This window comes from Chroicocephalus ridibundus, chromosome 4, assembly GCF_963924245.1.
Source record: "Chroicocephalus ridibundus chromosome 4, bChrRid1.1, whole genome shotgun sequence".
NCBI classification, from domain to species: domain Eukaryota; kingdom Metazoa; phylum Chordata; class Aves; order Charadriiformes; family Laridae; genus Chroicocephalus; species Chroicocephalus ridibundus.
In genome coordinates this window covers 89,400,141-89,544,319 of record NC_086287.1, presented here as the reverse complement: position 1 = coordinate 89,544,319, position 144,179 = coordinate 89,400,141, and the positions used below count along the sequence as shown (strand labels likewise).

At 41.8% G+C, this 144,179-nt stretch overlaps 1 long non-coding RNA gene across 1 annotated transcript; it reads left to right on the top strand.

The window, feature by feature from the left end:
* The first annotated feature begins 48,653 nt into the window (after positions 1 to 48,653).
* On the top strand, positions 48,654 to 108,781 carry LOC134515561 (uncharacterized). The gene is made up of 6 exons (XR_010071054.1): positions 48,654 to 48,771; positions 76,004 to 76,156; positions 85,237 to 85,323; positions 86,421 to 86,569; positions 102,900 to 103,009; positions 108,657 to 108,781. It is a non-coding gene; the product is annotated as an uncharacterized LOC134515561 (long non-coding RNA).
* Positions 108,782 to 144,179: the final 35,398 nt, after the last annotated feature.

Genomic DNA, 144,179 nt, shown 5'->3' with positions numbered 1-144,179 from the left:
TTTGGGTAAAATGAATGGAGATACTGACTCTGGTGAAATAATAAGTGCTATCCCTGCTCAGTTTTGTTGATTGCCTCTCATACCTCTTATCTGGGAGGAAAACTCTGCATGGGTTTCTGGTTTTGATTTATTTATTTTTATGAGTTATTAGACTGTGTGGAAGCTTAGTTCTTTTTTTAAACAAACAAACCAGCAAAAAATGTGTCATAATGCAGAAGACTCTCCCCTGAGGATTTTTATATTCTGTATCAGCCAGATACAAACCATTGGCATCAAAAGCAAGAAGCCTTGGAGACAGATAGTGAAGACTTTCTGAAGGAAAAGTGGGAGATTTTGATGAAAGAGGAGGGGATGGCTTTTTGGTTCAGAAAAGCTTTGCAGGGTGTTGGTAGAACATCTCAGACAAGGCAAAGGTGATGTGCACACCACTTCTTGCTGCTGTCTGCGGAGACAACTACTAATCTTGTGGAGGAATTGCCTTGGTTTCAGTATCTCCCAGTGATGAGTCTCCAAAGAAATAGTCTGGGGTTTATGCTGTTGTACTAACAGTTTTTGACTCGCTATATGAAGTCCTTTAAATTATGCATGAGATGTGCATTTTGCCCAGTTTGAACTGTCCACACTAATGGAAGCACTAATGTTAGATGAATGGTATCTTTGAGCTAATGTGATTCTTAACTGGCAAGCAATACGCTGTCAGTGTGAAAATGCAGGAAACCTAAATACATAGCCACGTCATGAAAAAGGGTGGTGGTGTGTACATAGAGGAACTTGTAGTGTGCTGGAAAACAAATAACTACAGGCCACTCTTAGACAAGTAAACAAATAATATGAACAGCCACATCCCAATTTGTTTGATTAATGGATGCATAACTATCAGAGTGTAATGTAGATAGAGGTAAGCTTTGTCTGGCGCAAACTGTGGTACGGTGCCAAGAAATGAAACCTCAGAATCTCCTACCCTGAGATCAAGCAGGAGACAGGGTCTGACCGAGCCCAGGAGACCTCAGTCAGTATTCAAAGATGCTTATTTATATGCCATATGAAATAGGACTTTTTCAGGCTTTGAGGGACTCTGCTGGCTCAGCCCATATGGTGAATGGCAGCCTTTCGTTTATGAACAACCACAACAAAAAAGTATTCCAATGCTCAGAAGCATATTGGGCAGCAAGGCCATAGGAGGAAGCCCAATATGCTGTTAAACAGCTGTCTGGACCCCCGTTTATAAGAGAGTGATGAGATTAAAAGCGGTTTTGCATTTTCCTCTAGATGCCGTTTGGGGGTTTCCACAGGCAGCACAAAATCTGCTGTGTGGTTTGACAGGCTCCCCCGTTTTGCTCTGCGCAGTTGTGGATGTTTTGGGGCTGTGTTTATCTTGGCTTTTTCTCCTTGCGCATGTGACCTGCGAGGTCCCTGCGTGAGACCAGTTGTGTTTCTCGTGCAGGGCCGCTCAGCAAACTGAAAAAGCACATCTGGGAACTCTTAAGACTTGTGCAAGCTTGTGTGCCCTCCTTCCCTTCTGTTACTTCAAGGATTTCATGTGGAGGGAACAGAATCAGAAGAGCAAGTAGTGGCTGAAAGTGCTTTCTGACCTCTCCCTACTGTCTTCTTCAAAGGAGGTCTGGGTGAATAGGACGGGGCAGAGAGAGGGATTGTTATAGGTGTGTCTGCTGTGTCCTGCAGGCTGCTCTCACCTGTAGTTTGGATGAGCTTATGGGTTCAGAAATTGGGGCTTTCCCTCAGTTTTAGGGCTGTTCCTGAAGGCAGGTGTTGCTTCCGCATGAGTCTGAGGACCACAGACATTTGCTCCAGCTGAAGTGATGGGAGTGTTGTGATTTGTACTGATAGACAGGACTGTTGTTCTGGTTACTCCCTGTATGATTATGGGTTGTATAAAATACTACTGCTAATAGTATACAGTAAAAGCTATGGTTTGTATTTATGAGATTTCATCTTGAACCACTCAGGTTAGAAGCATGTTTCACTGGTAAAGTAAAGCTGAAATTCTCAGCTGTAGCAGGACTGCAGAAGCTAAAGCTTTAAGAATCATCCTGGATGGCATAATCCCTGCAACAGGTATGGGAATTGTTGGAAATCTTTCGTATATCTGTTTGCTTCGTTCCGTATCCTTTCCTGCTTTTTAGTAACATCAATATTGACTTCTGTGCTTTGTTGTTAGAAAAGTCCTAATTTGATTGAGTATTTTAATAAGCAGAATCCCTAAAAGTACTGACTTCATGCACAATGAACTGTTCTCAGGTCCTGACATTAAGAGAAGCCTGTACCTATATCAGCCATTGATAAAAGCCCTCTCCTTATGAAGTACTTCCCCAGTTGGACCAGTTTTTCCAAATGGACAAAAGGGCCCTTGCCAGTGAAGACTGAGGCAAAAAAGTCTTTTAGTACTTTAATATTAAATTAAGCTGGCCTTTAGAAATATATAAAGGTATAGGTATCAGCTTTTAGTGTCATTGTGTAGCTAATCAAGACCTCTAAAGACAATTTCTAAAACAACGTTCTCATTTAAAGGTAAAAATGGCAGAGCAAAAATAAATTCGTTTCTATTTTCCAGCTACCTTTGGACTGTAAAAAGCAGGACTCCAAAGGGAGATTGGAAAGGTCATGGAAACAGTTAAACCACAGTTTAAGACAGCGGTTGTGCTCTCCTCATTCTGTTTTTCTAACCTTGTGTTTGCACTTATTTTTTCAGCTGCTTTGTTTTAGAATCCCTGAGATAAATGATGAGAGGTGTAGTAATATCCTTGCTGTTAAAACAGCATCAGGAAATAACCTGTGTGAGCCCAATTCTTTCCTTGTAGAGAATCCCAGGTTCAGAGGACAGCAAGTTTATACAGCTCTGTCACTCATAACAGCAGTTTGTACTTGTATGCACCTAGAAAGATGGAATCCACATCTGAGGGGAGATCCTCTTTGGGCCTGAAAACAAGACATTTTTTCCCCCTCCTTTGGGAATCTCTGCAATTTAAGTGAAGAAAGCAGATGCAAACTGCTTTAAATACAAGGATGCTGTTCTTCTCAGAGCAATGATAGAATTCAGTTCTGGAGGTTGCACTCGTTTTTATAAATATCAGTGGACAGACCTAGATTTAAATAGATTTTTGAACTACTTGGGTTTTTGACAGGCTGCCATAGTGTGAAAGGGGAAAACAGAACCGTTGTCAACAGCAGCAAACCTAAATAAATCGCTGCCATGCTGTGGGCCAATAGTACCTATTTAGTGCTTGCAGTAGACTCTTGCAAAAGTGAAGGGAAATAAAATCCTGTATGATTTGGCTAAACTTTGGGACCAGGCAGATCATGGACTTGTGGAGTTCAGTGTAGCCGTTTATAGGAAATAGATTGTTTTATAGCTCTAGGAGGGTGTAGGGGATGCTTTATCACCACCTGTGAGAACAAGGTCCCTGCTAGAAGGAACTTAAAGCATCATTATGTTTTGGTCAAGAACCATATATGACAAACAGGATGTGCAGATGAAGTTAGCCATATATGAATAGGCAGTTGGGGAGAAAAAGGTGGAAATAATGGATAGGTGGAAGTGGCCAGGAAGGCAGCAACATACTGAATTTCCTGAGCAAAACCATGAAGTGATCATGGAAAAAATAGGTCCTTCTGGTTTGGCTGACTTCCTGCGTGCCTAATAGAATGACTGAGCTTTCGGAAGGAATTTAAGTAAGACTCGGAGAGTCTACAGGCCAGTTCAGGAGTGGCTTTCCGTTCACCTGCTCAGTGTGGGGAATAGGGGAACATAAAGTCGGCATTATTGGGCATATGATATACAGGAGCTATGTGAGAAGTAGGAATCAATGAAGTTTTGCGATGAACAGTTGTGTATCTACTAGCAGCGTTACTAATATGCCTGGAGACATAAAGAACAATTCTGCAGTCAGTGTTCTGTAGCTCTGGTAATCAAGGAATGCCAAACATTAGAAATGAAAAGTCCTATCAGTTCATCTCCCCCAATAAAGGGATGCTTCCTTTATTATGTATGGTAGTAATTAGCTTGCTTGCAAGGGGAGGAAGCATGGAACAGAAGAGATTTAAAATAGTGATGGAGAGCCTGGAGCTGGGAGCATGAGACTGCAACGGAGGATTATCAGGACTGAGAGCAATAGTTTAGTACTTTCCACCTCCAAAACATTGCATAGATATTAACCAATTAATTTGCACAAATGAGCCATGAAAATGATCGGTGGCTTTGTTGAAGTCCAGACACAGTGAAATCACGTTTCAGATTTAGCACTTAATGTTCCCAGTCTTATGGCTTAGACAGGAGAGAGAGAGAAAGAGGATTTGAGCTTTCAAAGAGCTGCTGACTGGAGGTGAGTCCCCAGGACGCCTGTCACGTTGCCCAGGGGTGTGTGGCTGGCAGATCCTGGCAGAGATCCTGTCCCAGGCAAGGGCTGCCTACTCGGACGCATAACGTAAGCTGTGCAGTTTCACTGGTGATTCCTTTTTAAGTTCTGTTACTTGTGGTTAAACTAAAGTACAGCTTTAGGAAAGAAGATTTTGGCTTTAGTATTCCAAAACATAAATAAATTGCCATCTTATTTAAAATTTATTCCAATAGTTGGTTAGCTTTCCTCCACTCCCTCCTTTTAAAGTAAAGAGATAGTAAATGAGTGATCTTTAAAGACTGAAATAATCGTTCCTTTCTATATGGATGTAGAGTTGGGTTTTGTTGCATCTCTGCTGATTGTCTTACAAGGCCAGAAATATAAATATTACATTCTTGAACTTTTTCCAAATCTCTCTTATACAATCCAGAAACATTCTGTGTTCTCTTAGCATTTCTGAAATTATTTTTTGGTTGTTGTGCTATGGCTTATGCAGCAAATAACAGGTGTGTGTATTTTCAATTCTGGGATTTGCTCTTGGAGAAAAATAATTAACACTGGCAGGAGTTTGATTGCATTAATTCACAAAAAGAAACACCCAAACGATAAATCCATAGTGGGAGAACTGCCCATATGTTACAGATTGGCTTAACATGGATGAGGCATTAAATAAACTAAGTCTGAAAAATAAAAACCTTATCAGCTTTATTAGTGTTGAACTCTGTGGCTTCCACTGGGGCTGACACACTTAATTAAAGATGCTCTGGTCTAATTAGGTTGCACATCAAAAATACAAATACAAGTTGGGTTTTTTTAAAGACCTGTCTGAGCTCCAATTCCCAATGTTGTGAATATTTATTTTATTCAGTTAGTCTCCACCTAGACCAAGTGTTGTTAGGTTGGCTAACATAAAAATACAGGGATTGTAGTGTTTAGATTCCTTGCACTGAATGTGGCTGGCTCGGATCCTGGACGTCTATATATGCGAGGAAGACAAGTGTGGGCTAAGGAGAAAGACGACTTTATTTTGAATTTTAAATCATTATCTGATTTTATTTGACTGGCTTAATTCTATTGGTGACTAGCTCATGAAGAAATCCATCGCCTTCATTTGTTTTACTACCTATGGGATTGATTCCCCTGTGGGTCCAGTCCAACCTCTACCGAGGTCAATGAGAAGGCTGCCATCGATTTAACAGAAGATGGTGCAGAATTAATGGGAATGCTGCATGTCAAAATGGAGAGTCTTCCTTCTTTCTACTACCTCCTATGCTTTAAAAACTGGGGGTTTTTTTCTCCTTGTATTAAATAGGACAGATCTATTGTACTCTATGGTGTGTTCCCATAATTTTCACTCTGTGGGCAAGGATGAGCATGGAAGGATTTGATTCAGCCTCTCTAGTTTCTGTATATGGTTCTTTTTTCAGATCAGTATTTTGTCCTAGGTTTTTGAAGTTGTTTTTGTCTTTTTTTTAAATTTGTAATTTTCCTTAATGCAAATTGTGGCTGCTTCTCGCATCGGTGGTTTTGTATGCTCTTATGTTCAGGACAGCAGGTCTGAACTTAACCTCCCACCTACCAGCAAATGACTGGTAAGTCATTCCAAATGACTGTGAACAAAATGCTTCTATTTCTAATGCCTGGGTAACCAGATAATTCTGGCTCAGGCAAACACTTATTGGCTGGGGACACGTATAATATGAGAGCATTTCTAAGCCGTTTCATTAATGAAAAATGCAAGCCCATCCATAGCTTTTTAGAATCCATCATTGATTTCTGGTGCTCTTTTGGTAGCTCTATATCTTAAGTGACACCTAGGCCTCCCTCGGTGGTAGAAGAGGTTGAGATCAGCAGCATGAAACCTGTGGCTCTTGCTGATTTTACTCAGTTTGTGAAACCTGCACACGTGTTGAAAAATGGACACCTAGGAAGAGATGGTTGGCCCCAGTTTTAAGTCTGGCCTCATCTACAACTGTGAACACAGTAATATTTCCCAAATGTTATCCTTGTCACATCCTATTGTGGACTTATTTTGCTTTTCCACATTCAGTGTTTGCTTTAATTTTTCTTAGGGACTAGGAAGCGCAGAGACTGTCTGCCTTGTGCAGTTTGCTGTCGCAGGGTTAGTTACTGGATTGAGATTTTGGAATCATTTAAAACTGTTTCTTGGAGAAAGGAGACAGACAATTCTGATTTATTAAGAGTGACTTAGTGTTAAATGGAGTGCAACTCAAATGGCAGGCTGCCTTGAGCTATTTTGGCTTTGTTTCCTGCTTTGCTCATTGCATGTGTGTATTTGTGTGTGTACGTCCATACAAATCCAAATAGCACCCCAGAGCTGAAGAAAGCAACGCAGTCTCCTTGCTCAACCAGTGATCTACCTAGACATAGCTAAGTACTGTAAATAGATGTGATGTCTCAGTGGTTGAATTACTCTTTTTAATCACTCTGCTGAACAAATTTACAGTAATGATACAAATCCACAAGCCGGCTATATATTCTGTGCCCCATAATGGAGAGCAATTCCAGGATCCACGTTCTCCGTGATCTGCTTGAGCAAGGCCATAAATACAGTTGCAATATGTACTCGGAGGCAGCAGTGAGCAGAGCAGAGACAAGGACCGTTTCCTGTTGAGACGCTGGTTAGCTACGTCCAGGTCTGGCCCAGATACAGCAACCCTGATGAGCAGCAAGGGTTCGTGTGGGTAGGTGGTGGGACCTGCCAACGTGTTTGCCGTTGCTGTTGCTAAGACCCTCTTTCCTTGTAGACCAGGCTATTAACTTTATTTTTCTCACACTGGATAGCACTGAATGTCATGCGTCTGTAATCTGCGGTGTGATTTGCTGCTTTTTCTCACTGCGCTGCTTTCTTCAGGCTCTTGAGGGAGGAAAGGTTTGATGCATAAATTGTGAGCCGTGACAGAAAACGTGGCCTTGTATGTTTTACTATTAGTATCAGCCATCTCGGAATGGAGTGGCAGCTTTATCAGGGAATATCCAGCAATTTTTTTCAGATGAAGTTAGACATTTAGGAATAGATGCACCTCTTTCTACTTTCAGAACATACATTTTGTTATGACACCTTACGGAGCTCATTTTAAACCCTGCTTCAGGGCAAAAATATTTATGGCACACTTTAAATAAAACATATTATGTGTTTTGTACAAACATATGTATCATTGTCCCCCTAGCTGGAGCTGATATAATTTCTGACACCAAGTGCTATGCCTCATGCAAAATTCATGACATGTCATTGCATAAGAATGAATGTGTTCCTTTAAAATACAGGCTTTCCAGCCTGATAACCGCTTAGTTTTCAGTTTCAGGAACCAAAATTCTTCCTCGCTGTGACTGTTTGAGTGAAACACCGTGTCAATGACTGGCAGCCTGATTCTAGGTGGTAGGTTGATCATGGTTTCCTCCCGCAGATGGTCTTTATGTCTAAGTCAATGGTATTTGTGGGTCTGTGTTCAATGTAAATCATCCCTCGGAGTAGCAGCAGGGATGGTCGGTTAGTACTTGATTAAAGCATAACTTTAAAAAGGAAATAATAGTTTAAAATTAAAGATTTGGAAGTCAAGAACAAAAGGGTTTAAAATAAAGGCGGTGGTGTTATATTGTGCTGGGCTCGCTGTGCTGGCCATGGGGTGTGCACGCAACTGCCTGGCAGTTCTTGAAGATTCGTGGCATGCGGCTTCTCCCGTGGCTGGGGTGACGTCTGGCTGGCACCGTAACACGTACGTGATGATTCCTAAGACTGTGTTTTGTAGCGCATCGAAGGCCTGGTACTGTGACAGCTACTGCCCCTTAAAACCATGCTGGAATGTTGATGAAACATGGCAAAGCCCATTGACTCCTATTAGTTACAAAGGTTGGAGAGTGTTGTCTCTTATATTAGCACTAACATCATCTTCTTGTGCAGAAAATCACTACTCTGACACACCTGGCTCCATCTCCCTGCCATTAAACCGATTAATACAACAAATGGTATTTTATAATAAATACATGTCACTTTCATGATTTTAACTGGTCTTTTGATTTGTTTCCTATTTTATGTTGTTTAGACAGACTGATTTAGACAGTTAAAAAACCACTTAAGCATGATATATTGTGGCTGCCTGACAGACAATAACATTGATATATATGACTAGAAGAATCTCTAATTAGATTTTGGCAGCACTGTCACAGTCAGGGAAAGTTACCCCAAGTACTCCATTGAAATGATATTTTATGCAACGTCATGTAACAAAGACCATTTTTAATTAAGCAGATTCCCTCAAAAGGATGTTAAACTTAATGTCCTCTTTTTCAGTGGCCTTTGCCCTTGTAGTATCTGCCATCTTCAATATACTCGTTGGTAACATGACTTAAAGTGTACATTAAAAAAAGGTACATAAAGCACATAAAAATAGGTTAAAAAGTTATAACTGAAGCTTGCCCTGAATGCTATATGTAAAATTAGTTGTAAGCATGGAAGCAGTAGTCATTTGATAAATTATTATTGTTGTTTATATAGTCAAGGAAAAATGTAGCTTAGAACCAGAGAATGATTATGTGATTGCATAATAATATCAATATTCTGTAAGTCTCAGTTTTTATGAACACTTCAAAGTAACTATAGAACAGAAGATACTATTAGGCAAATGGAAAACCTATTTCCAGTAACATCTACCTAAAATACTTCAGGTTAGTTTGAGAGCCGGAGAGGGGCCTCTCAGAGGTCTCTGGATACTAGTGCAATATAAATGTGAAATCCGAAGTAGGTACAGCTGTGCTGTGGTTAATGGAGATGTACATCATCTTACCTTCTCCAAAGCCACGGTAAGCTAGGTGTTACAATCTGCGTCGCTTGGCTTATGCTTGCCATGGGGACTGCACATGAAAGACATAAAAGGGGCAATCAGGTTTCCTCTCCTGGATCTGGACTGCCGTTCAGGTTTCATGGAGACTGCAGAGAGCGGATGGGAGCACAAGGTGGGGAGTGCTAACCTGGGAGTATCTAACCAGTCCACCGGCATGCAAGCTAAATAAAAGCTTTCCCTTTGTGGATGTTTACAACTTAGAGAAAAACAAACTATGAATGTACTATTCCTGTATCCCAGCATTTAATGAGCAAAGATCCATTTATTCCTATGTACTTATTAAGAAATCTGTAACGATACGAGTTGTCGTGTGTGTGGATTGCTAAACATCAAGGAAAAAAAGGGGTCGAGGGAGTGGTACTTTGGGAAGGGCCAGAGTGTCCAGAGTATGTTGAATGTTTTCCAATCCCATCCATTTCAATGGGAGCAGAGCATTTTGTTTTGATCCTATAGCGATGAATCCTCTAATTAACAAAACAAGGGCTGTTGGACAGTCATTGATGTCTGTAACAATTTTGCTATTAATTGCAAGAAGTGCAGAGTTCGACCTAGTCTACTCAGACCGTCTATACATATCACTAAGGAGGTCATTCTGTGGGTTTGCCTGTATGAAGGGGTTAGTGGGGTAATTTCAAGCGTGAAGGCCAAATATATCACACTGATGTCCTCTGTGGACATGTGTGGTGCCCTTTAAAGTAAGAGTTAGGCTACGGCTTATTTTCATATGAAAATAATATACATGAAAATACAAGTGGGAATTTGCTGTTCCCATTCCATCTGTGTTAATTCCAAAAGTGAATGGCAACTGGAACATTTGAGAAGACTTGCTCCTCTCCCATGCCAGGGAGCAATTTTGTACAAAACTATCCTTTGCATATATTTTTGAGGAACCAGAATGTAGTAAACTGAAAAGCATATTAATTTCTTTGCAGAAAGAAGTTCTGTGGACCTTGTAACATAGTGTGATCAACTGAACTCAAATACTAAACATCCCAGAACTACAAGAAAAAGGTGATTACTTCATTTTAGGGTTGGGTTTTTTTGTTTGTTCCCCAACCAGTTTTTCCCAGTCACAAATGTATTTGCAGGGATTATAGTTCATGAATTCTCTTTTTTTCTGAATGCGTTTTTGGCTTTATACTAGTATTGGTGAGACTTTCTCGTCAACTTTGAATGGAGAAGGTAAGTTTACTTGCCGCTGCTCTACCCTGTGATTTGTGAGGAAGACTTGGTTAAGGTCAGCTTATAACACCCAAGCACGCAGAAGCTTTCTGTGCATGATCTTTAAGAGAGTACACTTGGCACCTACTAGCTTAGTGCTGTCACGGTAAGCCTTGTCAGGAAGAAATACAGCCTCCAGTCTAGTTTTGGGTGACCGTTTCTGGGATGTTTAGCTAATGTTCTAGTCACCCCTTTCTGTCTCCTTCTTGAGCTCTAAACTTATTTGCTTAGGCGTTTAAGTCTTGTTTTAGGGCAGGAGCTTATTTTTCCTCAATAACTCCAATTTGCCTTAAACAGCAGATCTGGTATCTTCTCTACTGATGAAAAAGATAGGAGGCTGTTAGCACTGGTACTATTCATATTGTGTTAATGGGTTTTAACCCTCTCACCGAGCAGTGCTGATGGCTTAAAATAATGACTAGGCAATAAATTTTTACCAGGACAGGTGTACAAATAGTACCAAAAAAAGAGCGCAGCTCAGGGTCAGACTATGAAAAGAATGGTGTCCCAGATTATAGTGTTTCATATGCTGGTAAGACCTCACGACACATGGTTTTAGTTTTAGCCACCGAGACTTATTTGCTATCATTAACAAGATCCACATGTATCTGATACTCAGACCTGTCAGAGTCATAGTCATCTCAACTTCTGTTTTCAAAACCATTCATCTGAAGAGAGGAGCGTCCTTATCAACCACTGACTTCAGTGGGAACCAAAGCTGCACCCAGAAAAATCCTGGTCTTGCACTGATTGTTGCAATCCTCTGCCATTCTGAAAACCTCTGTGAGACTCTTGGAATTCCTATCGTGACTGTACCAGATGTGGAAAATGGGAAGACAATTAATTAGTCCTGACTTTAGTATAGGACAGCATAGCTAACTTGTGCCAATTGACCATGGTGTCCTGCTGTTATACTGAGTATTGAGTTATTTGATAGCAATGTTTGTTTCCATCAATGGAGACGTTATTTATAAATATTTTTTTACTTGAAAATTATAAAAAAAACCCAAGTGTTTAATTTTCCATTGTTTCTGTTTTCAGCTCCACACTCTAGTCAGTTTTTATTTTTACCATTTAAAAAATGTCCACACTTAACCAGCTTTGATATTCATGCTGTAGCATCTACATTCCATCACATCACACTAAGATATTTTTCAATAAAACCAATAAAGTGTATAGACTGGAAGGTGGAGAGTGGGTAAGCTTAAAACAAATGTAAAAAATCAGGCTGAAATCGTGATTTAAAGTATGAACAAAAAGGTAGATCGTTTTGACTTAGGTGCTTCATCACCTGTTTAAATCACTAACCAAACTTCAGTAAAATTTCTGTACCTGGAGAATACTGTGCTGGTATTTACCAAGTTCATGCTACACCAATGTGGAAGAATCCAGCAGCATTTATTTGTTCAGCAGATGCACATTTTGAATTCTGTATTCAAACGGGAGCTATTACAACCTTGCTAACCATAGCTTTCAATATGATACAATCAAAACATTGCATGCTTTTGCTGAAGATAGCAGTGTCATTGTAAAGGTTTTATGTTTGAATGGTAATCTTAAATACCTGTATTGCACACACTTCTTCCCCTCAGGACACCAGGCTCGTGAGATAATATATATAGTACTTCAAAATGTAATAAAACACTCATCAACTGTCAAATGTAGGATTCACCCACACCATGTCCTAGAAGCAATTAAAAATTCTCGAGCCTGCAGTCAAATAGCTTTATTCTGCAGTTAGTTATCGTGGTGTCAGAGATAGTCTACCAATGGAAAAGATGTCAGTTTGGCGAAATATGTAGTTTACCTCTTGGAAGCTGTAGTACTTGGATATCCTTCTAGATATCTTTTTTGTTTGCTCTGTTATCGTTGTACAATAGCGAGCACCACGTGACTGGTGTTTGATTTTGTTATAATGTTTTCTTTCTTCTGGTTAAACTGTAGAGGTAAGTGATTGTTCAGTCCAAGGTCTTGGATTTTAAATGAACAGCTAGCTGTTCCTTCATTCATCAAGTTACACCTAAATGACAAACCACGAGCCTGAAAAAGGAAGGTAACACAAGGGTCCCACGGCAAGTAGGGACCTACTTTAAATTGTAGCTTTGCTAAGAGTACTCGGCTGTTACAGAATACCTGCTGCCCAATAATTCAAACCACTTGACAAATACTTCTATTTTAAGATTCTTAGTGTTCTTGTGCACCAAGGAAACGTTACTTTCCCATCTTGCAAATGGGTATATGGAAGAACAGAACGTGGGAATGGCTGAGTAGCTTTAGCACTTCTGGATGGTATCCCTGTAGCAGGCAGCTGGTACGTAGGCCAGGTGCCAGAATGTTTTCATTTCCATCAGAAATGAATGTAAAGACCCTGACTCCTCAGCTTCATTTTGTTGTTTACCTTTAAGCAAGCATGTGACTGACTGGAAGCGTTGGTGATGAGCAGAACAGGTCTGTTCTAAGCAACTTGAGGTGGAAAGACACGGCCAAGAAAATAAGAGATGCTTGAAATGAGCTTACTGCCCTTAATCCTTCTTTCCTGTTACAGACTGATTTATTATTTCTTTTTTTTTAATTTCAGAAGAAAATTATCTTTAAGGGAAATCAGAAGGAAGAGAAAGAACAGGAACAGGGTAAAGCTGTTTTTCTCCGTAGCTAACTGTCTTGGGGTAGGTATAGGGGTGAAAAGAAGGCGGCGGCCTATCCTTATGCTTGGCAAATGTTGCCACTGTGGTGGTCAGTGGATGTTTCTCATGTGTGTACGTGAGGGCAGCAAGGATCCTAGGGCTTGTTTTTCTCCTGTGTGCAGCACGGCACGTTGGCCTAGATTTTATTGCTGTGACCTGAACTCATCTTTGTACCATAGGGGAAATACTTGCAGTGCTTTACAGATCTCAGAGACAGTCTCATTTTCTCAGCACAGAGCTAATATATCAAGCTAATTTACTGCCGTGGTGTGTTGCAAAGCCTATATAATATTGAGTAAACATTGTTGGCTTATACATTAACTGTAACTAAAACCCTGTGCAAACTTTATTCTGGCTTCAGGATTTTCCTTGAAGGACTGACTGAGAAAAGAAGGGTGTAGGGTTTTTTTTTCTTTATTTTTTTCTTTATTTTTTTCTTTTCTGCATTGAGGAAACTTTACTCTTAAACTTGGCTGTTTTGCTAATTCTAGGTCAAGTAGCAGGCATGGTTAGGAGCTTTCTCTGTGGATCACTCAATCGACTCCCTTTCTTTGTCAGGATCCCTTAGCAGTGTTTATTCTGGTTTCTTTTTCCTATTTGGTGTGCAAATATAAATAAATAAAATGAGAATCTAGACGACTGTCTGCTTTGGAAACATGGTAGAACTGCTATGCCTCTGTATGGCTAAGGATTATAATGTTTCGAATAATCTAAAAAAGGAAACCAAATATTTAGTTCTTTGAATTTATGTGGGACTTATCTGAGGAGTGTAATGTGCTTTACCAGCAAGAGTTAATTAGAAGATAAAGGACTCATGTAAGGAATATCCTTTAAAAAGGAGGCAGGATAGCACCAAAATACTTTATTTGGTGAAAAGAAATACGAGGATCTGTCAGTATGTAGGTTAAAACTATTGAAATTTGATTTAAAAAAGAATTGTGATCATTCACGATGGTTATCAGTGACTCTATTGTATAGATGAAGAGACTGAAGTTGTAGATTTTAAGTAATTAGCCCAGGATCTGACAAGAAGGCAAATGAGCAATGGAGGAATTAGTAATCCTGATTTTTCAGAGCCCAAAAACTAGCTGAGAGTGCTTTTGGAATGCAAGCCGTAGAAATGATTCTCTTATCCATTAGGGTAACACTGCACAACTGCCAGTCTCCTCAAGCAGGGGCTGAACTGAAGGGATCCACGGACGGTACGTATTCGATACCATGACAGCCTGACTGTGCTCCGTCCTGCCAGTATCTGAACAAAGCACGTGTTTGGATTCTTGTTTGAGGATTGTTCAGATAGTTTGTGATTACTGAAGCGGTAATGGACTGAAAAGAGGAAACAGCAGTGGAGTGAGCGTGTGGAAGGAGCTCATAAATCCAGTCTATCAGAAGAGGTGGTAGAAACACCATTGCTTTGGAAATCTGAAGACTGGTTGCTCTTCTAGAAGGTGTCCTTGAGAGAACCTGTCCTAGAAAGGTGTGGGCAAAAGCATTTTTCTGGATGCAATTCCTATGAAACTTTTTTTTCCCCCAGTGTGTGCATTTCTATTATTTACAGTAACCATATGTTCTAGTTTTACTAGGACTTTCCCAGTTTCTCATGTGATACTGTCCCTGTCTCCTGGGAGCATGAAATAACATTAATCAAAAAATGTAAGGGCTTTATTTGTATGCAGGGCCTATTGCTCTGCTGAGTAAAATTCATTCTGGCTTAAATGTGAACAAACTTTGCAGTGGATGAGTGTTAATCTTATTGAACAGTGTTAGGAAATGAAACGCAAAACAGCATCGGAGTTGTTGTTTTGCTAAAAGTAAATATTAATGTCACCTATTCTGTGCTTCATGAAAAACTGGGTGCATTACTGGAAAAAATTCTCTCCCATGAGAAAAACCAAATGTCAGTACTAAGATAGAGTCTGACAATAGGGACATCAGTGTTTTATTCTTGAAAAACAATCCCAGGTGTCTTCTGCAGGAGTCTGGCAGCCCCCAAATGAGTCACTAAAAAGCATCCCATTCTGTTTCTAAAGTTGAATCACTTTTAATCACTCTAGATTTCTACTACATGGGGATGAAATTTCGGTGGAAGGGATACTTACAAACTTTTCCTCTCAACTTGCGTTCCTTTATGTCATCTTCATAGGAATTTACTACTGCCGAGGCCTGATTTCGAAGTGTCACACTCTGTACAATATGGGCTGTGATGCTTTTTGACTTTGCTACAGAACGAAAGATCATTTCTCACTGTTTTTCTTGCACTAGTGGGGAGGGAAGGAAGCAGCCTCTGGATTGTTTTCCATTTGTTCTTCAAAAAAAGCCAATTGAATTGTGGTTTTGTTTTAGTTTGTTTGTTTTTTTTATTAAGTATAGTCAAGAGAAGATTCTTTCATGAAGGATGGGTTAACAGATTACATGGAATCCCATTTTTACTTCTTTTTGAGATATGAGTTAGACTTGGATCGGAATTTTGGTATTTTTTTGTTTACTACTTCATTTTCAGATTGAGCCTGGAGGTTAGAATTCTACAGTGGGTTGAAAGTGTCATTTGTTCTTGCCTAAACCAGGGACAAATGGACACTACAGGCCTGATCTAAACCCCGGTGAGGGCAATGGAAAGACTGCCATTGACTTTGGGCTTTGGATCAGGCACCTCTTAGAGATTCTGTTTTCATATATGTAACCAAAATCCTGGAGGAAAAATGTCTGTTAGTTTCAGATTTGATTACAAACTCCAAATTCATACCAATCTTTTTACATCTTGCTTTTGGAAACTCTTATTATAGTGTAAGAAGAGTAGGATAGTGTTTGAATCGTACAGGTACCACTAAAACCAAATACTATACTTACAGCAAGGAAAGGAAGACAAAGGGGCTCGTTACGTGCAGCTGAGTCTGCTTCATTTTCTTCACCTAGACTGCTGAATTTTGAAGATATGCTTCCCCAGTGCTTGGGAATCTAAAATCTCCTGTGATTTTCTAAAACTTTTAGTAAGTTCATGATTGACTCAAATATTAATTATAATTTTCTTGCCGTAGAGGATATTCATGTTTAACAGTTGACCCAAATGTCTCAAAGTCCTTAATGGGTCGAAAAGGGCCTTTGAGAGGAAAAGTCGTGCAGCAATGGAACCGGAGCATAACCTGCATGTTCTTTTTCTCTGTCCATGAGTTCACTCCACCAGCCACCATTCTTCTCATCGTTTTATGATCAGCTAGCAACCTTTTTCAATGCCAATTGGATTTTTCAGATGAAGCCACTAATTTCGATTGTACAATAGAAATCAGCTTTCAATGGTATTTCAATTAACCTTGCTATTAAAGAAATTGCTTTTTGCCAATACTCAATGGTTGGTTGACATTCAGAGAACACATGATTCCTTTAATACAATCTGCATTGAAAGAACAGCCTGCATTTGTTGTCTTTGAACTAGCTCCTTGTAGTTTGGGTAGTTTTCAATACGGCTGACATAAAGCAGACTGAAAACAAATGCACAAAGTATTTTGAATTAAAAGCTTTCAAACATTCGTTGCTATATTCTATTCCATTTGGGCACATATCACGCGTATTGTATGTCCTTCTTTTGTAGATGATGTTAACTTAAACCAATGCTGAAAATAACATGTGTCTAAAGGTGCAGAGAAGCACGCGGTAAAACTTTATTGATGGCTCTAATCCGTTATTGCTGGTGGAGGTCTCAATAGGCAGACTTGGTAAATGTCCTGTTCCAGCATGGAATTCCGGTCTGATGTGCAGTGCCAGGCTGGATGACAGTTTGCGTGTGGCCTGTGCTTTGCACAAGGAGGAAACGAACTCTATGGAATCTTGCCAAAGGTCTTAAAGTTCAGGTGTTGTGGTTCCCAATAACCCCTGGTAAGAACCACCTTGTTAAGATTTGCTGAAATACCAGTGCAGGGAGTCATGAGCCTGTAGTCGTCTGGCAGGAGACAATTCAGAGTCCTGTTTTTTCCTGGGGCGATGGGGATTGACGGTCTTCACCTGGAACCTTGTTCAGGGCTGTCTGAAGGCCAGGTGACTTTACAGCAAGCTGGGGTCACACAGACCTTTGAGGAAGCACTGACTGTCTGAGGCTGGGACATTTGTACAACATGGTTCCTGCTACATTGTGTTGGTTACTGCCAATGCATTTCAGAGCAATGGGGAAAGTTCAAGAAATCCTACATATCCTCCTTGGTATAGATTACAAGTGACCTGTAGGAAGTCAGTGCCAGCAGGGCGAATCCAGGAAAGTGATTATATGGATGAACAGATGAAGAAAACATCTGGGGACGGACCCTGAGATTTTTGGCCCGGCAGGAAAAAGACTTTGAAAGGTCCTGGTGCTGGATGTCCTGCCAGAGATGTTTTTTGTAATCACACTGTAAATTCTAATCATGCCTTACAATGAGAGATACTTGGAACATACTGAATTACGGGGTTGCAGGCTTGAGATGATGTGCCCATGTTTGTATTTAGCATGGCATGAATCAGTGTTGTTTTTTAAGTAGGTGTTTCGTTTAGCGAAATATTGAATAATTAGGGCTAAACTGCCCAACATGCCCATCTTCTGCTGTTTCAGTGGCTTTTCCTATAGTCATTTTAAGTGCCCCTATTTGCTTTTGAACAAAAGTAAGTGCACAGGGTCTGATGTTAGGCATTAACCCATGTGAGCCTGTATGTGTAACCAACTTGCAACAAGGTTCAGTCTGCAGCTGACCCTACAAGGATTGCATAGATGGGAATGGAAAAATGCATATGGAAATCACGCGCATTTTGCCTATGAACTTGCTCATGCAGGAATCTGATAATTGGGCTCTAGACATTGTTCAAGGGATTTCTGGTTGGCATCTGGCTAAGTGGGTTTTATCAGTTGTGTTCAAAGCAGCCCAGTCTGCTTTTAAAATTTAGTTGGTGGTTCTCAGACAGAGAGTCAAACCCTCTGCCTTCAATTTGCTTTTTCATTTCTGAGGACCCCAAATGTTAAAAACATCCCTGTCAGAAAAAGCGGGCTTTTCTCCTTTTTACGTCTTTAATTGAAATCTGAGCCAAACAAACGATCCTGCCAGTGTTTGAGAACTTGAATTAACTGAGAAGTAAAGACCAATCTGAAATTACAGCAGATGATAGAGTAGAGCACTGAATAAGAATATAATAAAATAATAAAAAAAGAGACAGCCAAGTTGTCAGCAGCATAACAGTGTTTTAGATAATCCCCTCTGGGCCATTTTCTTAACAGCAACCAGTTGTGTTTATCCGAAGATTAGTGCAGAGACTTTTGATTTTACAGTGCATGTTCCCCATTTGCTTAAAAAAATATTTATATGCTTTTATATATATCGCTTAGTATTCCATGTGAGGCAAATAATACCACATTGCTTTAGGTTTTATTGGTAATGCATTTAATGTTTGGGATGGGGGCTGTAGTAAAGAGAAAGCAAAATTATTTGGTCCTGTAGGCTGTTTAAATGAGGATTAGAGCCAAATGTTTGGGTCCCAGGAAATTGGCCAAGCCTGGATACTCACAATGTCAACTTGCACGTACAGCACATAGTTTAATATTTTATCATGAGTCTTTTTTTTTTTCTTCAATAAGCTGTTTGCCATTTCAGCTCTGTTCACAAGACAAGAAATCAGCTGAATCAGTTAAAAATAAAAATCTTCCTTTGGCTTAATGTGACAGTAGAGTTTTGCCCAAATAGGAGTACAGTACAGATCTACTGTGCTAGAAAAAGGGAGAAGGGGAACTGTAAGAATATGGCTTTCACAATGCTGCCCGGTCCTGTTCCAAAAAGGAGGAAAGGATTTGCCAGCAATTGCAAACAGAGGCTTGGGTTTCTGCTGGCTTTTAAGAGAATTCTCTCATTTTAATAAATGTTTGAATAAAAATGTTAGAAATAAGCTGTCAAAAAGGATTATTATTTTTTTGCTTGTGACTTAACCTCGTTTAAACAGGAAAGTTGCATTAAAACAGTGGAAATCCTGAAATAAGAGTGGTTTTATCTCAGCTCCTTTACTGGATCAAATCCTTGATCAATTGGAAACAGGTGTAAGTTAAAATGAAGCAGTAGTGTTCACACTGAGATTGGCCCTGGTTTAATTAAATTGATTTTCAGATCAATTTAAATTGAGCTGATGCAATTTGCCCTGTTATTTAAATTAGGCCTGCAGGAGTAGTCTTGGAATGAGGGACCGTATACAATACGAGTAAGAGTATCCGAATCAGGACCATTATTATTATTTACGGGAATCTACTTTTCAATGAATTATTTTTTTCAAATTAGGGGGTAGCAGCCATAATAGGCCACTGGTGTTGGCTCCATTGGTAATTATACCACTTTTCTCCTTTTCATAATTGTCCTGGTATGAACTGTGCTATTTTAGCAGAAAGTGTTAATTATTTTATCAACAATTGGCAGACCCTGCTTCAATTTACTGGTTTCCCTTTAACCAAAACAAAGATTACAGGCCCTATTCCATAGCTCAGCTGCTGCATCTTTACTAAGAAACTTGGGAACCCCTTTCTCATGAAACACTGTGTAAAGCTTTAAGCACCCTTTGAAGCTGAGTTGTATTAAATGATAGACAAAAAAAGCCCTCTGAAGAATTGGTGCTTAATTACAACTTAATTAGCATAATTATGCATGCTAATAGCATCTCAAATGAATAGCAGTTGTCAGGAGGTTGGGACCATCTGTAAGAGTGTCGGATTAATACATCATTTTTTATTTCTAACAACGCTGTAACTCTTTCCCTGAAAGTGATTTTCATTAATCAAGTTCATTTTTATTATATAGAAAATTTGGCATTTTTCATTATGGGCCATTATCCGTTTCCCCATGCAGTCCTAATACAATACTAATGAGACCCCATGTGGCTACTCCACACTGACAATGGTAGTACAGGTGTATTATTATAATTGTTACAAACAGCACATTGTACCTCAGGACTAGTAGAGTTCTAATCTCAAGATATCAGGGTTTCCACTTGGTACCTTCCCTTGGGCCCAGTACAATTTCCAGAGCTTTATGAAAAACATACATGTTTGTGGTTATGAGGAAGCAGATTTAAAGAGATAGAAGCCTGTTTGTTTTAGAGCCGGAAAACTTCAAAGTTCAGTAAGCTGCTTTGGAGATTTTTTTTCTCCTACTAGCTCTACGAAGCTTTGAGCTTAAAAGAAATTGCTTGCTCCAAAGAGCTGCTGAGGGGGACAGGGATGGTGCAGTGGATACTCTAAAAACATTGGTATTTGCTTAAGAATTTTTGTGCGTGATCAAATTCCAGAAGTATTATTCACTAGAAAATTTAGTGAAAAGGGGTAGTGGAAAACTCATGCTGAATACCTGAACATCTGCCGAAGAAACCTATGTAGCCAAGTTCTAGTGGCTAGAACATGTTCTAGTTCATGTACACGCTCACGAAAAGTGGCTTTTGGACGTTTAGAACATCTTTTGCGTTTAATCAGTTGGCCAGGCTCTGCTGTCAGACGTGCTACTGGAAATCCAAAGCACGATGATTTAAGTCTATGGACTTAGTTCAGATTTACAGAGCAGCAGCTTAGTGCATAGCTGACCTTAGCGCTTGTGTTTTAGCTTTAACTAATTGGTTAATGTTTGCTTTGTGGAGTCAAAAAGCTCTGTGTAAGCTCTAAGGATTATTTTTATTTAGTGGCATGTTGGTATATTCATGCCTAATGTTTGTATTTGATTTTTCTTTTTCTGAATGCACTGTGTTTTTGTCAGATGAGATTTTCCCAAGGGATTTTTTTCCTCTTACTTTCCCTAAATAGCCTTCTGAAAACTAAAGGCCTTCCAGTAAATTCTGATTTCCTTTGGTGGCCTGACTATAGAATGAATAGAGCAGTTTTGGAAATGCATTTTTAAGGAGAGGGAGTGAAAGGGAGAGGAGAGTAGGACAATCAACAAAGCTGCTGTGCCTGTATTTATCAGGCTGCCAGTGGGAGCTGCACGGTTCAGACTGAGCTTCTAATCAACCCTAAACAAAAGAACATTGAAAATAGCTCAACTGACACAGTCCTCATCATAACTCAGGACTCAGTGGCAGGCACCAGTAAATCCTGCTCTCTTGTTGTTGTTCGTGAATATATTTGTGCATATAAACCCCTCTTCAGCATCTTCCAGGGTTTGGCATCTCCATGGAACAACCCCATCAACTTTCCCCCCACTGTTCCATCAATCTAGATTGGAGACGAATGCCCTGTGGCTTAGGAACAGGTGGAGGTTGAGAAAATAGGGCCTGGCCAGGATTGAATGAAGATTGCATGTAAATTAGCAGCATTAATATGTAAAACAAAAGCTCAGCAGAGACTATTTGTTCTGGTGTACGGCTACTCAAAGCGTGATATGGACTCCGGGTAAAATATCATCAGCAACCCGGGATTAAACCTCCCTCCCAACGTCTAATGTGCTTCAACGTCATTTTACAGTGAAAATCCAACATAAATGGGCAAGATGGTATTTAAAGAGGAACTGGAAATTGCTAGGACAGTACCACAGTTTGTGTCTCCCACTGGTCTGCTCCGCAATCTCCTCTTCAGAGTCCCGGGCAGGGAAAGTACTCTGTGGTTGAAGCTGTGTGGTATATAGTCCTGTTATTTCTGTGGTACCAGCACAGCCTCTGTCTGTAACTCTCATTATCTGGGGGTCTCTGGTTATTAAGTTAGCCCTGTAACTGCTAATTTATTACTTTAAAAATTGAGAGAGATTAATCCATGCGTGAACACCCAGAAAGACACTGATGGTGTCCACAGTGAGGTCAACTTTAAGTAAGGTAAAATCTGAGTCGGCTCAGAATTGCCCCCCACCGACACGTAGGTAAGTGTGGGCATCTGACAGCTTACTCCATCCTGGGCATGTGCGCTCAGTGCTGGACATCTTTTGTTCAGGGATTTTAGAGTAGGCTTAATTGTATTGCCTTGGATAATGTTTTCTGATGTCATTAAACATCTACTGGAGAACTAAGAATAGAACTTCAAAGTAATGTCACCTGTAACATTTGCATTCAGATTTTCTAAAGAGAAACGCTAACAGTTGCTGCAGCCCTTGGATTCTGTAAGTTACATTTAACTCTAAATTCCCCGAGCAAGGCAAAAGGTGAAGCTTCTTAAAAACCAACCAACCAAACCTCGTCCAAAATATTGAAATGTAAAGAAACTGATAAAAATCAACAAACACATTTCCTTCTTTTGCCTTGTTTTCCTCAGTGTTAGATTTAATCATGGATTTCAGTAGAAGAGGAGGATGCATATTCAATTTTTAAGTATAATCGTTCCATTTTGACTGCTCTGTGCTCAAAGCCTTCAGCTCCAGTTCTGTCCTCTGCAGATTTTAAATACTGTGCATCCCTGGAGCCTTTCGCAGGTCACTATCAGATGGTCAGCACCTGACCATGCAACAGAACCAGAGTTATTGCAACTCAACCCGAAATATTATTTTACCAAGCTAAACAGTGCATCTGTGGCTTTTCAAATGCAGTTTATATGTTGCTACAAAAAAAAAATTGTAATACAGAATATGTGGAAAACACTGTATTATGGGTAATATATCCTACAGAGGACTGCAGCCATGCTGCAGAGGTGGTGAAGCCCCTCTGGGGAGTGAAGTGCACCCTGAGGTGTTCTGGAGCAACTGGCCCAGCATCTATCCTTGATGTGGGATGTCAGATGGAGGTGGCCTCAGAGGAGCTGTGGCACCTTGTGCCATTTGGCTGACAGAAGGGGAGTGTGAGATGTTGCCCGTTCTGACTGGGAGGATCTCAGTGAGAAAATTTTTATTTTTTTTTCCCCTAATGTTTCAGTCCTCTAAAAGATCCTGACCCTCGGCTCTAAAAGATAATCTTGGAACAGTTTGTCTCTCCCCTCTTTCTGCAGTTCCTCCTAACCTTTTGCTCTACTGCAAAATGCAGAGGGATTAATTTTCACTGATAGCACAAAATTTCATGTTGAGGGAAAAGCAAACCAAAGAATGAGAAGCCCGATGCTACTGAAATCTTAGGTGGCAAAAGACCACTCTGCGTAGGCCTGGTGCAAGGGAGCAGCTTGCTCTATTGTCATCTGTTCATTTTGCTTGAATTGGCTTCTATATATGAAATCCAGGGTATGCAATGACTGCAGCAGAGAATGGGTGCAATGATCCAACCGCAATAAAGCACTGGCGCATGGGAGCTGGTTATTAGTTCACAAGAAAAGAATCACAGAGTGGAGGTTATAAGTGGAAGCAAAATATGTGCTGCAGATGGCTCTCTGTTGACATTGCTATGGACAGATTATGCTTTCCAGAGATAAAAGAGTAATCATAAACTGGATGTCCTGCCAGGAAAGTATGTATACTTGAGTAATAGTCTTGGACTATGGGGTTAGTCTCCAAGTTCATATTAAGCATGTATTTTCAAGAAACTTGTGGATTCTCAGATTCAGTATTCAGTTCAACATAAAAAGAGCGCCAGGCCATGAAGCTTGGGCCTGAATCTGAATTTTTGGCAGATTTGGAAACCAGCGTTTCTTTTTCGAGCTGGAGTTGTGTTGATGGTGATGGTTCTTAAATAAAGCCCCAAAGACCCATCTGTTCTGCAGATCCTGAGTTTCTGAGGGCACTCCTGCCCTCTCCTGTGTGTGTGCACCTCGTAGTGAGGTGCTGATACGTACGGTGTGGCTGGGCACCGGGCTGGTAGCGCCAGAGGAGCATATTCATCAGAATGTCTGTAAATGTGCTCTTCTAAGCTGGAAACATAATTTGCTAGTCTTGGGCCCAAGGGGAGAACTTCGCGGGCAAAGGGATCAGTAGCACCCTTTCTCTCTTTCACTACGTTCTGTTTCTGCATCTGTGCTGAGCTTTTCTCATGTTATGGTTTTGACTAGAAGAGTCCCTAAAATGTGGCTTCTGGGCTAAAACCCACTGTATGATGTCCTGCACGACATTTGTCTGGCAATAGTGGTGGGATTTTGCCAGCAGATCCCTACTGTCTCCTTGGAGGTTAGAAACGTGTTGCTGAAGCTGGGGAAAAGCACACTTGTTGGGCTTTAATAAAAGACCTGTTAGTTGTATGGTTAACAGCATTCTTAATGCATAAAACTTCCATTGTTTCTTAATTTACTTGAAAGGGTTGTTTAGACCCTTAATTGCCCTATAACAATATAGTGATAGTAAGTTAGATTTCAATCAACATACTCATGAATTGTCAGTATTTTAGCAATAAATTGCTAGCTAATAAACTTGTAACTTCCTCTGTAAATGCCAGCTAAAGGCCTAAACATTCCTCGCAGAGTTAATTGCACATTTAGTGCTCATGTAATTTTGAATTAATTACATGCCAAATGGATTTATGCTGTATGTACTTAATAAACCTTGGTAAGTGCCCTTTTAACAATCAGTTGGTAGTTAGGATCCTATTTGTGTAAAAAGAATGGCTTATGACACTGGGTCATGATGTTTCCACCACATCCCTGGTGCTGGCTGTAGTGTGCAGCGGTTTGTGTGGGACTCAGGACCAGAAGCTGCAGAATTAAATGAGCGCAGGTGGGAATCCAGTGGAGGTTTGTGAAGATTTGCTGTATCCCAGCTTGATCCCCTAGTTGGGAGACGGAGTCTATATAAGCTTTCGTGATCCGGAGCCCACTAGAGTGAGCAGGATGGTTGGTGCTGGTTTTGTTTTAGGTGTGGGCTGTATTGCAAATGTAGAACAACTCTGGAAGCAATACATAGTACTGCAGCAACAGTAAGAACCAGTGGCAAAAAAGAGCAGCTCCCAACACCCTGCTGAAAGGGAAGAGAAAATCTGTACTAGACTGCTTATTCAACAGCCTTTTGTAAAGTAGTTTTGTCAGCCTCGACTAGTAACCTATAAGGAAATGTACTTTCCTTCCCAGCTAAGTATTGAACATGTGAAATTTTCAAAAGCTTTGAACTGTCAATGCTAGTAGTGCAGACCTACATTATAAATGCAAGAAGCATGGATCTTCAGGTAAATAGACAGGTAAACTAAGTTTCCATGCAAAAATTGCTCCTAGGAGTTGATCCTTTTTAGGTCCTCTTGCTTTTACAACGTTAGGCCTAAAGAAGTTCTCTCAAAACCTTGTGTACGTGTTATCCCTAAGTTCTGGGAGCTTTATTTTGTTTTTGACGTGCCAGGAGCAGCGTGTAATGTGTTTGACCTTGTGGCTTTACACGTATATATGTATTCAGGGTTTTTTATCTCAGTAACAGCAACCCACTCCGGAAAGATTTTGCAACCTTTAACACACACGTGGTGACCTGTAGGCTGCAGGCTTTTAAAAATGTAATTATTGACCTTTATTCGTTTTCTCTCTCCTCTGCAGATAGCACATCATTTAGTACATTTTAATATGTAGTGAGTGCTCAGTAATAATATTTCAGGGAGATATCCTTGTCAGGTTGTAGCGATGTTGGAGCGTTCATGTGACAGGAATTCCCCTTCAGAATAGCGCACCGAATAGCAGGCTTTTGCCCTCTTTACGTAGAGATAAAGGCTGAGCAACTTGGGAATACAGAGGCAGGTCAGGGTGAAGAGAAAAGGGCAACAATAAAATGAAAAAGCAGTTCCTTAGGGCCTGAAGTGGAGTTCTACATAAACCAGAATTGTATAAGTTCTTCCACTGCTGTGAAAATGTCTGATTTCCCTTGTTGTCAAGAGGTCGAGAAGGCAGGTTTACAAGCACCAGATAACTGATGCAGCAGTATTACTAAAGATGTTCCTTTTTTTTTTTTTTGTCCTGGTGAATGCCATTCATATACATTGTTCCACTGGCAGACTTGAGGTATCTAAATAACTAAGGCATCTGGAAAAGTTTCATCCCTCACTTTGCTGGTTACTGGAATAACTTAAGTTTAAAATTACTAATGTTATTCTGGAAAAATAGTTGCTGTGTTTTGAAGGGCATGCACCTTAGACCGTGAGGTATCGGTGACAGTGTGATTAAGCAGCAGCGTACCACCTAGCAGTCATCAGTGTGGGATAATAGACATTGCCACTAGTGAAGTGTCCCGAGTGAAGCAAAGGTAGGAGCAAACTGCTAAAATCAACGTTGATTTGCTAATGCCAGTTGCAGAGCAAAGCAAGGATACCAGGTGTTGAATTTTGAGTTGAAAAGCTCTCTGTTTACATGTGAAACTCCACCAGATATGAGTGGGAGAAGAGACCACATCTTAATGATCTGACTGCATATGTTTCTTATGAAATGGTGAAATTGGGCTTAGACTACTGTCAGATACAGTCTCCGTCATAGCTCCAAGCTCAAACTCACGATGAGGATTGATTTTGCTTGTGCTGTACAACATGGAGAAGCAGATGTATCACACATATTAATGAGCGGTTCTGCCCATCAGGGAAGCAATATTGCCAACCCCAAATGCTCAAAGAACAGACGACTGAATGACAACAGTAATAATAAATGTAGAGAGAGTTCTGTTTCACACTCACATTTCTAAGCACCTTCCTTAATTTTTTTCCCCTCTGAGTCCCTGTACCCAAGTGAGCTAGAAATGAAGATTCTCTGGGCTTGAGCAGTTGTCTTTAATTAAATGCCACCATTGCAGAGATGTGTGACAGAGTTGTAAAACTGATGTGTTATAGCTTTAGTGCTTTTTAGGCATTTTCCTAGAGGCTTGTTGTATATTCCACCAAAGTAAAGTTTATCAGGTAAAAAATACTGTGCGCTAATCTCCAAGACCTTTTTCAGCCTGCTTACCGGGAGGGCAGGAAGACTTATCTGCTTATCTCTGTGAGGTGCCCAGTGGAAGGACACTCATCAGTCTCTCCTTACAGTTGGTATTTTCCTCTGGATGTTGCCTCTTGGAGGTGATCGTTAACCAGAGTGTCTTCCTCATCAGAAACTCTTTTCTTGCTGCAGCTTCCAAAGCGGTAGGATGGTAGTTCCGTAGCTGTGATGTCTGTACACTGTACAACGTGTATTTTAACCCTTGTGTGTAGAGGTGCGTTTCTACAACTCCTATTTGCTGCTCTTGCCAGCCTCAGTCTTAGCTTTATGGTTCACTCTGGTCATATTGGAAGGGTCTTATAATATTTAAGTCATTTAGGTTTGGGACACAGTGAAGTCCTTCCTAAAAAAATTTTTTCACTTTTTTTTCCAAAAATGAATTTTTTTTTCCAAAGAGAAAAAAATATCTCATACTTTCAGATGGGGGGGGGGGAAGTTGAAAAACTCTGCCTATAGATTTTTTTTTTTTTTTAAATTAAATGGTACTTGTATAAATGCTCAAATTTTTGTTTGACATTTTCAAAGTAAAACTGACTTCCTGGGGTGGCTTTGGTTAGTATAAAAACGAAACTGAAGGAAAAACTCACCCCAAAACCCCTATAGTAGAAGAGAAAGTTACATAAAAGGGCCAAATATTTTCTCTTGTCCCCAAGTAAATTATTTTCTCTTTGTTTGTTTCATTCTGAAAAGTGAATCTCCCCAGAACTAATGCAGTGACAGAGGTTAAAGAATAAACTAGATCAGAGGGAAATTTAGGGAGAGAATAAAAAACGTGGGACGGTCAGTGAGATGAGGAGATAAACAAAACTGTTCCCTGGGTGGCAAAGGTTTCACAAAGGGCCTCGCATTAGTTGTGCTGGGGTTATGCATAGAGATTTAAAGAAAACCCTGCCAAATAAAGAAGAACGTGCAAGAGTATGGACACCGGAGGAAGTTGCAAGTTGTAGTAATTATGCTTACTGACGTGAAGATGAGAAAATCCAGGCTAGCTCTTAAATTGTGGAAATTTTTGGTTGAACTTGCAAGTACTTAATTACATTGTCACCTAGAAGAAAATGTAAGTACTCACCTCCTCACGGAACTGAAGGTTTTGAACAGCACTAAACTCATGAAGCACTGGCTTAATGCCCTCCTTTACTTAAACCCCAAAGAAGACACAAATAGAAGTTTCAAAATCTCCAGTTTAACTTGATTATTGCTCTTTTCTTCAGTGGTTCTCTTTGTAACTAAGCTCCACGTTTTTGTTTTGTTACCTGGTCAGTGTCTAAAGGACTTGCTCTTTGGCTGGGCACATCTGTCACAAGTATTTTCTTTTCAGAAAGTCAAATTCTGCAGCCTGTGGAGGGGGCCTTCGCTTCGGTGGTGCTGTGCGTGCTGTCTTCTTGGTAATTAATATAGATGAATTTGCTTTAAGAAGAGGAAGGTGACAAATCCCTTTCCAGCAGCACTTCTTTGGGCAGGGTCTTGTGTTACAGCATCATATGTGTGACCATGCAATGTCCTGTCCCGGGCTGTCTCTCACCTTCCCTATCAGGCCAGAAGCAGTTGGGGGAATGTAGGTCTCTGACCCACAGAAGCAACTTCAGGTGCTGCCCTGGAATTCAGGGACCTTGGATATTTTTGCCATTTCAAGGCTTAATCACTGCACCTCACGTATCAGGTAAGTATCTGTTCTGTCCTTGAAATCCATGAGAAACCTGTCAGAGCAACAGTCCCAAAGAGCTTGGATTTACCATGTAATTTTCTTTTGCTAAATGGCCTAGAACAGCAACGGATATCACTTCACAAAAGTATAGTTAAAATTAACAATGCAACATGCTGCCCAGGAATTGCAAATGCTAGACAGGGACCCAGCTGCAACTTCTTATGCTACTCAAAGGATTTCTGTGTGTAAGTTAGGTTACTCACATCATTAAGCATTTGCAGGAACATTCTCCGTACTTATACATCATCAGCCTTTATAATCTTGTTAGCTCTGACCCCTGGTGCTCTGCTTTGTGTTCAGGTGGCAGGCTCCGTAATTTATCCGATGCAGGCACTTCATGACCCAGTTGTGTGATGTTCCAACTTTCCTATGCTTAGTGCAAGCGGTTGCGTGCAGCAAAATGGCCAAAAGGTAAAAACAAATCAACTCGTACGTTGGGCGCTTTCTGCGTTTTGCAGCCAGAGCCAGTCTGAGAGGAGCCGAGGACTCCGGTGGGCAGGCTCCAGGTGACCGGACATCTCCAGGTGGTCTTAAAGTCAGGCTTTTCATGCTGAGGTGAAAGCTCACTGGTAGGTCTGAGAGGACTAGTGTATTCTTTTCTATATTGTTTTGGAGGATTCTAGAAAAGTTGTTCCCTTTACTATTTCAAACCCACTGCATGTCTGTACTTCTTTTGAGTGTATTTCAGGCCAAACAGAATTGCTATGTATCTTAATTAGAGGATGGAAATAACCAGCAGCTCCATCTTCTGTGGAAATTTCTCATGCAGAACAAAGGCAGATTATAACCTCATGTACTTATTTTCTTGTCATTGCAAACTGCACAGCATTTTTGACTCAAAAATCACTATTTGGGGAAGCTAGGGCTTCAGTTCATTTCCCTTTCTTCATACTTATAAAGTTTAGCGCTATAAAATAAGGCTGGAAATTTTCAGGCAAATAATTATAACCACTGGCATGGAACTTTGAATTTTCAGAATTTAGAGTTTTTCTTTTATTCATTTTATCACCTATACGCTTTTATCATTTTTCTGTTTTTCTTTTTATCAAGGTTTCCTAAAGGCTTGTTCGTCGGTCTTTTTAGTGTGCATGTGTCTGTTGCATCCCTTCCCAGCGCCTTCTATTTTGGGGCCTATTTCGCAAGACTTGACAGATGACATGGGATGTCAAGGTTAAGTGCCTTCAAGTTTTGTGGAAACAGACGTGTGGGTGCACTCAGCTCTCACTAGATGCAGGAGAATCCATTCAGGAGCTCGCATTGGAGACCCAGGGGAGGGTAGAAGGCAACTGCTTTAAGTTCCGGTGCTCACAGGACGACTTGACTAAAAATGTTCCTTTTCATCCTGTAATTTTCCAAAGTTTATTTTGTGAGAAAGTTATGTGTGGCCTAAGAAAGAAATCAAATAGAAAAATAAATCCCAAACCTTTTGAAGCTATCGTTTAGATTTGCACAAAGATGGGGAAAAGCAAGAATAAAAAGAACAAAGAAGGAAACTATATTTTTGGTAAATCGAAAGTTAAAAATATTGGGGAAAAAAATATTTGTAGAAAAGTTTGGAAAGGTGAAAATTAGATCTAGCTATGGCAGGTAGAAAGCACTCCAAAACATTTGGTAACATGTGGTATTACTTTTTTTGTTTGGGTTTTTTTAAAATTTTTATCTGTCTATTGCTTAGCTGCATCTCTTGGCTGTACAGCGTGCAGCCCGTGTCATTGTACGTGCTCTCTACAGTTCCAACTTTTCTAGAGCAAAGCATGTGCACAGACATGCGAGTATTCTTGATTCTCCAAGCCACAGCTGGACAAACCCACAAAAACTTACCACGCAGGTAAATTTTGAATCTTCCCCCCTGCCCCCCCCCCCCCCCAATACCGTTCCTCCCTTTATCATCAGCCAAAGCACAGTTTGATCTTGTAGTTGTGGGTCTTCCTGGGCGTCCCGTTTTCCTCTTTAAAAACAGAAGACGAGGGTGAGCCATGGAATCAAGCCTGAACTCCATCTTCAACATCTGGAAGAATTCAGCAGCAGATACTGTCATGGGGCCTGCTCCACCGCCCACAGAAAGGCAACGTTTCCCCTGTGGTCCTGTCCCTTCATAACTGACATCTGTGCTGCGGGTCTGACAAAACTCCCAGAGACAAACACCCTCGCTCTTGGGTCCAGAAAGTCAGGGTAAATAAACTTGGTGTTTTGAGTTCTTGTCTCAAGGAGTTGTTAACAACGCCCACTTCTTCTTGAGCCTGTCAGATGCACTGAAAATTAGGGTGAAGACATCTCCCCTTCTTTTTTTAAAAGCTGGCAAACTCCCCTTATTTACTGTTCTCTCAGCTCCATCGTCATCATACGTAACGCAGCCTTGTTGGAGTCAAGCCTGGTGAGGGTATGTTTGCTTTTAGAAAAAGCTTTTGAGATGTAGGAATCTCTCCTATTGCTAGAACAGAAAGATTTGGTTTTATTCCCAGCTCGGCATGTTCCTGTCAGGTAACTTCTCGTGCCTCAGTTTCCCACCATAAACAGTGCAGGTCATAACGTCTCCCCATCTCAGCAGTCCGACTGGGCCCAGTGTAACACACCAGCAGAGGTACCTTCCTCCTGCTCTAACATCGTGCTTCCCTCTCTGGGGGCTCCGCTGCCAGCAGGAGCTTGAGCGCAGTGGATAAAGATGCTCCCTTTGTAAGGAGGGGGAAGTATCATTATTGACTAATATTGTTATTGGCTCTAAACTAGCTAGCTTCACTTGCTAGCATATGTTCATAATTATGCAAGATTCCACTCTAATGAATGGGATTAATTATAAGAACAGGATACACCATAATTGATTAATATAATTAATAGTGGTTTATTTATGTCGTGTGTGGCAAGGCCAGAATGGGAGGGGGGGATAAACGATGGACTCTTTGAAAGGCAAGATGAGATTTAAAGCGAATACCTTGAAATAAAGACAGTCCCCATGGTACTGCTGGATGTCATTCATAGGTGGTACCGCAGGCATAGCGGTGCTGGCTGCCCACTCTGATGTCTTGAAGCAGACATGAGGTATTACAATACGGTGCTCAGAAGTTTCTCCTTTTTTTTCTGGTGGCAAATGGTTTTTCTGGTTTGCTGAGAAGGGGAAACTTAATTCATATTCACTGCAGACAGCGTCTTCCTCTGCTTTTGACATTTAACCCTATGCTAAGGGGCCCAGAGCCTGCTAAATCTACAGCCTCCACTGTTAGCACTAACGTATCGTATCAAAATTCTTGACTTCTAGCAACCAGGGATTAAACTGAAACAAAAGTTGGAGAGAATGAGTTTCTCACCATCTCTCCCCTTCCATTATATTCAAGCCACACTTCCTGCATCCGCTATAAATATTTAAAGCAACAGTAGCCAACGTTTAAAGATTGGGACGGAAGCAGAAATCTAACCGTGTCTGCGTCTTCCTTTGCAGCACGCGGCAGCCCCGTGCAGCACACTCAGCCAGAGGTCGTTTGCATTCTTAATGAGGTCGTCTACCCTCCGCTTGCATGGGAAGCAATATGAAACTTCAGTGAGAGTTTTAATTGCTAACTGTGGTTTATAGCCTTGGATGAGTTGGGAGAAAGCTTTATAATAACGTACGTCCAGGCTTACCGGGCAATCGCGGTTATAGAAGAGGTTGTAATTAGTAAAAAGGCTGGAAGACGCGTCTCCATTTCTACAGCTTCCATACAGTAAATCCCAGTGCAGTTTCTCAATTTGAAATTTACTTCAATCTCTGTTTTGAGTGCCTGTTACTTCTGGAGTGACGCTCTAAGAAAAATAAAAAATAAAAGAGAGAAAATACTGGGAAGGCAAGGAATTAAAGTCTAAGGGTAAATTCATAACAAATCCTAGTGTTTAAAAACATGGGAGTTCCCAACTAATGTTCCCAAACTGATTTACTTTACCCCCATTTTGGAATCAAATGCCCCTCTTCCTTCTTCTATATCACATTAGCTATTTTCTGAGAAGTTATTTTGGGCACAAGGATTTTGATGAGGAATTTAAGAAGTCCGTGACCTCTCCTTTTATTTCTCAACAGCCACTTTAGAGGCAACAGAACTTTTAATTACGTGTACATCACGGCACTGGTTTAGAATAATCTAATAACCTGTCTTCCACATATACTGAAGTACTCCCACAGACAAACATGACAGCCCTGTTAAAGTGTTCCCTATTTTTGTCTTGATGTTTTGGGATTCATTCATATGAACAACTTCTGCTGAAAAGTGGAAATCCTGCTGTGCTGCTTTTTTTTCTCATTACTCTGTCAATGGTTGGGCAGGGAAGAGTAGAGCGTACAGCGGAGAGGAACACGTGTATTGGAAAAGAATTGTTCTCGTGCATGCAAGAGGTAGTAGAGAGAAAACCATTGTTTTTGCCCCCTGTTTATTACTCCACCTCGAATTGAAGGCATTTTGTTTGAGTTCTGGCTCCGTGGTGCGTGAGGCATGAAATGGGACTGGTCGTGCCAAGAGAATGGTAACATCCTGGACTAGCTTTCAGGTCTGTGGATTCACAGTCCAGATCCTTGTACGAAAGACAGTTGGTATCGCACTTTTCATCCACAGCACATACTTAATGGGTGGTTTATTACTACCTGCGAGTGGGTCTAAGGTTTCCCTTGGGCCTTGGAAGGGCTCACATTTGGACAGTGTACAGTGTCAAGGTCTTAAAGACTGGTCAACGTGAAGTCTTGCTCTTGGAAGACTGTATTGACTTGTATGGCGAACAAGCTTGTCGCTCTGATTTTATTCTGGATAAAGAGGCATCTGTAGTAACTCAATGCAGCCTGAGAGAGGCTCCTTAGGACTTTTGAAGATGACATTTGATTTGCAGCCAGAATAACAGAGTTCCACCTAGACAATGCACAAGCTTTTTTTGCTAAAGCTCTCTTTGGGAAAAGATCGTATCATAAATGATTTGAAGCATTTCCTGGGGCATTTAGTAACATTTTTAAGAACCTGATTTAACCCCCTGAGAGGTCAATGGGAAATTTTCCTCTGACTTCAGGGTGCTTAAACAAGGCATTTATTTTCTGTTCTTTAAAAACAAAATCTTCCTGACTATGATTTGTATTATTCTTCCTTCTTTTGTTTCTACCACTGAACTCCTCTCTGGTATTAAGTCTTTTAATCTCCATGGTAAAAAAGAAAAGAAAAAAAAATTTGCTGATAAGTGGAGACTGGACAGCGGATACATCAGCTCCGTGATTACCCTACTATATTTGGACATCGAAACTGAGAAGTTGCTGCCAATTGCAGCCAGTCCATGGGGACCGGTGAATTCTGTCAATGAATGTTGTTCGATTCCTTTTTTTTTTTTTTTTTTTTTTTTTTTTTTTTAACCAGCAGCTGTCGCTATCTTTTTGGACCTACGAACACCCAGGTCGATAACTGAAAGGATACAGAGATTTCCTCTGCTTCCCAAGTTGGTAGTAGAAGTTATATCTTATAAATCATACGCCATTATGTGATGAATCTGGATCACAATCTAAAGGAGATGTACAGCTGGCGTACTTTTCTCAGCTGCCCTACCTGGATTAATTATAGTGTATTTCTAATCGATGCTCTTCAGAAAGAAAAGCTGTGAAATAATTTCTCTTAGAAGAATGTTTGACCCTTAGCCCTCAGTTGTCTTTTTGCAGGGGAACGTAAATCAGGTGGCGTAGCTGGTCTGCAGAGAAACCCTCAGGTCAGCCAAAGCTGCGGAATCTGTCTCTGGTTTTGGAGAATCTGTCTCTGAAGTGTTTCACGCCGTCCAGATCTGAGGGTTTGGTTAGGCCACCTATAAAGCCAGGTACATTTAATTCAGGTCAAGATTGGGACCTTGCTTAAAGTTCAGGAATATTTCTACTCTCGTACACACACCGACCCCCCGAACAAGCTGCTTGTGTAGTTCTGTGACAAGCTGGTTATATTAAACCCGAGTCCTTTCATACTGTCTGATACCAGGAGTTAATGAACCGTTGCCTGCAATGTTTAGCGCGGTGTGTAATCAGTCACAAATTAGTAGAAACAACTGATTTCAAGGAGTTTATGGCAATTATGAAGTGCTTGTAATGGCAGGAGTGTACTAAAGGAAAATAAAAAAGGCATGTTTTTTTTCTTGAGCAAAACCCAGCAACACAGCAGTGAGGTGGCTGGGGTTTCAGGGAGAGAATGATAGCCTCTTCTCTGACACTCAGCAGAATCAGAAAGTATTAAATACCTGTCTCAAAAGAAATCAGTAGTTGTTTCTTTATCTAAAAAGTTTGGAGGCAATATTGCATATTTTCAGTTTCGAAGGAAATTATGCTTTCAGCTCACCTGATGGCATGTCCCCGTATTAGCCTGGCACGGGGCGTAGGTGTGGGGGGAAGCGATGTGTTAATTTCCGTTCCTTTATGAATCAATCGATAAACAAACTGTAATGTCACTATAAATCTTAGAAAAATTGCCTGCTAAGAAAATGTGAACGTTTTTATGCAGTTCCTGCTTTCAGAAGCTTGAGTAAAGGATAGCCCTGAGATATGCTAAGTCTGAATGCTAAGGTTAAATCAGCAGCGTAATCAGTCAGGCTGGCTTCGCCTTCAACGTGCAAAATTAATATCACCGTAGGATCTCTCCGTCTTAGCCCCGTTGCACACTGACAGCGCCTCAGAAGAGGTGGTGAGGCAGCACACGGTACCTGCGCTCTGCTGCTGCCCTCTCTGCTTCTGTTTGATGCAGATTTATCACGCTAACAGGCTAAATCTTACTAAGCTGCAGAGAGCTTTTAAGACAATTATACTGCAGTGTCCCCTTTCTGCAAGAGTCACAGTCGTAATCTCACTAAGCAGCAGTGGAAGAGCAAGTTGGGTAATTAATCTGCAGGCTTTGCCTTTCATTCATAATGACTTACTCGTTTAAGAAAATGTAATGCATCTCCTAGGCGGCTTGCCTTCTTGATATAAATCCTTGATATGTATATTTTTGATCTGTATATTTTTTCTTATGATTACAGATAACTACACCTGTGCTCACAGGCCTGGGGGAAGTTGAATGCATGATAGTGTGTAGTCAGTATTTCCAGACCTGGGATCATAACTGATTTATGCAATCACGGGCGAGGTGCTCAGCAGCCTCCCGATGTGCTGAAGTTTGCAGAGCCCGGAGAGAAGGGACATACGGGAACTTGTAGCTCAATGGGAAAAGCTTGGGCAAAATGCTTCTCTGTTTCCCTACTCCTCACCAACTCAAGCAAATTAGTGTGTGTTCAACCCCGGCCTGGAGGAGATGTTGTCATCTGCAGTTTTAAACATAGTTTTCTGTCAGCGGAGATGTGGGGAAAAGATATATTATGGTGTTAGATTATCACGGTTAACCCAGTCCTGCTTCTTCGCGGTTGGTTGACACGTTGCGAAGCTTCTCTCTTCCTGACTACCTGGGCTGTAAAACTGTCTGCAGCATCCTGCCCGTTAACAGCGCTTTGTTTTCTCTTGCCAAGAGAGGAAAAATTCTCTGAAATAAAAAGGTATGGAGATCCCCACGGAAGACAACACGCTTTTGTTTCAGTCAGCTATATCAGAAGAATTAATTTGTGTATTAATTCATACTGGGTTAACAGGAGATAAGCTAAAACCACTTATCTGTTGGTGGATCTCTGTCAACCTGCGGATTCGGGGACCTGTATCCTCTCTCTTGTTACAAAAATCAGTAAGAAAAAGGAAAGAGCTCATAGGAACTGAGACGTACTGTCTCTCTGTTATTTGTGTAGGCAAGTTCTCCACGTGACTACTGACCTTCTGTTGGCAGGTCTGGTTTTGTTCTGGCTTTCAGAGGTTTTAGGGAAGAGGTCAGCTGCACTTAGTGCTAGTGGAACTCTGGCGGTTTCTAGTAGCTGACGGGTCTGGTGCTCCCAGATCTTAAAGTGGACTGTTTTGTATTAATTTTAACAATAAGCTGTATTGAACGGCTTTTCTGCTGGTAGCACTTACAGAAAGGAAGAGAGAAAAAGGAGAAATGTATTTATATCCTTCAATTAAGTTTATTTGGCATCCTTACAGACAGGATCAGGAGATGAAACTGGTGCAAGAAATACATCAGGTATATTCTAATTTAATTTTTAAAAGAAAAAAAGAAAACGTATTGAAATTCCCCATTTTACTCCTTTTTTTTCTTGAAATTGCAGCAGGTCCTGATCATTTACAATGTTGGCAGCTCCAAGCATCAGTTAATGTTTTCAAGGCTGCATTTATCCAAACCGCTAATAATTTTTCGTAGACTTCCTGTGAAAATGTAACCACTAAAGAAATGCAAAAAAAATCATGTCGTCTTGGATCTATACCATATAAAACCGTGTTTTTAACACACTGAAAGTGTCAGATTAGCTTACGGCTGCTGAACCCCTGGCCAGCCCGGGTACGGGCTGCAGAGCTGTGAGATGTTAGCTGGGGGGACTGTGTGCCTGCGCCGGGGTGTGGAGGCTACGCAGGCTTGTAGGGTAGACAGTGGGTGTGGAGACACACTTGAAAGCTGTTTTTGTCCCTTTCTGGGGACTCGCTCATGCCTGACTCGCGCTGTGGAGCGGGGCGTGCAGGGGTGAAGGGACTGGAGCCGTGCCTTTGACGTGTGGGTGCACTTGCAGCTCGGCTGAGGTCAGAGCAGAAGAATGCTGCTGTAATTATGGCTGCAGGCAAGGGCTGAGCATAATGGGAATCAGGGTCTGGCTCAGCCAAAGATTTCCTGTATGATCCTGGTCAAGTCACTTAATTACTTTTGCCTCATTTCTCAGTTGTACAGTGTATATCCTAAGGCTTCAGTTACCTGCCTTGTCTATTTAAATCAAACTCCCTTTGAAGCCAGGACTGCACAATGAGACTATGCTGTTAATTGGAGTCTCTGGGTGATAGTGTAATTGTGTGTAGTGTAATAACAACATTTCCCTGCAATTTGCATCAGCTTTGCCACTGCATCAGGCCTCTGCAACGCTCACGGTTTCATACTGTTGAATATCAGTGCACAAACTTAATGCTGGCCCATTAAAGGTAGGCTAATCTCACTCAAGAGACTTATCACTGAGTTCACTGAAGTCAAAGGCAGACCTGTTATTATTTTCTGGGGTTGGGATTTCCCCCTCAATCCCTTCTTGCGCTGGAGGAATGGAGGGGGAGGCCTGCTCCCGTGTCCGCATGCCGTGTCCCTGCATCCCGGGCTGCAGATGCTGTGCCTGGTCCAACGTGAGAACTAGTTGTCCCACTCGGTTCCATGCAGTTCTTTAGGTTTAGGGTCAGTGGACCAGTTCTGCTATGTAAAGCTTTGAGGTAAGAAGTTTAGAAAAAGTTAAACGAACCCTTGCTTTTTCCCCTTAAGAGTTAGTGATGCTTTCAAAGCCTTCTTGCAAAATAAATAAATAAATAAACAAGTCAAGTTTCATTTGATTGTAAAAGAAACAAGCAGAACACAGAATTAGCAAACTAACCTTTGCCATACAATTTCAGTGACATTTTGAACGGCATTTCATGATTCGGGATGAACTGTCCTGACAGAAATTGCTATTTTGTAACACTAAATACTGCTGAAATCCAAGCTTATGTAAATATTTTTAAATGGGAGGAACATAGACAACGTGTAATGCTGAGTTTAGGCTGATTCTGATGGAGATTGGATCTGCCAGTGTAACTCATCCGGCTGGGATGGGGGCTATGGTAATTGGGACTGAAGTGAATGGTTAAGAACGGATTGTTTTCATAATTTTGTGTGGTAGTGTACGGTAAGGGAGAAATCCAACCCTGTGTAAAGGGCTTGCACGAATGCCACGAATCTCATATATCCCAATTAAACCCCTCAGAATGGGGCTTAAATGGGAAATTAATCAAAGAAATCAATACAAGGTCAAATGGTGTTTGTTTACCCCCAGAGTAGGCAGGAGTGAAAAATTCCTTTGCAGTGTAAGTCTAAGAAGTTAAGGGGGTTTTGCTGACTTCAGGATGAATTTGTTTGGGAACCGAAGTGAATAATTAGTAGACACAGATTAAGAAAGCTTACGATTTTTTATGGTTTTTGAGCAAAAGCCTTCATTTTTTCCAACATTAGAAATGTGTAGAAGGAGTATTCAGATTCAAAATTTCATTTTTATTTTTCAAAATGAGAATATTTAATCCATCAGAGGAGCCACGGAATTCCTCATATTTAAATATATTTAAAGCGTATATTTAAAGCGTATTTTTTTCCTCACCTCAAAAGTAAGAGGTGGAGCATTTTATTATGGAAGAGGACCTGGAGAATGAGACAAGTTTTTATCTGTTGTGAAATGCCCCGTCTCAGTCTGGATACACCAGGTAGATTCTTAGCTGTCACCTAACATCTTGTTTCTGCACCTATTTAAATCAGCAGAGAAAACTCTTACGATCTTTGATGGTGGGTGAGCAGTTTGACTCTGAAAATAGTATACTGCAGTTTAATATGGAAAAGGTGGGATCTAAAGCTGCAGGTAATCTGCAGTTGCCGTTAATCTGTGAATTAGTCTACATACATCCTTGGCACCTCACCAGAACATTTATCGTAAAGGTTCTTCCATCTCTGTGTGTGTGCATATGTGTGTGCATGCATAAAATACACGTGTAGAAGCAGTTAAGAATTTGCCGAGTGCACCTTCTGTTAATAGCAGGAGAGACTACACTGCTCCGGCACAGCCTCCGCTCGCCTTAGATAAAGGAGCTGGGAGATACTCCCTATATAATGGGCTAAGTCATACCAAGGGTATTCATCAGTAAAAGTGAAATTTTAAGTGAATATGAACTTAAGTGACTGCATGATTTGGTAAAAGAGCTGTGCAGTTCTCTGTCTTACAAGTTTATATGTGCATATACATAGACATGTATCTAGGCAGCGTCATGGATTTAATTGCAGTGGTGACTTCCGAAGACGAAGCCATGTGCGGAGGGAAAGGAGTGGGTGTTTGTTGCTGACTCTGAACTTTGGTTTATGAGGATCCTGTTACAGTCTATGGGAGGAGGTCAGTGCCACCGGAGGATAAACCAAAGTGCTTGAACGAGTTATGCTGTTAACTTTTTTCCTAGCAGCTATATTAGGTGGTGAAAATATTCTCTGAATTTCGGACATGCTAACATTGGTCCTATTTATATCTGCATCATCTGGAAAGGTAGGGTCTGTCTGCTGTAGGATGAGACAGACACATGGTAATACTTTGATCTGCTAAGTTCCCTAAAACCCTGACTTGACTGAACAAAGTGCTTTAATAAGTGTGATGGGTTTTGGATTCTGTAGCTTGGAATTATTCCTTCCCTTCTTTTCAGTTATGCTAATGTGTCTAATAAATTAACAAGTTTAAGGATACCTTCATGCCAAACAAGGAGCCACTGCTTCACGCAGTCCATTGACTTCTGTAGGTGCTTTTGATGTTGTTGGGAGATTAGCTCTTGAACAGGGCCAGGATTTCTCCTGAGGAGAATGTTCCCACAAAGACAACTTGCATGAGTAAGAGCATCTGAACTGATTTGTGTGTGTCTTCAGGTTTCCTCTCAGCACTATTTGAATGTCCCAAGAAGTAAAAGAAATGCCACTGATGCAATGTCCTTTTCAATTTGTGTAACACAAAACAATAGTTTCCACTTCCATTGTGTGATTTATGTTTCCATAATGCACAACTGGTGCTTTGACATGCTGCAGAAGAGAATTTGTTGGACACGGTAATACTGATAGAAAAATGTTCTCTCTATTTGGATGTCATGACTATTTTCTTTTTCAAGTGAAAATTCTAGTGTCACATACAAATGTTACCTTTTCCCCTGATTATCTTGTACAAAGCTAATAGTTTTGGAATAGATACAGATTTTTAATGCAATGCTATGGTTCTGGTTTATAGAAAAATGGATCAATTACCAAGGCAGGCTTCAAAGAGGGAGACTGCCCTAAGTTATAAATGGCTCAGTCCCTTAATTCTGTCATAATCCTATTTGATATATAGTTCTCAGTGCTGCTGAATCCTTTTAGGGCTCTTTGATCAAGTGAGTACTTTCAAATGTGATGCCTCCTGTCATCTAACCCCCTAAAAATAACACAACTTGCCATTTAATTTCTGGAAACATTCGTTTTCCCTGCTTTTTTTTTTTTTTTTAAGTAGAGAAAACAAAAAACTTGAGTTTCATATTAGCTAATTTAAGGAGAGAAAGAAGGACTACCAGAAACAAGACTTTTTTTTTTTTAATTTTTTTTTTTTTTAATCAAAGGCCCACTCCAATATTCCTGCTTAGGCTGGTGGCCGGAGCTGTAGCAGAGACAGGACCAAACCACTGATATTTATGCATCAGCCATTAGATGCTGATCTTCTAGGCTTCACTGAGGAATTAATTAATTGAGAATATCAGATATATGAGAGAAGCCATAATAACACAGAAAGCTTCTGTTTTCAGAAGTAACCAATGATTTGGTATTTATCTGGGGACACCTTACTGGATGCCTTGAAATTCAACTTTAAGGAGCAAATCTCTGTGCAGTGCCTCAGGTCTGGCTTTTTTCAGCATCCTGATGGGTCTTCTCCAGATCAGGTCATGGGGCTCATTAGATGTGCATGTTTGACATAGATCCTTTTCTACCTCCCCATTTTTAAAAGAACACCAGGAAATTGTACAGTTACTAAGCCTGAGTTAATATTTTTTACGTTATGGTGATGTGATGCCAGAACTCCTGCTTTTCTGTTGGGCACTATAACTGCTGTAACCGCTAGTCAAAATCCAGCTCCGTAAGGAGGAAAAGTATTCATGCAAACGGAAGGTTTAATATTTGGCATATGAGAAGGTCTTTGTTTTCCTTTTCCTTTGCAACCTCTGCCACTAAGTTACATTCAGCATTGGTATTCTTTCTTCCTGTAGCCAATATGCACCCAGGTAAGCAGATCCATCGACTTAACAAAGACAGCTTGGGAGAGTGAGGGATTGTAGGATCAAATTGTCCAGCTCTGTGCAAGGTTTTCAGCTCTTCTAGTTGGAAATTGGCAGCTCCTGGTGCTACAATTGGCAGTTTCCTGCAGGAGAGGCTTGGTCTGGGGCACCAGCATCCCAGGAGGAAAATGTAGCTCACGTGCACACAGGAATGGCCAGCTTAGCACCTCCTTTTTTGCCCAGCCAGTCATGTTTTCCAAGAGATCCTTTATACCCTGGAAAGGGAACACCCTGGAAGAGTGTGCTTGATGTGAGTCTTGCAGATCTCTCACCAAAGACAAACGCATTTGAACGATGGAGCTGTAGTCTCCGTGGGGAGCCATGGCTCACACCATGCACACCCAGCAATGGCAGCCGGCAGAATTTGGCTTCTTTTCTATCTTTGCACCTCAGCTCAAAAGCCAATCTACTCTTGGCTTTGTTACACATAGCTGTGACCTGTCTTCCCGCAGATGTCTCCCTTTGAAAGGTAAAGAGGATAGGTTAAAGCTTCAGTTTCAATGTAAATACTCTTAAAAGGTAGATTAAATGTCCATATCTGTCCCTTGGAGCAATTAAATTCGCATACAGCCTTCCAAATGAAGTGATGGTGGCACAACAGCCAACTGCTGTCGTGATGGAACTAGGCTGGCTTGTAAAAAGGGCTACGCAATGGTGCAGCTGCCTGCAACTGTAGAGGATTGGATCCTTTCTCCCATAGAAATAGATTATCCCAACCAATCCTATGTTCCTGTTTCAGACCAGCTCTGCCTCAGCATTTAACAAGTAGAACAGACCATCTCAGACATAGTTCCAACCTGTTCAGATGTTATTCTCCTTCTGCCTACAGGTTATTGTATATTCAGCTGGAAACTTGAGCATTTTGAACTCCTGAACGACCATCTGCTCAATCTATACAGTCTGTTTATCAAAGGGTTTAAGTGCATTGTAAGGTCCAAACCCTTTTATGGAGCCCTGCCAGCTGAAATGAAATATTAGTTGCTGTATATTTTGAAAAACTGTCACTTTGTAGGCCAAAAGACCTTGGAGATCCCAGCCAGTAATCAAAGAGCAGTGTCACATTTTTCATGGTTAGGGGCTCCATTGGTCTCCAGATTCTTTAGGAACCTAACTGATAAATTAGCCAATCAAATTTAGATCTGAATTAAATCCAAAACTCCATCACTGAAGGCCTGTATCACCAACAATAACAACCACTGCGAAAACTCAAGCCTCATGAAAATAAACACACAAAGCATCTATGCAGGATGTTTAGCTTCATGTTCAATCAATCGCCCCTTAGAAAACAAAGGCTAAGTGCGAGTGTGATCCTGCAAGTGCTTCTTCCTAGGCAGAGATGTCCTAATCTGTCACCATCAAGATTGGAAGGGGTTTGCTATTGATTTCTATGGGTTAAATGCTAGGGCTCCTCTCATTCCCCCCGGTGCGCAGGGCAGATCGCTGTGGATAAGAGAGAAAGCAGGCTTTAGGAGGCTTCAGTCTTTGGCCCTGTAAATGCAATTAGTGACAATTAAGTCTGTTCTGCACCTTACTCAGCGCTCTGGCTAATCCTGTTAAGGCTACGCTCTGAGATGTTGTGTACTACTGGAATGGATTGCTGAGACTTAAACCTGACCTAGCATCAAGTGAGGAACTTACTCTTCTAGACCTTTTGTTGCTCCATATCTTGTGCTGGCAGCGTGGTGGCTTTTGCCATCTCTGGACTCAAGAGAGCTATGTGCAGCTGGCTGAGGATGGGTCAGGTTATGTAGGATTTGAGAGCAAGAACAAAGCAGAAGCGAACACAGTGTAGCTGAGGAGAGCACCTTTGGAAGGTGCTTTATCTAACGTCATCCTAGTTTGAGAGGCCACTTGTCCTCAAGTAGGCATCTCATGGTGGTTCTTGGGAGGTGAGGATTGGAGCGAACAAGGGAAATCATAGCTCTGTCACTTTTTCCCATACGCTGCTTCTGGTGGTGAACTTCTGAGCTGGCCGGAGCTGTGCTGCCTGCTGCTGTGCTTAGCCCCGCTGACCCCAGTGTAACTCCTGGCACTTGGCAGGACCCTCGGCGAGATCAGGCCCTGGGGTTCGGAAAGAGGGGGAAGGGAAGGCAGGATTACTCCTGAGACGAGCTCTAAGCACGCAGCTGTCCTAGCTGAGACACTTGCCAGCCTTCTAAAATAAACCCACTCAAGCCACTCTTTTCTGATCAAAGAATGAAGTGGCTTAAGCTGGATAAAGCCTGTGTTGGTGACAGACTTCACTGCTAGGGCCAGCTTGTGCATTTCCTTCATTTAGCAATGGCTTTTAAGGATTTTGATTTAATTCTTTGGATCTTAAACATAAGCAGAAAATTCTTACACTTAATCGTACGTTTTCCTTTTAATTATGGAGTTTGGCAGCTTTAAAATAGAATGCCATCTCTGCAGTGTTTCCTGTAAAATGTTCTATTAAAATGTATTGTTCTATCTTGCATTCCCTTTTTCCTGCAGCTGAGTTTAACACAGGGTAGCTAAAGAGACCACAACAGAGAGCAGTTTGCTCGTTACTTTTCAAGGAGAAATTGCTTCGAGTGAATGTATAACCTCCAGAGCCCCAGAACACATCTGATTTCCCCTCACCTCTGCTGTGACTTGTCCCATGACATGAGACTATCGATAATATATGTATCTTCTTACTGTACTGCTCAGTACATTCTCCGTAGGTAGATCTGGTTAGAAAGCACTTGAAGTTTCCTTACACATCTCCACTTCCCCAAGGGATCAATGTCTTGATGGATCACATTCAAACACATTCAACATCTCACGGAGGGTGTGTGAAAGGACAACAGAATCACTTTCACTCTATCCATATCCATTTCCTCCTGCACTCCCTGTTTTACAACTATTGGCATGCCCGGAGGGAACAGCGCTTCTCAAGGTCACAGGAGGTGGAAAATAGTCGCTCTCAAGGTACAGGAACTTTTGAATTGGGATAGCAAAGGCATGACCTTTTTCTAACTCCAAGGAGAAGTTAGCGGGATTTGGTGGTGGTGGCAGCGTGTCTGTGTGTACAGCAGGGCTGTGGTGGGCTGGGGATTTTTTAGCCTTGGCAAATAAGGTTAAGTGCTTATTTTTAAGAAGGTGATAGTAATCTTTGCATTCTCAGGCTACAAATAATTTTCTAAGTTTCCTGACTTTGCATTCCGGGAGTTGAAGGAGAATAAGATTCCAGCATTATTGCATTTCACTCCCACTTTCCAATGGGATCTCTACGTGTGCCTTATAGAAGTGTGATGCAGTTTTATGCACTGTACGCTTGCTGTTTCAACTAAGTAGAGTGTTAAAAAGGAGATTCTGACAGATCGTAGCCCGGGAGTGTCCAGCAGTTAACAGTCACTTGTAAGATGAGTTTTTACTGTGACTCTTGCGAGGGTGGGAATTAAACCTGAGTCTTCCATGGCTGAGATGAAAGCCCTCGCTGCTTGGTTTTGGAGAAAGAAAGGAAGAAGCTCATCACTTCCTTGCAGCCTGGAGATGGAAAGTCAAGTCCCCATGAAGAAGAATCTTTGCAGAATCTCTCCCAAGTCAAAATGGTGTATTTTGGATCTGGCAAAAGGAACGTCTGTCGGCGTTAATGCAATTCACTTCAGTTATGTGCGTTTAAGTGTGAATACAGACTAGGCAAGTGCGTGCAGCATCCCACGAGGCATCCAATTACGGCTGAAACTTTCTACCACAGACTTTTCTGAATATTTTTTTTTTGGTAGAAAAACATGATTTATGGCATTTTCTGAGAGGAAATTTCATTATTGTATGAAAAAATATTCATCCTCCATTGGGGAAAGCAAGTGAAGTATTTTGTTTCCACTTGGACTTCTTGAGTTTGTGGTTTTTAGAACCAGATTATGTTTTGGGTCCCGGTGACATGTAATCTCTTTCTAGCCTGACTGCCAGGGTGTCTTATGGGAGTTGTAGTTTTCTAGTGCTGCGTTGCCCTGAGCGCCAAACTTCATCATCATTAAGCCAACCTTAATCTACCAGAATCTTTAGCTGAACTAGTGCTTGTATCCCAGGAACGCCCTGTCAGCTGAGTAAGGGGGATCTCTAACTCCAATCTAGGGTCCATATGCCAGAAAGGCCGTATTAAACAGGGAACAGCTGATTTTTGCTCTGCAAAGAGACCCGTGGATTTCATAGCCTTGTAAAAGCAGGAACCAGATGTATATTTTAATGAAATTTAATGAAGTCAGTATTGGGCTGCCAGCAAGGGAGGGAAGTGGAGATGATAGGAACTGAAGTGAGGTATTTATTCATTTCTTTGCAGAATTTATTGGGTCAAAACCAAGAAATATTGATGCTGAGGTTTTCAAAGGGATGTAGGTTCCCAGCTCCCATTGGCAGTCAGGACCTGCGGGGCATACTTCCTCTTGGTTTGTCTGGAAAATCTAAGTGGCCTCAATGGAGGTTTTTTCCCTACTCTTTTTTGTCCTTTGAAGTGCTGTGAATGTATAGCATCGTGCATAACACTCTTAAAGTGCCAATCCTAGAGCATCTCAGGTGATTCCTTAACTTTAGAAACTTACCTGATAGGGATGTTTATTTTCCTCATTTTACCGATTGGAAAATTTATACCGATTACCGTCTCTTGGAAAACCAAGAGACGGAATAGATTGTATGTATTCACACAACTCGATCAGAAAGGTACTCTGGATTTCCCAGTACGTTTATTTTTTTCATGTGTTCTGTTAGCACTGGCTCAAATTTATTTTACAGCAGTGATAGCATTCCCATCAGCGTGACTTGGACGGTGGTAGGTTCCATACAGATTAATACAGAAGTGGTGTTTCTGTGAAGGCTTTATAGCCTGAGATCACTGCGTGCTGCACGCGAGGAGAGCTGCTAAACTCAGCCTGCCTCTTCTTGCGTGGAAGGTGACATTTCAATACATACTGCTTTGACCAACTTATATGGTTTTGGGGTTTTTTTCACTTTGCAAGAGATATTTTGTAACTATTTGTCAATTTGCCAATGTTTGTGCCTCTTGCAGCCTTGAACAAAGCTTGTTACTGTTAGTGAACATATCTGCCTTTCTTGGCATCTTTCCATTTCATTCTTAGGATTCCGTGTGTTTTTAACATACTAAAAATAAATTCTTATTGCTGTTAATTCTGCTGACCCTTGTGTCCTTTTACCTCTCTTAGCAGTTTTCCACAATTCTTAGTTTCTCATTTTTATCTGTAGTTTTCAATTCTCTTCCTCTTTCCACCCCTATTTGTTATCTATTTTATTTATACATAGTTAGAGTTGATAAATAGCTGCTTTTCCTTCTCCCACCATTTTACCCACTGGCTCCTTCTTTCCTAATTGTGTCCGTCTGAGCTAATTAGTAATGCTCTCAGTTTCAATTGCAACTTTCTGTTTACAATCTTAGTACTCCTGTGAGTGGCAAGGCCGGTTTAGCCAAGAGCTGAGCAAAAGCAGCCAAATCCAGGGCAAAGGAAGGGCTAGGACAGAAAGAAATCTAAAAACATCCTTTACGTTTGACTCGACTCTGACTCTGTCCGAATCCCTAGGATGGTGACTGACAAATTTCCACTTGTCCTTAGGATGACTGAGGTGGATATAAATAAACCATAACACGTGACCTAGCAAGGAGCACGAGGGGTTGAAATCCCATCCCAAATAATCAATCCCAGTGCAATTTCCTAAGTAAGATTGGAGAAGGGATAAGAGTCAGCTGTACTGAGCAGCAGTGATTAGCCTCATTTACCCTGAACTGCCCAGGAATGGCGAGGTTGTGTGATTGTACAAGCGACCAGCTGAGCAAAAGTGTTGGAAGGAGGAGATGGAACAAAGCTCTGGGTTTGTTTCTAGGTGATGGAAAGCAGTTGGCCATGAGCTGTGCATCTCTAGAGTTTCTGTGCAAATTGCTACCTCTTTGTCGCCTACTCGGTGCAGAAATTTTGTGAATGGAAGGGGCAGCTCTTTGCTCAGGAATTTACTATTTTTTTAATTTTCTGCCATATTCATGTAATAGCCATTGCTTTTTGTTCTCAAATGAGACCTACGTGTTTCTATGTTGCGTTCTTGCAAGCAGAATTAAAAGCACTCTTGGGTTAGACCGAGACTAAGGGAAGCAGGGTAACCCCAGCCTGATCTCTAGGGTGCTGCTGGCTCACCTTGCGGAAGAGTAGGGTACGCTTTGGCTTGAGAGACAGGCTCGCGTTAGGGGGCCTGGCTGCAGAGTAGCAGGTATGTTGCTCTCTGCAAATGAGTTCACCCGGCAGCGCTACGTGGGGATGTGTGCCTGCTGCTGGTCACGGTTTTGCCTGGCTCGAGCTCACTCTGTCAGGCTTTGCTTTTCTGAGCACTTAAAATCAATATAAATTAATAAAAAGAAACCCAACAGGCCATAAACAACATTAGCTGTGGAGCTGTTAAGATGCAAGCAGTCAAACTATATTTAATCCGTTTTCTCATATTAATGCTGGGCAAGGGTGCATATTTAAAATGCTACTCCTGCATTAGTAACAGATGTTGCTCAAAGGAAACAATAAATGATTCTTATGGAGAGTTATTTTGGAGGGGGGCTTCTTTGGGGCCACCTGAAGAAGTCTGGGTGGCCCAGACTTCTGGGCCGTAGTCTGTCTGGGCCGTACGCGTGCACCAGCCGCTTGGTTGCGAGCGACTCTGACCTGTGTGCAGAGTCAGGCCTGACTCCTGCAGCCGAGAGTCCTCCTTCGGTGAGACACAGCAGGTCCAGCCGCTGGGAGCTGGGCAGCCAAGCCACGCAGGCGCCCAGACCAGCCCGGTGCTGGCACCTGACTCTTCGAGCCACCTTTGGAGTTGACAAAAAATGGACTGAGTTTCATTGTTGCTCTGACATCTTTTTGTTCCCAACTCATCCCCTCTGGCTTCAAGGTAGCATCTTTGTAGCTCTCTGAAGTTCACTAGAGATGTCCGTGCTTCTGATAAAATAACAGTGTTTAACACTAAATGATATATCTGTGTCATTTGGAAAGTGTATCCTCTGGTAGGGTTCATTTCAGTACAATCACTACTTCCAGTGTTACAACTTCTGCCTTGCTTTGTGTGTCAGACTTGTCTGGTCTGACACAATTCTCCAGTTTTAATTATTTTATGAGTTCTGGCATAATCTAGCACAGTGCTGAAGTATCTCCCTTTTACTTCATTTCTGTAGAGACATGGAGCAATTCTCTCTCCGGCAATAAGGCTCAGCCCGGTCAGTCAAGTTCCAGGGAGCTCCTGAAAACACAAGTCTGTCTATGCCTCGGCTGCAGCACCCAAAAAGTGAGTAAAAACATGAGCTTCCTTTGCGACACACAAAAGAAGTGCTACGTTTTGGTATAGACACGGAGTGGAGCATCTGCCCTGCAGCATCAGTGTCATAGGGCTGGAGACGGGAAGGGGAGAGGGAAAGGAAGGATACGGCTGTACTTCATACACCTCCGTGGAGACTTTCCACGAGCACTAAACTTTGATGCAGCATGCTCCCAATCTTGCTACTGCATTCTACTTCAACCCTAGTGTCTCAAAGGAACCTGAAACCAGCACCTTGACTGGTTAGGGTCTCCCTGCACAGAAGATCTGTGTAGAGAAGAGGGAGAAGCTGAGAACACCTATTAGGACAGCAGGTTTGAGGCTTTCTTTTGGTTGAAGCAGAGACCAGACTTTCTCCTCGACAGCCCATGTTACAGGAAAACATCCCTCCTTCTGCCTCAGGTAGACAGACACATGCCTGTTCAGACCTCGTTTCTTTCTCTAATACGTCTGTGTGTGGGAGTTACATACATATATATACCTATATACCATAACCACCCACCTCTCTTCCTATTGTAATGTTTTCTAAACATTTGTGATTATACAGCATCTTGTAAAGAATTAAGAAGTTCATAATTATTTATAAAGTTAATACTTATAATGAAATGGTTGCACTTTGATGTCTGTATATGTTTTCTAAGCTAGGATGACCTATATTGTAGAGGTATTATGTATACTAGGTGATGCAGGGATTGGCTTGGGAATTACCCATGTTTAATGAACACTAAAATTAGAATTTGACTGAAATCCACATAAATGGCTCGACAGCAAGTTCGACTGCCCCTGGGGAGCTGTGGGCAGCTCAAATTTACCCACAGGCATTTTTGAAAATGTTTTTTTTGAATCAGCATAGTGTGCTTTTTGGAGCAGAGAGTGCAGCCTGCGCTTTAAACTCCCTTCTCTTCACCTTGTCCCCCATTTTGGTGTTGAAAAGCTCTCCGCAGAGAATAGAGCATGAAGTATGTCACAGGTATAATATATGTTACACTCATGCTTTTTTGCAGTACTTGTCATGAGAAGTCTTCTGCTTTCCCTACTTGGTGGCCTCTTGCTGTTTTGAATTTCCAAATATTTGGTCTCTTCTCTAGGTATGTGTGCTTTGGATAGTGCGGAACCTGCTCTAGCTGTTTTATATCTTGCTGTCCACCACCCTGCAACACTAAAAGCATGCAAGCACAGTGAAGCCGAGCTTTCAGAGATGAGGGCTTCTTTTGTTTTCATGTTAGAGGCTTGTTCTCTAACTCTGGGGAAAGATAAATCTACCTGCTGTGCCTTTCTTTACCATAGGAAAGGTATCTTAATTATCCTTTAGGAGGCCTGTTTATGTGGTGACTGTTAGTTCCCAGCCACTGAAGGGAAAAAGATTCCGCAAAGAACAATATTAAGTACTTCCCACTTTGCACAGGCCTGGGAAAAAAAGGCAAGTCTTCCTTGCCTTGCGTCAGCCCAAAACTGGAGTCAAGAAATACCTTATTTCTATTTGGGAAGGATGAGCCAGGAGCAGGCAGTCCTTTGCTCGTTTTGCTTTGTCCCAGCAGCTAACTGGTGACACCGAGCTGTGCCGTGGCCATGACTTTGGGGTGTCGGGGTTGTGAGTGACGAGGCAACGGACCCCTTGGCAACTGCTGCAGAGCCAAGCAAGAGAGGTTAGAGCTCGTGGCCTGTTTAATTCACAGTCTGGTTGTGCAAGTGGAAAAATATTGCAATTATAATTGTCTCCCACAGTCAGTGTGAGAATTCTTCGTAAGATTCAAGGAGAAAATTGCTAACTTAAGAAACCAGCATTCTTCCAGAGAAAACCTTCAGGAAAATGAATATCCCAAACCACAAGGGGAATACATCATTTCATTGGTGGGTTCTTCTGTAGGGCTTTGGTTTGTCCTAAGAGGCATATATCTCCTTTTAGGATGTACCTTTAAGGAAGCTCTAGGTAAAATGGAAAATTATAACACTGTTTTTGAGCTGTTTTACTGGGGTTTGTGACATGACATGGCTGTAAGGAAGTTAGTCCACCAGTGCCTTGCTAATTGGCATACTCCCAATTCGTGTTTTTGCAGCTTTATGCTCCTAAGTCTGAACTGTAGCCCAGCCTTTTAAAACTTAAGTCTACGTTGTTGCTTTTCCTTTTTTTTTTTTTCCCCCCATTCTTTTTTTTTCTTTCTTTTGTTTTCCCCCCAATTTTGTCTTGCCTCGTAGCTGCAGGATGTTGCCTTGGCTGGAAACAGACAAGCCTTTTTATTTCTCTTGACTGCTTCTGCAAAGCTTGATGGGGAATTTACATAATCAATGAGGTAACCCTGTCACCCCAAACATGGAGTCTTTAAAGAGAATAGTTTTATGCAAATTAGATATTGATGGTGTAATGATTAATTGGCCCCAAGCCTTTGTTAATATGCAATTGTTGTAGTGTAACATGCATTTGTAATTATTTTGGTTTGGTTGTTCAAACAAGTGGTGGGCACTTAATTGCTTGCAGCAATTGAAGAGACAGGATATCAGAGAGAAAAGCAAAGGTCTGGTTAACGTGTTATCTGATATAATGTTGGATTTCCTTTGTGTATATTGTGTTACAATGGTCAGATTCTTAGGCGATAAAAATCGGTGCAACTCTCTTGAAGGATATAGAACTGTTTGGACTTCTAGAAGCTGAGGATGGGATTTGAAATGTTCCCGAAGTCAGATTTCAGTGCTGGGTTTGGTGTTGGCCGTGTGGGAGTTAGGATGGTGAGCTGTGGTGTTTGTTGTCGTTGGTTATCATTATTAAAAAGAAGCCACTTTGGTTCCAATGGTTGCAATGAGTTAAAAGTATGCATTAGTGAGAAGCTGCTTGGAAGACTGTTTCAAGCGAACAACTAAATGTCGGAGCTACTTTACATTCTCCAAGGTGCTTACCTGCTCTGTGCGGCTTTCCAGCTAGTTTGATGTCTATTTTCCATTCCTTTTGACTCTAGATCTGCATTTAGCAGACAGGGAAAAGAGCCTGTGTACTTGGAGGTGAAGAATCCTACATCTCCGTAAATGTACTTAAGCTATTGACTGTGTCCATTTTCTATAGTGTATGAATTTACTACATTTTCGCTTAGAGAGCACTTTAAAGTTGTGAAGTTTGTCTCCTAGGACAAAGATAATTTGGAGGGGATAGTAGAGGGATCCACCTAGGAATAGTGGACAAAAAGGAAGCAGCTGAGTATTATTAAGGTCTTCTAAAAATTAACTCTGTTAATAATTATATGTATGTAAATATGAACTCTGAATATAATAGTGTAATTATACTATATAATTATTATGCCTAAGTAGCAATAGAGGATGAGGATAGAAGCTAAAATAAGGAATAGAGAAAAGAATGGGAGTGAATGGAGAACAACAGATCCTGTTTGGCAGATAGATAGCAAGATTTTATTTGACTCGGCAGCAGAAAACAGAATTACTTAGAAAATATATGGGTTTTTTGTCCTTTATTCCAGCAAATGAGACTGGAAGTGAGAGGACCGTGTATGTACCACGGGTGGGACTTGGCTTAGCAGCAATATGCTGTTAGGAGGCTGAAGGTGCAACTTTTTGGGTTCCTCGTTCGTGCTTTGGTTTATTGTTTCCCTGAAGCCCTGTCCCAAATTCCTATCATATGTAGCTTATTCTTGGTCACTCAAGTGGTACAAAAGCTAAGGAGAACCTGCAGCCCATTTACGTCTCATTTAATAGGGCATATTGCCATATGTATGCCTTGTCCTGAAATCGGTGCTGGAGTGTTGAACAAAATCTGGTCTTAAAATAAGTTTTCTGCATGGTCAAAATGAATACATACAATTTTCCCCAAATGATCGTTACAGAGTTGCTGATGAGATCTAGATTTTTTTAGTTAGTGGTATTATTACTAGGAGAAGGAAATGTAGAACTTTACTTTCAATTCCTTATGAATTCTCTTACATTACTGTTGTTTAAACCTATTTATGATAGCAGCGATTAATTATGCAAATGCACTCTTTTTTGGTTAATGTTCTTTGACCTAACGGTCAAGTATAAAATGTGTCCTGTCTTCTTTTGTACGCTATCTGCTCTGCTTCCCAAATACGAAAATATAATTTAATCTCAGAAGGGATTCGTAGGTGTTTTTTTTAATGTAAACCTAATAGACAAGACAACAAGCGAATGCTCATATCATCTATATGGAGTTCAGGCAGATGGCTCCGATCTTTTCATTCACTGAGAGAGGTTGGTGGCAAATGGTTTTAATTTGAAATTGAAAGTGCTAAAGACTGATGAAGCTCAGTCGTTAACCTGTGCAGCAACATCCTCTTTACCACCCATTTGAATCTCAGGGAAGTAGGCGGTTGTTTGGATATGTTTGAATTCCTCTTGAATTCATCGTTGATCATCATGAACATCATGGGCTGTCAGCTAAATTCTCAGCCAGCGGGCGGCTGGTGCAGTAAATCCTTTGTAATCTTTTTCGATACCAGCTGGTGACAAGAAACAAAGAAGCTTCCCCTTACCTAAGAGTGAATAATAATATCATCTAGTAGTTGAGAGGCAGCTCAACTAACAACCAGAGAAAGTGTGCAGCGTTGGCCAGCATCACAAAAGGACTTAATGACTGTTAAAAAAAAAAAGAAATTAAAACCTGACCCAGGGCTAAGAAGAATCCCAGCATCTCCCAGCTCAGCTATCGCATTAGAAAGTGAAGAAGCGAGAAGATGAATCATTTTAGAAATGTGGGAAAAAACCCCTATCTGATGTGAGTTGGGTCGGAGGGCAAGGATGTCCCGGAAGAAATAAAGTCACAAATAGGCATACATGCGATTACATTCACCAGTTTAAACGAGACCTGGTAATAAAAAATGTACATCTTAATAACTTAAAAAACAAATGCCTCTTCAGCAAAAAAATGTTTCCTATCTTTATGTGCAAAGGTGAAAGCAGGAGATCCAGCAGCAGAATAGCTAATTCCAAACATCTGAATCAGCAAGCATCTCGGGAGATGCCTAAATACTGAGTGAAGTGAACAAATGCTAAGGGAGGTTTCCATGCCCAAACCAGAGCTTCAGGTAGCATTTTGTTGCATTATGTCTCCCCTGTGCCGCTTGGTGCAAAGAGGCTGCAGCCGGCTCATCCCTCAGCTCCACGCAAGGAATCTCCTCGTCTCGGGAGATATCCCTGTGCGTGAAATTGTGCTGGGGAGCAGACACAGCTGCTGGTCACGGCTCCGGTTGTTTCCGAGGCTAAGGCCTATTAAGAACACCAAGTTTTAATGCAGCGTTTTTAGACGAAATGCAATGTATATTCATAAAGCGCATCCTAGAAAGAATATAACGAACACGTCTATCTCAGGCCATAATCTGTAAAGAATCCACAGCCCTATCTTAGGGATACCACTGTACCTCTGAAAACACGTTATTGTAGTGAGTGAAGTCTCTCAGTTTACACTGGCCCAGAAAACCTAATCCACACTCTTTATTCTCTCTAAGATTGCACATATATTTAAAGTATAATATATAATTTTAAACTGTGTATTATTTATCCCTAAGAATGTTTGTAGGATAAATAAAAAATTTGCATGATAAAGCAGACGAGCAATTCAGAGATGTTCTGGTCTCCTGGGTAAATTTGAATTTAAGCAGGTATTGTTATGCATTTGCAGAAAAGTACATTGAGAGAACTTTCTCTAAGTATTATACCAATACCCCAGAACAGTTCTAAAAATTTAAGCTTCATAAACTGCTTAACTTGTGTTTTCTTAATACTCTTGTAGTTTAAAGAAGCTGAAGTGTTTTATTATTACTATTCTTTAAAATCATGTTCTCTTCAACTTCACCAAACTTCAAGCAGATGCTTATGAGGAAGTTACAGAATAAACCCCAAAAGAAGTGTTTCTCAGTGGAAACGTGGACGCAATATTTACTATGGTGATAAGGTACACGCAACTCCAGTGCCACATTTATAATCAAAATGACAGCACCTCACCTACCTGGGTCATAAGACACGAGGATGTCAGCTCTGTCATCAATCTTTGGTTATATTTCATCAGAACAAGACTATTGTCTGTGCTTAAGGTAGTCTAGGGGACTACAATAATTATTAAACCAAACCCTCATATATTGCTTTCTGCTAAAAGGGTAGTGACAGCTTTTCATGTAAAATCAATCTCAAGATTAAACAAAAAAATCATTATAATAAAAGAAGATAATTTAAATAACTGATTATGTGAAGGTGGTACAGAAAAATGATCCTCACCGTTCGCGCTCTTAAGTAGCTCTATAGGAAATATGAGCAGTGTGTGGTCAAATTGTTTAAAATGCCAGACTGTCGTCTCCCTGAGGCAGGCTGGGGGTGTCTTTGGTTTTGTCGCTGTAGCTAGTAAAAACCTTAGATAGCCTGGAGAGCTAACGAAGATGAGATTATTGTGAAGCTAATTGTGGAAAAGACCCACAATGGTAATGAAAGGGACAGAACTGGGAGTAGGAAGTAAATTCCAACTGCAATTTGGTTTTTTTTTCCTTTATTTTCAAAATCACAAAACTAAAGTTGCCAGTTGCATAGTTGCCGTTGACACATCCCGCTGACCAGTAAGTCCTGCAGCATGGAGCCGGGAATAGCGTGGCTGCTGAGCACTTTGTGGCTGCCCTAAGGACCGAGATCCCGCTGTCAGTGTGGAGGATTGCAGAGCGGGGGCAGCAGGTGACCTCTGAAATGCTGGGACCCGCGTGTGCTGCCTGGGGCTGCAGCCAACGGTTGGAGCCCTTTGAGTTCGTTATGTTTGCCCTGGTAGGTAGAAATCCAGAATAACTGATTTCATCCGTGTTCCAAGGAGCAGTGGGAGGAACAACAGTTCAGGTGATGTGGCAGTATCAGCACATGTAGAGGGGATTATTTAGCTTTTTCAATCAAAGACGTTCTCCTCAGGGCTGCCTTTCAGGAACATAACAGTGTGAAAAACGTGTGTTCTGTGCTAAGATTTGCCATATCCTCATGTGTTCTCATACAAAAGAGAAACCCGGGACCCTGTAAGAAAGTCACCTACTGGGACAAATCCAAAGCTGACATCTATGGCATTGCACCATTATATGTTGGTAGGACCGTCTAAGGGACTCTAAATCAATGGAGGTTAAAGCAGCAATAAACAGAGACCTATTTTGACGTAAACTTCCACACTCTTCTTAGCTGCTTTTTGCAATTCCTCCCTACCAGTTTCCCACTGCGTAACACAGGGAGTTTGAGAGTCCTCCTGGCTTAAGCTGTCTCTGAAGCTGGTAATTTCCCCAGCTAAACACCTCCCCTCCTGGGGCAGCCCTGGGAACTGGTGTCAGCCCACGTCCTTCGCCACCCCCAAAGGGCTCCAGGAGTATTTGCGTTGGCAGGAAGCTTTTGGGACAGGAGTACCCACTCGTTAAACTGCAATGCAGGCTCTGCTGGTAATACCGAAGGTGTTCACATCAGCGTAGAGTCTGTCTGTAATAATTTGCTCTTGCTGGGGAGAAAAAAATGTAACTGGATCCATTATGGTGAACACAGAGTAGGAGGCTAAGCATTTAGTTTCTGATGGATGGCTGGGTAGATGTGATGAATGTTAGAATGGTTGCGGCAATAATGATTGTATGTTGTCCAAGAGGTTGCATTAATTTAATTAGGTTTGTACTGGAGTCAGTGATGACCTGCCTCTACACAATGTCTTAAGCAGCCAACACGCACTGGAGGTGTACGCGGGGGGGGGTGTGTGTGCGCGTGTGTGTCTTTTTTTACTTCATAGACAATAAATTCTAGATCAAAGCAAAAACAAGCAATGCTATGTGTAATTTTTTAACAGAAACTCTATAAATATTCAGTGCTGCTGTTTGGCAACATTAAGAAATCACTGAAAAATGCAGTCATTGCTAAATGTGTTCATTGGAGAGGTTTGCTGTTACAAATGTGAATCTTCAAAGGCCGTGAAACTTAACAATAGCTTTTCAGTATTAGACAGAGAGTTAATTATAACATCTATCACACAAGCAAGGTAACTAAAACAAATCCAGATACCTCTTTAGTTTTCGGCTTGTTGAGTGAATGCTGTCAGAAGGAATTTGCCTCGATGCATGTGCTTGGTGGCGTTATCCGAGGGTCTGTCAGGGAGAGCGCTTTAACGCCGTTCTGAGGCCTGAGCGAGCGCCCTGGGATTGGCAGGGACAGTGACAGAGGTGACTCCGGCAGGTCCTGACAGTTTGAATGCGGAATTATATAGTGCAGTGACAAAGCGTTCAGTTTATTTAGACCAGGGAACGCGATGTGCGGGAGACAAAGGAGAATGCAAGGAAAAGGTTAAGTTACCGAAATTTTAATTGAGCTCTGAGTGACTGTTTTTGAATAATTGGTTGTGTCAAAACGTAATGATTGCCGGCTTGGGAAGCTGCAGCCTTTCACCTTTAGGTCAGTGGCTCAAATCTGGACTGTACTGGTTGTAATGACTGAAGTTCAATACCGGCTAATGTGAAATGAATTGCTGATCTCTGCCCAGCTTCTCTGGATAAGCATCTGCATCACCAACAGCGTGTGCTGGGGCTCTCGGCAAAGGCGGCATCAAGAAGTAATCTCCTCCTTTTTATGTAAGTTCCCCACTGTGAATTGGTTGTCTGGTATATGAGACCTTGCGTTTTTGCTACAGTAGCTTTATTAATGCGGTGGAAAGATGAGAACTTTGCTTTTCAATGTTTCCTGCCTGGCGACTTTTGTGTGCGTTCGGTGAAACCTTAGCAATCCTTCAGTAACTGTAAGGAGCCCTTCACAGCACTAACAGGACTACTGGCAACCCGGGCACCAGTATTAATCACCGAGGATTGTTCTCTAGGGTCTGGGCACAGTCATTCCACTCCATATTTAAGAATATTTTTGAGTTTTCATCTTCCAGAGACAGGGAAATAAAAATAATAGCCATTGCACAGACAGTATTAACCCCCACTGTTGCTCCCCTAGCTGTGTCATGAGCCATTTTTTCTGCCGCTGGAGCCAGCGTGAGGTCCGTCGCTGGAAGTCTCCTGGAATACAGTGAATATTTCTGAATACACCTGTCTCTGTATATGCCTGGCCCTGAGCTGCTCCTGCCGAAAACATGCCATTCTGCAGGCAATGGGAGCTTGGGAAAGGGATTTGTTGTGATGCCTCAGTAGATCAAAGCAATCCAGCAGTCACTGGGTTTTACCATCTGAAGTGCATGTTCCTGGGAACAAGCAGCAGATGAAAAGTTTATTTGTGCATCCCAGAATAAATTGTAGAAAGGTACCTCTAGGCTGCCTGAGTATTTTCTGTGAATACAAGCTGGCCTTCTAATGGTGCTAAAATGACTATATTTTGTTGGCACCTTTGAAAACTTCCAAATCTTCCAGACAGGCAGCCCAGATGAGAAAGACTCATAAACTTTTAAGTTGATGACAATTGTTTCCGAAGAAACCAGCGCAGCTTTAACAGCTTAAAGCCGTTCCTGACTTGTATATCTGGGGAGAAATACCCTTCCTGCTGTAGTTTTGTCATTGATTGCAAAAGTGAAAGAGGTTTCTCCACTGACTCAGCAGGCCTGGAGAGGACTTTGAATCAGTATCAGTTTCATGAGTTCCTGGAATCTCTTTTCTTATTGCCCGAGTTACTTGGTGGTGAGTCATTTTATACTCTTCAGTGAGAATCGAGGAGGGTGTAAAAATGCACATTCTCCTATTTCCTATTCCACTGTGTTACCCAAACAGCTGGATCTTCACGCAGATTCTCGTGGGAATGGCGAAGGTTATGAACCAAGCTGTTCGACCGGTTTGTGGGCCCTCTCCAGACACATTCCAGCTGAGAGCGTTGGCATTTGAATGAGAGAAGGTCTTGACATCTTAATTCTGGACTAGCAGGTATCACTCCCCATGCAAATATAATTTCTTAGAGCGTGAGCAAGTAACATATGTCCAGCCCCCGCACTGCAGAAGCCCAAGGGAATGGGCAACTGAAGTCCAAAAGCCAAACACATTTCCTGATTAATTGGGCCCTTGAGGCTTTTGGGTGACATTAAAGAATCTGCCAGTCATTTTTCCCCCCTTCTCACCTCTTCTTTTAGATAGTAAGTAATAAAATAACATAAAATCTGCTTTCAGGACCTCATTACAATGAGGCACTTCGTTCCAGATGCTTTGTACCTTCTGTGAGACCTCCTCCTGTAAGGGGCGGGGTGCGTATCTTGACCGCCTACTTCAGCTGCAGGAAGGATAGAAGCTCAGCTGCTCTTCTTCCAGCCAGTGGTACTGGCTTGTGCGGTGCCCACCATATTCTGAAACTGGTGGAATGAGGAGATAGCTTTGGGGATAAAAGGTTGGAATTAGAAAGGGAGCTATTTTCTAAAGACAGAAAATACCCGCAGATTTAAGAGGTTAGCGGAGTGTTAAAAAAGTGCAATTCTGACTCTCTTTTGCTCGCTTCAGGGGGAATAACCTCGAGCTATAAGTGCCTTGACACTCAGAGGTCAGGGAGAGCACCAGAGCAGACATTTTCTCTCCTCTGTATCTACAGTGCACAGCATGCATGCAAGGCAGAGCGCTGAGCGTCTTCCACCTCAGGTCAGCGTGTTTGTATTGGTGAGAAAGAAATGGCCCCCTCTCCAGGAATGCAAATAGCACCAGGTTTTTGCCTTTTTCACACACAATAGATCATTTTCCTTGTGTGGTCTGGCCCAAGAGTGGTGACTGTCTAAGCAACAATTCAAGGTTTTTTAAAGAGTTCTATATTTTTGTTTATTTTTAACTAGTAGGGGTGTCATGACTGTATACCAGCATCATGTGTGATGAATCTTGTGTGTCCGTCCCGTCCCCCCCCCACACACACACTGTGTCTGAGAAGTCCTGCTGTGTCATCCTGGTCCTAGAGGAAATTCTTCCTCTTTTATAACTTCCCTAGAGAAATTGCTTGTGTGGGTTCAGCTTACGGTTAGGATTCAGCCCCTGCTGGCTCGGCCTTTCCTCACCCATGGTGAGGTGGAAAATCCTAGCACTGTATCAGCAAGGACCATGTTTTTTTCTGTTGTCTTTGCCATGGGATGCAGCATGTTTTTATACGATGTGTGTAAGGGAGAGTTCCCCGATGAGGGATAGCACCGACATGCACCAATGAAGTGACAACCTCTTGGTATCCTTGTAAAATCCCACCCAGTTAAAGGGAACCGGAGAGGAGATATATGGCTATTAAAGTAAAACATAACTGCCTGTCAGGGAAAAGTAGTGACAACATGCACCGAAAGCTCCGCCATCTAATGCCTGTCAGGGTAGTTTTTAACATCGTTCATATTCCTCAACGAACGTGCTTGAATTGGCAGAGACAAGGATGGAGTTGACACGGGCAGATTCTGTCAGCTGAAATCCAGAGGTGAACTGCGTGCATCCGAAACCCGGTCCTGACAGCTGCATCCAGGCGCGGGCATGGTTAGGAAGCGGGGAGCCACGGGAGGGCAGGGGAGGTACCAGCCTGAGCTTCGCCTTCTCCCAAAGAGGCAATGTCCGCTTTGAGTGGAAAAAGAAAGGGGGCAGGGAGAGAGAAGGAACAACAAAAAACATCGCCTATTATGTTCCATGTCAATGTTGCTGTCATTAGGTAGTCGGAAAGATTTCAAACGGATAAACTCCCCTTTGGGATGGCAGACCGCCTTGGCAGCCAATTTTAGGCCTTGATTTGATTGATAAACTCTTTGTGACAAGGAAGGATAAAAGAGGCCCCTAGTTTGGTACATATAAATAGGAAATTAGCTGGCAAAGTTGTCAAAGATAATTAACTCTCTGATTCTGTGTGTCTATTCAGGTTGACATACTGAAATTATTTAGAAATGCACATGTCAACGCTCTGACAGAATTTGGTGCTGATCAGATAAACAGTTTTTGAGATGCCTGATTGTAAAATGATGTAAGAGCTTAGCTGGTGGTTTTATCATTATGCATTCTCTTAGCAGCAGCAGGTATCAAACGGCACCACCATCCTTTAATGTGCTTGATGCAGAGAGCGGCAGACAAAGTTAAGTGCGCTACTTCACAGCACTCAGCTCGCTTGTTTTGTTCCTCGCCCCTAGGTTAAAAAAAATACTAATAATGTGCTAAATTCCTGGGTGTTCATCTGCTCCTCATCCTTTCCCCAGGCACAATTGGAAGTAAAAAAGATAAGGGTCTATGAGAGAGGAGGTCTGAAAGCCATGGCGTTTTGTTACTTCTTCAGAAGAGATAAACTACTCACTGCTATAATCCCAAACTCAAAGATTGGCAAGGTTAGCAAAGTGCAACAGGAAAAATCAGTGACTCTGAAAATGTCTTTATAGTGGCTCCTGTTAAAGCAATGACAGAGAACAACACATATATTTAGCATTGCAAACTCAGCGTCTTACCCACTGTCCCTTGTTTACATCTTGTCTGGAGTGGTCGGTGTAGCACTACGGTTGCAGTACGTGTCTGCAATACTTCTGAATGGGATTTGATTTCCAAGTCCCATCAATGTCCTTGGAAAAGTTAAACTCAATGTGTGTGCATGTGTTGTGCAGCAGATGTGAAGGCACCATAGTCTTTCAGAGTAACTTGACTTTGATTCCTTCTTGGAGATTTCCTCCATCTGAAAGTGTTTTTCAGCTTCCAAAAACAGCTGCTCCTTGGCAGTGTGAGGGTATGGGCACCGTAACATCTGTCTTGAACACGGTATCGATGGAACAGCGCTGGCCTTAGCTTTCCTCAAAGCACTAGGAGCTTTGTGTAGGTTGTAGGCGGTAATGATGGTGCCAGAAAGTACCATCACCCCAGTTCTGTGAGTGAGTGCTGTGGCAGCATCTACTCAACTCACCATGCTGCTCTCAGCAAATGGGGATTTTTGAGCCTGCAGAGTCTGAACTCCGTCTGGACGCTGACTGTCAAGTCTTGCAGCTTTCTGTCACATCTTGAAAGCTGGCAATCAGTCCGGGTTTTTACCCTGGCATCTAACTCCTAGATAGACAGCTTTGCTTGAGTGCTCCCCTCTCAAGAGTCTTGTCCAAGTTGTGACTGCTTGATTTGGGAAGGGGAATGGGGAAGGAAGTGGAAAGAAAATTAACAGAGAGTTGGTATGACATGCTATTGTATTTACCTGGGGGCGATAAAGGGGGCAATGCTACAAACCACTAAAAAAATAACAAGCGTCTTACATGCAGAGTCTCTGCCTTGCTTTGTCTGAAGTGCAAAAAGCTGCCCCCATAACCCGCTTAAGCCACTGCTGCTCTCTGAGGCACTGACCGCTCTCTGCCTCCTGCCCTTTTTGTGCTTTTCCAACCATGGCTTTCCAGGGAATGTGAGCATGTGTCACGTCTCTGCCACATGGAGAGCAAGAGCTGGCACATTCAGATCAGGACTCTTGTGCCTCTCTGCCAAACCGGCCTTAATATACACAAGCCCTGGCTTTGATCGTGCTGTTGATGGGGAGCTCCAGGATCTTCCAAAGACCTGCCCCAAAAACATACCATGTACATAACCTCTCACAGGATTCACAAAGGGTAGGCACAGGTTCTCTGCAACTCAGTGCTGATGGATGCGCTTCTGTCCTCCATGTCAAAATGATAATGGCACATGCATTATTCTTCCTGAGAGCCCTGCAGTTCCTTTTTATCATATTTTGCACTCATTTGTACAATGAACAATCTCCTGCCTCCCATCACTTACTTACACACCAAGAAGCTTTTTGTCTGTTTATAAATAGGGTCTCACTTGACATAACACAATTCATGATATTATTTCCTCATCCATAAGCATTTCTGTAGTGCTCATTTCTGCATTTACATTCTGCAACTGTCTTGTACAAGTAGGCACCCCAAGGGGCCAGGAATTGGGCTTTAGCAGTAAGATCTTATTTTTCCCTTTTTTGCTATTCACCTTAACAGGAGAGTTCAAGAATGATGAAGGTCTGTGGTGGTTAATAAGGGAATGGATGCAGGTACCTATTCTAAGTGCAGGGACAGGCAAGTGCTTTATAAAAAGATCTTCTAAACACTGATGTCTTTGCTTTATTATGTTCATCATGTCTAATTCATACCTCCCAGCACACAGCAGTGGGGGTCTGTTCATAAAGAAACTGATATTCTCATGTATAATGCAGCATTATCTAACCTTCCATATAGATCACTGTTTTAGGATGAGTTATCTTAGAGCTGCACGCCCCTGTGTTGTGTGGTATCTATCTTACAATAGGTTTGTAACTTATCACAATTGAAACCAAAGGAATAAACTGGAAGGAAATGCACTTTTCTTTTGAGTGGTTCTTGTTAGAGCTTGGTTGAAATGTAGCATCTTACAGAGACTCCATTTACACACAATTTGATGATGAAGGCTCTGCTGCAGGCAACCTGGAAACATGAAATAGGGCTTTAATCATAACACTTCCACTTTTCTCCATTGGGAGCTGGAGGTGTGCAGTGCCTTGGAATAGCAACCTGCTTTTATTTTGGTGCCCGATACAGATATATGTGCCTGGGCTTAGATACAGAACCATAGAATAGTTTGGATTGGAAGGGACCTTTAAAGGTCCAACCCCCCTGCAATGAGCAGGGGCATCTTCAACTAAATCAAGTTGCTCAGACTCCGTCCAACCTGAGCTTGAATGTTTCCAGGGATGGGACATCTCCCACTTCTCTGGACAACCTGTCCCAGTGTCTCACCCCCCTCATTGTAAAAAATTTCTTCCTTCTATCTGGTCTGAATCTACCCTCTTCTAGTTTAAAGCTGTTACCCTTGTCCTGTTGTAACAGGCCAACAGGCCCTGCTAAAAAGTTTGTCCCCATCTTTCTTATAAGCCCCCTTTAAGTACTGAAAGGCCACAGTAAGATGTCCCCGGAGCTTTCTCTTCTCCAGGCTGAACAACCCCAACTCTCTCAGCCTGTTTTCATAGCAGAGGTGCTCCAGCCTCTGATCATCTTCATGGCCTCCTCTCAACCCGCTCCAACACGTCCACATCCGAAGGTCCCTTCCAACCCCATGATTTGGTGATCCTGTGAGTATTTCCCATACAATTGGAAATGCAGCTCATGGTATGGAGTTGTCTTTTCTACAAAAGACAAACATTCTTCTAAGGAGAAGTGCATAGGTTATTATGTCCTGGAGCAGAAGTAACTTCCTCATAACTTGTTGGCAGATGCTTGACACATCTGCTTGCTTTAGACTTCCACTGAAAAGGCATTTCTGTTCCTGCATCACATGTGTCAAATTCGGCTTCTGGGGAAATGTACAGATGTTCACACACAGAGAAGAAAAAAACATGCCACAGGAGTATGTCATGGTCGTTGATACATCATACAATGTATTAATGAGGAAAATATGTTTCCTTTAATTAAAACGTTTTGCTTGCCTAGGCTTAAGATATGTTTTGATTTCAACAGGCTTGTATATATGTGTGGTTAAATAAACACGTTGGGGGGGTGTGTGTGCACAGTGATGCTCACATGCTGCTCTTTCCATCCAGCTGTAAGAATTAGCCCAGTGTTGATGGTGAGGTTGTTGCGGGGATTTTTTTTAGGAAACTGCATGCCAATACTTCTGTTGCCTTTCATCTGCTACTTCTTTGCGTGGTTTTGCTCAGGAAAGTAGTTAGAATACTTACGGAAAAGTCTGAGGCTACGTGTGCCGCGAGGGCTGGGAAGCAGCGGGGAAATAAACAGGGTGAGAAAGAGGTCTCTCGCTCTTCTTCAATTCATTGCTCTTGTGGAACTTAAAAACCAGTAGCTATTCCATTTGATTTCCATGTGTTGGCCACATGATCACGGGGTCTGTACATATCCTTTTTCCATTTCCCTATATTTGATTTCCAGGCAGAATTCCACATATTTCAAAGGTGCAGTACGTTTTACTTTTACTGGAATTGGGAGCTTGAATCTTCTCTAACAAGAGTATCTTATTTATTTTTTTTTTAACCCAGTTCCAGACCTGACAAACTTCCTACCTGTTTTCCTCCTCTTCTGTAATGACAATATTTCTTTTTCTATCAAATAGGGCAAAATGTGTGGTCTTGAATGATGTGAACGGGCAGTCTCTGATCGTTCTGCGTCTGCAGTCACATTGTCATTTGGGGGCTTTGTAGTCTCCTGCTCTGCATGTGGGGCCCAAAGAGTTCAAGCTGTGAATAATTCAGTCGTCTTCCAGTAGCACTGAGATGCCAGTTACCTAGAAAACTCAGGGTAACCTTGTGATTTCTGACTTTAATCTCCACTGTGCCAGAAGCCCTATACAATTCTAGGGAAGCTAGTGTCCAGTTCCAGGCTCCAAGGTCAGGATCCAAGCCCGAAACCGCTCTTTGACGTGACCTGCAGCCATCGGCAAGAGCACAGCTCACCGTCTGAGATATTCTAGCTAAATCCTGTTTCCCCAATAAGATGAATATTGAGGCATTTCAGGTATCACGCTCTGGTAACTTGGCATATGCGTTTCTCTAAATGACTTGTGTTACACAGAGGGAACAAAAATCTCAGAGTTCAGGGCCCACATCTGTTCTGCAGCTGCAACAAACATCGAATTTATCATCGGCTTTTGTGATGCAGGGTAAACTACGAAAAATCTTGTCTTCCTAGTTAATTAATGAAAGGTCTTGGGAATATCTCAGCTTAAGAAAAGGAATGCAGGAGTGGAAAAAGGAAACTACTATGGAAATTTTTTTTACGGTAGAAGGAAAAAATGAGCCTTAGTAGCAAAGGAAGAATAGAAAATAGATTTTCCAAACTTCTTTTAGAAAACAGAATTACAAAATCAATGGATAAAAGGCAATTTGCTGGATCTACTGATGATTTGGATTTTAGTAATGTGTTTGATGTGGTTTCTCATGACATTCCTGCTTGCAAAACAAGTTTACACATTGGTTTGGGTACAAACATTGTGTCACAAAGGCTGCAAACTGTCTGAAGGATAATTATTAACAGCAGTGTATCGTGTTTTGGGGAGGTGTTTACCAGAGGTTGGCACCAAGATGGGATTGATGTTGATTCTTAGCTACTGGTCATGATCTGAAAGAAGGCCGCGCTAATAAAACCTTTAGATGACAGTCACTTGGGAGATGGAGTGGACAGTGAAGCTGCCCAGATATGTCCACATAAACCTGTAGAGGATGGGCCCATGAACGGAAAACAGCACAACGCCATGCAACGCGGAAAACAAGAAGCTAATACATGAGGAAAACCTCATTCTGAGGGAGAAACCTAGAAGAACATTTTGCTGACAGAGACCTAAGGTGATAGATAACAGAAAATGAAATATGTACTTGTGGTGCAATGACATAGCAACAAGAAAGTCCCAAATGGGATGGAGAATAGAGGCAGGAATTTTTGACCAGAATTATAACCCCTCTCAGGACAGTATGCTCTGTTTTGGGCACTTCAAGATTAGACTGGGTGGAAATTCAGAGAAAATCAGCAAGTTCACGTGTACATGTGTGGATGTGTTTATTTGCACCCAAGTGACAGTGGCTCAGTCTCTGAGAACTGCGGGCGAGTATACGAGTGGGTAGAGACTGCGTCTAGGAATGTGAAAGGCATAAACACTGTGGCATTAGAAAAAAACGATACAGGGTTTTATTAAGGGGTTGCTAAGAAGAATACAACTGAAGCTATCAACTGGAAAATTGAAGCGGGGATATTAATGAAAACATCCTGAATGAATGAGGTCATTTAAGCTGGAACATTTTTCCCCTGAGTCTTTTGAATTCAGTTTGGGGAACACACTCAGCGCAGTGCTGTGGGGATGCAGTTCTGCCTTCGTACTGCAGGGTGGGTGAGTTGAGCTGATTTTTTGCTTGTATGAACTTCTCAAGTCTGCAAGATACTGGGGTTTTACTATTTGAAGTTTTCCACAGAGCAAACCCCATGTCAACCACAAGTGAAAAAAAAATAATTGTCCTCACCGTTTGGCCCGAAGAGGCCACTTGAGGCTTCACTGAGTTTTAAGCTTATTGAAATTTCAGCATCTACGCTTTCCAAGGTCTGTGAAAAGGATGAGTTGTACAAAATGCGCAGGATGGTTTGGCCCTTCTGCACATGGGTGTGCAGCGCGATCGCCGCGTGGAGAAACATGGGTCTGCGCAGACAAGGCTGAGGGGGTGTGGACAGACAGATTAATGTGAATTTGCGCGGTTCGTTGGTTATGCAGAGCTTGAACAATCAAATCCCTTCAGTTCACTCCGCTAACTGGATTGCTTATGACAAAATCACAGCTTTTTCTCCAACCCTTTTTAATCTCCATTTTGAAAAAAATTGGAAATGACATGGTAAAGTAAGACCAATTAACATTAACAATTGCAGTTTATTTGCTTCCACTGTTTTACAGCATGCAGTCTGGTAGAGCAACATGCATTGCTATTTTGGAGACATCAAAATAAATAAGTAAATAAATACATAACGCTGTGGGCTTACAGATTGAGTCAAAGAGCAGGAGATTATTCCTGGCACTGCACTCAGAAAAAATTGTTGCCTTTGAAAACACCAGACATTGACAGTTTTGCATCAGGACAAAATTAGGATGAGGTGAAATCTCTCCATTCACATTGTGCCAATTCAGCAGATGTTTCAGACAATTCTGGAAGGTAAAAAGAAATTAATAGAGACTAGAAACCAAAAACAACCCCAGATCCCTTGAGACAAAGGTTACTGTTTCTCCCGCTATCAACTCTCCTTTATATGTAGTGAGATAGGGTTATCTAAGCATTTACATTTATTTTTTCGTGCTGTGTAGCACTTTTATGTAGAAATACATTTTTATACAGATGCAAAACCTTTTAACAAAGAGGGTATGTGTCATTATCTCAATTTTACAGGTAAGGAAGCAGAAGCACACAAAGGTGCTAAGACTCGCTGGCAAAGCGCACAGCAAACCACAGCAGAGCCAAGCACCTGATAGATGATCCTGGGTGTTTGCCTTTGGGCCGCGTCATCTGTCATCTTAATGGTACAAACATTTTGGATTTAGTCACACTGGAAAAGCAGAGGATTTAGAAAAAAACCAAAAAAACAGCACTCCCAAAATTTGCCAACTAAAATCAAAACATCTAATTTTAAAACTTCTAAGAAATAAACGTCGTGTTATTGTTCTGTGCGAGAGAAATGCTCTGGATTAGAGCTGTGTAAATGTTAAGCTGTGCCCACCCTCATTCCACAAATTAAAACCAGCTACACTTGAGAGAAGCTACTAAGAAGAGTTAGTCAGTAAAAATACCAGTGATTATTCTAACATCTCATATTCTTTTAGCAAAACAAAATAACATAAGCTTGGAGACTCACTGACTTCTATCATAAACATTAACATGCTGTGCTTGGACCTCTTGAGATCTGTCGAAAACCAAAATGTTTTGTCTCCACGTAGGTTTCTGCTAATGGATTTTCCATGTATCCCTTGTTTCAGTTTCTCTTACCATATGTGGGACTCAGAAAGTCATTGCTGCTCTGGGCAGTATCAGTTCCTGCTACTACCTTAAAAACATCAAGAGGCTGATTGCACATTACTTTTTTTATTATGCGCTGTGTATTTTTAGAGGAGAAAGGAGCATTGTTTTCTACCATTTTAACTTAGTGTTCTGAGTGAAACAGATAGCAGGCTGGGGAAAGAGCAAGTTTCTACCTATTAAGTGCTATGCTGATGTATTTTAAGTGTGTTCCTAATAGTGAATTTTATCCTTTATTGACATCTTCTATTTGAATTATATTAACACGTTGATCCCCAATCCTTGAAGGGTACTCCACTGCATGGGTTTCTGTACGATCAGTGAGGGAGGGGTGAAAACACAAAAAAAAAAAGAAGAAAAAAAGGTGGTCACTGCCAGGGGAACTTCAAATCTTATTATAAGCATTGTCCTTGCAGGAGAGCTCATGAGCAGAGCAATCCCAACACGTCGTCTTGCAGCTCCTGTGCAGTTCAGCTGATCGGTTTTCAAATGCTGCCCTTCCCATTCTTAATTCCCTTGTATTTAAGTATTGCTTGTATTTAAGCGCTGCAAAGATTAAGCAAAACACCTGCGTACCCATATCCCATCTGTACAGCACAAGGAACTGGACAAGAAGGTAACACAGTCTGTCGAAAAATTATTTTCCTTTCTTAAAAGCAGGACGGGTCTTATTGCTACATCCTGGCCTCCTTTCCAGCCCTGCTAATTGTAGTGAAATTGCCCCTGATGGTCACCTGAGTGAGACAGCACTTTGCCAGCTTCGCCACTCTTCGTTCCTGTTTTGTTAAAGTTCCAGAGAGAGTTAGGAACATGTTTTTAAAGATGTCTTTATTATTTTTTCCATTTGCATTTAATATTTGCTTATTTGCTCTGACAAATAAAAAACATATGCTAGGAATAAAAAGCATAACGACTATGAGATTTGTTTAAAATTGTCAGCTCTTTTTACGTAGTAACAATCACTTAGCGTTTTCCACTCTTTCTTTACAACCGTATGGACTAGAAATCTAAACTTAAGAGAAAGCCAACACAAAAATCACCCACACTTAGATTCTTATGCAGTCTCTTGATTTGAGCAACACTTTAAAAGCCATTAGCTATTGCGAGACTCAATAAAATCATTAGAGGTTGCAACATAGAGTGGGGGCAGTGGCTCACCCGCTATAAATTTGCCTGCCTCCCTGTAGTCAGTAGAGCTAGGACTCTTTGCACCAGCTGACGTGTCTGCCCCAATATATTTTGACTTGCAATTGTTTTTTTGATTTAAGGGAGATGGTTAAAGCGTGGCCATCTGGCTCACACTGACACTGGAGAGGGAGAGTCTCTTTGACTCTGTTTCCCTTACCAATAAGTCAGCCTCTGAAGCTTATTCAAAATATTTAAAAAACAACACTCAAATGAATAGAATGAAATAACAAAAACATGCAGAATGAGAGCCTATAAATGCTGCGTGATGAAGTGCTTGTATATAAGATACAGTTATAATTAGGTGTATTAGAGCAACATGTATCTCCTTTCTAGAAAGACGAGGATTCAGTCTAGGTGAGAGTTGTCCTTGAATCCAAGGTGGGGGGGGCTTGAGGGCAATCCAGAAGCTTGGAGAATCGAGCTCATGGTCTGGGAGCCCTGGTGCAGATAAGAAAATATCTCGTATGTAACTGACCCAGTTTTTACGCTGACCACTTTGTGGAACATGTAGAGATATCAAGGGGAGCATCTTTGCTGGGGTAAAAGCACGGTCTCCGCAGTTAGTGCTTCACAGGCCACTTCTTATGATTAGATCAATCTCTCGCTGCCTATGGCTGCTTTTAAATATACACAAAAAGCCCCAAACTTCACCTAAGCACTGAAATGCACTGACACAGGAAGTTATTTTGGTAAAAGATTCCGGTGGAAGTGGCGTGAGTTGCCATAGTTACTATGTTTGGTAAAGGCATAAACCTCACTTCATCTTCCTTGCAATCTTTCTTTCGTTTTGGTTTGACTGTTTGGTATAGTTTTTATTACTTGGTATAGTTTCGTGATGACTGTTGCTTCCTCTGAATTTCTATTTTTACCAGCATGCACTGTACTCTGCTTCAGAACCTACAGAATATTGGCAGTACGCAGAATGCTGTATATTCTAGAAAAATTATACAGCCCTCTGTTTTAATGGGAAGTCTTTAGCCTGAGGTGCTCACCTGCCAAAAAGGGAGTACGATACCAAGATAAGCCATAGTTAGATAAGCCACACAATCGAACATCATGGGTATTTTCATAGTATATGAAGGCTATATTTTGCCACTCTTATTCTTGTCTGTATTTTCCTTACTTTCTGAGAAAAACCTCATTATAAGAATTAAAGCTTCTACTGGCACATGCGCTAATCTGTGTAAACAGGAATGCAAGAATCCGACCTCTGATACTACTGATACTTTCTTATATTTTTACCAGTGTAGAATCATGTCTTATTCCATGAACACAGCACCATTTGCAAGAAGACTGTAGGATGTTGCTCAGTACCAGTAAGGTCACTTGAATCTATTCCTAAATACTATTACTTTGATGAAGTGCAAAATATTTCCAGTATTTGTTTGCCGTCATTGTCAGCAGCTGTGCACCTGGCTCCTGGTGCTCCAAGAGGAAAGTGGCTCTATTTTATTTTATTTTTTGCTATTTTTAATGCCTTTTTGCAATAAATGAACAACGAGCTTCTCCTCAGACATCCAAGCGCGGCACTGTGGCACTCCGCTCGCTGCTGCCTTGCTATGTGAGAAGAACAAAAGCCAGTAAGTAGTGATGACAACCATGTAATCCAGTGTTTCGCAGCCCTCTATCTCAGGGAAAAAGCTGCGTTCCAGTGCCACTCCGGCACAGGTGAACGTCTGCTCCTGTCTGAGACTCAGCAGGAGGCAGAGGTACTTCCAGGATGACTCTTTCACTCTGCTCTTTCCCTGCAATTCTGTTTACAGCAGTAAACTGGGATGCTGAAGACTATTAGTATCAAATCAGAATAATAGTCCTTTTGCTGATGCTGTTCCTCAGACAGAGGGAGAAGAGAAGCATCGAGATCACTTTCTGGAGAGCACATGCAAGGCAGAGGTGACACGTTGCTGCTTAGACTAGTGGGAACCTGGTTTTTCCTAGTTGTTGTGCAGTCATTTATGCTCAGGGTAGAGCACAAGCCTACCTAACACCCAACGTTATCAGTCATGAGAAGCTCAATGTGGAAAAGGGAATGGATCAGGGTTTAATACAGGAACTTTCTTGTTTATTTGAGATGTATAAATTCCTCATGTGTTATTTCTTAAATAGCTTGGCGTCACAGGATAGTTGACAGTTTAAGTATTGAGTTTAATGAGGGATGCTGTGGAGAGATGAAGCGGAGCAGACACACAGCCCATGCTACCCAAAGGGATTTCAACGTGCCCCGATGCAGTAGCCTTTTTTGGCCAACCCAAAAGCGCTTTTCCTCATTTAGATGAGAAGCTGAGTGACCCCTGAAAACAGCTCTACACCAGTAGAGCAGCAAGGCGAGGTACAACTGTACCTGAAAGGCGATACTAAGAGATGTTTGCTTCTTTGTGCAAGCAGCACTTAGGTTGCCCTATCCCATCACTGGGTCAGAACAAGGTGACTATCCTACAAGTGGTTTTGTTTAGGGTAGAGGTGGCTCAAAATCTGCTGTCACAAAGGTACTGTCCATGATTATTCCCAAGTGGGTTTCCTACCTTTCCCCAGAGCAGTAAAGTTGATTCACTTGGAGAAAAGAAGGGGAAGGTTTCATAACCAGCGTGTCTCCAGTGCTTGGTTTTGGGTTTTTTTTCCCCCAGAGGCTGAAGTTACAGGTTTCTTCCTGCTGCAGAAAACTGGCAGCAGAAGTTTTGATTTTCTTGGGTGATACTAACACCTCATTACTGCTTATTTCAGTGCCTTTACTACTGGCGAAGTGTTTCATTGTATGTGATTCTCTGCAGCCGTTCTGGATTTAGTGCCTTTCTCTCCATTAATCTTTCTTATTGTTTCCAAATTTCTTTTGTTCTCGTTATCAGTACAGACCATTGAGGTGCATCCCTCAGCCAACATCTTAAAATGACCTAAATAGCCGTGTAGACACCTGGTCTTTGAAAGAGCAATGCCGCTTTCTCCTGTGAGTCTAATTATAGTTGCTAATGCGTTGATCCATAGGGAAAATGGTCCCGTGTAGTAACTGTATGGTCAAAGCTGCCAAAGGGAGTAGTGAAAAGAAAAATACGCTGCATTAGGTTGAGGTTCGTAGCACTGTGTGGCAGTGAGAGATCTCAGACTCCTCACTGTTCTCCGTGTAGCTGAATTGCTGTTAGGTCTAACAGTTCTTTGTATCAACCTATAAATACAGCTGTGTCTACTGGATTTTGCCCAAGGGCTCGTACATCATAGTTTGCTAAATTTTAATCATGCTTATGTTTGCATTTGAGTGGAGTTCACATGTCCCATAAAGCCCTTAATCCTCAGTTTGCCATCCCAGGCAAAATGCCCAGTCTCAGCCGAGGCCTTCCCAGCAAACTGCACTGGCTCCATTGACTTCTCACCACATTCTCTAATGCATTTATGGATCTGATAAGAGCTCTGCTACAGATCTGCGCTCCTAAGACCAGCAATATAAGCTGCTGTTGATACCCTTCGTTAAGAAATACTATACAAGCATTCTGTCAAGCAAATGAAATTCATCCATCTCTCCTGGCGATTTAAGAAAAAAAAAGAAAAAGTTTCTTCGTATCAGCGTGCAGGCACACTGACAGCTGGAAAATATTTTAGCACAACTGCATGGAAACACTGAGTTTGTTCTAAGAGGCTTGAAAAGCACGTTGTAATTATTGTTTGTCTCCTTTGTATACAGTGTTGCAGGATTACTCCCTTTTTAAAAAACAAATTAGCTGTGCGGTTTGCACCCAATTTCTGCATGCAGTTACCATGATTACGTGCGCAGTTCACATGGCTGCACACAGAAACTGTCAGAACTGTCCGTTTGGGTATGCGAAGTGGGAAGGCTGTTGTCTTTTGCGTGCCTTGGTTTGGGGAGCTGATTTGCAAATCTGCCTCTACTTGTGGCCCGCTTTCCAGAGCAAAGCACTTGTTTCAATTTAAATAAATGGCATCTCTCAATCATTGCTTAAAATTGACAATTATAGACTGAGGTGCATTCATTTGACGAGGAAAGATCTTCTCCTAGAACAAATTATTCAGAGGAATTTCAATTGTTGTTTCTTTTTTTTTTTCCCCTCCCTTTGATGTATGGTAGTACAAAGGAATCCAGGACATGGCTCTTCAGAAAAGAGAAACTTCGGAAATATCCTATGGGCAGCATTTTGTTCGCGTGTCGTTCTATTCACAAAACATTTCTTGAAACAGTTGCAGATGTGCTTGTTAAGATTTGCATGTGCTAAGTGCAGTACACTGAAACTCCGACCACAATGTGTTTTGAAGTTAAAATACAGCCTCCTTGTGCATAATGCTCTGATGAAAATACACGCAAAAATTACGATGTGCACAAGCCCAAGATCCGACCCCAAAAACAGAGCAATTATATGAGTACTATCACTTTTGAAGCCGTTAAAGTATCAAAACAAACCAGCCAACAATATTTTATAGTCTCCATTCTGTTTTGCCTTTATTTTTATAGTATAACGTAACAACTTCAGGCTGCAGCAGAAATTGAAACCCCTCAAAATACGAAACATAAGAAGAGAGAGCTTTCAGCTCGATTACATCAGAAACACACGTGTGAAGGGAATCTGTGGCTCAGAGACGGTAACTTCCCCAACATCATACACCAGGCACAACATACACAAAGGCAGGGACAAAGTCAATGCTGGAAATTAGGTCTGGCTCTCGGTCTTTTGCTCTTACCAGTAGGCCGATACAATAATATATTTTTTCCGTATGTTATTGTATATTTATTCCTATATTCGTCTCCCTCTTTTTCCAGGTTCTTGTAAAACTTTGGAAATTATTGACTTTTTTTTTAATTCCCTAGGAAGCCTTCTTACGTCCACTTAAATACCAGCACCTTTTATGCTAACATCTCTTGGCCTACACAAGTCCTCTTTATCTTCATCTAAAGCTCCAGAAGGAAGTGCTATTCATCTTTATTTCCTTTATTTGTCTTTCTCTTAGAAGCTGACCAACTTCTTCTGATTTCCTTTATTGTAAGCCAGATTTGGATAGTTGTGAAGTTTCAGAGCTTGGGGATATGGGTAGCATGGTTAGAGCAAGCAGAGTTGGAATTCCTCCGTGGAGGTGGTACTGGATGAGGCCCCATCACTGAACGTGGTGAAGAAACTACAAAGCTGTAGCAATGCTTTGTGTCTGCTGATGCTGCTTAAACAGCACTGGTCAAAATAGTATGTCTATTGACTCTGAGCAAAAATGGAAGGGGTTATTTTGGATCCTTTGAGTCATATACCAAAATTTTCAGACGATCACCTCTAATATGTCACATTCCTCAGAGCTGAGGCTGTGAGTGGTCTGCGTCAGAGGTGCTCGGAGATCCCTCTGCTTTGCTGTGGGACCATGCTGGTTTGTGAGCCCGTCTGGGACTCAAAGGGACCTGGCAATATTGCTTTTATGAGCAGTTTTGTTTCAAAGATAGGGATTCAGAGTGCACAGAAACCCTTGATCTAACACAGCCTTGTTGGGTCACACAGTGAAGCCTGAAAGCCGTATTTGAAGTGCTTCGTACAGTACAGCTACCACACGTTGTCCACTTGCGAAACATATTGTTGAGGAAAGAGAAGAAGGAGCTCTGTAGTAACGCTGTGTCTCAGAAATTACTGTATGACTCTTTTCTTGGTTGCTAAAACAAGGCACAAAGCCTCCGAAGAAAATATTTATTAAGCCACAGATGGCAAAGCTGAGCCTCTGATTTCCCTAAATCCTTAAGAGGATTGTGGTACAGCTTATAGGAGCATCTTAGTGGCTGGATGCTCAGCTTCTTATTAGATATGTCATACAGATGTACACCCACAGTGACTTGAGCAGAGAAAGTGTTTGCATTCCAGCCTTGCTAATTACACGCCTTAAATTAGGGTAACAGATAACTATTTTCCCTTTTCTTTTTTTTAACGTTTGTGGGATGCCAGGCTTTCATGTACAATGTGGCAAATGGTAAACCTATTTTGTACGTCTGATTTTGGATATGCTGTATGTATTTTCTTGATTTTAATTACAAGATTGAGAGGAAGCAGTAGTAGAAAGGTGAATGATCAGCACAGTCATACCTTTGTTTTGAACAAAGCATAGAAAAGCAGAGGATCATACCAGATAAGTACAGAAAAATAAAGGAAAAGATGTAATTACTTTTACTGATGTGTCCTTTTTTCTGAGATACTGTTTTACTCGCACTCCTTTGTTGTTCCCGACGTTCTCTGAAGTGCCTGTCTTTTTACTCCTGCTTTTATTCATCTTTATTTCTTCATATTTTGCAGTTCTAGAGAGATGAGGAGTGAAAACGTGATTGAAAAAGATCACAGTAATCTGTGTCCAATCTTGGCACAGACTATATTCGAGTCCTATCTCAGTTGTCTTCATCATACTCTCTTAAACGCTGCTCTGAGATTCTCCTGGTTTTTGCTGGTGTTGGTACCACTGGCTTTTCAGCAAAACGTGCTCAGTCCAGACAGTCGACAGCCCACCATAATTTTGTTGAATGATCTCTCATTCAGACTATGACTCTACTAGAAAATCCAAATCAACTTTCTAGTGAAGGATGGGGCGGGGGGGGACAACAGTAGATGTGATTTTTAAAGGAAAAGCCAGTCCAACAGATTGTTGTGTTTGTCAGTTTTCAGGTGAGGGTAACTTACACATTTCCTGAATGAAAGAAAAATGGGCCAACGTGAGAGGGAGCAGGAGAGAAGATGTACAGCAGTCCTACGATGACACCAAATTTAGCAGCAAAAAACGATCCGCTTCTGCTGGACCACGTGTTTCTCAGGTTAGTTCTCAGTGCAGATCCTTGTTTGCCATAAAATATTTATTGCTGAGAAGAGAATTTTTGACCTAAGTGCTGCCTGGAAAAGGGCTTGAAAGTTTGGCCATATAAAACATCCTCCATTATTTAATTTCTGCGCTTTAGGAAAGTGAAACTTTGTATATTGCTTGACAAAATTAATTGGATTGTAGGAAAGTAACAGTTGAGTTTATATTAATGTCATCTTCACATGAAAACAATAGATTCCAAAGTATTGCTAGCAGGCAGATCCGAGGAAGTCCCTTTGCAAGCAGTCATGCACTAAATTTTAACAAATTGCAGTTAATTTTTGAACTTCTCCTTTTGCAACAGATTTCTGAGATGAATTTTGTGATAGCCACTGAAAATTATAAGCAGCACATTATAGCGGCTGGATCCTGGAGAGATCAAAGAACCAAACCACTGCAGAGATTTAGCGCAGTCTGGTTGTTCTGCTCCAGAAGAGACCTAGAGACTGTCCAATGTGGATGCAGGGTGAATGATCAGCAAAACAAGATCTTGCAATGGGAGTGAACAAAATGGACAAAGTATGTGTAACTAGAGAATTCAGCAGTGAGAATATTCATTTTTCAATTGCCAGGGTACTAAACCCAACAGTAACAATCCTTTGTGAAGCGTAGTTATAAATCGCTGAAATAAGGTCAGCTGGTATAAAAGTGAGGCATGATTTTTCCACTCTGTAATGGAGACACACCTACGAAATTCATAACTACAACAGAGGAAACATTAGTTCATAGAATGAATAATATTTTCTCTTTACCGACATGCCAGACTTCCTAGTTCATGCAAAATACAGAAATACAAAGAGGGGGGTTTTGGGTGTTGACTTTAAGAATGCCTCAGTTTTTTAATTTCTGAAAATTCACTGGAAAGTGAGTCTAACTGCCCTGCCTCAGGTATCAGCTAGAATACGTTGGCTGTCTAGAGAGGAAAGAAAATGCTGCATATTTTTGAATGGCGAAAGAATTTTGTGGTTTCTGGTTAGCTCTGAATAAGCCATCAAGGATGAGTTGTTCCTTAATAACATGATTGATTATCTCATGAGAAAATATACTGTGCCAGACAGAGATCATCTGTGAGACAAAGCAGCCATGCAATTACTGCGCTGAACTGTGCTGCGGACGTGGGCCACTTTGCCAGCTGAAGGGGAGAGCTGGTAAGGTTGTCGTGGAATTTAAAGGCTGACTTGCATAAGGCGAGGTTCTGATGGCAAGCCTGTTCTGTTGGATAATGTGTACTGTAGAAAAAAACCTTTGAATATTTATTGATGGTTGCAGTGTTCTGGAATTAGTAGGAGGATTCCTAGATCAGCTGCTTTTCAGCATCATTTCAGTGTTTGTAGGGTAGTTTGGGGCAATTGTGTTCCAGAACAAGTAGCTGAAACTGGAGGGCATACAGGAAAAGTTTTGTCCCTGGCAAAGGTATTGTTACAGATTTGCTCAAGACTTTCCTCCCTAATTAAATGGGTGTCTTCCATGACTTTGATCTTCTGAGTCATTCATCTAGAAACTACTTATGTTCTGCAAGACATCCTTGAATAAGTCCCTCGATTTATTTATATCTGTAAGATGATTTAATACTAAGTTAATGATTTAGGGACCTATCTGATTCCCAGAAAAGCCAGTCAGAGACTTCTCACTGTCCCCATCTAACCAACTGGGTATAATACCTACTTACATTTAAATACCGTTTACATTTCCACAAAAGAATTTATATTGCTTTCTAATACCTTGGATGCAGAGCTTTTTAAAGATTAGTACCCCATAAATCGTTAATCCTTACTTTTCAAGTTATCTTTTATTAGAAATGGAACAGAAAACAACACTACAAGTACAGACCTAAACCCTTCACATTTTGAGAGGTTCCAGATTCAGGTACCTTGAACATCAGCTTCATTCTGTGGCTTTGGACTCAGACTAAACAGAAAATAAGCTCATTTTCAGGTTCCAATTGGAACACGTGGTAAATTTTTAGGAGATTACTTGGCCTGATGGGTTTGTGACACTGGAAGAAGGTCGAAATCAGAAAAGGCGATTTCCTTGCTCTCCACTGAAAAGGAGTAAAATTGATTTGGTTTTTATATTTTAGGTATATTTTGATATTTGTTCCTAGAGACAGCAGAGAAAAGCTTGTTCAGCCAGAAAGTCTTCCTGGTTTTCAAGACAAAATAGTCTGTTGTTCTGTTACTTTGCCATTGCCTTCAACAGACGGGGCATGAGTAGCCAAGGAGTACAGGAGTTGCTAAGAAATCCTGTCCCTGACATTAAAAATCCAATGCATGGAAAATTCATTTTTGACTTGGGAACTGCTGGTTTATGCAGTCCCTGGTGGCACATACCTGCTTCATGAGGGAATCTGAAAAGAAACTTCGGGACAAATTCAGAAGAGCAGGCTGTGCTGTGATAAGCATATTTGCTCGCTTTGGCTGTTCGTGTCGCTGAGGCATCTAGTTCCACCGTGTGTCCTACCTGCCTTGCAGGAGTGGGTGCTGAGATGATGAAAGCATGGCTTCTTGATGAACACAGACGACAGTGAAGATAATAATTAGCGCAAAGGCATGTGGTAGAGCACCTAGCCCACACTGAGGACAGTACGGAGCCATACCACCCACGAGGGATCTCTGGGATGATAGCTTAATTGAAAGGAGTTGCTCAAGCATGTACCACATCTGGCACAGAGTTAGAAACTTCTGCTTCAGGTTATCTTTTAACAAGTTGTTTTATTTTTTTCTGTTGTCACCTGAACCAGGAGATTCTGGTGCCTGCTTATTGCATAGATACACCTCAGGTTATGCGCCAAACCTGTTTTTGTTTTTTTTTCCCCCTTTATTTTGTTTTTTAAACTGGTTGCATTCATGTGCTTAGACCTCTTCTGCACTTCAGATCCCCATTCAAACAGTAAATGGGAGGATGCAGAAGAAAGCACCATGAGTGCACAGGTGGGAGGTGGAATGTTCTACTTCATTCCAAAGAACAGGAATCATATCTGGTCAGTCAAGCTTTTATCCCAGCTCCAATTTTTATAGAAATTATTTGTAGAAAAATGAGCATTCAAAGTTAGGTTCCTAAATCTAAATTATATGGGCTGATTTATAGCAAGTATCGAAAACCCAGCACTTCCTCATTGGTCATAATTTAAGGTTAAACACAAAAAGCAGCAGTCGTATCAATAATATACACCAAAGTAAAAAAGAAAAATGCCCTACCCTGCTTAACAATTCCTTCTCTTTCGAAGACACTCCTGCCTCTTTTTCATTTCTCCAGAGAAGAAAATTGCAGCATATCTGGAAGAATAACTAATTTAAGCTATTTTGGACAAAGGGAGAGAAGAAATTCCTATGTCAAGTGTCTTTGAATGACACTGAAGTTCCTAGTCTTGAGTATGGAATGGGTTGGAGCTCGAATGTTTTGGGTCATATGGCGTGTGGCTCGCTCTGTGGTGATCCGAGATCTTGCAGATAGGCAGAACTTTACTCCAGTGCGTGCTGCAGGTGCTGGGTTGCTGGTCTGGTACGGTCTGGCTCTCCAAAGGGACCTATAGCTGAGAAGAGACTTGATGCCTTTTGAACCACCTACAGTTTCTGGATAACTTGAGGATGGGACTCCCGAGAGATCACTGCATGAAACATGGGTCATGATATCCAACAGGAAAGAAGAGTATTTTATGTTGGTGGTGGTGGAAACAAGTGAATAAAAGCTGTGGGAAGCTGGTTGTCCAAAAGAAATGGGATCTTCCAGATTCTGTGGGTTGTGAAACTAGGTGGCAACCAGCCTCAAATACAGAGGAGCCTCCAGAGCAGAGTTTAACGCAAGCCCTCTCTGCTTGCTGTTTGCAATCTGTGCCACTTCCAGATCTTACCCTGTCAGATCAAAAAAAGACACACTGTTGTCATCCTGACATCATCAGCATTGATGCTATCTCACTCCAAATAGCCTTGTGCATGCATTTAATGACAGGAAGCATAAAGTTGGAACTTTGTAAAAACCCCTCTTAGAGCATAGAAGAGTTTATAACGGTGTCAAATCCGCATAGGTGACTTGCTAATGTTTGGATATCAGAAAGTGACCATCTTCTTAATACTACTCTAAGAAGAGATCATCAACCAAAACAATTATCGTAGCCTGTACCGTGCCCAAGCTGACGCACAGATTGAGAGAGGTCAAGGTGATCTGAGTCGCTGGAATCTTGTGATGTTTTCGCAAGATTCTCTCCATTTTGAAGATTCTCTCCATAAGACAAGAGAAAGTTTAAAGCAAATATCCTGTTGTCCCTTATCTACTACTAGTCCAAAATGGATTCACAGAATTGTTTCTTTATGAAAGCAGACAATAGTGTTTCATTTCAGTGACCCAGCTGTCTGCTGCCCAGCAAGCTGACTCAAAGGTGGGCTATGTTCAACCTAATCCCCTGAGCCCTAACCGCTTTTGGGAAAGCTAAGCGCTGCTGAAAGCTTCTGATGTTGAGTTTGGAGCCTACAGCCGTCCAGTAAAAACCACTAAGCATGGAGACTGAGGGCGTCTGGTTGCAGCCCCTTGTGTGTTAAAGCTGTGAAGTCTCCAAGTTCAGTCCAGTTGGATGTAAACAGCATTCCTCTGCTGGGGTGGCAAGTGATACCTTCCTCCCTGCTGGGCCTCAAGATGTAGCCAAAACTTGTTTACTCTGTAATTTAGAGTTCATTGTAATCTAAATAGGGATTTTTGCAATGCAAATAGGGCTGTACAGAATGTAATACATTTTGTGTATCGCTACTGTTTATTATGGCTATATAACTTATCACTCATCACATAGACTGGATTGCAAAACACAATATTTCAAACACACTTTAACTCTCAGATCATGATCAGTAAAGAGAATATATTATACTTTTAATATGTTCTTTCCCCCACAGTGTTTTACAATAGCCTGCATAAACCCCGTTTCACAGAAAAGGATTCCAAGAAATAATAAAAAAAATAATCTTGATTCATGTGCAAAGGTTGTTTGATGATTGCATAAAGTGGGCAGACGACTAATGGGTCCTTTCATTTGATTTCCTGAAGCGCCCTATTGTACCGGCTGGTACATGTATATAGGGAAACCTGCTGTTAACCCCCAAATTCAGAGTGTTAGAAGGTAGTCTTCCATAATGATCTAACGCTAACATAAATAATTGCAGTTCGGCATAGCTAGAACAGTCTGCTGGACTCAGTGCTCTCTAAAGGTGCAGAAACTAGAAGTGCAGTACAGGTGTTCGGGAGCAGGAACGTTCATGTGAAGGAAAAAAGCTTTCTCTCTCTTCGGCCTGTAGGAGGTGATCTAGGTTTGCTTCTTCTATAATTTACAGCCTGTCGTAAACTAATAATCAGGCTCAATAAAAAATGAAATTAAAATAGTGCCCAGTGAAGTGGGATGAAGTGGTTAATGTTTGTTACATACTCTGATGCTGGACCTTGATCTTCTGACAACACCCACCATTCTCCAGGTGACGTTGCAGATAAATGATTCTCTTCAGCAGGGAAAACAAGTGGTAAAGTGATAAATGCTTCAATCACTGTCGATGGAATCATGTCTCTTATGCAGCTCAGAGATTAGAAATCTTTTATTAGCTGATTACAGCTCTAAGTAAATGTATTTAGACTGTGGCTAAGAAGCCTGGTTCTGTGAGCACTGCTGAACTACCCAGCTCCTCCCGTGCCCTGCTGTATTTAAGAGGGCAGCGCAGCTCCGGAAGAAGTAACCCAGAGAGACCTGGAATCTCCATCCAAGGAGGCGCTCAGGACTTGGCCAGACAGAGCCATGCCTGGTCTGATCTACAGTTGGCAATAGCCCTGCCTGGGAAGAAGCTGGAACTAGATGGCAGCTATAGATTTCATCCAATCTGTCCAGCTTCTTCCAACTCCCCAGCTTCAATAATGCTGTGATAAGTGCTGATGTCTTCTGGGTTTCTGCAGCACTCATCACCGTCATATCTGAGACCATGGTTGTACTGCAAGGCCTGTAAAAGCCGTAGTGTGCCAGCAGATCCTAGCGCCGTGGGCATCCGTCGAAGCTCCCTTCCAGCACATGCACCTGGGTTCCTTCCACAATACAAAGAGCAAGAGGATTAAGTTGTGGTGTGTTTCTGGATTTCGGCCTAAAATGGAATCGGGGGCATGGCTGAAGAATATGAGTAGATTGAGGGAATGCAGTTCTTTTACAGTTCAGACATAGCCCAAATGCCAAAAGGCACTGCTGATTTTAGCTGAATATTGTCACAATAAATTGTTTTTCATCAGTAACGTTAGGAGTGGGAATGGTCACCATAAGGGTAATGCTGGAGGGAGACACTCAGAAATCAATGCAGGTATTTGGCAAACTGGAATATCTGACTGTGTTGGAATTAGCAAAGCTGTTTTAGCATTTCCCCTGCCAGTATCCACTCCTGTAAATAAGAATTGCATTTTTGTTGATATAATTGCAATCAGCAAAATGTTTTGTAGAAAGAGAAGTTCTGTGAATTGTGCATTTTTGCAGTATTTTCTCTGATACCAGAAATTCAGACTGGATGTGTCATATTTTTCTGCTTTGACTTTCATTTAGTTTGAGCAATATGGTAACACTGAAACAAGGCAAAAGTGGTAGCAAGTATTCTGCATTTCAATATAATATCTTAGGTCTCACCAGCAGCAGAAGTTGCATTTTTCGTAGGTAGCTGGTTGTATAAGAGCCACCATTACTGACAATTCCATAACATAAGTAGTTTTTCACTGTCTATGTGTAAGAGGCAGTGCTTATTGGGTTAGGAGTACTAGCAGCAGCCTGTTTTTTTTCCTTAAATAATCAAAAACCCTAACAAGTCCAAAAATAATAGTCACCCTGGAGTAGCTCGTGTAAAGACGGTAGCAGTAAAACTGTCATTTTTCAAAATGCCGTTTGGGAACTTCCACAATTTATTTGCTGCATGATTAGGAGGACTGTCAAAGCGTAAAAGATTTGGAGGTAAACTGTCCAATGTCCAAAGCTACACGGCTTGTCGTAGGAGCAGTTACACTGCAGCTAAATCCTTGGTGATGGAAATAGCTGTCGGCTCTCAATTAAATCAGGATCGCTCCATAACAGCGTTTTGCCTTACCTCTTAGATAAGCGAGCCTGTTGGTTTCAGTGCCAGAGCAACTACCAGTGTACATAGTGCCGCTCGTAGCATCTTGCTGGTACCAGTTGTTTTCAGCCCACAAAATAGTGAACATTAACAGGAAAGAAAATGCCTAATACCTCTTCCCCAAGCGGAGGTGTATTGCTGTGCAAGGGTCAGAAAAAATACTCGTGGCTGAAGAGCAGGGAGGGAGCAGCCTTGCTTACCGCGGCCGATGGCCCGAGGGAGGTGTGTCTGGCACTGCTGATCCTCTGGCCTCTGCCTCAAGCTTACTGTCGGTCGTGGTAGCATCTCGTTGCACTTTCTTGGTTGAAAAGAGGCAGATTACCTTGTCTGCTGCTCTGTCCTCGGCTTCTTCCTTTGTGAAATACATCTAACGTAGTCATGAACATAATTAAATATTTGCAACCACATAGATGCGCGCAGGGCAGTCTGGATTAAAGCATAAACTGAACAAGCTTTATAGTGCTTTCTCCAAGAATCCAATTAAAAAAAATGTGCTTTCCATCACAAAGATGCTATCAACCCAAAAATCATACTTTATATTCCCAGGACAGATCATTAATAGCATTTCAATCAAAATTTGATTATAATAATCCTAACCTGTTTAGTACAAGTCCTGCAGAGCCTTTTATTTTTTTAACTGGATGAAAATAATAACAATGCCATCATCAAAAAAGGGAAAAAAAAAAAAGGAGATACATTTGATACTGAGGTACTTTAAACTCGTTTCATCAGAGGCTGTAAACTAGGGGCAAATGTTTTCTATAAAGCTGCTCTTTCTGAACACCAGCGTTTATGAAAGTCACATCCACTAAATCTGTGGGTCTTTCTCATGAATGTTTTATCTAATTCCAGCTTTGCTAGCGTGTCAGAGGGTTGAGCATTTGGTAGGTTTCCAGTTGTCTGGTAGAAATCCAGTTGCTTATTCATGGGTGAAATCTGAACAAGATGGAAGATACTGCAATGAGTGGAATTACCTTTTGGCTTTGATGAGCTGGTCTGAAACTGGAGGGAGAAGCAAAATTCTATTATATATCATTTTCCCCTTCCAGTTTTATTTATTTCCTTTCCCTCCACTCCATCCTTGCACTTTTCCCTGGGCACTTGGCAAATCCGCAAGTGCCGTTAATGTTGCTCCTTGGCTGAACATTAAATGCATATTTTTGAACACGACTGCTGACTCCTCCCTGTCTTGCACCTCAGTGACATGCCTGGATCCTGTTGGCTCAGCGCCTGGGATTGTGCGTGTTCTTGGAATATCCCAAGGGAAATCCCATCAAACTCCTGCTCACATGACCTAACGATTGTTTGAAAGTTTTGCAGCTTCTTTTCTTTTAACATCTGAGTTTAGAAGTTCATGTATTACATTGGGCTTCAGAGAACTTTACTTTGGCCCAGGTGACTTCTTTTTGCCTGGGTATGAAAAACTTTGCCAGAAACAATATGATGTCCATGTAAAGACTGAGATATAGTTGGTCACTGGACATTAGCCTTAAAGACAGACTACAAACAAGGAAAATACACCAACCTTTAGCCCACAGTCATTATGTGTGGTACTTCCATAATAGGTGTAATGCCTTGTGCAGAGTTCAAGGCTCACATATTTAAAGACTGCGGGATTTTCTTCCCACAGAGTTAAAAAGCAAAATGATGTTACTGTTGTAGCTAAAGACAAGGTTATTTTTATTCATTTAAAATATGTTGTGAATAATATGAACAAGTACAAAAAAGCCCACATGCAAACTAGTCAATATAGGATATTTTTATCTACCATTGTAGTCTACACCACTTCTCTATTAACCATCTTAAGCAAAAATATGCCAGACCATTTGGGCCTTAGTATAATGATGTTGTGATTTATTGCGCTCTCAGTTTCCATCCTGCAGCAATTACCAGAAGAGCTGATAATGGTCTGCAATTTGTTTTCCAGAACTGGGAGTAGCTGCCAGCAAGAGCGGCTCACAGGGAGAGGCGATGGCTGTTTACCTGCGCTGCTCAGCCGGGCCGGGGAGGACAGGTCAGTGACAGTCCTCTGAGAATACACAATGAAGTCCCGACCTGTTGAACTGATAACAGCTCTTTCTTCCCGGCCGGTGCAGTGGGACCCAACAGTATAAAAACTGACTTAGTTGGTATTAAATTTCTATTAAAAAGATAAGATCTGACTAAAATAATGGTCCATGTATCAGTCTTTATCCCCTCCAGTTCACTCGTATTGATTTAAGACACGTCCTTGATTCAAAGAATCAAGTGACACACCCCCTGTTTTTAAGGGTTTACAGCTCTAGCTATTGGTGGAGGTTCCTTATAATGAAATTTACTGTAAGGACTTGTTAAAGTTACATGGAATCTCTATAATCCATAGGGTTAGAGATGTTTCCTGTTTTGAACTGTTTTCTTGGTGACCGTGGAGTCAGTGTATTGAAGCTCAACACACATTTTTCAGAACTTGATCCTGCCCAGCTGTGACAACTATTTTTCAGCTGCCAAGTGATGAGATCCCGTGCATCTTACTGCAAAGGACAGATATTCGTCTTCAGATATAAGATTATTTCATAGTTATTGAAAGCTTTTGGGTTTCCCTAACTATCAGCAAGATTAGTTTAGTTCTCTTTTATAGGGAAGGGATTGCAGGCTGGAGAAAAGTAGTTTGACACAAGGTGTCATAGCCTAGGTAGCGGTAAACGTGCAGAGTAGGATTTCAGCAGTTAATCAGCTGAGGTCATCAGCTGATAGACAAATATTTTTCAGACTGAGAAAAAGCTTTTGGTCTTCTCTAAGAAAAAGAAAAAGTTGTTCTGTATTTTGCCATTGGGGAATGAAACGGACTTTTCAAAAAAGCTGTATTTGACTTAGCTGTATTCTGTCTCCTCTTCTGCTACTTCTCCTTGTGTGTTTAAATTCTTTGCTCTACCTGTGTTCAGTACCTGGTATTTTGGATGAGCAGTCACATAAAGAACTGTGTACTACTAGAGCATAATAAATATTCTTCTACCTTCATTAGGCTCAGCGTCTGACATTTTAGAGTGGTAAAATGGACTTCTAGTGTGCTTTATTTAAACAACAGTTAAATGGTTTGCCTTCCTCAAAATGTACTATATTTTTTCCTGTAAGATGGCTGGAAAGAGAGGAAGAATTCCTAATGGCATCCCCGTTGGTGAAAGCTGGAACATAAGGATCTGGATCACATCCAGTAACAGAACTAAAACCAATCCTACGTCAAGACAGTATAACAACCAGGGGATTGTAGATGCTAAGCACAGGTAAGTAAGGACTCTGCATTATTACTACTTTCTTCCTTCTGCTTTCTTTCACACATACGCTTCTCTTTGTGAGCACTCTCTCCTGGAATTTCCAAAGTCAGTGGGATTCCCACTAAGTTTTCAGCGAGAACAGGAATATCATGACTGCAGACACTTCAACGCACTTCCACTTTGGCAAGGAGGCATAAGTGTTTTCCCACCATCTTTCTCCCCATAAGCAGCAGCAACTCTTTTTTTCGCAGCTCATTTTGCTCCTAAACACTTCTGAAAGGTTATACTGAAGTCATTTCTCAGTGAGTAACCAAAATAATCAGGTTTAATTATGGCTAAGAACAAGGTCCAAAGTGTGGTTCGTTATAGTTCTTTGGTTCATCTAGAGTAAATAGGAGCTTATCTGTGGGGCTGCCTTGGTTTTTTACTTCAGCGATATCTGAAAACTATAGCTCAAGATCTTAGAGGAAACTTTGAACCCACTATACTAGTTTAAACAAGTTCGTGGCCTTTGGCTTTTTCATCTTTCCCTTTGGCTCACTGGTAGATTTGAGTGATTGCCGAGTAGTGTAAAAGCCTGGAAATTGGATATTAATCTTGAAACTCTTCTTTAGATTCTTTTCCCAAGGAGGGTGTTACACATTAAACGTTGCCCATCCAGCTGGGCATAGTTTTCCACTTTTATTTCAACTCTTATTCTCAATGAGAATGGTGGAAGCTCAGTATTTTGCAAGAATAGAGACTGGACCTGCGAAGCGATATGAAGATGGCTTTGTTTAAATGACTGTATGGCTTATTCTCATTAATAAAATGGCTTTGGAGTCACGTTAAACCTTTCCAGTAAAGGTATCAAAATGTTTTGCAATTTATATTTCACAAAGTAAGCAAATACTTGTGTCTTATTGCTGTGGCTTCACAGAATAAGCTGTGCTTGAGGTGGGAAGAGATCATGGTATTTAAATGCCCCAACTGGTGTAACAGAAAATATTAACAATTTGTCTAGTCTATTATTTTAGTCACTATTGCATTTCTACCACCCTTCTGAGGAAACTCAAACACCCTCGAGAGATTTGAATAATGATTCCATATGGGTTTGTAATGGAAGGAAGTTTAATTCTGAATAGAAAAATGTTAGTACTTCTGTATTTTCTGTGGAAGGATATGTTGGACTTGAGTACTTTATCAAAAAAATAACTTTTCATATTGGAAGTCCACCTTGTAAGTCACGTAATGCTTTTGAAAACTCTACCTTGCATGCCAGCCTTTCAGTCATTTGCCTGCATAATTCCTGTTGGTTTAAGAATTCCAGTCAGTACTCCGTTCATATCAAACCCAGACAAATAGAGAACAAATTAGTAATACAAGTGGTTCTTCCCATGTATGTATGCACATACAAATAATACTTAAGATTTATGCCTGATAGCGCTTTTTATCTTCAGCTATGGTATATGGAGAAAGTGGGTAGTGTAACCAGACGCCGGTTATTTAACTAAGTTTCCTCTTTGCCAATTTATATCAGTGACAGAGTGGTGCATCCATTCACCCACAGATGGATGCAGTATCAAGGGTTTCTCGAGGACTTCAGAAGCCTTGAACTTACTCCTGCTTTAAGAACAATAACATGAATTTTTCTTTCTGAAAGATTTTAAGATTAAAGAGAGCAGTCACTGATTCCAATACAGTGAGTTTGGGCCCAGGTCAGACCCTGATAATTGCTACGAGTTAGCCACTCAGAAAAGCCTGACATAGCTCGTAACTTGGCTGAGCACACCAAAATGAAAGAGTTCAGCGAGGAAACCTGTGTATGTCTTAAAAGTGGTGGCTTCGTCCAGTGCAAATCAGAGTAGGTCCGTACAATTAGAGATTCCCACTTGGTTTCTTGAGTCTGTGCTGATTTACCCCCTTTTTGGTCTGACCCTTTGCTCCTGACAGGCTTGCAAAGAGCAAACTCTATTTGCAAGTCTAATAATGTGGCTGAAACTGGTAATTACTATACATACTTCTGGAAGATCTATAATATAATTAGCAGCTGCTGTGAGTTGCAAGATGACAATAAGAGAAGATTTATGTGCTTCCTTTTAACTTAAGTATGGTTTACTTCGATAAATACAATTCTGAGATAAGAATAAATGCATATTGCATTGGCCAATCTCCCCTGTGACACCGAGATATGTATTACCTCTTTGCTCCAATTATCCAAAATGATGTTGCTTTCCCTTTTTCTCTGCTTTGATTGCCTTTTTAAGTGCTCTCCACCGCCCTTGCCAAAGGGGTGCAATTATCCCTACAGGTTAAACCTCTTGATTTTGGGTGGAGAAGTTGTGTAAACGTGTTGCCAGTGTGGCGGCTTGGTGAATCAAACTTTCTGCCTTTACATAACTTCTTTCATTAAGAGTCGCACCTGAGAGTCTGAGGAAGCCTTGGTTGTTTGGGTAAGAAAATGACTGAAGCCAGCGAGCAAGGGAGCTCTTCCTGTCCTGGTCTGCTTGGTCCCGCACTGTCACTGTGCTGCCAAAGCTTGTTGCTGGTCTGCCCCTTTGCACCTCTGATGTTCTAGCACAAAGAAGGTGTCCACTGTATGTAACTGGCAGCCTTTGGACAATCATTTACCATCTCTCTAGACTTCATTAAGCAGAAATTGACCTAAAGTACTAGCGAAGGGACTGTGATCGGGGCCTTCCCAGAGCTTGAAACTCAAGGCAGGAGCCTGGCTGGCACCAAGTCCAGATCTCTTACCATCTCTCAAAAGTCTAGAGCATTCTCAGGTTTTAAAGGCCACCTCCAGCACAGGTGAGTGCAGTTTCTGACACAACCTTAACAAAAAGGTCTCTAAGAGGGCCCTTGTCAAAATGTCATCCCTTTCAGGCATGGTTTCTCCAGCGGGACCAGTGACTTAAGTTCTTCTGCTGAAGTTTAGGATTGCAGAACTCATTACAAGGGTGTAAACTCTCTATTCCTTGCTTTCCTAATATGCCTAATATGGTGAAGACATTTATTCTATTGCCTTTCAAGCCCTCTGTGCTCAGAAGGGATTAAGATTTGCATCTTCCACTGCCCCCTCAAAGAAGGTGGAGGGAACATCAAAACCGCGATGCAACTGAAAGTGTGACTGAAGCTAATAAAACCCCATTCTCTTGAAACGTCCTTGTTCCGGAGCTTACTGCATGAGGAAGACTTCTGTACCTGCCAGCCTGCAGCTCAGTTGTACTGGTGTTGTGCAGTTCGCTGGTTACAAACGGTACTAGATGCACTTATGATAAACTCTTTGTTGGACCTCTAATCTCTGCATGGCTGTGCTCATTTGAAATGTGAAAGCCGACTATGTGCTGTGCTGCACTGTACGGCTCGGTTAGGTAATAACTAAAATGCCGAAGAAAAGATCATGACAAAAATCATGATGATGATGATGACGATAAAAGTAAAATGATGTAATTGGAAAATCTCTCATGTTACCTATGCTTCGTCTGAGCAATTTAGAGAAGAACTCCCAGTTCCCAAATGTTGGATTGGGAAAGAAACTCCCAGACAGCAAAACTAGAGGCATAGTTATCAGTTATTTAGTAATGGAGTTGCTTTTTTGGGGAAAAAGAGGAGACGCTAAAGATTTAAAACATTAAAGTTGCCTGAAGCACAGAGTGAGTGAAAAGGTGATAATGTGGAACTCTGAGTTTGACTCTTTGGAGGTGTAAGGGGAGTAAATGCTTGCTGTTTCAGCCATTTATAAAAGCATCCCTGCTTTCTTCATGAATGTTTCACAAATGTTGCAATTTTAATCCCAATTCAGAAAGAATTTAACTGTTTTTCAGAAAGGGATTAGATTTAATGAAAGCTTTTCTGCTGATTCTGATAGGATTTTGAAAAAAGCCTAAAAGATAATATGCTCTAACCACTATATTTTCTGGTTCGCTCTTGTAGTAGTAAGACTGCTCTCCCTAAAAATTGCAGGATGATCTGGGACCTCATCCAACTCATGCTCAAGTCTTTCCACTCAAATAGAATCCTTGGTGAAAAAAATTAGAGATGATTACTCCGTAAATATAACGCACTGTCGGTTATGGGTCTTTCAGTTACCCTTGCATTTGTTCCAAAGCTTGGTACAGGATGCTTAGGAGAACTGCATAGTATTACAGGCCTTTGTTTGAATTCTATCCTTTTTATTCTGAAGATATTTTTTTTTTAATATATAAAAAAGGAGCAAGAAATTTATGAAAATGCAGGCCATGTCAACATAGTTCAGTTTCTCAACTTGTCATCTTGTCTCAGTTCTAACTGGAAGAGCCTGAAGAAGGCCCTATGGCCAACTTGTCAGCTCTAATCTCCCCTTCTACTCTTAGCGGATATTTTATTAACACTTTTTAAGACTGTTTTTTATTTATTTTGCAGACTACATGCTGAGGCAGCAGCCAGTTTGTTTCTCTTCATCTTTCTCTCTTCTTGCTCTCTGCTGCATGAGAGAGAGGTTGGCTCTTCTGCCATCAGAGTCCACAAATCACGGCAAAAGGGATTGTTGCAGTTTTCATAAATGTGGTGTTACTTGAAAATTATAGACTGCAACTGCTTATTGCAGTTCTGTGCAAGGGCTGTAAATTGGGCCCTGTATCTTTCTGGTGACAGTCATTCCCGCAACAGGCCTTTTAGGAAATTGGAAGGGAAATTAAACAAGAGCAAGGGGTAGCTTTCCTTTTATCTTTGACATGCCTTCCTGAAATCCTTATCTATCATATTCAGGCAGAGATGTTACTGAATTGGTGGTGGATTTAGATGTTGTCTGTTTCTGAGACTGGAGACTGCTGATCCTGCACGCTCTCTGAGGCACGACTGTTGACAGGGTCTGGTTGCACATGAAGTTTTATGAATGATGGACCAGGATGACATGGCACCAATGGAATGTGTTATTTCTCCGTGTTCACTGTTCATTCGTTTATAAATCAACTTGCTCAAGCCCATTTAAAAGGATTGAGCTAGCTGAATGTGCTGTGGCCATAGGTGGGGAATGGTTTGCAGAGAAGATTGAGTAAAAGAAGGCTACATGGTGAAGGAGGCTTCATTTCGCTTGCCCAGGGGATAAAGATAAATGAACTGGAGGCTCTGTTGTCCCCTTTGTTGGCTCTCTGGCCCACGGATCCAGGCATGCAGGAGTAAACAAGTCTACCTGCTTGGTTGCCCACTCCTTGCAGGATGGACACGGTGGCAAGGAGAACTGGGATTGACTGTTCGTCTTATTCACTGGCCTAATTGCCTGAGCCAGTGCACAGGGTGATGGTGCATACTCAAATCCCACCTTCCCGTCCTGTACGAGTAAGGGAACTGTAAATGTAAGGTGCATTTCTGAGAATCAGTGCCTCCTTGAGGTGATGCATCTTACGCACTGCCCTGTGTGTTGGGATGTGCCCAGTCCTAATCCAGCCCTGCAGTCCTGGCCTTCCTTCAAGTTTGGTTTGATGGGAAGGGCTCCTCACCTAACCTTACCTTTCTCTTCGCCACAGAACTCGCCTGAAATGAACTCTGTGTTGACACTCACATGGGCAAAAAGCCTCTGTCTGGAAAGGCCTTTTTATATCTGTTCTTCAGGAGAAGAACACGTGTTAATTCTGGCTATGGCAGATCCTCTAGGCCCACACCTCTGACACACCCAATATAAAGAGAGTTTAAACAAGCACTTACCCTTAGGGGTGGGAGGGATGCTCAGTTTTATCACCTTACCACACCCCAGATGCAGTCCTGGTTTCCTCCAGGCCCTGTTAGAACAACCAGGTTCTTTCCCTGTGTGTGGTAAGTGGCCTCCGTGCTGGGTTTGTGTCCCTTCGCAGTCTCTTGCTCCGTAATACTCTCTACTGCAAGAAAACTGTCGGGTACAAAAGCACCTTCTTGCACAGGTTGGAGAGAACCAGCCAGTGCTACGAATATATCAAATGATGGATTTAACACCTCCATGCATCTCCAACCAAACCAGAAACCTGACCTTGAAACACCTGTGCCTCTCCAGCGTTGCTGGTGTTGGTGCCAGTGGAACAATGCCTTACCTAAAACCACGGCGTGACAAACCCTCAGACACGCCTGGTGAGAACTGGCATGGGTCCCTGGTTGTACTGACTGCTCTGCCAGGACAAAGGCTTTCTCACTCACTCTGCCATGTTTAAAGGGGCACGAGCAAATTAAAAGGCACAGTTAAAAGCACTGATTTCCTTATCTTGCCTATTACTATTGCTTTTAATTATTCTGAATGATAGATCCTAAAAAACCAGATTTGCTTTTGATCTTTAATACCACACGTTTACTTTTCGCTAAGCCCAAACAAGGAAAACCTATAACTCAATTTCACATTTGTCTGCCCCCTGTTTGTTTTCATGTACGAGCACAGTGCTGCAATGTTCAGGCTGCAGATGGTGCCAAGGAAAATTGAAGTCCAAACCGAGAAGCTGCTTTCACTGGAATTTAGAAAAACAAATACAGAAAGCTTTCTGTTGCACATTTTATTTCATTTTTAATAAATCTAAATTTTGGGTCAACTCAACCTGACAGTGTTTATCTAAATAAAAATGCAACAGTTAAGGGAATGAGAGCTGAACCTTAAATCAGAGGAGGAGGAGACTTTGATTAGTATTTGGCTAGGAAGAGGGAAAGCGTCTAAAGCAAGAGGATTTGAAGGCCTTGCCATGTTTCCACTGAAGTGGGTATAAATTTTGTCAGTGCCTTTGAAGGAAGTATAATCAGACTGTAAATTAGTGATTCTGCATTACTTTATAACTCTGACTCAAATCTAGTGCTTCTAGCTAACTTCTGGTTTTAGCTGGAGAGCTAACTGGAGGGGTTATTTGGAGTTGCCTTAAACCTATATGCTGCTAAATGATTTACTGGATATCTAGATACCTATAATCCTGGAATTAGACCTACTGGGATATAAATCCCTGAAGCTCACAAGCAGTTAAATAAGGACTAAAAGGAAAAAGAAAAACCCATCTAATCCTTTCCATGCTAAGGTATATAATAGCACAAAATTGGAAAAATCCATCTTCTACACCGAATAAAGAGTGATTACAAATGAAGGCAAGAACATTATCCAAAAATATTAGGAGCTGGAGAAGTACTATGATCAAATAGAGCAACAAACAATTCTTGAAAGAAAGGGAAACTGCATAAATATTCATGTATGCATTTTAAAGGGTCTGCACTGACACTAAGTAGAGCTGCTTTTGTACGCACTTTTATCAAAATTCTTGGCGAACCTAATTCCCTACCTTTATTGCAAAGTTTTGCTTTTTCTGTGCCAGGAGAGCGTATGCAAAGCTCGCATAAGGAGAGTGAAACCATGGGCTGGATTTGCTAAGGCCTGTGAAACTTCTCCTGCCTTATTGTGAGCGAACAGGGACTGAGTGGCCTGAGACGGAAATCTAACAGTCAGCCTCCAAAACCGACTGTGGGCAGGAGAAAACTACCGAAGGACTTCAGTGGTCCAGCAACCAAGCCCTGTTAGCGTCCTTGTCCCTCTGTGTTTTCTGCTCCAGGTGGGCTGATAACACAGTTCTCCTTTTAGACAGCCCGGCTGAGGAAGGAGAGCCGCGGCTCTGGTTGCATCGTGCAAGAGGCAGACTGCCCACATAGGCTCTGTGGGGGGTGAATACAACTGCGTGCGGGTAATGGAGCCACAAAAACTGACTTTGAAGGACCTTGGCGTGATTCAGGGCTGATACAAAACCCCGCACGGTGCTGAAGAAATGAGGAAAGAAAGTTTAAGGCGTATACAAGGGTCCTTTGCACAGCTGTTGCTGAATGGGGGCAAACGATGTTCATTTGATAGAGTGTGTGCGGCCGCGTGCGCGGCGGTATCTCTCAGAACAAGGGTTATTGTATTCACTGCAGTTATCCTGTGGGAAAGGAAGTAATATACTTCCATCCTAATTCCTGAAGTGTTCCTGGAAGAGCCAACTGATGAACTGACTGTGGTACTTCCAGTACCTCGTCTGGTCGTTCTGAAATTGATTTCACAAATATTTCATGTGTGTCAGGTGGGCCGATGAGGAAGAGAAGAAATCTAAGAACAATTGATTTTACCCTTGCTCTGCTATATATCCTTATCACCTTAATATTGCAGAAGTCAGGCTATGTCCTGCAGTCCTGCTGCTAAGTAATTAGAAGCAATTCCCTCAATAAGGCGACTTGCATGTGAGTAATGGCAAATCCTGCAGGATCCGGCCCTGCACCGCTACTGTATAAATGAGATTTTGTACAAATAGTCACATTTATGTGCAACCAGTGGATGTATTACTTTGATCATTTAACAAAACGAGCAGAGGCAGGTAATTAATTGTGGCTAGTTAGTATTTGCCCAGTATTCACAAGTAGGAGCGGATCATGGTTATTCTGCCTCTGGGCCTATCTTTGCATAATTTGCTTTGTTTGGTAACATAATGCACATTCCAGACGCCAGGAAAGAGTCATATAATCCCTTTATGGTGGAACCTGTGTGTTTACTAATAGCCACGTACAGTTGGTGTGAATGTGTTTGCGTCCAGTTTCTGCCCGCTGACCCGGGTTGTGCATTCGTGCGGGAGGAGCAGTGGGCACCTGCCCCTCGCGGGAGGCAGGAATAAGCCTTGGCCAAAGGCAGTATGCTAAAATCATGTGCTTCCCAAACTGCTCCAAATCTCAAGGCAATTTCATGTGGTTTGCCCTTCAACAGATGATTTATGTTAGTGAGTTGTGGAGTCAGCATTTCCCTTGATAAATTTTATTCTCCAATAGGCGTTATTGAAATGCAGAAGTTACTGGGTTCACAGACCAGAGTTTCTCAGGTAGCAGGCTGCAAGGTGCGTGTCCTCCTACGCTGGCGCCTTCGCATTATTCACCACAGACTGGCTATTCTGTGAGCCCAGAGGATACGTAGCAAAGCCACTGCTGACTCCAGCCCTTCCAAAACTTGCTGATAGGTCAAAAGAGCTTCCTTAGAGGTTTGCGTTTTTTTTCTCTTGGAAATGCACATTTTAAGTTCCCCTCCAACAAATACCAACGAGAGCAAAAGCAGATAAATGTTAAGCTTCCTTTGCATTCCACAAGAGGTCCCAGCTGGTCTTTCTCTTCCAGCGGCAACCCTGGGGCAGAAGGCAATGCTTTTTATTTCCTCTCACAGTATGCAAAACAAAACCTTAATAAGGATTGACATAGCTCCTCTTCTCCATGTGTAGTTCAGGGGGCTTTTCCTGAAAATCTCACTGGGTGCAGGGTGGCCTAAGACTTTCTAAGCACTTTGGCTGAAATTCTGTTCAAAGTTTTATCAGACGGCTTTGCACGTGGATGAATTTCAGCCATAGTTTCTGTTTCACCTATATTACTGATTTTTAAGGCCATCAGGAACCGTTATAATCATCTTGGCTGACTCCCATAAGCCAGAGGATTTTGCTTAGTGATTCTTGCATCGAGCTTGTGGTAAAGCTAGAACACATAGTTTAGAAATACATTCAACCTTGATTTAAAAACGCAAGTGACAGGGGGTTTGCCCTGGATAGTTTATCACTCATCCCGGCTTGTTCTCACAGATCAATTATCTGGCTTATAGAATTTAGATTGTACAAGAAGAGGAAGCAAAATGTAATGGTGTCTCCCTCCACAAACCCTGTATTACCCCAGATGAGACTAAGAATTGCATATATTGATACATTTACAAATCAGTACACAAGTATTTTCAGAATTTCAAAGAAATGGCACATTAAAACAAGACGCCCTGAGAGCTGGAGCTTTTTCTTTAAAATATTTGCAGTGAAGTTCCTATATGTTACACAAAAACATACTTTTTCTGGCAGTTAAAGTGTTTCTTTACTTATATACTTGGAGGCTTGATTCTGGGCAATAGTGAAGTTGAAGAAATTTGATGTCGTTTAGCAAGCCAACACAGAACTGAAAGTTGACACGTTGCTTTCAAAGAAAAAATTGCGTATCGCATGTGCTGAGAGAGTGTCTTCATCTGTGTTGGGTGTGCTGCAGTCAACCTCTGCCTAATTAGACCTGTCGCCTTGTTAGCCAGTCAAACCCCTGGGAGCTTGTCCATCTGAAAGTTCATGGAGACCATTGCGCTCATTTCTGTGGTGATAAATGATGTCCCAATATTCAGATTTCATGCCTCGCCTTGTGCGTGTTTGCTCCTTAGGGGAACATGTGGCACGAGCTGTAGAGCGGTGTTCTCAACCTTTGCTGAGCCCTTTGCCAATAGTGTTTTGGCAACCAGCAAACTGCTGGCAACATCATCTTTTGCCTTGCTTGGTAACTGGGACCGTTGTGGAAGAGTTTCCTTTGGTCACAGGCCATGTTGAAGGGCTCCTTGGGTGGCATGCTGGCTCTCAGCCGAGAGAACAAGCCTATGCTCTCACTGCTAGTCATCTTTCAAGTGTACGAACTGGGGACAGGGTACCAAAACATTATGCAATGCTAGACAGGTCCAGGTTAAGGTTCTGTGATAATGAAATAAAGGTTGCCCATAGCAGCAATCATTCTACTTAGTTCTTTCTTCCTTTTTTTTTTTTTTTACTACTCAGTAAACATCTTATCAAAGTTCAGAAGGGAAGCCAATAGTATACAAGCACGGTGAAGAAAACCTTATCAGTTGGAGCCTAAGTTAATATTTGCCCCTTTATTTAAGACTTTGCTGGTGGATGAGAAGAATAATTGCATCAATAGCAATTGATTAGCCATTAATATCTGTAACAGCTGTTAAGCCACTATGAACTTGTGAATGGGATAACTGGTATAAAACTGGCCGGGTGCCATTTGACTTCAACAAACCTTCAGGAACCCTCACCGTGAGGTGGTCAGGAGCACAAGAGTGTTCTTCTGCAGGTGCTGCTACTGCATCTGTACGACATGCAGAGGCCTTAAAATGGAAGCCAAGTAGCAAGTGGTTTCCTAAATTTCCCCTGTATCAAATCACAGAATTATAGAAAATTTGTAATTACAGGAAATGTTCTGAAAAAATTAGCATCCCCCATTTCTGACTGGATCAATTATAATGATTTCTTTGTAATTTTAAGCATCTCCACTGCTTTTTTAGTCCAGTTTTTACTAAATGAAAATTTCTTTCCTTCTGAGAAATGGAACATCTTTGGACGATGCAAACTTGAACTGAATTCAAGTGTCTTGGTGTTTCATTGGCAAGAAATAAAAGACAAAAAAATGACATCCTTTGTAGGTTTATCCATCACCGAAACATCCAATATTTCAATGTTTAGCTGGTATTGGGACTATAACGTTTCTCTGTCTTTAATAAGGAGCATTTTACACGTTATGTAGGATACTCGCTTTTAAAATGTTGTTTATATTTACTAATGCAGTTGTTCTCTGTGCTTACATTAGACAATATCTGAATCACCTGGTACATGATGCTAATTCATTTTTAATGATATGTAAATGCCAATATAATACATACATGCGTATGTACATAAAGAAGCTTCTAGGACAGAAAAGCATATTAACTGTAGCTGACTGCTAAAAGTGGGAAAAATAATCTTCATGTGGAAGTAAGAAATCAGAGGGGAAAATCCCTCTGCTTTGCATTTAATTTCAGGATTGATGTACATCTTAGATTATCTAGGAATGAGATTTCACTGCCTCTGAAAATGTTCACTGGTGGCAATAGATGGCCTCATCCTCAGGTTCCACCACAAAAGTCCAATTGACGTACTGGGACCGTGATTCTACCCGGTGTGCATTGGTCCGTGAGATACACACTGCAGCTCTTCTGCAGGTGTGATTCTCTCTGACCCGTTCAAATGACAATAAGTGAGCACTTTCTCAAGGCTCCAATTATTTCCATCTGGTAAAGGAAGGATGCACTTGACACAGGTGTCTACTGGCCTTTTCAACTCCAAATGGCCAATCTCCAACTGGCTCAGCGGTGGGACTATTCCCACAGGAAGGGGAAACGTCCCTGCATGCACACTTCCTTTCACAGCTAATCCTCGTGCCACGAAGAACCCGTCTGAGATATTTCAACATGCTTCACGTTCAATTGTTTATCTAGAGAGAAAGTTCAGTGCAGGTATTTACTGCCCATTTTTTTATCTTAAAAGCCTGGAAGAGCTGGCTATCATTTGCACTGAACTCTGAAATCAGTAGTCCCAGAGCAACGGCCTCTATTTTTTAATTTTAAGCTGAAAAAAAACCCAGCATGCTCTAGCTTTGCTTCTTGGTTTTTGCCCTTTCATTTATTTTTTTTTTCCTAACAGGGACAAGCCTAAAGCACAGGTGGCTGCTGTGGTTCTTTATTTCTGCTGATAGCTATTGACCTGCCAACTGGCTATTCTCTTGGTAATAGTAAACAGGTTCCTAATGGTTAAACTTCCTTCCATTTAAATTCTGTAGTCCAAAAATAATCTAGTATTTTATTAGCCAGGGAACATATTATTAAACACATACATCATTCTTACCAGACTGTACCTCTGTAAACCTAAGTAGTTTTAAGTCGATATTTTAGGGTTTTTTTGGTTTTTAATTTTAAAAATTTTGGGATAGGACTGCAAACAATGGAAATTAAAAAGTGAATGGAGTGTTTGGTATGTGAGTAGAAGGCCTGGGAGATAGAAGCTGTACACAAGTTTGACAGTGTGTTTGAAACTACTTGAGAAAGAGTATCTGACAAGTAGCAGACTCCTTGCTGGTTATGGTAGACTCAGAAGTCAATAGTTGATTTCAAGGGGTATATTTCTCTGGATTATCTTGGTTTATATGAGTTATGACACCTAGATTTTTTATTTTTTGCTATTTACATGTTGAAATTATAAAAATCCATCATACTTTCTCAACTACTAAAAGAAAGGCAAGATCTTCCTGGCATCAGCTAGATGACCCCTTCAGTTAATTGATTATGAAAGTATCGGGGCTTTCATATGTTAATGTGATCTGGGCAAGACCCTTTCTGGTGTAGCCAAACCATATGGAATTTATATCTGTCGGTACGTGGGGAAACGACATTATTTACTCCAGGATATGGTAATGCTCTCATTGACTTTCTGAATCTTGTGAATGAGTGTTAATGCTCGCGGAGTTGACAGACTGCTATCACAGGCTCGACCAAAGTACAATCCAGCAGGCTCTGGTCAAGCTCTTGCACACGTTGCTCTGCCAAAGGACTTCAGCCTTCACCTACAACACCCTTGTTTTTCCATTACTAAGACTTTCCTAAACATACGGAGCCAAAGAGACGTATTAACGCATGCATGCATGCCAGAAGGCACAGTATGTCTCTGTGACCAGGAAGCACACTCGTTATTTAACAATGGATAGAGCTATCTGCGTTTGCTTTTGATCTGAGTTAATCTTAGCCACCTTAGTTATTATCATTTAGGTCACCTAATGCATTATTTAAGTGAACCTTAGCTGGCCAGGGTGTCCAAATTTCCTTTTCCCACAATAATGGGAAAAGACAGCTTTACTTTTCCTCTCGTTTCCTCATTTGGATGTCACGCAGGTACGATCCTGTCCTGTTGTGCTCTTTTAGAAAGGTCTGCGGGTTCAGCGTCCTGACCCCACTCATCTGGACATCCCCTTGCATGGCTAAAAATCCATGTGTTATTGCAATCAGTGACTTTTACCATCACCGTGGCTGGCTGCTGCTTCTCTTCAGTGAAAGTGTTGTTTTTAAATATATGTCCCTACTCTGCCTTGAGGGAGATGTATTTTTCTACCTAACAAAAAGCCACAAAAAACCCACCCCCAAACCCTCCCACAACCTGCCACCCCTCCTTCCCCCCCAATAAAACAAAACAAAAGAAAACAAAAAAAATCAAAATGGGATTTTCTGGATTGTTCAGTTGTTGAAACAATCTGTGGCCACAAATGGGTCGTCTCAGTCACATGAATTTCAATGGAGAAAGTGGCTCAAGGGGAGGCGTTGAACTAACTGGCATGAAGAACAAGTGGGCTAATCTAGAAATGAGGTCTGGGCCAAAAAGGTGGTTGTGTTGGTTTTTTTTTCCTTTGCTAACTTTTAGTGACAAAAGGCTGCTTATTCTAATTGTTTTTTTCCTGAAAAAATATGTTTTTGGAAATTTTCTTTGTTGTTTTTGAAAGGTGTTTTTCAAAATCCAAATTTTTAAGTCATTTGTGATATATACACACACACACACCCCCGCCTATAAAATTTAAAAAGCGTATTTCTGTTTTTTCAGTATAAATCCAAACTTTCCTGGCCACATGAGCCCTTCTTGTGAATAATGAAAGCTGAACCCAATGGGGAGAAGTAGAGCAGAGAGGAGACATGGACATAATTGGTTCGGGGATGGGAGAGCAGCTCCAGAGAAGGGACTACTCCGGAAACCGTACCCTTGCCCAGTGTCCCTACAGCAGGGCTCTTCCTCCTGAAGCCACCCATCTGCTAGCACTGGTTTTCCCTGCCTCTCTTGCAGGGCTCGTGCTGGGAGGGTCCCTCGGTGTGGATTTGAGGAAGGTGAAGGCGGTGTTGAGTTGCGTGGCTTCCACCTTAAAACTCCGTGTGGAATTTGGGAGCTCTGTGGGGCCCCGGGTGCTGCTCGTTAGCCTGCCCTTCCATCTCAGCAGCAGCCTGGCCAAACCTCTGCTCTTCATGCCTCTGCTGTGCCCCAGACACCACGGGCACAAATAATTTTGGATAAGTCTCTACTGAAGTTTGATTTAATAAATCCCTCTAATAAGTGGAACAAAGGAACAGAAAAGATCCCTTTGGCGGCTGAGCCAGCTTAAACGAGCAGAATGCTTTATAATTAACAATCCGGTGGTTCACTTCACATGCTTGGCTTTATAAAGAGCAAAGTGAAAAATACTTCTAAAGCGTTCAGTGAAATGGTTGTTTTAAAGGAGTATAGAAACGCTCTTCTAGCCACTGACCACCAGCAGCGATCATAAGGCCACGCAGCTCGGGGTCACTTTCACAAAATGGTTGCCAATATTTTCTCAGCAAACTCTCTATCGATTGCATAAATACAGTACAGTACCCATGAGGTAGTGTTGACCTGTCACATAGTAAAGATGTGGCAAGCCCCATAATTCATTACCAGTTGGAAATAGAACATCATTGGAGAGATAAGGATAACAATGACTTTCCATCCAATGATAAATTACTAGCAGCTGCATTATTTTCCCTCACTTATATATGGCTCTCTTTATTGAATTTAGCTTGAGATAAATAAATGATCTGCCAGGAGCCTGGTTAATATTACTTCTCTGGGACCCATTTCAGGCCCAACTAGGCTTTTGCTGATAATATCTTTAAGCTTTTCAGTAGGGAGAGACATAACATTTGTTTCTGACAAGAACCCTATGTCGCCTTATCTGTTTCATTTGAGAGGCCGTCGACCTCAGCTTCTTTAGTTAAAATGAGAGCTTTACTGTAGAGGCTAAGTTCTTGAACTTGACTCCCTTCTTACAATGAGATTATATGTCCTGGTTGTAAATTTGAAGCCACACATGATATACAGTTATTCCTAGCGTTTCCTGTTGATCACAGGGTGGTATTGATTGCCCCGCTTTTGGAATCTTTCTCCTGTTGGTTTGAAAAGGAATTCCGTCTTTTTTATATTATTATTTTTTACCCCGCGATAATCTGTGAGCTTGTCAAGGCACGTTTATATTTAACTTCATGCATTTATTCCATTTGAAAAGGACAGTGTTTTTTCACAACCTCTCCCTCCTCCTTCCACCTTAGAAAAGGCAGCTTAACAAACACGTATCCCCTTGGTTAAAAAACAAAAAGGCCGGTCTAAGAACAAAAGATTAACTCTTTCTTTCTGTGAATCAACGTGCCGAGGGAGGCACTTGAACTCCTGAAATTCTTTTTATCACCGTTAATAATTTATCTACTGCTTCGGCGATTTTGGCCTTTGCAGATATGGTTGGAAGAGAGGAGGCAGGGAGGGGATGGAGCAGAGGTGTGAGGCAGCAGGCGCAATCCTGCACTCCTGCGGGAACTGTTTGGATACCTCGAATGTGGTATTTTTGTTATTTCTGGGAAGCCCTATCATCGGGTTATAGATTAAAATCAGACAGTTGCCATTTTTCATACAGTGTGAATTAGAGGAAATTAAACCCAACCACTTCTGATAAATCCTCTCATAAATAAACTCGCCGGTGGTGTTAAATATAAGTCCAGCCACAGTTTGATTCACATTAGGGAGAACAAAGAACAAGTTCCATCTATTTTAACACTCCATCATCATTATTGTTATTTATACTCTAGTAATGCCTAAAGGCTCCAGCTGAGTTTGGAGCCCCCATCTGCTAAATGCATAATCAGACGTGCCTTGGAGAGTTTGCGGTAGGAATAAGACAGAAGGAGCAAGGGAAAGAACTATTACACCTTCCTGTCCCTTTCGCTTTACAGCTCGGAAACTGAGGCACGAAGAAAGGACTTTGCTCAAGGCAGTGAGGAAGATCTTCAGCAAGGTTGGCAACTCCCAAGAGATGATCCGAGTTTCTGCCAAGTGCCTTGATGTAAGATCATTTTCTGCAGTTTTTTTTGGGGGGTCACCTGTCTCCTTTACGCTTTCCCACTAGGCAAAATTTAGAAGATAAAATGGGAATATGACAATAAATCTCGTTTATCTGATGTTAGAAGAATTCGCGGTTAGGAAAAAAGGCACACCCTAAACAGCATGTTGCGTAGATTTGTGTAAGAGAAGATACAATCTGTGTGCATATTAATTTTAATTTGAAAAATGTCTCGTCTTGAAATGAAATAAGGAAAATTTGCCTTTTTATATATCAGGAGTAGTTTTGGCATGTACCAGCCATTTCCCATGTCAAATCAGAAGATAAAAAAAATATTGCACAATGCTCCCAAAAGGCAGAAAGATTAATATTTATTAAATCAGAAAAATAGGATAGTCATGTGACATGCAATCTGTGTCAGCCGGAACCATTTCTTGTTTATCTTGAGAGACTGACAGGATCTTCTCACCAATAATTATTAGCTAAACTCTTCAGAAATTAATTTCACATACAATCACAAACACAGACAGCAGGAAAAAAAAAAAAAGGGATGGCGGATATCGAATAAATTATTTGCTGCCAATGAATGATAACGCGTTTTCCATTTCTGCTGTGCTGCCATTCTAATGTTTCCCTGAGTGCCCTGGAAGTATCAGGATGAGATTCACACACTCGCACAAAGCCCAATTAAAGAGGCTTCATGCAGAGCTTCCCACAGAAGACCGAATTAACTCTTGTGCCCTTGTGTAGACCTGATGTGTGAGCACAGGGAGGGGAGGAGGACTGCAGCAGGACGCTCCTGTTGTAGTAGTCCCCATAGCAAGCTGGGACAACGTTTCCAGGGGTTTCTGACCACAGATTCCAGTAGCTTTGTCACCAGATTCGTTTACTCACCAGATCTTCCATGTGATGTCTTGCTCGGGCCTGGACGTGTGTGGATTGCTTCTGGGAGGGGTGAAGTCATCAGACACCCCTCACTTCTAGCCCAGCTGTGGCATTACAGCAGGAAAAGGCCATATGTATCCCTGGAAAAGTTTATTCTCTGCTGGATCATTCTTACCAAGATCCCTGTGCAGTGGTGGGTAAATGCAGCCTCTCCGTTTTGTGAGCCTGGAAACCAGAAGGCTGAAATGACTTGACCGAGATCTAGGGAGGCTCAACTGGGGATAAAACCCTTTTGGACTTGATAAATAGAACATCCCTTCTTGCTAAGCAGTGTCTGCTGGTGATGTTTCCTGTAGAGTGGGCCGTGTGGCGTTTATCTGTTGCTCTGCACGTTGTTCACTCTGCCATGGAGGACGCTTGATCCATATTGCCCTTTCCACAGAATTGGTTTTGCTACAAAAACCTACGTCTGTTACAGAAAGTGGTTTCTTCGTCTGCTGCGAGGCTACCAGAGAATTTAATCTTTAGTGTGCTGCTGAGAGGTTTTGCAGCATTGCTGTCAATACATCTTTGACAAGGATCTTTTGCAAATGTTGGCAGAGGAAGTGCAGCTTCTGTATCTACCTCTAAATCTAGTTTGGTTCAGGTGAACCACAGACTCCTTGTGTTTTGGCACTTAGTCAGCCTCAACTCTGTCCACCTGTGTGCAGGAACACTGCAGTAACTTCCCTGCTAGTCGTCAGATGTCATCTTTGCAGGCAATCAGACCCACATTTATGCTTGTCTTTGATGATGATTATTATCCCTCCTGCTGGACTCCCCACCTTTACAGCTGATTTACAGTAACAGATCACACCAGAGCTCCGCCGTTCACTTCAGCGTAAGGTCTGCAGATTTAACCTGCCTTCTCCCGTGGTGGTTCAAGAAGAGTGGTGTGGTGTTAGTCATTTGGAGTGTTAGTCACAGAGGCCTGGACCAAGGCCAGCAGCTCGGTTCACATTATTGGCTGAGCAAGAAAAACGCCGCTGATGTTGACCTTGTCATGAATTTGCAGCCCCTGTCCCCATGCCACCAGCTGTCCAGACCAGCCTTTTAAAGACCGATTTTGTATCTGCATTCTGATTGCTAAAATTGTTTGGCGTTCTGTTATTTCAACTCTGTGGTCTCAGAGGAGCAAATTCCTCATAATTTTGCTTTCTCATCAGCCAAAGGGGCCACTCTGTGCCATGCGCTAACAAGGCTGGAGAACAAGGCCGTCTTTAAATGAAAAAGCCCTGCCTTTTCCTCCTCCCATTTGTACAAGTTAAACATGACTTCTTGCTTCTGTCATTCATCCTATTAAGAAAACCCCAGACTGCCAAGTGCAACCTCATTTGCCAGTTTCCAGGGGCTGGCAAGCATTTATACCTGAATCATAAACCCTGGAGGAAAGGCCTTATCTGATGTGGTACACCAGCCTTAATGGGCTGGTATATGCAGCTGCATCACCTTGGGTAAGAACTTCAACAGAGCCTCTTATAAATAGCATGCCTGACGTTACATGCATTATGCCGAAGGACACAGGTGTTTATATTTACCGACTTAGTACTTAGCTGCTTTAAGTGGTTCTTTGGCGGTAGGATCTAATTGAGCAATATTCTAAACTGGTTGGATTCAGTTTGCAACTCCAGCTCTGCAGCAAGATTTTGGATCAAATGCGGTTTGACCAGTTGTCGTCGTCTCTCAGCCTTACTTGTAGGATGGAGATGCGTTAATGGGTCGATGATGTAAGAGCGAAGGAAGACTTTCTTCACTTGTAGCCATTACTGCTGAACAAGTTGTTCTGATGATTTACCCAGAAAGCCCTGAGTGTCCTTATAAACGTAAAATTTCCTTTTTTTTTTTTCTTCCCCTTGAGCAGATGGAAGACTTAGATGGAAAGGAATAAAACCATAATTTGCCAGAGCCCTCAATTAATCATAATCAAGTTTGTGCATGTTATAGTCTACAAGGGTAACAACAATGAAACACAGGGAGAAAAGGATGCTTTCCTCAGGCAATTCTGAAGATGTAAAAGCAATAAAGAAGCATACTTCAAAATAATGTGGAGATATATGACTGCACTAAATAAAAATGCTTCTTTAAGGTACTGTAAAAATAAAGATGTTTAGTTAGATTTATCATTCTTGTTACAAACGCAAATTCATCCCCTGGACTACGCCATTGGCTCTGAAAGCCTCCAAGGCACGGTTGGGGCCCACTATTTTCTGTAATTACTTAAACATTGTTTCGTTTGTTAAAGAGCTAACTAGACTATTCCTTCTTTTTACTCCAAGGTAATGTATCGGACACCTTGATCCTGCAGATACAGATTTATACTTGTACGCTACATTTAAGCCATTTTTTTAATTGGGTATAGCGAGAGGAATGGTTTGCTTATTACTTTGCATCAGTCACATCCAAACCTGTGAAAATACGTTTTTTTAAACTAGTTTTGCAAATAGCAACACATGTTAATTGAAAGCAACCCCACTCCCCAAATCCTCGCTCGATTGACTTGGGAACATTCAAAACCAGCGAGATGCATTTTCTGCAGCCTCATTCAACCATTGCAATAAGCAAATGAAACAATTGTTTTATTTGTAAGAGGAGATTATCCCTTGAAGGCAGATAGAAGGATACTGCCTACAGAACCCCATTTGCAGGCACAAAGAGAGCTTAGTCAATTTTTGGCAGTGATACTGAAGCTATTAGTTTTGGATATGAGTCCACTGATGTTCAGTGCTGTAGATTTCCAGTTAGTTCATGAAGGGCCTTTAAAATTACACACAGAGCTTCATTAATTGCCTCAGAAAAGAAGCAACAAATATCAGGCCCTTGAAGTGTATGTGCACAGAATGGCCATTGATTTAAATGAATATTCCCCACTGGAGGACTGATCCTACATCCTGGGAAGGCGATCGGAGTTTTTCCAGTAGTTGCAGCAGGCACTGCCTCAAAGTACACGGGCTTTGGCAGGATCAGGCCCTGTTAGCTGCTATTTGGCTATCTCTCAATCTCATTATCTATATACATGGTTTATATACGCATACACACACATGCATGTATATAATCCTGATTCAGAGTGTTAAAAGTGTAACGGCTATTGTTTCAACTCAAACTGAAGACCAATACAACGTGCCAAAGACAGGGTCTTTCAAAAAAACAGAAACAGAAATCCAGCTCTGTGGTCTTGAAGTTTTTTGTCCTTTTTCCATTTGATAGAGTAGTGCCCGAACATTTGTTCTACAACTAACTATCCATAAAGGAGAATTTCCTATGCCTTCCTTGCAAACGGCACAACCCCGTGTGATCCCTGATCACAACAAATTGATTTATTTAAATAAAAATAATGATCTTCTTTCCTTTCTCCGGCCCCAGCAGCAAAATCCCATGTAACCCTGATCAGCAAATTGATATACTTATCTTCTTTTGCCCTCTTTTCTCGAACCCAAACGATACCACTCTGATCCCCAAGTAATAAGAAAATGATTTATGCAAACAAAAATAATTATCTTTCTTTGCTCTCCACCCTCTAACTGTATAATCTCAGCAGCTCCTTGTTTAACAAATTGATTTATTTAAATTAAACAAATGGTGATCTCCTTTTGACCTCCATAGAGCACCTCTGTGGTGCATTCCTACCACTGCCACCACCTTACCCATATGGTTAGAAGGATGTATTTTAAAATATAACAGCGTTTCTAACCAACCTTGATGCTTTGGGATTACTTTAATCAGAGCTCATGGAAGCTCTGTTACTGTGCCATGAACTTAGGAGACACCTCTGAAAAATAATAAAAGTAAGTTAAAAGTACCTTCCTCCATATTTTTTACAGCAGGGACAGTTACTCATTTAATTCCCCAGGAGGAACTCTACAGAGGGTGTCTGTATATGGTTTGTCTACATCCATCGTGCTGCTTGTAAGGTTCTTTGCAGACAGAGCTTTAAGGCATTGGCAAACTCAGTGCACAAACATGTGCTACACCACCTCACCTAAAACACTGCCGGAGCCATCTAGTGCCAGCCTGCTCCGTGACAAACACCAGCAACAGCTGATGGATGAGATCATGAACTCCAAGAGTTTCATCCACGACATTTTAAGGATCTGTGAAACCACATTTTTTATTGTAAGGACTCTGGGACTGGCACTGGCAAAACTTTCATAGGCAAGAAGAGAGGCAGAGTCCTGCTTAAGAACCATTGATGCGATCTTTTTGTAAAAACATTCCACGTTAGATAGCCCTGAAGGTATCTAAATACATATATATGTATGTGTGTATTTTTTACTGTGCTGGTTTTATTTAAGATTGTATTTTCTGTGCTGTCCAACCAGTATCTCTGTTTTGTGCAGCTGCTACTTAAGCAGTCATTTTGGCATTACACAGAATTACATAATTATATGTGCCATAAGCAAAAGTGCAAATAGTCCCACTTAACACCTAATCATATGATATCTGTTGTGAAATGCTGGCGAAGGAGCCAATAGATACAACTGTTACTTTACTATTAGCTCTGGTTCTTTGGAGGCGAGTACGGACTGCAGCTGGAATTTGGCATAGATGGAAGAGGGATTAAGTGATAGTGGGAGCCTGAGTGTATTGTATATAGAAACATTCTTTCCTCAACCAGTTTCTGTGGTGTGTAATACTCTGAGCAGGACATTGGTGTTAACTAGTCTTCCAGATTTTGAAATATTCTGGTTTTTTGCAGTTCATTCACACTACGTGTCTGCTTTGGTTTCAGACCCACTTGTGTTCTCCGACAGAAGACAGTGACATGACACGAATGGTAGCACAAGGCTCTTACTGTTGCCTTCAATAATTGATTCTCCTGGATGGATTGTGACTCCCCAAAGGCTGCAAAGAGAGGTAAGAATGATTGTACAGCATCAAAAACGTTAGTTCATTCCAAAGCCAGAAAGTTTTCACTCCCTTGAATCCTTCCCCTTCAAGGTCTAGCACTCTTTGTGACTCTCTGGAAATGCATGGGGAAATCATGAAGATAAGACTGGTTTTATTAACAAATCATTTTCTTCTTTCTTTTTCAGTAATTTTAAGTGTGTTTTGTAATGTTGAACAATGAATTGATAATCACCATGTGAAAAACCTGGTCGTGCCCATTTATGATTGCCACAAACTCTCCATAGGAAATACAAATATAAGGGGAGAACATTGCAAAAACTGGTCAAGAAGTTGCAAAGTAGAAATATAGATACCTCTGAAGCTTCTCAAATACCAACCGCTTTTTTTTTTCCATTTTAAATATATTTTTTGTTCTTCCAGTAGCCAAATAATTGAGGTTTTTACACTGAACACCTTTGGAGCTACAGTGTCAAAATATATTTGCATATTTGTTTCAGAAAATTCAATTTCATGGAGCTTTGGGCTCTGATCCTCACCTTGCGTTCCCTTTACTCCTGACTTGCAAAAGTAAAAGTGAGATGAGACTCAGACTACAAGATTTTGTAAAGGCGTTCTGATGGAAAAAAAATCTTGTTTTGAAATTATACATGGAACTTTATAGCTGCAGCCTTTTAAAAAATTTGGCCCTCTCTATCGGCTTGCCAGAGAGGCAAGTATTTCTTCTGCAGATGGGCTGGAATTAGTAGAACATGAAATAATGTCAATGGTACTGGTAAGAGGATTAAACAGCAGTTCTGATGTTATTGAACGGTTTGCGGAGACCATATTAAACAGCCACATCAGTCCACAGGTCAGTCCTGCAGTTCTTCGCTAAGCAAACACAGATGCGGAGTTCCCTTTCATGGGCATCGTTTCGTGCCTTTGACATATGTTAGGCTCTTGGGACTCTGGCATATTTACAGCCTGAACATTAAAGATTCCTTTTTTTAGATCATTAGTGGACACTGACGTCTAAATCGGTAGTAAAAGGGAAAAGCAGGAGCTCAGGACACTGGGGATGGGCTCCAGTGCAATACAAACAAATAAGGGAAAAATTAAGCTGCTAGAAAGTTCCCTGATGAAACACTGGGGGCGTTTTCAGTTGCTGACAAAAATTCTTCTTAAGAGTACAGTCAGTCTTAAATCTCTTTTTCTTTTGGGTTGATCTCTGTGTTTTGCCAAAGCCGCCTATGAAGTCGCAGCGGTTGAATTTCACAAGGCGAGAGGAGTTGAGCTCGTGTCAGCCCTGCCAGGCCTCTCTGCGGGTTCAAAGTGTGTGCAAATCTGCTGGGACTACAAACTGGCCAGAAGAAATTGAGGGAACAGGCTGTCTTACAATATTCCTGTTCCTTTTCTATTCCAACAGAATCTTTGGCAGTTCTTTAACATTTTCCTCGGCTTTTTGTTTGTCTGAAACCAGGAGTCAGAAATGAAGACAATAAATACAAGAGCTATGCGATAAGCAGGGTTTTTTTCATACACCCATAATGCATGTTCTTATGTGTGTGTACTGAGGACATGGAGGGACAGATTCTTCTTGTTTATCTGGCTGGTTTTACCTGTCTCCATCCTGGAAACTCGTGCAGTTTTCAAATAAAGATATAAATACAGATAAGCTATGTGTCAAGGTAGAGTTCCTGAATGTAAAAGTTATTGACAAAGAATTCTTATAGAAAGGAGAAGATAAATCAGCTGATAAATTCCAGAGCCTTTGGTCAATAATTGTTTAATATGGTGCAAATTTTAAGTGAAATTTCCAGCATACAACTTGCTCTGCGTGTAGCCGCGTCTTCCTGCTAGAGGAAATAAACATGCAACCAGAGGGTGTAGCAATGAATTACATTCAACCTCAGAAATGCTTTAGCATGTCTTCAAGAGCGGCTGCCTGCTTCAGTGATGGATTATAACTTAGCATGGGATCCCACAGGCATGGCAAGGTATTTATGTAGTGTTCTGATTGCTCAGACACTTGGAACAAACGTACAGTCGGTGCTAACAGAAGTCAGAGTATCACTATCTCCCACTTTATTTCATTTATTTATATTTAGCAAGTGCTGGAATATTACAAACCACCAAGTGCGACTGTAGCTGGAATATAGTTTCCAAAGCTCATTTACAGTAGCTCTTACTCACAATAGGTTATGGTGTATGAGTCCATAAGTAGTTCCATTGATTTCAGGGGGTCCATTAGAGAGAGGTTCAGTTCCTTGTATAGCCGAGTATATCTCGCTTTGGTCCCGTGTTTGAAAGGGAGAAGGAGCTCCTTTACTGCTATATACTTAAATGCGTGAAGAATTTGAAAACAGCCCTACCTTTAGCCCTCACCAAAAAGCTAATAATAGTGCAAAATACTGCCGAGGTCGGTGGGATGCTGGTTTTGCAATATTTCATTGCGTTGCAGGAAGAACGGTGCTACATGCGCCTCAGTACATAGATGGATGTGCATTCCATGTACTGTTTTCAGCTCCATACTTAAAGCCATCCGAAATTCCAAAGAGAAAAGAAAACGCTGAGATCCGTATCAGTAGCAAAGAACGTCAGGTGATATTGATTTAAAGAAAACATTAATCAATCCAGATTTGCTTGGAACGGGGCCCAGGTTCAGTCAACAGGTTGGTGAACCTTAGCAAATCTTTCTGTGAATCTGTTCTGTGTTTTGACTTTGTAACGTGATCTGAAATCATCTGAGTTTCATGTGGTTTTGTTGTGCACGTTTTGGAACGCTCGTGGGGCGAATCCAGGGAATCACAGATGCTATGTTTTGCATGATGCGGTGAGGTAAACCGTATTTCACTCTTACTGACGCTCCCTCATACCAAATTGAACAGTGGCTGGTGCTGTCAGCATAGTTTTAAAAGAGGAGACCATCACTGTCTGTCAGTGTTCTTGCGCCTACAGTAGTCTTCATTTCAGAGCCAAGAGACAGTCTTCAACTTGTGTCCTAAATAATGGTATCATGAGTTTGGGACTGTTATTTTCTTTTTCCCTGTTTCTGGTAAATGTCAGAATTTTTAGTGCGCAGGCGGGTACTGGAGTTGTGAAGAGTATGTTAGGTTTCTTGATGTGTACCGGTTTGCAGAAGTTACGTAGCACTAGAAAAAAATAGGATTTTATTTTGAGCTTGTGGATGAACAACTTGGATTTTAACGTCATTTGGTTTGTATCTGAATTCATAAAGAGGTGTACCCGGCCTCCGTAGCTGAATATAAAGTATTTAAGATCCATCTACCCCAATCAGGTCGAAAATATGATGAGATGGTATTTTCTGTTCATTTTATTTCTAGTCCAAGCTGGAGCCCAGAGCAATAGAGATGTGGGACGCTCGGCACAAGAAACAAAATCTGATGCAGCAGAGGATGCCAAATTTTTCATTCCGTTTCCGAGTGAGCAACAGCATCATGTTGCTGGAATTGGGATTTTGGAGAGAACGGCTGGTGGGAGGAGCTATTTATTTTTTTACACTAATTTACTGCCCCATCATTGATACATATGTGTAGATCAGTGTTATGACAGGTAGCTTAGAGAAAAGGAGAAGGGTTCGTAAAGGATGGGTCAGTGAATGTGGCTTAATGGCCTGGCATATATACAAGGTGGGACTAGATAACTTAACGGGCCTTAAACTTGAGGAATCTCTGAAGGAGGAAAAATCAAAGTCTGCAAAGGTAATAAGTAAGTAAAAAATGTAAGAGGCTGGAGCGTCCTTTAATGCCTCTGAGGTTCTGCCCCCCCTTACCCATCAAACTGACCGTGGTACAGCCACAAATTGAATGGTCCTGTCAGTCCATTCAGAAGTACAGCAGGAAGGAAGAACAGTTTGCCAATAATATTCAAGTTGAAGCTGACATCTTTATTCTCCTCTGGAAGAGTTGTGTTTGCACCCGCTTGTATCATTGCATTTTTCCACTAAGGCTGTCTCACTTATTCAACTTGACACACGGAGCACCCCTCAGAGGTCTTTGAGATTCAAACCAGGATTGGAAGTGACAGCCCAGATAACACAGGTAATCATATCGGACCTTGTGGGACTGCGCTGACTACTTTTTAATTGATAATTCCAAGTTTCTGTAATAAATTTATTTCTTAATTATATACGCCATGTCATACATGGTAGCTAATGATTACCACTAGTTAAAGTTTGCAGCCTAAAAGACATCCTCCTCCCTACCATATAATCATGATTTTCCTTCCAAATTAAGATTTTCTGAGAGAGAAAAAGGAACAAAACCTGCACATTAAATCCAATTCCTTCCAAATAAAGGAAGGTAAATTTAAGGTACTAAATTAGGTAAGTGGTTTTAATTAGCTGATCATTTCAGGAGGATCATAAAACATTTAAATAACACCGAAGTTATGTATATTTTAGCAGTTTTATGGAGAATTAAAGTCTTAAATGGTAAATTTAAAATGTAAATACAAAAGTCGATGGAGGAATGTTGATTGCTTTTCCTAAGTTTCTCACATGGCCTAGGATGTTATGAGAGGTATCAAGAATTACATTCATAGGAATAATGTGCCCAGTCCAAAGCTTATTAAAGTCCTTGGAATTTTTCCATGGACTTTAGCAGTCATTGTATGAAAACAACAAATGCTTTTAAATGTCAAACTTCCAGTATTGTGGAAGTCACTTATATGTCAAAATTATATATGTGATGTGAATATTCTAAAATAACTGTAAATTTCTAGTTTAAGCTTCCTTTTGGAAGCCAAGAAATTTAAACTGACCTTAAGAACTCATCCAGTTCCCTTTTAAGCAAATAAAATTACGTTTGCAGTAATGGACATTTTACACCGTCGATTCAGTTTACGTGGAAAGAAAAACTTACATACGAGGAAAAGCTGCTATGATTGGACAAGAAAACATGTCAGCAAATTGAATTACCGTGAATATGAATTCTCACATGCCCGTCTATAGCTCACTAATACTCCTACATTATTTTTGATTCAAATAGATCAAATTAAAACTTAATTTTACAGTTTGATAATAACCAAGTGCATAATGTTTTCAACCAATGAAATTAAAATCGGGGTAATTAATGAAATGAATGAAAAGTCATGATGAATTCCTCATTGTAAACCACGTGGAAACGAATATCCCCTTGGAAGAAGGAGCAGAGAAAGTGGACCTCAGCAGACGGTTTCCTTGATTCCCTGAAACGATTTGGTCTCCTGGGAGAGCCTGGAAGAACCATGGCCACGTCTCTTCCAGTATCAGTGCCAGGATCCAGATGGCAGTGGTAGGCTTCCATGCGAGCATTTTACTTCACGTAGATGGAGGGGCAACTGTTCCACCAGCAGTCAAAAAGCAGTGGGATTGCCATCATCGGGGTCCCCTTGTGACTAAGTTGTTGTAGCTGGTATGTGCAAGGAATGGATACTTTAAGGGACTAGTAGTTCCCAATGCCCAAGGGAAAAAGCAAGAAGAAACAGTTTTTTCTCCAGAAAAGATTCCCCCTCACCCCGGAGTGATTTATTTCAGAATTTAGTAGTAGATTAGAAAATGTAATGTTTGTTTGAAATTGGTCAGTAGTGAGACAAGTTCCATTTTTATAGTAACAAGATGTCCTGGTGCAGTCGAATGTGCCTGCTCCACCAGCGGGTAGCCCGGGGTGAGCGAAGCATTGCCCACGCGTGTTGTGTTTCCACGGCCGGCGGAGGCGATGCCTGACCTAAAGGGCTGTATAGAGCCACCAGGAGCAGTTTTGGGACGGGGACATGTGCGCGTGGCGGTAGTTCAGCCTTAGGGAGAAGGCACCCTGCCAGTCCTGGCAGAAGTGCTTCGTGAGACAAGGGGTGAAGCCAACGCAAACCTGGCCTTTTCTTCGTCTTCAAAGCACAAGGCATCCACATTACGCGGAGTCCGAGGCACGCGGTCTAGGATGTTGCTATGCCTCGGTTTCTTCAGCTGTTGGATGGGGATGTTATTACGCTCTTGTCTTGGATGCTGAGAGGGTTAATTAATTATGTTTATGAAACCCTTTGAGATTCTCAGATGAAAGGTGGCTTTAGAATTGTTAGGTGTTATTATAAGAAAAAAGAATGATTTTATTGCTTCATGTTAATGGTTAACATCTGCACCACAAAACCTGCTTGATCACATAAAGATTCTGCTAAGCATTTAATCCTAATTTGCAGGCTGATGCATATTCATTTTATTTAGAAGATTAATTTAGTCATCAAAGGTTAATCTGCCTCGGGTTTGTAATTAGACAGAGCAGTGACTTGGCGTCTCTGGGCTCACCCAGGTTGCACTGGGTTTTCTGAGTAGGCAGGGCCGTAACTGTCACCAGTTTTCACTTCCAACTAGCGCTCGGAGAAGGCTTGATTTTTGGAGAAGGGAAACGGTGAGTGGTAAAAGCCTTGGCCAGTTCGAAGATGAAAAATAAAGAGAGAAGCACAAGCAGGTGAACAGCCCGTGTGTCAAGTTAAATAAGTGAGACATAGTAAATCTCAGAATGCTGGTTTAATTCATCCCTGGCAGGTTTACTCAAGGAGGTGTCAAGGGATTAAGCAAGTATTTTTTTTTTCATATATATATGTAAAAATGATTAACAGATTTCACAATGCTTTGCTGTATGAATCCTGTCCCTCTTTCAAAATTACCCATTAGCAGTATGCAGAAAGTTTCTGAAATGAAGGATTGTGAGGCTTTCTGCTGAAAACATCAGATTTTAACTTTTAGCTGATGGTAGGAGACACTGTTGGAAGGTTATACAATATGACCTGTAGCTGCTCGTCCCCCTGAAAATTAAGCCTTTTGTGCTCAAGGTTGGCTCCTTTAATCAAAAGTCACTAAAGAAAATGTGGTCCTTGTGGAGAACAAAACTAATGTTTCCTTTGCAGGTACACCAGAAGGCATCTTTAATTACTGTTTATAAAGCTGGCTGTTACTTAAGTGTGAAGGATTATTAGTGGCATGGTATTGTCTTTTGAAGTGAGGAAGAAGAGTTGCTGCTTCTTTGTCATGTCCTCACCTTTCCCCGGTTGCGGAGCAGCCGGAGGAGGGTGATACCGGAGGGTGTGTGCCGCTGAGCTCCAGCCACCGTCTCAGACAGCGAGGCGGCCTCCAGCTGCGGAGACAGACTGGGTGATGGGAGGCCAGCGTGAGCCGGAGCGTCCTCATCCTCCCTGTGCTAACACGCCTGTGAAAGCGCTGTCAGCAGAGCTGGGGTGTTCAAAGGGCGGCTGTGTGATTTGGGGATCCAGCTCACGCCGGGTCAGGATGGGGGATGTTCGGTGTGGTAGGCAGGACTGGGAATTGGCAGGTGAAAAACTTGCAAATCGAAAATTTGTCTTAAAAATAGTGTTTAACCCAACGTGAAATCAATACGTGCTGCAAACTAAGTACTGTAAATGAAAATCATGATACCAGAGTTTAGGAAGTTGGCCAAACTTTCACATTTCAGTGCAGCTTGGCTTTGATTGAATTCAGAATCCAGATTCCAGGGGGTTTTTGCTTTTTTTTCCCCAGCACAGTTCTCACATCTCTATTATGATTTGCCAGTTTTCCCCTCCTCTTTCTGGTGCAGAATCTCAGAAACATGCAAGAAGGGATTTTGGAGATCATAAACAGTTCTTAATTGAGAACAGCCCCAAATCCAGTTAAGTGCCAGCTTGACTATCGAAATATAAATGAAACTCTTTTATTAAAGCGTTGTATTTTAATTATTATGATGAACAAGTGGCCTAACATGAAAAAGCTTTTAACATAGCAGTTGCTTGATAGCTGATCAGTTAATTTTGGATGGATGGTTACAGCTATGGCCTCTTGTCTTCTTTGCTTTCATTGTTACTTGATCTAATGACTGTTCACTGATTTTCACTGGGACTTGGGGTGAACTTCTAATTCAGTTGCTAATAAACTCAGATTGGCTGAGGCCCGTTATTAAAATCAGATTTGCTATTTCCAGTTTGAAAGGCCGGAGAAGTTTTCTTGGTGTTTTGAAGGAAGTTAGAAGTGTTTTGGACTGATGATTTGCAAAGGGGGAGGAGCTGTTTGCAGGGTGGCCCATTACTCCTCAACTGTGAGCACTTGTCACTTGGTTCTGTACAATGAAGATAACCAGCCATGCAACGAGCGTACCTGATGGCAGTTCACTACAACTGGGGGAAAAAACAAACAAACAGCAAAAATAGAAGTCACTCTAAGCAGATATTGAAAAACAATGTTAGTTACTGTTACATCGTTCGAGCCGTTCCCTTCTAGCTGAGACACTGAGCGTGGAATTAAACACACACCCCCTTTTGCCACAGATTTGAGACAGTTTCTGCTGTTTTAATTGTCTCCTCAACCCGAACCTTTAGCGCCTTCACTTGCATCTTAATCTTGAGCTGATTGGTACGAACGGCAGATAGGTACCACTAAAATGTGGAGCGTGAGCTTCATCTGTCATCCCTGCTGCTGTATCCTTGACTTCAGTGAGCTTCCAGAGGAATGAGTCTGGCCCACGAGAGGATGTGAACTGTCAAGAAGACAAACCTCTTTCTCGTCCATTTGAAGTGTTTGTGGGAAAGAATGCCCTAAATATTTAGCAGCTTGTGTAATTTGAGAGGCAATGCAGGGTTTATTTTTTTATTTTCTTTTTCTCCCTACCTTTCCATTTTCTTTATTAAATAGAGGAAAACCTTGCCTTAGGCCCAGTGTGCTTATGACAGGGAAAAAATATCTGCCAGAATCTCCATTAGTGCTCAGGCCTGTGTATATTGTTATTGCTCTTGTATTTGTAATAGCAAAAGGTGACTATGCCTCTTATGAAAAATTCTGTTTGCAGAAAAATACCCTCTTCCCTGCACCTTTTCCAAACCCAGCACAGCGCATAAAGAATCCGGGAGGGTTATGTTAGTTAGTTAATGTATGTTAGTTAAGTTAATGCAGCAGGGCTCGTAGCAGCGTATCTGTAAGACTAGACACGTCTGCAATAGCTGGGCATTGCGGTGACGTACCCGAGCGATGCAGCTCTTGGAATCAGGAGGAAGCAGAGATGTTTTTAGCCAGTTTAGCTTCCTCTCCCTCACGCTATTTGGAGTTGGTGCAGCTGCACAGAGGGTGTCAGTCAAATCTACTACAGCCCACCCTACCTTCTGGTGGACAGAAGACCCAATGTGGAACTTCAGTGCTGCAAACTTCAGGTGTCCCCACAAAGGTCCCCTATTTCAGCACTTCCGAAAGGCAGCTGAACTGATTGCTTGCATCAACCACCAACAAAGATCTTGCCCCTTCACATTTCGGCTGCAGGGAGCTGCAGTGACTCAGCCTTGGGTGGAGGGGGGAGATCCTCCACCCAGATTGCCAGCTCCAGCTTGCCACTGGTTTATCTTGTGGGCTTAGGCAATGCGGTAAGTTCTGCTTCTGGAAGACCTCGGGGTTAAACTCCTAAAGCAAAAGCACAGCCCATCACCATTATATGTTAATGGCTGACTGCTACCTGTTGAAGTCGTGTGTGTACAAGGACCCCGAGAGACACCCATGTCTGTGTGTTAACTGAGCTGTTTTACATTTGATACACAAAAAGGCATGGCACAACGTTCATGAATAATGCTGAGCATGGGAATATTCTCGCTGCACTCAGCAGGGCCATTCATACGTGTGCGTAATGGCAAGTTCCCAGTCTAAGTGTATATGTAAAAATTCATATTTATGCATCACTGAATTTGCATAGCACTGTCCATAAAAATCAACATTTTAAGGCTTTTAGAGCGTTCTTAGCGTTCCTCCCTTGTGCGGGATGACTGTGAAGCAGATTCTTAACTGGGATAATCTCGGCTGTAGGTCCCTGGCAGCGGTGTCTCTCTCTCCAGTGAGCGCGCCGGCTCCACGACTGGTTGCTGGTACCTTCAAAGGAGGAGACGTCAGCACCTCCTTCGGCTGGCAAGGCTTCTGCGCGACTGGGCGCTGCTCTTTCCCAGCAGAAGGGGCTGTGCTCTCTGCCTTTGCCCTCGCCTGAGGGCGAGTTGTCTTTATTACAGTTACCCCGTGGGCACAGGAAGTGATATTATATAAGAAATCGTTTTGCAACCCTATTTCTACTAATCATTGCCACTCCTACCATAATAACAGACAGATGCAATATACGCGATTCATGTTTCTATTATTTTTCTGCTACAGTTTGCATGTGTTTTCCATTTAATTACAGTATATGAATTTCATATCTCTCATTTTTTCCCTTCTCGCATTCAAAGTTGAATTTGATATCTGTGATATATAGATAGGCCTGTGGTAGATCGTTTGATGCACTTTACGCTCTTAGGTCTGAGTCTCTGCAAATCTCTTAAGTGCTCTGAATATTTTCCAGTTTTGTTGGTGATGCAATAGTATCTGGGATACTACTGTAGTTTCTGCACAAGACAGAAATGTAGCTTGAGCATTTAAAGAAACTTCGCTTGACAACAGTAACAACACCAAAATCAATTATAACCATTTATTGTGCCTCTGCACCATTATAACTCAAAACGAATTGCAAAAGACTTTGCGGGGGGAGAAAACTGAGGTGTGTTAAGAGATGACCAGGATGCTACCAACAGAGTAGTGACAGTACTGAAATAGAAACCAGATTTCTGGGACTGAGCTACTCAATGGAAAGCATGTCCCAAATAATTTATGCTTGAAGAACTTGTGGTGTGCTACTCGTTGGAGTCTTTCTTTACCAACATGTGTTACTGTGTTTGAATTTAGCATGTTGTAAAACTTACGAAAGGAGATTTCAGTTCAAGTTTTACATGAAAGAGGCCAGCTAAAATAGAGAGGAATAGGATTTTCTGAGAGCCTTTACTAAATGTTTGTTCATACTGTATTTTGAACTGAATTATTGGAAATCTTACTGACAGTGCGCTCTGCCTCCTCTGTATCTTTCCGTGTGTTTCAGAAAGAGTTGAATTGTGCTGCTACTTACCAAGAAGGAAAAACAGCATTAAGAGCATTGGTTTAATGGGCACGCTTTGGATTTACACTGGCATCCTGAGAGCAGAGTTGTCCCCTGTTGATGTAGAAGTATCACAGTAACTCTCCCCAGGTAACATTCAAGTCTTATTTTTTCTGAGTGCAGTGTCTGGTTGTAATGACTTCTACAGATCGATCCACTGCCTAAATGACACATGTTTTTAAAAAACTGGGTGAATGCCTACTTAGTTCACACATAGCCCACAAAGGTTTTGAAGGCTTGATGTACTCTACTGAGTAAATAACTATAAATAAACCAGACTATTAAAAAATCTTTAAATGTGCATTATGCCATCAAACTATGCTGTTTGGAAAGAGCTGTGGTGTTTGGGAAAAATTATACATGTTTTTAACAACTGTCCAAATACATATTTACACATACTTTAAGATGTACACAAAGCGATCTCCGTGGCAACTCTTGGGCCCCAACAAGCTTTATTAATCACTCTTTGAATGCAGTATTTTTAGTAGCTTAAACACTACAAGGAGACTCGAGGCAACTCCTCGTGGGGAGAAATGCTGATTTCAAGGGAGCAAGAATGTGAAGATGTCTTCGAACCTAAAGGTCGGGACATGTAAAGTCCCTTGCAACTTACTTCTCCCACAACCATCAGTAGCAAATGGCAAAATATTGATATGGGATATCTGGAATATATCTGTGCAGTAAGTGGACAGAGATTTGTAGATCATACAGGCTTTTAGTACCTGCTTGTTCAGCCAGGTGAATAAAGAGACGTTTCTCTTGCTGAGAATTCTCCTAGGTCAATTCCAGCTGGAATTTGCTCTAGGGCTATTACCACTGAAGGTTTTTTCATTACTTCTGTGTCATCTATGACCTGCAGATATTTTGGGATTCTGAATTCCCTAGACTCAAAGTATTAGAGGCATTCAGTGTCCTAATTCCTGTCCACGAGGACCAAAATCTGTGGTCTTCTACGGGCTTCATTGTTTGACCTGGGTATAGTATGATACTTGGAAGGCAAAATTTCTTTAGATAAGAAACTTCAGAGTAGGGACCTTGCTCTCCTGCTTGCCTGTGATGTTATCGAGCAATAATCCTTGTAAGTAAGGTTAATGTTCAAACATGATCAGGCTGGTGAAGTATCTTTTTGGCTGCAGAGGAGATCTGGCAGAGTCTCCCTCTGCCTGCCTTTGGATCGTTTCATAGACCGTATTTACGTAAGCCACTTTACCTGTGAGTGGGGTGAGGATTTGTGTATGTGATCTTCAGCTTCTCCCACTATCCCTGAGGAACACGAGACACCGTCTCGGACTCAGATCTCACCTGCGTCCAAGAAAAATGCCCTGCAAAAGCATCTTTTAGTTGTAAAGCTCTGGAACCAAGTTCTCTTACTCTGTATCAGCTGAAAAGTTGTTTTGGATTTCACCAGCTTGTTTTATCACATGCTAGAGAGCTCGTGTGTTAAGAAGACTTATCTTAAGCAATCCTCTTAGTGTTCCTGTGAGGGGGGGTTATATTTTAAATACGGTAAGCCAATCTGTTGTCCATCTCTCTTGGGCAACTTGATCAGGCCCCATGGGGCAAAGTTAATAGAATCTCGTAATATCTGAAAAGTCCCTTTACAAGCAGCTCCATTTACTTTTCGGTTGCGCTGCTTATTTGCTAATTCCCATCTCCTTTCAAAACTTTCTAGGTACTCCTCTGGCACTCCCATTTCTTAATCTGACTTGTTAGGAGTGAATATGGCCCTTAAGGACTCTTTATTTTTGGACAGTTGTCAATTTTACCAATTAAAAGAATGTCTTTGGATAGTTATCAGAAGCTGGAGTTGAAAACATGTTTGCAATTACTGATGACATAGCTGTTTCTATTTGCTGCTCTCTCTTTTAATTCCAAAAAGTGATATTTTTTTTGGCAGTAGATATGAGAAAATATGTCACTGTGTATAATTACAAAATGCTGTTCATTTCTGTCTTGTAACTGTGGGGGGTTAGTTGGTACAATACATTTGGTTCATTCTTGGCTCACTCGACTGCATGACACACATTTAGGTTTATTACTAATTATCATGTTAATATTCATTAACATGTTAATTTCCATGGGACCGTAAAATTCTGCATGCCTCCAAATTGATGTTCACATGTATATGCAAGCATGAAAAAACCCCACTGAATTATTTCCTAGGACTTCATTCTAAGCCTTAAATAAAATCACGTCCCGTACATTTTCCTCCAGGAGACCTGGGTTTTTTCAACAGACTTTAACCCCACCGTGATATTTGCTACAAAACAGGATTCATCCCTGCGAACGGGCTTTGCACAAAGCTGCTTCAGATGTTCCTTGTGCTTTCAACCAGATTCTAAATACAAATCCACAGCACTAGCTTTGCTTTAATTTCTTAGGCATCTGCCATCTCATCAGAGCAATCTGACTGTACAGTGCACTGAAGAAACTGCATAATATTTTTTTAGTGGCTTGTTTTTTTTCACTTGATATATATAACAAATATGTGAATAATGGCTCTATAAGTATCTGTGAATTTTTCAGTAGATGGCAGATTGTTTTGCAAGAGAAAATTCTACTAGAAACAGCAAGGTGGAAACAGCAGAACTGTGGGATGAGAGGTGAACCTCGGTTTAAATGACTGTTGCCCAGGAATTTAAAAGAAAAGGTTTGATACAAATATTTTGGGTTCAACCTCCTGTAAGCACAGACCATCCTTACCTGAAGCCTAGTGAAATCAGTGGGAACTTCTCGTTGCTATGAACTATCAGACTTCTGATGCATGTGTCTGCATGAAAGAGAAAGGGCACATAACACCCGAAATGATCTATTTTTTCCAGAAAATAGGCCCATCCAACTCAAACTTGTCCATTCCTGAAAGCAGCTTTGGTTCTGAGGGACCGCATCTACTGCAGTCTGCAGCTGGTTGGCTTCTTTTCTCTAATCCTGATGGAGTTTTAAGAGGTTTCAGATACATTCATTATCCACTTTTATTTCTCTTATCTTGGAGAACACGCAGCGTTCAGGGAAGAGCGAGGGTGGCTGTAGCTCCTTGCTCAGCTGGTGAGTTGTCACCCCAGCGCAGGCGTGAGGGTGATGGCGTGAAGCCGGGGTGGGATCGCAGCATCAAATATTTTATTGTAGTGTAAGAATAGCTCCCTGCCAAAGTCTTTGCAGAGCAATATATTTCCAGGTCAGGTACACTCTACAGTCATCTCCAAACATGCATGTAAATAAATTGTACGGGCTTAGCTCTGCCGTCATTGAAACGCCAGGGTACTGGTGAGAAAATTCCACTGCCGAAGAACCCCCACACCTGAACAGACAGAGCTGCTCTTCTCAGCTGGGATTTAGAAGTCTTGGTTCTAGGTGGCAGCATAGCCCTTCTCAAACCCTCTGAGTGATGTGGGGTACACCTACCCTCCGTAATTAAGAGCAGAGATACCTGGGTTACTGGGAGATGGGCTGGCTCTGGAAGTGGCGCGGCTGCATCAGCCTGCTCAGAAAGCAGAGCTGCTAAAGCAGGGAAATGCTGCTCCCACAGGTCTCTGCTGCTTCTGGGCTGTGAGCTGGGGGCCATGTGAGGCTGTGGGGACACATTTGTGGGGACAGCTTCTTTATTTCTGCAGAAGTTGTGTATTTTTCTGTGCTTCAGCTTCACTTAGTAGGGTAGGACTCTTCTGCACTGTGTCTGTCTGTCTGATAATAGTATAAGCAGGGTCAGGCATCGATGAACTCTTACCGAGCATCTGTGCATTGCTTACAGTGAGCTCTGCTCCTGTAAGAGACACCAGCATGCTGCTACATCATCATCATCATCATCATTATTATTATTATTCATTATTTTAGCCAACAGGTTGTATTCAGAAGTCATAAGGCTTATTTTTGTCTATCAGACCTGTTTGAGCAGAGCCATTTAGAAGCGTGAGGTCTAAATTACCATGTTGATAATATCACAGAATCACAGAATCAGAATAATATCATGTTAGGAAGGATATTTTGAACTTCTTTTTAAGCAGAAATTAACATTTTATCTGAAAATAGTAATGGAAAGAGAATTGTGTGGTCCGCCAAGGTCTATCATTTAGACCTGATGATAGAATAATTGTTTTCCATCAAGCAAACCAAAGAAGAATCCATAATAAAATTTTACAAGTTAGCTGCCACCAAGAATAAACTCAAGAGCACTATATGAAATGAATTGGGTGTTTTAACTGAATCTTCTCTCAGGACAATAACTCTAATGTAGAGCCAAGGTCTGAGGAGGTCACCTGCAGAAAACCCTCCTGGGGCATATCAGAGGAGAAAGGAAATATTCTTCTCCCTGTCGGGTTCACTTCGTGTCCTAATACATCTGAGGATGTGCATTGAAAACCTAATACACAGCCACCGTTCTGAATTGGGGTTTAGATAACAAGGGTCATTAAGAAATCTCTGAGGGTGACAAACTTAACCCTGTGTGAACTTAAGGTTCATATCCTGCTACTAAGGCAAAGAGTGAGTCTGGTTGATTGTAATTGTGACTGAACTAAAATGTCACTTACCATTAGAATCAATTTATTATTTTTTTTTAAATTACAGCAATTCTCTAAAAATGGATGTGAAAGATCATAACTGGCATCTACGGAACATAGTCTATAGCGATCTTTTCCAGTAGCATATGAGAGAACATCTGGACTTCCATATATTTCCAAATATTCGCCGTATCAAAGGTTGTGGTTTTTAGGAGTGGGGCGCGGTAAATCAGTGCAGAACCCCAAATTAAAATACGTGTTGAGAAATCTCTTCATTCGTCATCACAAGTGTGTTTCTAACCCCACAGCTTCTGCTGAGGCCCTTCGGGTAAACCAGGGTGTATCGCGACTCTTCCGGAGTACAAAGGATGATGTGTGCTTTCCGAGGAATGCGTGACACTCCTGGTTATGAATAATCATAGATATGGCTTGGTTTTCAGCACACTGCTCACAGCGGGGTGCGCTAGGGCGAGGTGCTCCAAACAGGTTTTCGGGGATTCCCATCCTAGCTGTGTGCAATATACAGTGGAGAGGGGTTGGAGTTGCCCTGCCAGTGACAGTGTGAAAGATTCGCGACTGTTGGCCCTAATCATTCCCTGAGCATTCCTCGGACCTTTATTTAAATCTGCCCGTATCAAACACAGAGGCCACTTTAACTCCCCTTGCCCAAATCCCCGCGCTCCATCCTACAGGCATGCCTTTGAGCCTCGAGCCTCGGAGTTCATGGAATTTTTTGTAGCACCATTAACTGGGATGTCATCAATTTGAACAATTACAAATTACAATGATATTAAAATGTCCAAGCAGCACTTGCCAGAAGTCAGCAAGGACGGGAATGATGCCATTCGTTGCTCTCCAGTCGCGCTGGGGCTCTTCGCCTGGTTCTTGCATGCCCCGTGTCTTGCATCAGGGAGCCAGGTTATCAAAGGCCTGATTTGCATTTTTGCTTCCTTGAACTCTTAAAAGTTGCTCATACTATGAAGGAGCTTGGCTAAGCATGGAGTTTTCAGTATATTGTGTTTACTTAAGGGGATTTAGGTACTGACAGAAAACGCGCTGTAGATAGAGACCAACTACAAGGATTATGGGTGAATATTTTTTTAGCTCTACTTCTAACGCGGTTCAATTCAGTGAGGCTTTTTGGCTTGATAAGCTCTGAAAGTCTTTTGTTCATAGTAAAAAAAAAATAAAAAAAAAATAGATCCCATGGGTATCTTTCATGGACCGGAATGATAGAAGGAGCCTTCTTTACTTTACAGCAGATTCAGTTCTTTGTGCCCGTTTGTCAGTAGTGCCCATCTCTGCATCTCTGAGCTGGTGTCAGGGTGCTGCGTACAACAAAGCCATCTCCTTTCCCCTGGGATCAGGTGGAATTTTTGTCTCATCGCATTTTTTCCTGAGAAGCCTTTTTTTGATTCCTGATGATTGGATGAACTGGCTTTATAGCTTTTTTGTTTGTTTTTTTTTTCCCTTCTTTTTCTCTTGGTTTGGTCAGTGGACACAATTATATTCATTTTTAGAGCAGTCCATGTCGTAGTAGCTAACTGAAGGCGCTATGCAGCATAGTGTCTTTGGGATGTTAATAGACACATAATCACCAGGGAGGGAGAAATTCAAGTCCCTGGGAGACGGGAAGCCCCACTTTTTGGAGGACTTGTGGTCTTGTGATGAAATAGACTCGTACTGATCCTCCTCTCGGCACAATAAATCAGGAGTGATTTCCTTGGGCTAAAAAGGGGTCGCAAAGAGATAAAACTAGTGACAGGAGAATCATTGCCCTGCTCTCTTCAGAACAGGCGGTTGGTTAAATTCCTTTGCTCCTCAGGTAGTGTTGAATGTCATGCAAGTGATCATTCCGTCTGTGGGGAGTGGGATACAATCAGGATGCTAATGGGCTGAGAGCGCGGCTCTTTCTCCCTCCGTGTCACCCTGCTTTGACTCACCTTTGCTGCCAAAGCATTTGTTCACCGCTCTTCATTTGTAACTCAAATCTATACCTACACGCATCTGCAACTGAGATTTGTACGTGACAATTTTATGCTTGAAAAGGGAGAATTACTTTACAGCGGTACCTGTTGTCTGTGCAAATGCTTGACATCCTCGCAAGAATTCCTTTCACTCTGTGCCTCCGGTTCTCTTTGTCAGTAAGAAACAGAACATGTAGAGTTCTAAGTGCTGAAAATCAAATGCTGACGTGATATATTAGCTTCTTTTTTCCCCCCTCAGTGTTGTAAATATGGCTCTACTTTGAAATTAAGTGCACTACAGAATATTCAGTTGCAGCACATTGCTGGCATACAGTTTGTAAATTGTTAGTGTTTGGCAGCCCTTGGTTTTTAAATTCCTACTGATCACAAGTAGCTGGCACTAATCAGCTCCAATAAAGTTATGGTACTGTGTACCTTCTTAAATGGCTGGAGTGGAGATATACATCTAAAACCCCCATATATAATAGCCACATGCCAAAAACACTTTACTCTGAGCAGGGTTTTTATTTTACTTTTTACTTCTCTCACGTTTTACATCTGGTTCAACAGTTCTGAGGGAAACTACATCTGATGTGATAGCAGGAGATCTATATCACACATCTCAAAACCTGCCAGAAATGCAATTTAAATATAGTTTTGGACAGAGTAAAAAAGTACTATTGGTATCAGATGTCTGGGCAGCGAGCGGTTGAGCTCCGTCTCTACTTGATTTTTTTCGTACAGAAGGAAATCATAAGGTGAAATCCTGTTTCTGCTGAAACTAGCGAGAGCTTTGCCGTTGATTTCAGTCGTCGGAGTTTCACCTTGCAGCTGTAAAGTAACTGCCAAGTTCAAGCAAAACTGCAGAGTCTGAGTGGCAAAGGCAGATCCAAACTGATCAACTTCAGCAGTGGCCTTTAGCAGAGATGAGCAGGGTTTGGTCTGGTTTTTCAGTGTGGACAGCTATCGCCTGTACCACTTCAGAGAGATCTTCTCCAGTATTTGGATTCACCAAAAATTTGGGCAGGGAAGGCTGGTTCTGGTGTACATCACTTTATTCCAGTTTATTTTCACGGAGCAAGTGTCGAAATGTCAGAAGATAATCTGGTTTTATGCCTTGGTCATCTGAGAGTGCAGGTACCACCTGAACTGAGCTTCTGAGCTTCGCGGGAGCCATTCATCAGCAATGGATGGAGAAGGGGAAAGGGGACCCGCTCGCTGTGGCTGTCACAAATTAGCACCTCCAGTGGCTCCAGCCTGAAGGGGCTGCCTGCACGTCGTCTGCACATGGCAGTGGCTTCAGTGCTTGGAAATAAGATAGCTGATGCATGCAAGAAGTATAATTTTAATGTCAGTACTCGGGGTATGCTAAAATCAGACCTCGCGCATGCAGGACACTGAAACCTGCTAATAATGGCTGTCAGTCAAAGGCTTGGGAACATATTCGGCGGTTTCTGTGTCGGTGGTATGCCAAAGCACCCATGCACGTAGCCCAAATGCATTTCCTTCTCGTGCTGGGTATGTAAGATATGTCGTTGTGCAGAGGCGGCAACTGTCTGAACAGACAAACCAAGATTCACTTCGTTATTAGGATCACAATTGTTATTATTTTATCACTCCGGAGCCCTAACGAAGGATGGGGGCCCCAGTGCGATAGGCTCTGTAAAAAGACGAGCTTCAGCTCTTGCTTTGAAGCACGCTCTGTTTTTTGTCTCATTACTTCTGATCATAATCCAGCACCAAAAGAAATCAAAAGCTGTCTCTGAATTCAGCGAGAGCTGAGGGCACGCGAAAGCTCTCAGGAAATGCTCGGTGTGTTGTCAGGATCAGGCCCGTAATGTGTAACTCCAGCCTAGAAAACTCATTTCCTTTGAAGCTCGGTTGAGTGTTACTACTACACATCAGCATGTTGCACCACACAGAGTATATCAAATTTGATGTCATTTTTTTTTCTTCCTTTTTCCCTGGGAACCTGTAAATATCCTTTGGTAGCAAAACGAGAGAGGAATAAATTCTCCGCGATGTATTTACAAATGTGAGAAGCTTTTCAAGTTGTATTTGCAATTCTCTTTCTTGCAATGACCTCTATTTTCATAATCCTTCATGGAATATCATGGTTTAAAGAGCTTTCTCTCCCTGCTGTTTTTGTTAAAAGGTTTTTGGTGTGATATTTGGAAAGTCAAATTCTGCATTTAAATGTTGTGTTTTCACAGATACAAATGAAAGAGGCCATATTTATCTTTTTTCCCCCTCTTTTCCCCTCTTCTGAGAACATCAAGCGATTCCACTCTTCGGCGTGTATTGTTAACTAAACCGTGAGAGCGTACAGCAGCTTTAATAGTAAAGCAATTGTGATTACATCTTGCTTGTAATTACATTTATTTCCTCACATATGTCCAAAAAGGCAGGCATTAGTTTGTCCTGTATAGACATGTGCTAATGGCAGGAAAATCATCTGGCAGCTTGACAGCAAGGAAAATAGCTTACAGTCACTTAAAGTCTTTCATGTCATGGGCGCTTGCAGAGACTCCGAGCGCTCAGGTTTTTCCTCACATGCTTTTAAAATCGATTGCATTTTGAGAGAGGGGGAATTTGTTACGTGCTGCGGATTTGCATCTAAATAATCAAGATGTGAAGAGATACAAACGGTGCAGTGGTGGGGGTGCGATCGCAAGTATGAAAAACCTGGTAATGGCACTTTACGGGACCGATGGACAAAGAGGCGTGGGCCCCATGCTCCGCTGTGCCTCAGGCTGGCAGAAACAAGGAAAAAAGGTGGAAAAATAAAGAAATAAAGTGTCCCTTGTTACAGGGTGGACGCTGAGACTCACGTGCATCCCACATACAGTCTCATTGACACTGTATGTCCAGGACAGTGCAATTCAGAGCGACCCACGGGGTCACGAGTCGTTCCTGGTAAAACAGGGCTTTGCCAGGCACTGCGTTTCTGGCAGAAGGTGGCCGCAGCAGGAAGCATTCTTTTCGCTTTTTAACAAAAGTCTGGCTAGAAATTTTACAGACTGATTTATGACAAAGCCAAAATCACATGCCTATTCTCAGTGGAAAAAAAAAAAGTTTCTTGTTTGAAACGATACGTGTAGTTTTGCTTTTAATTTCAACCAGAAAGTTTGCAAAGGTCTTCAAAAGCTGTATATAACCCTCAGCTGAGCAGTGGCTGTGGTAGGTCCCGAACGCTGTCCGGGAAGAAGGAGTATTTTTCACTATTCATATAGTAATTTACAGCAAGATCTTCAGAAATTAGAGGTACAGCCTGGTCTGCTTGCCTTCCTCCACCGTGGCTATCACGAATTTAAAGCGATTCCCTGTTTTCTCCATTGGAACAGGCGAGTCCCCAGCCAGCAGAAGGCAGCTCTCAGCAGGCACGCCTTCATCCCCTCTCAGATCTTTCCCAGATTTGTGGGCGCACACAAGACATTTGATTGCCAATATTCGTGGTCTCTGAGTACGCAAATTACGGCCACGGCTGTAGAGATCGTTACTGAAAATTCGTTCATGAGTAGGTAAATGCATGAACAAGCGTTAATCTGCGCACCCAATTCGGCAACTAATTGTGTCTTGCAAATCTGTCTTCAAATATGTCCAATTTGCTATTTTTCTTGCTTAGCTAGAGAAGAGATGATGCATCAGTCCCGTAGCCCCGTGGCGGGTGACGGGACGGGCAGACAGACGGACGGACGGACGGAGCTGGGCTGGTATAAATACACCAGTCTTTGCTGGGGGGGCCGGCAGTGCCCGAGTTACAGTTTCCAGAGGAGGAATCAGCCCAGGGTTTTTTGCTGAGTAATTAGGCTGGGCGGCCAGGGGAGGCAAACAAACGCTCATACAAAGCTCGTCCTGCCCTCCAGGCAGCACGGACAAAGAGACAGCAAAATAATAATAATAATAGAAGTTGTTTACTGGCTATGTTGCTGCTGCCTACAAGGGCAAGGCATTTTCTAGTTTTCTTGGGGCAATAAAGCTCCTAGCGAATGCTGGGCACGCTCCTCCTGGCGCAGTTCGGGTCTTCTTTGTAGACGTCCCTCATCCTTTAGCTGCAGTCACTAAATCTTTTAAAATGGAATTTGTGAGGGTAGCTGAGAGCCACTATAGGACTAAAAGCCAGAGGTTTTTCTGTTTAGTTTTGGTTTTGGCTACTTTGTAGCTTTATTGTGTTTATTGTTCCCTGTCTCTCAAACCTCCCATTGAGCGAAAAACTTTCAATAGCAAGAGCACAGAGTAACTATCTTTATAGTAACCAAATGTCTTTTTCTTCCCAGAGAAGAGCCTAAGCTTTCTCCTCCAAGCATTTTAAGCAATGGTAGGATTATTGTTTGCCATGGCAATAGGAGGAGGAGGCAGCAGAGGAATTATTATGGATACAAAATGAAAATAAAGGTGTGCGATCTGTGTTATGCTACAGAAATGAGCCTTGTCTTCTGGCTAGAATCGAGGTCAAATTGCAACATCTGAGCACTGGGTGAGGAAAAGCAGAAGGTTGGACGGGAGTTTTGGTCTGTTCCCCGTGACAGAATTTAGGGAGTGCTGAGAAATCTGGCTTTAGATCTACTTCTGGGTTTGTATGCTGTGTCTCTAGGAGTTATGTTAGCTTTTTCCATTCTGCCATCTGAAAACGTTAATATTTAGGGGATTTTTTTTTTTCTTCATAAAAACAGCAACAACGTGGAAAATATTAACAGGAAACATTTTAGATGCTACAGGAAATTACAGCTGTGAAGAGTGTTTCATATTGTATTAGCAGAAGATTGAATGAGGCTTCTTCCCATCAAAACTTTTAAATCCGTGAAGAGGAGGAAGGTCTCTGACTCCATGTACCTGCTCCTAAGTGGTGTGAAATCTATAAAGAACAGGTATTATGGTCTGCTTTGCTCTCACTGCCCAGGGAACCGGCAGGTACACTTACCTTTTAAGACAGCCGAGTTGCCTAGTTCTGGGGACTGTGAATGTAGCGAATGACACGTACTAGTCCCAGCTGACAATGTGCTGTCCCAGTTTGAGCACTGCCCTGCTTGGTCCTGCTTTCCGGAATGGAGGATGGTCTGTCCTCTGTCCCTCACGTCAGGAAGGGCAGTTGCTATTTCAGAGCTACTCTCGTGGGACGAGTGGGCTGCAGAGCCACCCGAGACCCCACCTCAGTAGCAGCCGAGACCTGGCAAATTCAGAGTGAGCAATGAAGCTGCCCAAACAGCCGGGTTAATGGAGCTCTGCTGAACTTTGTTTTCTTAGCTAGCTAGCCTAAGTCTAGTCTGGTTATTTCAATATTAAATTTGCAGTTTCATAATTTATATCCCTCAAGCATTATTGTGACTCACATCGGGTGACGGCTTTACTCTCAGATCCTGCTCATGTTCCTACATATGCGGTTTATTTTCTGATTTGGTTGACCTGGAGAGAACATTGCTGCTGGATGAGCCTTTCTATGAGAAGAAAATCTTCCTGTTCAGAAATCTCCCTAGACTTAATGCACAGCAATAGCAATGAAAGAAAAAATAAAATCAGGTTATCTTGAGAGAAATCCTCTACGTCGGAAAACGCATAAAATCAGAGAGAACCTCTGCTGCTGGTGTGCCTGTCCTCGTGCCTGTGTGAGTGTCGGGAGTCCACAGACTTCGCTCTGTTTGCAGTCTCCCACCAGCCGCTGCACTGGAGAAGCCTATGCTGGCAGTGCGGGAGCGTGGACCGTTCTCACCAGCATCGCCCGCCCTCCCTGTACAGCCACTTTGCGCACCCACAGGATGGCATCAATCCTGCGTGTGCTCACGTCCACAGAACTGCTGTGCTCTGCAGTCTGCGAGGGGCGGATATACCTGATCTGCCTCAAACTTACAAATCCCCCTGTGCTTGGAAATAAAACAAACCTCAGAAGGGGGAAAGGTTCCCTCTTCTGAGATGCTCAGATGCTATAATACAGTTTCTTTTGAGCCATATTCTGTTGGGCAGAGAGCTATTGATGTGGTCCCCATTGTCACTTAGCTATTTGGTCTATTCATTATTTTCGTTTATATTGTTTATGTTAAGCACCTAGAGGCCTGTGATAAGCAAATTTCACCGAATAAAATAAGCCAACTTTAGTAGGTCAATTAGCATTCTCCAAAGATCATACATTTTAGCAGGGAGGTTTGCAGTTTACCACTGTTGTCTAAGGAGAAAATGGAAAGTAGACCCCTCCCCTCTCATACAGTGTCAAATATCAACTCTAAATTAGAATGTTACTTATTCTTACTGAAACTGGGAATTCATTGTAGGAGCTGAGTAATCACAATGCCATGCTCTGATTTCATTTCTGGAGATCATCCAATGAAAACAGCCCGTTTTTACCTACTGGGAAGAAATAGGCAAATACAGTCATGTCTCTAATATGTGTACACAGTATATCAGCGCTTTCCAGGTTGCTTGCTAAATGCAGCTTAAGAACGTTCTAAGACACAGACAGGGAGATTTGTAATGAGACCTATCCAGTGTATTTCTAGTGTCCGCTGTTTGCTTTATAGCTGTAAAATCAATAAAACTTAGGTGTACCAAAGAATATAGCTCGGTAATACAGCAATGCAGGCTGATGGAAGTTGTCCTGATGGTGAATTTATTTTAGATTTGAACATTATGAGTTTCCTTCTTTCCCTGCTTGCACAACTTCTAGTGTTTTATTGTCCCCTTCCCTTCACTTGGTTGTCCTTGTTAAGGAGTCCTTTGAGGTGTTTCCTGCTTAAGTTTTCTTCAGTTCTTTCATGATGATTCTCTGCTTGAAGCTCTTTCCTCATTCTAGGTGTCTTTTGACTACGATTTTTTCGCTACTGAGTCCTAACGTAAAGCCAGTTCATTTGGTAATGCTGCCTCAGAGAGACAATAGAGCATTTACGTTTTGTGTGCCAGGCTAAGATTGTGTCTTTCGTTTCAGTTTACTAAGGTCAGGCTGCCTAATGTACGTGGTCTAATTTTTACTCACAATTTCACTGACTTCTTGTTCCTGTCTTGAGGGAGCCTGTTGATGTGTTTCTGGTTTGCTAATTTAGGCTTAAACTTCATGTCCTACTCAGCCAGGCCAAGCCATATGAGCTGTCTGTCATCATAGTCTGCCTCACGTCTGTTCTTCCTGTATTTGTGACGCTGACCTTCCTAGAAATCAACCTCAAAAACTTGATTATTATTTTTTGGGGGGGCTAAGCTTGTTCTGATCGAAGGGTGCAGAAGAGGTGTGTGAGTGGGCAGAACGGTTGGGAGAGAAGAACAGGGCATAGTAGGATCGCTGCCATCTGGACTGCTGTGTTCAAGATTCAAAATCCTGGGTAAATTCCAAACACACACCAAAGTGGAGTGTGGGAGGAACTGCGGAAGGGTACGGTCAGGTTCATCTGCTGGAGATCAGAGGTTTAGAGTCTGGAGTTCCAGGAGGTTTGCCTGAGAGGTTCCAGGGTAGGTGGCCAGCAGGTCCGCGTCTTAAGGAGACCTGTATCGTACTGCAGAGATGGGCGGTGGTCCTGGGGCCTTCAGCCCAGCTCCTGAAAGGTATTTAGGTTTCTGACTGCAATTGATTTTGGTGTCTTCAGTGATGATGCAAACGTGAATTATTAATGAATCAGGGAAATTAGCACAGCTCTTGTTGGTCAGGTAGAAAAACAAGCTGAAGGAAGGAAAGCCACTCTTTTAAAGATGTCCAGAATGACTATTGTAATGCAGCAGTGTGAAATATTAGTTTTTCCAAGAAATAAGTGACGTAAATACCTAAGAAGTTCTCACTCCAGCAAAACCATATGATTATTTTCCCTTGGTTGCTGATGTTGTTCATCAGCCTAGTCATACAGTGACTATTTCTCTAAACCAGAACTTTTCCATTACAGTTGTGGATATTTCTGCTTCCTACCCGTCATGCAAAAGGCATCGTATACCGCATTGCAATCCAAATATTCCATCTCTAGTGAGAATGCATAAATTATTTTGATTTGTGATTGCTTTAGACTCTGAAAGCTTGTCCTTTGCTTGTGCCACAGAAATCATCCTTAAAGATACTGCATGCTGCATGCGGGTTGGAAGGTCAGCTTTGGTGGTGGTTTCAGAACTTAATGATTCTTATCAGTGCTGAGAAGCAAACCAAGAAAATCAGATACGTAACAACCAACTCCAGCCCAACAACATCAGGTACATCCAGCTGCTAATACCATATTGATAGACTTTTAATCCCAGAACGTGAAATACCCAACCCAAGTCCAAACAAAACCGAGAACAAACCACCACCCTAAATCTAGTGAGGTTTTATCTAATTTTTTTTCCTGGGATATAATAAATTAAACATAGTATGAAATGCAAAAAGGTTACATTGAGACATATAATATTTGAAGGTTTAATTCATTTTTCTAGTGTATAAGACACAAGGCTATTAAATTTTTAAAGCAGTGATCTCCTGAAGTCCCTACTTTATGAGGGCTTTCTTCATAAAGATAAATGGTTTCCTTGCCAAATCAAATGCAGATTTGAAACAAATTAAGTTAATGTTCAACGGTACAAGGTAGAATGGATGGGGGAACTGTTTTATTTTGCATTGTAATAACCATATACACCTAAATCAATAGCTGTGGAAAAAAAAAGGCAATAATATCACGTAACTGCAGGAAATGAAATATAGTGAGATGAAGGGGGGAGCGGGTTGCAGAATGAAAGGATTTGTATTGGAATAATGACATTTCATTAAAAAGGGAAGGAGTGCTATTGAATATAAGTCCATACCAGTAAATTCTATTTCTTATAATAACACTTGAGATGAGTTAAAGTTGCCCAAGTATTATGATAAAGCATCTTACTGGATTCCTTTCTTATATTATGCTGTAATTTTATGTTAAAAGAAAAATTTGAAATGTTAAAGAGGCAGTGCATGTTTTCTGAAGTGCTTTCTATTTCTCCTAATGTTTCATTTAACTTGTTATATTATCCTGTGCTCCCATAATCTGAGCAGGAGGAAGTTTATCAGTTTCATTCTTCTGTAAGCTCGTATTAAAGGAACAAAACAAAATGTGAATCCGGCAATGGTGAAAGGTATTGGATTGAGGGTGCTGGGGATTAAAGCCCTCTCTTTATCCGCAGCACAGGCTCAGGCTGGTGAGTAACAAAGCGGCCTGATAGCGGGATGCGTCTGTCCTCCCTGCAATACAGAGGATCAGATTCTCAGCTGGTGTAAATCAACAGCCGCCGGTGACGATGCGCTGGTTAACGCTGCTGAGTGGGGCTGGCTGCAATCTTTTTCAAAGTGCCTTAGAACGAAGTCCTGGTTCCCCTGGAGGCAGTGGCAAAAATCCCATTGATTTCAAGGAGATAAGGATTTTAACTGTGGTCTTTCTGTGTGTCACCTCTGAAGTCTACCTGAAAGACTCGCCAGGTAGAAAGGAAAATATTCCGTGTGCTTCACTTCGGTCATTTCCCTCAGTCACTTTGTTCTTTTGAGGTTGCCCACAAAGGGACCGGTCCCACTGACTGGGCAACCGAGAGATGCATGTGACTGCTAGAAATTACAATGAGACCGTAGCATTTATGTCCAGCGTGTCAGATCAAGAGGAGATCATTAGAGGGACAAATTCATTTTGTTCTTTTGCATGAAGGGTACCTGCTGAAACAGGAGCTTGGGTGTCAGCGTGTGGGCATCTCGGTCGAACCTCTGCCAAGCGATCATCTGGAAGATCACTGGTAGTGTTAAGAGGCGTGCAGGATTGTAAAGAAAGTAAGATTGACAGTGTCATAATACCTTTATATCAGTGATACAAACATTTTGGAACACGGATGTCAGACAGCTGTCTCAAAGCTTCTCTCTGCCATCCCTTATACAGTGTGGGCAGACTACACGGAAGGGTTATTATCCTGTTCAGCAGTTTTGGAACTCTGTCTTCTTTTACAAAAAGTGTCATAAAAATGCCATGTCAGGAGGGTGTATACGAGATAGCAATAGAGCTAGACTCATATTTGTATGTTAATGAAGAGACGTTTTGGAGCTTAACTATGGTTTACTGGGTTGCTCACTGTTGGGTACAGTGGAGCCCATCATCATGAGAACATGGTACTGCTTTGTATCATCCTTTATGCCATAATATCAAGGCTTCTGATCCTCATGGTGTATTTCTGGCAATCACAGAAATCAGGCAATGCTTTACTTAGATTTCCTGGACTGATTATACAAAATTACTGTGGTCAGCAATGCATGAAAATTAGGAGGACATTTGGATAAAACTTGACCTAGCATTTAGGGCCTTCGAAATCGTTGCACCTTGTCTTCTCGTCATAGAAAAGGCATTTTTGTGCAGAGCTTGTGACTTCAATTCTATTGAGCAGACATCTGAACAAGGTGTGCACAGTTAAAGGACGAAACTTGTCTGTATGTACACAGCTCTGCATCATCGTGTCCCCAGTGCAGTTGGCATCTGTGCTTGTCTCTACTCATACCCTGCACAACCAGTGTGCCGCCCCAGTGTTAAGCAACTGGGGGCTTGCTTTGAATTATTTTTATAGTCGTAATGAGCTATGTGCTCGACTTGGTGGTTCACTTCTTTTAATAAAGATAGGTCAAACTTTCTCAAGGAAATTCCAGACCTCATTCAGTTTGAAGAGTCTCATCCCTAAGAGCACTCTAAAGATGTACATAACTGTACTTGAGGTCATCTCAATTCCTTAGTCTGCTTCAAAATAAGAACCAAAGAGGAGCTCGCTGAAGCAAATCAGCTTTTCAGAACTGCGTATTGTGAAGCCTCTGTCATCTCTATTAGGAGGAATTGATGTCATTGTATTGCTGAACGATCCAGGTTCATCTGGATTCACATTGACATACCTTTCCTGAGCATATCATGGGCCACACTTTCCACGCAAAAAGTATCTGTTTGAGGAACGTTATCTATCGTCTCCCCTTTTATAAGTTCATCAGCTAAGATGTCATGGCTTTTGCCAAGGGGCCAGGGCTGACTCATAGCATCTAAGGATTTGGCTGTCTCCCACTCAGGAAATGAGTGAAGTGGGTGCTCAGTGGAATTACATTTTTTTGTAAAAATAAAAAAAAAAAGGCAACCAAATACATCTAGGCTCTCTTGTAAAATGCCACAGGGGGTTTCGTTTTAGAATACGTACAGCCAACCAACCTCTGATTTGTGCATTGCTATCACATTTTCTGGTCTCTGTTTCTTCTGGATAGGACACATGGGATGTGATCCTTTCAAATTGCCTTTTAATTTTACTCCCCATGAAATTAATTATTGACAAGTCCTAGAATCTGAGCCCCTCTAACCAACTGTTCATGGATTTGTCATGTTCGCTTACCAGGAAAATTCACAAGTCACACTATACCGTAAATTATACAAGTCAACTGGAGAACAGAAACAGCACTGCATGGTTTATCTAAATAATAAGCACAGTTTTAATGGTAAACATTCACTCCGAACTTTCCAAGAACATCTTGTAGCATAAAAAAATTTACTGCAGAAATTCTCAGATAGTGATTTTAGATAATGGTTAAATGTAAGAATTTCACTGTGTTGCAAGAACAGTAAAAAAAAGATGAAATATATTGAATAAAGATTTTATTGTGAGTTATTTGCTCGGCGCTGTAGCACCATCAATTTTTTCCCCCTATGTAAAAATAATGAAGTCAATAAATGTGTTTAGGTGACCTCTGAGACTTACAAAAAGGATGTTATGAGATGGGTGAATACGGGATACAGTATTTCATTCAGATGCCGAACGGCTGTTGTGGCAGACAATGCTGGCATCCTATTTTTCACCATTGATGCTGATGTAAGTTGGGTTTTGATTGTGTATATGTTGTATTGTATATAGTCTATCATATTGCGGGACCGTGAAAAAGACTTCTAGCCTGTCAACCCTTCCGAGCCACCTGTTTGTGCCACTGTCTAATGGGTAATTACGGACAGTAAGTCAGGGAGCTTGGTGACCAGTACGAGAGCCTGCATACAGATTTGCCCAGCCGTTGCTGACAACCAGCCCGGTGGCTAAATTTGGCTGCAGCATCTTTCTAAAACCCATCGGGCCATATTGTTGTCCTGATGATTTCAACGGGCATGCGACAGAGGTGCAAATGGATACCTGTTTATTTTTCCCTGGAAATGTAGATTATATTCAAATGCATTTGTGAACATCTGGACTCTATCCTGACCCTGTCACTGTGGGCTGTTAATTGTTCCATCTCCTTTCCAAATGAACGATCCCAGCTTGCTGCACGTCACGTCAGACACTAGCAGAGATTTGTTGTGGCACTGAAATGCTTGTGTATATTACAGAAAGTCTCCCATGAATCACAAAATGGGAGGGGATGATGCTGTGGCCTTCCTTTAGATGCGTGGTGCTCCTGTGAAGGTATTTGCCTTGCTCCTGTCTTGTCATCAGTGCTAAGTGTTCACGGCAATTGGAAAAATATTTTTCAAGGAAATACACAAATTAGCGCTTTAGGACTTATTCTGATGCAGATTTAATATTTATACCGATTGTGCATTTTTCCTCTGCAGGAGGATGAAAAACAGAGGAGTTCTGCGTTAACGTTAACAATTAACAGTGCAATGAGAATTCTGTATTAGCTTTTCTATATATTTTCTCTAGGTTCAGTATTTATTTTCTTTTCAGTCCGACAGCTATTCAAAAGGAGGTACGCACCTTGTCAATTACTGAATGACCTCCTTTGTAAATTGACTGAGAGTGTGTGATTTGCCCTGGAGCATCTTTTTTAAGTAATTAGTGTAAATCAGTCAATAGATCTGTGTTAGCAACACCTTAAAAATTGCAGTAGTTTGGAAAATGTTGCACTCTATTGTATGTTGTCTCTTTTAAGTGCCATTGGTTGAAAATGTGAGGAAATTATCCATTTTAAAAAACAGATCAGTAGTCCTTTGATTATGCAGCTTTTGATTTAGAGGGCTGTATGCATTTATTCAGTAAACAGCTGACACCGTACCTGCAGTTTTCTGCTTAGCTAAAAAGCACTTTCAAGGTATTGCTCCTTAAACTGCTCACACTGAGAACAAGGAGATAGGAGGAACCTTCTGACTTGCGCCTGTGAGAGCTTGACCTATACTTGCCTGCGCTCTGGGATGTGCCAGCAGCTCCGTACGCCGTTTTCTCCGAACATGGATCCTTTGCTGTTGCTGAGCTGTGGTGGCGGCGAGCTGCGGCTCCCTTTAGTATGGGAAGGAAGGGAAGGATGCTGATTGTAGGCAAGGGATTTTGCTGAATAGGGTGTTTGCTACAGAGGGAGTTTGCTTGGGGGTGACGAGTTTGTTAGTCAAAAGAGCAGTTGGAATACCCATTTTAGCGCGTTAGTGAGTCACTTCTGGAATTCAGACCCCAGTGGCTGTTTTAGCTTCTTGGGTGCAGCTCTTTCATCTATAACACATGGATGCTTTTTTGCCCCAACCACCTCTTTGCCCCTCACTGGATTCTTGCACGTAGAGTCCAGACTTTTTTTTTCTTGAAGGGAGCGGGGATATCATTTCAGTCTCTGCCTCGGTCAGATTTTGTGGTTTTGCAACTCTGTGTTTCTGTTTTGTTTTCAAAGTAAGTCTGTCCTTCAAAACCGCAGGGAGACAAAACTCCAGTGAGGCTGACTGCCATGAGAAGTGCTCTCAGAAGTACATCCTTCATGAAGGAGCCTTCACTCCTTCATATTCGTATACTAGAGTCCTCTTATTTGTTACTTGTATGAATAATTTTAAAAGTTTTTTTGAGTAGTTTAGAAATTTTAATCAAAACTGAAAATAGTCTTAGACCCTGAACAGCTACCAGCTTCGAAATTGCTGACCACTGTACGTCCATCATCCCCAAGATGAATCTTGCCTGCCTCTCTAGCTGTGCGCAGAAAACAAGCTGTTTGGAGGAAAAAAAACCAGGGATTTTTATTATTTTTTTTTCGAGAGCTGTAATTAAGCAATCATAACAGCCCTTTAAATAAATACAGCTTGCATTTACATTTTACCACGCACTTCTGGTGTTTGTTTAACTTTATTTCTTTTTCACCCCATTTTAACATCACAGAAAATCGACAGCGGGCTTTCTGGATGCTGCCGCTCCTCCAGCCTGTCCCAGCCTGTGTGCTGTTGGCGGCGCAGCCCTCCAGACTCAGGCTGGCGGGATGCCTGACGTCGTCACCCGCCTCGCAGAAGTGGGTTCCGATTGCAAAGCCAACCATTTAGAAAGATGCACTGTTTTGCACCCCCCCACCGCCCCAGATCAGAATCTTTTAAAGCAATGAAAACTTAATTGTGATCAGAAATCACGTATGTTCGTCTCAGGCCTCGGCTGTATAAAGTTCAGCGCTCCCTGGAGTCAGAGATGGGGGCTGGTTTTTCAGAAGAGCTCAGCATGCCCCAACTCTTGTTGAGAACAACAGGGGTGCTTCTCGGGATTGAATGCCTTTGAAAATCTGATCATGTCACTTTATTTATTTATGTAGATTTGTGTATGCACAAAAATATACAACGTGCCCAGAAACGAGCACGCACACATACATGACAGCTCTAGGGTCTGGATTTTCAAAGGAGCCTAGGAGAATTCAGTGAGAGATGGGTGCCTAATTAAAATTCATATCCTTCCTGCCTTTGGCATGACTTAAACCTACAGCGAAATTAATAGCAAAACATGACTAAAGGGCAGCAGGATAATTCAGTAAAACCCACAAGAAGTGAGCCAGGCAAATTAGCCTTCCTTTCACCAGCCTTACATTTTCCCATTTCTTATTTTCAGAGGTGGAAAGAAAATGACAAAGGAATGCCAAATCTCTTTAAAACACCGCCCTTAGGTGGGATGCTTTAGATTGTCGGGGGTCAGGACCTATCCCTGGTTATGTGTTTATGTAGACAGCAAAAGGGGTCTGATTTTTGTTGAGACTTCACTGGACTGTTGCACTGGGGTATGAGAACCAGAGCCAGGTAACAGAGCACTTTTGGGTACTCGTGAGATCGTAGCGTAAGCTGTAGAATCATAGCAGAAACAGTGCATCTCCCCGCTTCAAACAAACAAATAAACAAAGCCCTTGCTTTAGGATTCCCCAGAATCTTGTTCTTTATCTACATGCACGAAAAGAAAACCCTGCAGCCTGTAAGATGATTTACCAAACCAGTCGTTTTTATGACGGCGCACACGAGTTTACATTCCAGCCTTGGTCCCAGGAGGGAGGAGGGCACCCGAGTTCAGTGCCTCGCGTCTCTGCTTTATCTAATGCATATACTCTAGCCAGCCCGCCAGTGTACAAAATAGAATCCATTCATAGGAAAGGCTTTTACACCACCATGAATCTTTGCTGCCCAGGATACGTCCTCAACAGGTAGTTCGGGCAAAGTGTAGGAGATGATAATTTCTGTTCTCTGGAGACCGCTGTGGGCAGGGAGGGATTTGAACGCCGCTCTTTCCTAGCCTGGCTGAGAGCCAAGTTAGTTTGCAAACCTAGAACAGAATCGCTTCTCCAGCCGCCGAATTTTAAAAGAAAGTGGCTGCAAATATATTTTGCAAGAGATGCGATCTCTTTCTTTCTGTTTTCCTTAGAAAAAGTGGAGAGGATTGGGTCTCTGTGGAATGTACGAGGCGATTTGTAATTCATGTGTCAGATCTAGTAAGAAACTGGTACCAAATGAGTCGTGGCATGGGGTGACACATGTGGGGTGTGAGTTTGGTACCTCTGACCAGATGTGTGGGATCCCGGGAAGGGATGGGAGCCTGGCCCACAGTTTTGGGCTTTTCCTCATGGCTTCTGCTTGAGCCGTACTTAACCCGGGGCACTGAGCCCTGACAGAGAACAGTTTGAAACTGTCAGGGCCAAATGTTTTCATCCCTGTTTGTCAGTGTCAATCTGTGCTTTTCTCTGTGAGCTGCTTTGTAGAGTTAGAAAGAACGAATCCCAAACCACGCTCTTTTCCAGAACCAGTCGGGTTTGCTGCAGTTCTCTCGCATGCCCTCTCGGATGGTACTGACGGTGGAGAATGGATTTTTAATTAAAGGGAGAAAAGGTATTAACAAATACCTTACATCAAAGCAACTGGTCTCTAACCTAACTAGCCCAGGATGCTTGCCCCTGCTAGGCTCCTGGACAAACACACTTCACCACTGTGATCTTAAGAGGCTGAAGTATCTTTCAGACAAGCTCATTCCTTAGACTTAATTAAAACCTAGTTCACTCCTTTATTCAATTTATGAGGCCTAGCCAGTAGGATTAAGCGATTACAGGCAAAAAGCCCCATTTGTGAAACACTCATAAGCTCAAGCTGCTAGACTGCTCAGTTGTACTCCATTAAATTAATAAGGAATGAATAGACTGATCCATTATGAATAAAGCTGTGGGGAGCCTCAGCATTGCCTCAGACTCTCTGCACACTCCTTAGAGAACATTTGTGCAAAATGATTATGTTCATATTCATTCAATTGGAATTCTATAAAAGTGGAATGCATAAATTACTCTAAAGATGGGGAGTTTATCTTAAACATTAACTATGTGTGTGAATTAATAAGACTATTATAAAACCATTAGCATTCAGTGTATTTACCTACGTATGCCGCATACCTAAACTAAATTCAACAATTGTGCCTAATTACTATTCTTGTTGTGTGATCAAGCTGTGGTTCATTTTCCCTTGTAGTCGTAATATTTATGAATTACAGTTTTTCCTGTTAAAACTTCTGAATCCCCTTTTCTTCCCTTTTCTTCCCCCCCCCAGCTTTACATTTGCTCCTGTACTGTGCCATTAATGTACTGGGAAGTGAAAGATCAACAGATGCTTACAGATGTGTTAAAATACAACATCGACTAACACCTGCAAGCACGCATGCCATCGACCAAACCTTTGTCTTTTATAGAGTATTGGAGGAGGAAGGATGGCAGCGACTCCTGGGAGAGTCTTCCCTGAATCTTCTGCTGCCCTGCAGTACCCGGCAGAATCCCAGATTCGAAGTGCAGGATTCCCCCACCAGCCTTGGCCATGTTGTGAACATGCACAGTCTGTTTCTTCTGGAAGAACTCCAAGTGACTTGAAAGGTAAAAAAAAAAAACCAAACAACCCAGAAACCAAAATGGCGGGGGGGGGTGTTGGTGGAGAAAAAAAAGGCAGTTTGTAGAGGACTTGGCAAAGAAGGAGTTAAAATGAGCTAACGCAGGTCAGTTGATAAGGTTATGGAAGCAAGCGCTCAAAGCGTGAGCGGTAGGGGTGTGCTGCAGGTTGAGAGCAGGGCTCAGGGCTGAGCTGCCGGGGCAGACACTCTGAGCAGCAACTTGTCCTCCTGCCCTGCTTCTCCCTATCTGTCCTTTGACACTTTCTGACGGAGCGACCAGGGCAGCAGACCCTATGGGGTTGTGGAGCTGATTTGCCAGGGACTGGGCTGAAGCAAAGACGACTGCGCTATTAGGACTGATTCGATGTGATCTGGATGAAATGGCGAGGAGGGGTACCTAGGCTCGGTGTTATTATTTTCCATGCTGTTCCTCAGCAGAGCGAGGAAGTTACGTGTTAACGCAGGTTAGCTAGCACGTCTGACCTTCATTGTTCCCAGTGGAAACAGTGACAGTCTATTAGTCCTCCACAAGGGATATCGCTGTCTCACAGCAGCTCTGAAAATCCCCCAGGACACTCCTGGAACAACAATAATTCAGCAAGAGTTCACACAACGGCAGAGCTCTGTGAAATGTTTGCAACAAATCTTGCCTGGATGGAGAGGGGGATGTGGTAGGCAGGGGGAGAGGGATCGTTTTGAACTCGGCTGCGTTTGAGAGGAGACATTAACCTTTCAGGCAAGTCAGACCAGGTGGGAGTTTTGCAACAGGAAAATCTTGCTAATTCTCTTGCAATGAAATAGCCAAATAGATAAAAGAAGGTGGAAATTAGTTTTTTAGCTTAATCGTGCTTCTGAAGTAGAATATCAACCTCTAAATCTGAATTTTAAAGTGAAAGACAAAGAATTTAAACTAGGAAACTCGTAGGGGCTAAAAGCCAAGGAAACTAATTTTCGGCTGAAG